General features: G+C 44.3%; 9 protein-coding genes and 2 long non-coding RNA genes across 60 annotated transcripts; 5 read left to right on the top strand and 6 right to left on the bottom strand.

Moving 5' to 3' along the window:
- Positions 1-57,012: 57,012 nt before the first annotated feature.
- On the bottom strand, positions 57,013-64,043 carry ZMAT2 (zinc finger matrin-type 2). The gene is made up of 6 exons (NM_001261767.1): positions 64,019-64,043; positions 63,585-63,678; positions 62,366-62,489; positions 60,514-60,587; positions 59,910-60,055; positions 57,013-58,059 (listed from the first exon to the last, which is right to left on the bottom strand). The coding sequence occupies exons 1-6, from the start codon at positions 64,034-64,036 to the stop codon at positions 57,916-57,918; spliced, it is 600 nt and encodes a 199-aa protein (NP_001248696.1). The 5' UTR covers positions 64,037-64,043; the 3' UTR covers positions 57,013-57,915.
- Positions 64,044-65,499: 1,456 nt separating this feature from the next.
- On the bottom strand, positions 65,500-73,667 carry HARS2 (histidyl-tRNA synthetase 2, mitochondrial). 17 transcript variants are annotated; one of them, XM_077937143.1, is made up of 14 exons: positions 73,364-73,667; positions 71,619-71,636; positions 71,462-71,536; positions 71,078-71,197; positions 70,852-70,947; positions 69,478-69,603; positions 69,266-69,373; positions 68,910-69,008; positions 68,186-68,279; positions 67,733-67,860; positions 67,397-67,639; positions 67,118-67,234; positions 66,735-66,881; positions 65,500-66,321 (listed from the first exon to the last, which is right to left on the bottom strand). In XM_077937143.1, the coding sequence occupies exons 1-14, from the start codon at positions 73,469-73,471 to the stop codon at positions 66,262-66,264; spliced, it is 1,539 nt and encodes a 512-aa protein (XP_077793269.1). In that variant the 5' UTR covers positions 73,472-73,667; the 3' UTR covers positions 65,500-66,261. The 17 variants fall into 17 exon arrangements, with proteins under 17 accessions (XP_077793269.1, XP_077793276.1, XP_028705593.2 ...); XM_077937150.1 differs by lacking the exon at positions 71,619-71,636 and adding an exon at positions 73,104-73,325 and having other exon boundaries at positions 73,604-73,667; XM_028849760.2 differs by lacking the exon at positions 71,619-71,636 and having other exon boundaries at positions 69,478-69,633.
- A 70-nt stretch (positions 73,668-73,737) lies between these two features.
- HARS1 (histidyl-tRNA synthetase 1) lies at positions 73,738-90,332 on the top strand. Of its 6 annotated transcripts, none has more exons than XM_077937154.1 (13): positions 73,738-73,904; positions 74,174-74,263; positions 80,816-80,935; positions 84,172-84,267; positions 85,229-85,294; positions 86,328-86,435; positions 86,585-86,683; positions 86,916-87,009; positions 87,219-87,346; positions 87,439-87,681; positions 89,113-89,229; positions 89,421-89,567; positions 89,912-90,332. In XM_077937154.1, the coding sequence occupies exons 1-13, from the start codon at positions 73,815-73,817 to the stop codon at positions 89,981-89,983; spliced, it is 1,470 nt and encodes a 489-aa protein (XP_077793280.1). In that variant the 5' UTR covers positions 73,738-73,814; the 3' UTR covers positions 89,984-90,332. The 6 variants fall into 6 exon arrangements, with proteins under 6 accessions (XP_077793280.1, XP_014996527.1, XP_077793282.1 ...); XM_015141041.3 differs by having other exon boundaries at positions 85,229-85,354; XM_077937156.1 differs by lacking the exon at positions 80,816-80,935.
- LOC144329538 (uncharacterized) lies at positions 74,651-82,654 on the bottom strand. 2 transcript variants are annotated; one of them, XR_013394891.1, is made up of 4 exons: positions 82,504-82,654; positions 80,205-81,323; positions 79,086-79,443; positions 74,651-74,696 (listed from the first exon to the last, which is right to left on the bottom strand). It is a non-coding gene; the product is annotated as an uncharacterized LOC144329538 (long non-coding RNA). The 2 variants fall into 2 exon arrangements; XR_013394892.1 differs by lacking the exon at positions 74,651-74,696 and having other exon boundaries at positions 79,079-79,443.
- A 273-nt stretch (positions 90,333-90,605) lies between the features above and the next one.
- DND1 (DND microRNA-mediated repression inhibitor 1) lies at positions 90,606-93,426 on the top strand. 2 transcript variants are annotated; one of them, XM_077937160.1, is made up of 5 exons: positions 90,606-90,724; positions 90,850-90,967; positions 91,331-91,792; positions 92,478-92,870; positions 92,955-93,426. In XM_077937160.1, exons 1-5 carry the CDS (start codon positions 90,701-90,703, stop codon positions 93,104-93,106), a joined length of 1,149 nt encoding a protein of 382 aa, XP_077793286.1. In that variant the 5' UTR covers positions 90,606-90,700; the 3' UTR covers positions 93,107-93,426. The 2 variants fall into 2 exon arrangements, with proteins under 2 accessions (XP_077793286.1, XP_014996528.1); XM_015141042.3 differs by lacking the exon at positions 92,955-93,426 and having other exon boundaries at positions 92,478-92,935.
- Positions 93,427-93,637: 211 nt separating this feature from the next.
- Positions 93,638-100,047, bottom strand: WDR55 (WD repeat domain 55). The gene is given in 7 exon segments (NM_001256898.2): positions 93,638-94,876; positions 94,961-95,130; positions 95,219-95,318; positions 95,416-95,595; positions 95,705-95,792; positions 95,873-95,973; positions 99,733-100,047. Coding segments are annotated over 7 exon segments (1,152 nt in total). The 5' UTR covers positions 99,924-100,047; the 3' UTR covers positions 93,638-94,554.
- Positions 100,048-100,112: 65 nt separating this feature from the next.
- LOC144329545 (uncharacterized) lies at positions 100,113-102,432 on the top strand. The gene is made up of 2 exons (XR_013394899.1): positions 100,113-100,514; positions 100,948-102,432. It is a non-coding gene; the product is annotated as an uncharacterized LOC144329545 (long non-coding RNA).
- On the bottom strand, positions 102,363-117,668 carry IK (IK cytokine). Of its 3 annotated transcripts, none has more exon segments than NM_001256897.2 (20): positions 102,363-102,541; positions 102,630-102,664; positions 102,836-102,944; positions 103,138-103,226; positions 104,372-104,429; positions 104,984-105,064; positions 105,344-105,422; positions 106,166-106,184; positions 106,335-106,560; positions 106,723-106,762; positions 107,829-107,937; positions 109,500-109,663; positions 110,749-110,795; positions 110,890-110,960; positions 111,425-111,539; positions 112,333-112,500; positions 113,325-113,384; positions 113,667-113,759; positions 116,965-117,031; positions 117,543-117,668. In NM_001256897.2, coding segments are annotated over 20 exon segments (1,674 nt in total). In that variant the 5' UTR covers positions 117,559-117,668; the 3' UTR covers positions 102,363-102,513.
- Positions 117,669-117,816: 148 nt separating this feature from the next.
- NDUFA2 (NADH:ubiquinone oxidoreductase subunit A2) lies at positions 117,817-120,042 on the top strand. 2 transcript variants are annotated; one of them, NM_001261499.1, is made up of 3 exons: positions 117,817-117,984; positions 118,105-118,211; positions 119,731-119,994. In NM_001261499.1, the coding sequence occupies exons 1-3, from the start codon at positions 117,884-117,886 to the stop codon at positions 119,820-119,822; spliced, it is 300 nt and encodes a 99-aa protein (NP_001248428.1). In that variant the 5' UTR covers positions 117,817-117,883; the 3' UTR covers positions 119,823-119,994. The 2 variants fall into 2 exon arrangements, with proteins under 2 accessions (NP_001248428.1, XP_077859971.1); XM_078003845.1 differs by having other exon boundaries at positions 117,871-117,984; positions 119,708-120,042.
- Positions 119,629-125,947, bottom strand: TMCO6 (transmembrane and coiled-coil domains 6). Of its 24 annotated transcripts, none has more exons than XM_077937161.1 (12): positions 125,778-125,947; positions 125,539-125,651; positions 123,604-123,719; positions 123,331-123,514; positions 122,965-123,069; positions 122,713-122,798; positions 122,342-122,476; positions 121,740-121,851; positions 121,449-121,635; positions 121,221-121,315; positions 120,677-120,844; positions 119,629-120,438 (listed from the first exon to the last, which is right to left on the bottom strand). In XM_077937161.1, the coding sequence occupies exons 1-12, from the start codon at positions 125,860-125,862 to the stop codon at positions 120,325-120,327; spliced, it is 1,500 nt and encodes a 499-aa protein (XP_077793287.1). In that variant the 5' UTR covers positions 125,863-125,947; the 3' UTR covers positions 119,629-120,324. The 24 variants fall into 24 exon arrangements, with proteins under 24 accessions (XP_077793287.1, XP_014996518.1, XP_014996519.1 ...); XM_015141032.3 differs by having other exon boundaries at positions 122,342-122,461; XM_015141033.3 differs by having other exon boundaries at positions 122,342-122,458.
- Positions 125,948-131,867: 5,920 nt separating this feature from the next.
- CD14 (CD14 molecule) lies at positions 131,868-133,298 on the top strand. The gene is given in 2 exon segments (NM_001130433.2): positions 131,868-131,961; positions 132,050-133,298. Coding segments are annotated over 2 exon segments (1,128 nt in total). The 5' UTR covers positions 131,868-131,958; the 3' UTR covers positions 133,175-133,298.
- Positions 133,299-140,362: the final 7,064 nt, after the last annotated feature.

Here is a 140,362-nt window from a genome sequence, read left to right as displayed (position 1 = left end):
AACCAAACACTGCATGTTCTCACTCGTAGGTGGGAATTGAACAATGAGAACACTTGGACATAGGGTGCGGAACATCACACACCCGGGCCTGTCGTGGGGTAGGGGGAGGGGGGAGAGAGAGCCTTAGGAGATATACCTAATGTAAATAACAAGTTCACGGGTGCAGCATACCAACATGGCACATGTATACATATGTAACAAACCTGCATGTTGTGCACATGTACCCTAGAACTTAAAGTATAATAAAAAAAAAGAAGCATAAAGATCAATAAATTTTATGTAAGCATTACAAATGAAGTGGAAAGATGGAAGATTCTGCCAATTAGGTATTACCATAAAATATACATATGATGTGTGTGTGTGTGTGCAGCATGTGTGTGTATACACCATAATAATCAAAGGTGGACTCCAAGTAGATTAAACACAATGTGGAGGTAAAGCAGTAATGTTGATAGAAGGAAATATAGGGTGATACCTTTTAAACATAGGATAGAAGGAAATATAGGGTGATACCTTAAAAACATAGGACTTTTAAAATGAAACTTCAAACATAAGGCAAAAACAAATACATAAATCTCATTATAATTGTATATTCAAGAGTATGTATTAAGCACTTCTTATGTGCTAGGCACTAAGGCTGTATATTAATAGTACATATAGATTATAAATAACACTCCTCACTAAAAGGAAACAGGGATTTTGGGAGAAATTACTCACCTTAAGATACTGGTGACAAAAGTGCAAGATGAAATGAATATCTTTTTTTTCTTCAGAAAGTAAGAAACTGCTCAAAAATTATGGGAATACCTGTAAAAACACCACAGGAAACATGAGAAGGGTCTCCCACTGGGAAAATATGATACCATTTGAATGCCACAATGAATACTGAGATTAATACATTATAACAAAATGTATAAAACAGAATCCATGATATTAATGACTAATAATGGATACTAATGAATACATTAATATGAAGAGATATAAATATGGCTTAAACAGGGGTAGGGAAAATGGGAACATTTTTTACAGAAGAATGCCAATTAATACATGTAGAATAAATGACCATTTGAAAGTTACTATTTTTTAATAATCATACGAATAATTGATTCAGACAAGAATCATCAACAAATACTAAAACATTGGGGTAAAACTTTGTTGGTGATTAGTTTCAGCGTATCTCCCCACAAATCAGTTATTAATTACAAGGAAATAATGGTACCTTTGCAGTTGAGAAATTTGGTGAACACAACACTAACCAAGTTACATCACCAATAATGAGACAAACTGACATGAATGAGACAAACTGATATTATGTACCTTCCAATGTGATATACTGAGAAGTCATAATATTAGTTTCTGCTGCAATTATAAGGAAATAATCAGACAAGCTAAAACTCAGGATCATTCTATAAAACCATTGGTTTTTGTACCCTTTAAAAATTGTTAATATCATCAAAAGTAAAGAAAACCTAAGAACCACTTCAGATTAAATATGACTAAACAGACATAGGAACTAAGTGCAATGTGTGATTCTAAGTCAGAGAAAAAAAATTCATAAAATATATTATTTGGAAAATTTGTGAAACTTTAATATGGGCACTATAATAGATAGTCAAATTATAGTAAGATTAAATATTCTAATTTAATAATCATGCTGCCATTTTGAGGAGTATATTCTTGTTCTTGAGAGTTACGTGCTGAAGTATTTCAATATGAGGATTTAATAGTTGTAAAATTATTTTAACATTGTAAAAACCATTTAACAATTAACACTTTGCCACACACACACAGTCTTTCTCTGTGTGTGTGAGTGTGTGTGTATCTATAGATAGGTATAAATAGATACAGATCTATTCCATATATCTCTAAATGAATATACATAGAGAGAAAGAATGTGGCAAATGGTAGCTTAGGTTCACCAACTATATAAACATTCATTGTCCTGTTTTTGTAAGTTTTCCATGGGTTTGACATTTTTCAACATTTGAAAAACTATTCATAATCTGATAATTTTATTTTCCCCACTGCTGCCACCCTGGTCAAAATTATCATAACCTTTCATTGAGGTTATTGAAATAGCCTCTTATTGTATCCTCCTGCTTTTACCCTTTCCTCCTACATCATATTTCTAATATGGCAGCCAGAGTAATCCTTTAGCCACATCACTCCTGTGCCAAAAAGAGTAACTCTAGCTTCCTATTTCCCTCAGGAAAGCAAAGACTTACAGTGACAAACAAAACCCAAATTATCTGTTTCTTTTATTACCACCTTGGCCTCATTTCCTCCTAATAATTATTATCTCTCTGATCCAACCACACAGACGTCTCTGCTACTCCTTGAACACACCAAGCATTCTTCTTCCTTAGGGCATTTGCTCTAGTTTTTCCCTCTGCCTTAAATGTTTCACCCCAAGAAAACAGCTTGGCTAACTCCCTCACATCCTTCAAGTTAGATATAATTTCTTCATGAAGTCTATCCTGCTTATTCTATATAGCTCTTTAATATTGTGACATATTTGTCCCATCTCTCACAGATTTCTGATTCTCTTAATCTGTTCTACTCTTTCATTATGCCAAAGCACATTTTATCTTCACCTTAATAAATAAAATTTTCTCATTATTTTCTTGCTTATTGTCTGCATCTCTTCATAATATAAGTTCTTCAAGAGTTAGGCTTTTTGTCCATTTTGTTCAGTGATATACACCTTTGCTATAAGAGTTCCTAGTATGCAAAATGTGTTCAATACATATATGTTGACTAGACAACTTATAATAAAATTTAAATACTAGTTTTGGCCTGAGATTTGCAAGGTGAGCCAAGAATAACTCAATGGTTTACTGCTTCAGCAACTAATATAAAAGAATTGTCATCAGTATAAATGAAGAAGATTGTAAGAGAAGCAAGTTTGTGGGAGAAAAATCAAGAGTGCAATCCACATATACTAAGTTATAGATGTGTATCAGTCATTCCAAGTGGAAATGTCTAATATGCAGTTGGACGTACAAGTCTGGAGTTCAGGAGTAATATATAGGCTGGAGTTAAAAATTTAAGAATTGTCAGCATACCAATACCATTTAAAATAATAAGACTAGGCTGGGCATGATGTCTCACGCCTGTAGTCCCAGCATTTTGGGAGGCCAAGGTGGGCGGCTCACTTGAGGTCAGAGGTTCAAGACTAGCCTGGCCAACATAGTGAAACCCCACCTCTACCAAAAATACAAAAATTATCTGGGCATGGTGGCGGGCACCTGTAGTCCCAGCTACTCGGGAGGCTGAGACAGGAGAATCGCTTGAACCCAGGAGGCAGAGGTTGCAGTGAGCCAAGATTGCACCATTGAACTCCAGTCTAGATGACAGAGTGAGACTCTGTGTCAAAAAAAAAGAAAAGAAAAGATAAAGAAATGGAAAGCCAAAAGGAAAGGTGCTCATACTCCTTAATAATCACAGAAATAAAAATTAAAATTAATGGAGATAACACTTTATACCTATCAGAATGTCAAAATACAAAAGCTAGTAATTTCAAATGTGGGAAAGAATGTTGACAGAAAGGACCCTCATGCTTCATTCTTGGGAGTGTAGTCTGATGCAGCCATTCTAAAGACCAACTGAAGACCATCTGGAGCTATTTTATCAAATTAAGTACAATACTCTAGGAACCATCAGTTTTATTCCAGAGTTATATCCAAAAATAAATTATCATTCAGGTACAAGGGATATAAATATAAAGATGTTAATTGGCAACATTCTGTCAAAGTGTGATTCTCAAAATGTTAAAATATAATTCTCATAAATGTATAATAATATAATAAGCTGGCCTAAGTGTTACTTCATTTATTAATAAGGGAATCAGCAAAATGATCAAGCTAGTTCTGACTGATGTTCACTAGGACAACAAAACTTTGGTGGTTAATTGCTCTGTTTGACTGATAAAAAAATAATCATGCAACTACCACTTTTGCAGAACTGAAAAAAGTCTGAGCCCTAATCAGTTGTGCAAAATAATTTATATTCCTGTTCAGAATCAAATGATTACTAGAGAAGATTCTAGGAAATACTCTAAAATTATTTTTAAAGGTCATGTAGTTATCTTTTTTGCTTTGTTTCCATGTTTTGGATATTTTTTCTTATTATCCTTCCATGTGATTATAAACAATTCCAAAATATTATTTTTCATCATTAAAAAGCCACCTTGTTGCAGGATTTTTTGTTGGTTTTCTTGTGGTGGTGGTTTGACTGGATTCATAGGTAAAGCAAAGATTACCCACTAACACACATAAGCCTTCTTATTGTATGGTAAATAAATCCAGAACCATACAGTTCTGAGCAACTACTATGTCCACAGAATCAACTGCTGTCTGGAGATTATGTAAGGAGTCTAAGATTGCATGTTCAGCAGCCGCTATCTGTCAGAGATGTTGTTATTACTCACACTTACTCATTTAATCCAATTCTAGAAAACCAAAACAAATATGTTAATCTCAGTTGGATTATTTTAAGGACCAGCAATTTTTTAGTAAATTCATCTTTCCTCTAGGTCTCTAAAATTTGCTAAAATTCATAGCCTTCTAACAAGTAACCTTTTTATTCCCTGTAAGGCTAGAATTTACAAGATTAAAATAACATAAACCAGATTAGATTCTTAGATGGGCTTCCTAGGCATTGGCTCCACATGTAAAATACAACTCATATTTCTTAACGATGATAATTTCATACTAAATGAAATTAAATCTATTCTCAAATATGACACTTCCAGTGTGGTTGCACAAATGATTTGTCCAATTCTATAGTGGTTTTGTTTAAAGAGACAGATTCTTATGAAACCTATTGACATAAAAACTAAGGGAAGTTCTGATTTCAGAGAGGATGGAGGATTCTACCCTGTTTCTTCCACTGCTGGACAGAATACATGAAGCAGCTATCTGAAGTGCCTGAAAAGTTAATAGTAGCAGGAAGATTTGAGAAGGAGTCCAAAAATTGAAGTTTCTTTAAACCAGTAAGAAACGTATCATTTTCTCCCCAAAATTGCCTAGTTTGAACTCAAAGGCATCCTGAATCCCAGAAGTCCACACCAGCTGCAGACAAAAAGAGTTCCAATAGAACCTTTTCCGCCAGGCACGGTGGCTCATGCCTGTAATCCCAGCACTTTGGGAGACCAAGGCGGGCGGATCACGAGGTCAGGAGATGGAGACCATCCTGGCTAACACAGTGAAACTCTGTCTCTACTAAAAATACAAAAAACATTAGCTGGGCGTGGTGGTGGGCGCCTGTAGTCCCAGCTACTCGGGAGGCTAAGGCAGGAGAATGGCGTGAACCCGGGAGGCGGAGCTTCCAGTGAGCCGATATCGCGCCACTGCGCTCCAGCCTGGGGGACAAATCAAGACTCCGTCTCAAAAAAAAAAAAAAAAAAAAAAAAAAGAACCTTTTCATTTCTGGTCTGGTAATCTGAAAGGAAAGTATTAGAACTCAGAGATAGTGGAGAAATCCTCTTTTTTCCTTCTTTTTCTTCTTTTTACCCTTCTTTCCTGACCTATTCTCCAGGTACCACGAAGATGCCTAAATCTCTGAGGATGTGAAACTCTTCTTTCTGAGCAGAGAATCTGTGTTCCCAAGAGCATGAAGCAGATCCCTGCTACTTTTTAAATTTTTTTCTGTCTTCTTTCTACTTGATCCTGAATTCAGACACAGTCATAAGAAGTTTGAGGCAGAGACGGAAAGCTGAAACCTCTGTTTTCAGACTGAATGACCAGAAGTAGAAGCCCCAAGGAGCCATGGAGACATAAACGGATCAGAGGAGTAACCTCATAAAGTTGTGTATAAACTCTTGAGATCATTGTCAAAGGTATGTGAATCTTACTGTAAACACCATACCACAGGCTTTAAGAGTTGAGCTACCAAGAAGAGTGACCGCAGCAAGAAGGAAGATTAGGAGTTCTCCAGCTTGACTCTTTCCACTCCCACAGAAATCCGACTAGCAACTAACTACAGACAAAAATACCATCCTAAACATCTCAGAACTCAGGAGTGAGGCTGATACAATCCCTTGGACTCAGGAACCAAGAAAAGCCACAATCAGACAGTAAGATTAATACTTCTTTTTGACTGGAACATCCCTCCCCCAAGCCTGCACAGCACCACACACAGGGAATTCCACTGGACCCATGGTTTCTACAGTGGGAAAAGTTAATTCAAGGCAGATATTCAGCTTCTCCGCCATTTGGAACCTCTCACAGGAGACTCACACCTGTCTTGTCCCACACGAAATAGTGGGAGTATTGGCAGGACTGGACCACCTGGAGTTAGTTAGAAACACAGAATATGGGTGGGCCTCACAGTGATTAGCGTTCAGATCTTGGTGGCTGCTCCGCATTCCACCCAACAGAGGCACTACACCAAAGAAACTAGCCAACAGCAATTCCAGCTAGGGCTACACCAGACAGGGTTATCCTGGCCCTAGAGCACCCACTAATACTGTATGGGTGGTGTGTAAATCATTCATACTCTTAGTCTGAAGGTTAAAAGACAATAATGAAAACTACAATAACTTGTAATATTATTGTAAAATACAATAACTTGTACCTTGTAATTGTAATATGCAAAATAAAATGACGTAAATTAGGGCATTGAAAATTCAAAATGTGAGTGGAAAGTGAGTTAAACAGAAGTCTTTTTGCTATCAAAATAAGATGTTGGCCAGGCGCAGTGGCTCACGCCTGTTATCCCAGCACTTTGGGAGGCCGAGGCAGGTGATTCACTTGAGGTCAGGAGTTTGAGACCGCCTGGCCAACATGGTGAAACCCCACCTCTACTAAAAATACACAAATTAGTCGGGCGTGGTGGTGGGCGCCTGTAATCCCAGCTACTCAGGAGGCTGAGGCACAAGAATTGCTTGAGCCCGGGAGGTGGAGGTTGCAGTGAGCCGAGGTCATGCCACTGTACTCCAGCCTGGGCGACAGAGTCAGACTCTGTCTCAAGAAAAAAAGAAAAAAAAAAAGTAAGTTGTTATCAGCTTAAAATAACAAGCTATAACTATAAGGTTTTTTTGTTTGTTTTGTTTTGTTTTTGTAAGCTTCATGGTAAGCACAAAGAAAAAACCTATAATAGATATACTAAAAATAAAAATCAAGGAATCAAAACATACTACTAGAGAGAATCACTTAACCACGAGGAAAGACAGTAAGAGAGGAAGAAAAGAAAAAAATCCACAGCACAACTAGAAAATAATCAACAAAATGGTGGTAGTAAGTCCTTACCTATCAATAAGTACTTTGAATGTAAATGGATTAAATTAAACCATCCAGTTAAAAGTGATAGAGTGGCTAAATTGATAAAATAAAATACCCAACCATATGCTATTTACAAGAAACTTACTTCACCTGTAAGGACAAACACAGGCTGAAAGAGATGGAAAAAGAACTTCCATGCAGCCAGGCACAGTGGCTCACACCTGTAATCCCAGCACTTTGTGGGGCCAAGGCAGGTGGATCACTTGAGGCCAGGAGTTTGAGCCCAGCCTGGTCAACACGGCAAAACCCCGTCTCTACCAAAAATACAAAAATTAGCTGAGCGTGGTGGGGCATGCCTGTAATCTCAGCTACGTGAGAGGCTGAGGCAGGAGAATTGATTGAACCCAGGAGATGGAGGTTGCAGTGAGCCGAGATCATGCCACTGCACTTCAGCCTGGGTGACAGAGCAAGACTCTGTCTCAGAAAAAAAAAGGAATTTCCATGCAAATGGAAACTGTAAGAGAGCAAGAATAGCTGTACTTATATCAGATAAAATAGACTTTAAGTTAAATACTCTAAAAAGAGACAATGAAAGTCATTATATAATAATAAAGGGTCAATTCAGCAAGAGGATATAACAATTGTAAATACAAAAGCATCCAATATTGGAACACCTAAATACATAAAGCAAATATTAATAGATCTAAAGGGAGAACAAGACTGCAATACAATGATATTAGGGGAATTTGCTATCCATTTTCAGCAATGGACAGGTCATCCAGACAGAAAATCAACAGAGAAACTTCAGATTTAAACTGCGCTGTAGACCAAATGGACCTAGCAGACACTTACAGAACATTCCATCCAACAGCTGCAGAATACACATTCTTCTCAACTGCACATAAAATGTTTAACAGAATAGATAATATGTTAGTCCACAAAACAAGCCTTGACAAATTTAAGATTGAAATCATATCAAGTGTCTCTTCTGACCATAATGATAGAAAACTAAAAATCAATAACAGAAGGAACTTCAGAAACTTTATACATTCATAGAAATTAAATATGCTCCTGAAAAACCAAAGAGTCAATGAAGAAATTGAAAGACAAATTTAAATATCCCTTTTGGACAAATATAAATGGAAACACAATGCACCAAAACTTATGGGATACAGCAAAAACAGTTCTTAGAGAAAAGTTTATAGCTATAAACACCTACATCCAAAAAGAAGAAAGGTTTCAAATAAAGAATCCAACATTATACCTCAAGGAACTGGAAATACAAGAACAAACTAAATCTAAAATTAGGAGAAGGAAGTAATAAAGGTCATAATTTAGGTGAGATGCGGTGGCTCACGCCTGTAATCCCAGCACTTTGGGAGGCTGAGGTGTATGGATGACTTGAGCACAGGAGTTCAAGACCAGCTTGGGCAATATGGTGAAACACCATCTCTTCCAAAAACGAAAAAAAAAAAAAAAAAAATAGCCAGGCGTGGTGGCAGGTGCCTGTGGTTTCAGCTACTCAGGAGGCTGAGGTGGGAGGATCTCTTGAGCTTGGGGGGTGGACGTTGCAGTGAGCCAACATCACACCACTGCATTCTAGCCTGGGTGACAGAGTGAGACCTCATCTCAAAAATATCAGAAAACAAATAAATGAAATAGAGGCTTGAAAAAAAAATACAAAAGAGCAACAAAATTAAGAGTTGGAGTTTTGAGAAAAAATAAAATCAACCAACAGTTAGCTAAACTACCTAAGGAAAATAGAGAGAAGACAAACAAAATCAGTAATGAAAAAGGAGACATTATAACTGATACCACAGAAATAAAAAGGACCGTAAGAAATTCTTATAAACACTTTTACACTAACAAATAGAATAACCTAGAAGAAACAGATAAAATTCCTGGACACATACAACCTACTAAGATTGAATTATGAAGATATAAAAAATTTGAAGAGACCAATAATGCGTAAGGATATTGAATCAGTAATAAAAAGTCTCCCATCAAAGAAAAGCCCAAGACCTGGTAGTTTCACTACTGAATTCTACCAACATTTAAAAAAGAATAATACCAATTATTCTCAAAATATTTTAAAATACTAAAGAGGAGAGAATACATTCAAACTCATTCTACGAGGCCAGCATTATTCTGATATCAAAACTGAAAAAAGGCCCCCACTTACTCCAGGGGAAGGAGTGAGGTGAACTGGAAGGAAGTAACCTGCCCTCACCACATGCCTCTGGAATCCTGGCAGGAGGAGGCCCCTCAACCACCATGGACACTTGAGTTGGTGGGGAGAGCTGCTTAGAGAAGTGGTAGGGGAAGCACTCCAGCTGGTGCGGAGTCCAGAGGGTTTGATGTGATAATGTCTGTAGTGAAGCACAATCAGGGATGCCCATCCCCCTACGCTTGATTTGCTCCCACAAGAGACTTTAGCCCTAGGGGAACTGTTGGACATGAACTCTGCAGGGCAGTCTTGCCCACCAAATGAGGCCAGTCTGATGTGAGCATCCCTTTGTCTGCTGACCTCTCGCAGGGCCAGCAACTGCTTGCCTTGCTGCAACTGCTTGCAGTGCAGCCTCGAGTGCCCTCAGGGGTCTGCATCATAGTTCCTGTGCCGGCAGACTGCACCAGCCCAGCTGCTACCTCCCCTCATTGCAGCTTCCTCCAGGCCCACAACCACCCCTACACTGCTGGTGCATATGTGCATGGGTGGATTTTACCTTCCCTGTCCTACCAGCATGTGTGTGCACATGAACCTTCTGCTGCCACTGCTGCCGGGGTAAGTGCAGTCTACTCCACCCCCTCCCCCATCATACTTCCATTGTAGTTGGAGTGCAGCCCAGCCCCCACCAGCACCCTGCCCCAGCACCAACATTGTCACCAGAGTGAAACTAGGCACAGAGAAGAGTGGACCCTCCACTGCCCTAAGTGGCCACCTCCACCTACATGAAAACACACAGAAGATGCACATAGTCCTGCACCTGCCAGCATCTTGCCCCCATGCTAACACCACCACCAGCAAACAACACACACAGTCAGTCGCCAGCAGGGACCCCAACCCCTGGGCCATGCTGTCTCTGCCACTGCTATGAATGCCTGAACACTCATGAGCACCTGGCTACAGCCAATAAGCATGTACCCTGCCATGCTGCTTCTGGCACATGCAAATGAGGATGGACCCCCCTGCCACCGCCCTATGAAATGCTTTGGCTGTCACCACCCATAGGAATGCTGAAACCAAAGATGTGGGAGCACCTCAGTCTACCCAGTGCAGTGGGTTCCTAACCTCAAGGAGCCAGAAAACAAAGTTGGGGCCCAATATTGGTCCCCTAGAGTTAGAGCACATAGTCCAGGAGTTGTGAGCTGAGCCTTGGCGCCCTGAAATCTTCCAGAAACAAAGCCAGTCAACTGAGCCCACCTTATACCACAATCAAACCCTTGAGGTCATCAAACGGGATAAAAGAAAAAAAAAAAGCCCATCCAAAGGACAGCAACTTCAAAGATTGAAGAAACATCAGCTCACAAAGATGAGAAAGAACCAGCACAAGATCTGATAACTCAAAAAGTGAGAATGCTTTTATTCCTCCAAACGACTGCACTAGCTCTCCAGCAAGAGTTCTGAAAGAGGCTGAGATGACTGAAATGATGGAAACAGAATCCAGAACATAGAGAGGCATGAAGATAATCAAGATGCAGAACTACATTGAAACACAATCCAAAGAAGCTAAGAATCACAATAAAACAATGCAGAAGCTGCCAGACAAAATAGCCAGTATAGAAAAGAACATAACCAACATGACAGAGTTAAAAAAACACACTATAAGAATTTCAAAAAAAGAATTTCATAGTGCAATTGCAAGTATTGATAGCAGAATAGGCCAAGCTGAGGAAAGAATCTCAGAGCTTAAAGACTAGCTTTCTGAAATAAGACAGTTAGACAACAATCAATAAAAAAAAAAACAAAAAGGAATGAATAAGAACTCTAAGAAATATGGGATTATGTAAAGAAACCAAACCTATGATGTATTGGTGTCCCTGAAAGAGATGGGGAGAACAGAACCAACTTGGAAAACATATTTCAGGATATCATCCATGAGAACTTTCCCAACCTAGCTAGAGAGGCCAACATTCAAATTCAGGAAATGAGAGAACCCCAATAAAATACTTCATAAGAAGATAATCCCCAAAACACATAATCATCATATTCCCCAAGGTTGAAGTGAAAGAAAAAAATGTTAAAAGCAGTTAGAGAAAAAGGTCAGGTCACCTACAAAGGGAAGCCCATAAGACTAACAGTGGACCTCTTAGCAGAAACCCTGCAAGCCAGAAGAGATTGGGAGCCAATATTCAACATTCTTAAAGAAAAGAAATTCCAACCAAGAATATCATATCCACCCAAACTAAGCTTCATAAGCGAAAGATAAATAAGATCCTTTATGTACAAGCAAATGCTGAGGGAATTCGTTACCACCAGACCTGCCTTACAAGAGCTCCTGAAGGAAGCACTAAATATGGAAAAGAAAGACCATTACCAACCACTACAAAAACACACTCATGTACACAGGCCAGTAATACTGTAAAGCAACCATGCAAACAAGCATCTATAATAACCAGCTAACATGATGACAGGATCAAATCCACATATATCAATACTAATCTTGAATATAAATGGACTAAATGCCCCAATTAAAAGAAACAGAGTGGCAAGCTGGATAAAAAAGCAATACCTAATGGTATGCTGTCTTCATCTGACCATCTCACACACAGTAACACCCGCAGGCTCAAAATAAAGAGATGGAGGAAAATCTACCAAGCAAATGGAAATCAGATAAAAGCAGGGGTTACAATCCTAATTTCATACAAAACAGACTTTAAACCAACAAAGATCAAAAAAGACGAAGAAGGACATTATATTTTGGTAAAAGATTCAATGAGAAAATCTACCCAAATATGTATGCACCCAACACAGGAGCACCCAGATTCATAAAGCAAGTTCTTAGGGACCTTCAAAGAGACTCAGACTCCCGCACGATAATAGTGAGAGACTTCAACACCCCACTGACAGCATTAGACTAAGCATCAAGTCAGAAAATTAACAAAGCTATTCAGGACCTGAACTCAGCACTGGATCAAATGGACCTGATAGACATCTACGGAACTCTTCACCCAAAAACAACAGAATATACATTCTTCTCATTGTCACATGGCACATACTCTAAAATTAACCATACAATTAGACATAAACCAATCCTCAGCAAATGCAAAAGAACTGACATTATACCAACTACTCTCTTATACCCACCATAGTGCAATAAAATTAGAAATGAAGACTAAGAAACTAGCTCAAAACCATACAATTTCATGAAAATTAAACAAACTGCTCATAAATGACTTTCGGTTAAATAATGAAATTAAGGCAGAAATCAAGAAGTTCTTTGAAACCAAAGAGAACAAAGTTACAACATACCAGAATCTCTGGGATACAGCTAGGCAGTGTTAAGAGGAAAATTTATAGCACTAAATGCCCACATTAAAAAGTTAGACAGGTCTTGGCTGGGCACAGTGGCTCACGCCTGTAATTCCAGCACTTTGGGAGGCTGAGGTGGGTGGATTACTTGAAGTCAGGTATTTGAGATCAGCCTGGCCAATATAACAAAACGCCATCCCTACTAAAACTACAAAAATTAGCCAGGCATGGTGGTGTGTGCCTGTAATCCCAGCTACTCGGGAAGCTGAGGCACAAGCATTGCATGAACCTGGGAGGTGGAGGTTGCAGTGAGTCAAGACTGTGCCATTGCACTCCAGCCTGGGTGACAGAATGAGACTCCAACTCAGAAAAAAAAGTTAGAGAGGTCTCAATTTAATAACCTAACAACACAACTAAACGAACTACAGTATCAGGAGCAAACAACCCCAAAACTAGCAGAAAACAAGAAGTAACCAAAATCAGAGTTGAACTGAAGGGTACTGAGACATGAAAAACTATTCAAAAGATCATTGAATAAACAACAAAAAAAGAACATTGAATTCAGAAGTTGGTTTTTTTGAAAAAAGTAATAAGATAGGCCACTAGCTTGACTAATAAAGAAGAAAAGAGAGAAGATCCAAATAAACACAATTAGAAATGACAACACGGATATTACCACTGACCCCCCAGAAATATAAATAACCATCAGAGAATATTATGAATGCCTCTGTGCACACAAACTAGAAAATCTAGAAGAAATGGATATATTCCTGGATATACACACCCTCCCAAGAATGAACCAGGAAGAAACTGAATCCCTGAACAGACTAATAATGAACTCTGAAATTGAATCAGCAATAAGTACCCTATCCAAAAAAAATCCCAAGACCAGATGAATTCACAGTTGAACTCTACCAGAAGTGCAAAAAAGAGCCGGTACTCTTCCTAATGAAACTATTCCAAAAATTGAGGAGGAGGAATTTTTCCCTAATGCATTCTATGAGGCCAGCATCATTCTGATACCAAAACCTGGCAGAGACCCAACAACAACAAGAAAGAAAACTTCAGCACAATATCAGTGATGAGCATCAATGCAGAACTCCTCAACAAAATACTGGCAAACTGAATCCAGTAGCGTATCAGAAAGTTTATCCACCATGATCAAATAGGCTCCTAGGATGCAAGGTTGGTTCAACATATGCAAATCAATAAATGTGATTCATCACATAAACAGAACTAAAGACAAAAACCATGTGATTATTTCAACAGATGCAGAAAAGGTGATAAATTTCAACCCAACTTTATGCTAAAAGTTCTCAATAAACTAGGTAGTGAAGAAACATATTTCAAATAATAAGAGCCATCTCTGACAAACCCACAACCAACATCATATGGAATGGGCAAAATCTGGAAGCATCCCCCTTGAAAACTGGCACAAGACAAGGTTGTCCTCTCTCCCCACTTCTTTTCAACGTAGTTTTGGAAGTCCTGGCCAGGGCAATCAGGCAAGAGAAAGAAATAAAGGGCATCCAAATAGGAAGAGAAGAAGTCAAAACTATCCCTGCTGCAGATGACATGATTCAGTATCTAGAAAACCCCGTAGTGTGGGCCTGAAAGCTCCTTCAGCTGATAACTTCAGCAAAGTTTCAGGATACAAAATCAATGTACAAAAATCACTAGCATTCCTATACACCAACAACAGCCAAGCAAAGAGCCAAATCAGAAATGCAGTCCCATTCACAATTGCCACTAAAAGCATAAAATACCTAGAAATGCAGCTAACCAGTGACGTGAAAGATCTCTACAAGGAGAACTATAAAACACTGCTCAAAGAAATCAGGGATGACACAAACAAATGGAAAAACATTCCATGGCCATGCTCATGGATAGGAAGAATCAATATCATTAAAATGGCCATACTGCCCAAAGCAATTTATAGACTGAATGCTATTTCTATCAACTACCAATTACATTGTTCACAGAAATAGAAAAAAACTATTTTAAAATTTATATGGGGCCAGGCGCAGTGGCTCACGCCTGTAATCCCAGCACTTTGGGAGGCCGAGACGGGCAGATCACGAGGTCAGGAGATCAAGACCATCCTGGCTAACATGGTGAAACCCTGTCTCTACTAAAAATACAAAAATTAGCCAGGCGTGGTGGCGGGCGCCTGTAGTCCCAGCTATTCGGGAGGCTGAGGCAGGAGAATGGCGTGAACCCGGGAGGCAGAGCTTGCAGTGAGTGGAGATTGTGCCACTGCACTCCAGCCTGGGCGACAGAGTGAGACTCTGTCTCCAAAAAAAAAAACTTTTATATGGAACCAAAAAGGAGGCTGAATAGCCAAGGCAATCCCAAGCAAAAAGAACAAAGCAGGAAGCATCACACTTCTTGACTTCAGACTATACTACAGGGCTATAGTAACCAAAACAGCATGGTACACATAGACCAATGGAAAATAACAGAGAGCACAGAAATAAGGCCACACACTTACAACCATCTGATCTTTGACAAAGCTGACAAAAACAAGCAATGGGAAAAGCTGACAAAAACAAGCAATTCAACAAATGATGCTGGGATAACTGGCTAGCCATATGCAGAAGATTGAAACTGGACCCCTTCCTTACACCATATATAAAAATCAACTCAAGATGGATTAAAGACTTAAATGTAAAACCCAAAGCTATAAACTAGAAGACAACCTAGGCAAAACTATTCTGGATGGAGGAACTGGCAAAGATTTCATGACAAAGATGCCAAAAACAGTCACAACAAAAGTAAAACTTGGCCAATGGGATCTAATTAAAGAAACTCTGCACAGCAAAAGAAACTATCAACAGAGTAAACAGACAACCTACAGGATGGCATAAAATTTTTGAAAACTATACATCTGATAAAGGTCTAATACCCAGCATCTATAAGGAACTTAAATTTATAAGAGAAAAAAAACACCACCATTAAAAAGTGGACAAAGGACATGAATGGACACTTTTTAAAGGAAGATATACATGTGGTCGGCAAGCATATGAAAAAAAGCTCAGCATCACTGATCATTAGAGAAATGCAAATTAAAGCCACAATGAGATACCATCTCACACAAGTCAGAATGGTTATTACTAAAAAGTCAAACAATAGGCCAGGCACAGTGGCTCATGCCTGTAATCCCAGCACTTTGGGAGGCCCCAAGGAGGGAGGATCACTTGAGCCCAGGAGTTTGAGACCAGCCTGGACAACATGGCAAGACCCCATCTCTACAAAAAATACAAAAATTAGCCAGTGTGGTGGTACCTGCCTGCAGTCCCAGCTACTCAGAAGGCTGAGGCAGGAGGATCACTTGAGCCTGGGAGGTCAAGGCTGCAGTGAGCTGTGATCATGCCACTGCACTCCAGCCTAGGAAACAGAGTGAGACCCTGTCTCAAAAAAAAAAAAAAAAAAGTCAAAAAATAACAGATGCTGGTGAGATTGCAGAGAAGATAGAACACTTACACACTGTTGGTAGAAGTGTAAATTAGTTCAACCATTGTGGAAAACAGTGTAGTAATTCCTCAAAGAGCTAAAAACAGGACTACCATTTGACCCAGCAATCCCATTACTGGGTGTATACCCAAAGGAATAAAAATTGTTCTATCATAAAGATACATTCATACTTACTGCAGAACTACTCACAATAGCAAAGACATGGAATCAACCCAAATGCTCATCAGTGGTAGACTGGATAAAGAAAATGTAGTACATATATATCACGGAATACTATGCAGTCATAAAAATAATGAAATCATATTTTTGCAGGAACGTGGATGGAGCTGGAGCCCGTTTTCCTTAGCAAACTTATGCAGGAATGGAGAATCAAATACTGCATGTTCTTACTTTTAAGTGGGAACTAAATAATGAGAACATATGGGCACACAGAGGGGAACAAAAGACACTGGGATTTACAGGAGGAGGGAGAGGATTGGGAAAATTAACTAATGAGTACTAGGCTTAATACCTGGGTAATGAAATAATCTGTACAATAAACCCCTGTGACACAAGTTTACCTATATAACAAACCTGCACTGTACCCCTGGACTTAAAATATAAGCTAAAAAAAATCATGTAAATTTATGGTATTGATAAATGCAGTACAGTACTGTAAAGGTAGAAAACAAAAACAAAAAAGGGCTTTAAACATATTATAACTTGCTTAATTTCATCCATAATAAGAATACAAATTAAAACCACATTGAGATATGATTTTTCATCAATCAGATGAAAAACATTCAAAAATATTGACAATAGGCTCTATTAATAAGGCTGTGGAAAAGCAGGCATTCTCATATATTGTTTGTAGGAGTGAAAAACATAGTAGAACCAAAATGGAGGGAATTTGGCAATCTTCAAAGAATGATGAATGCATTTGTCTTTTGAACTAGCAATTCCATCTTTAAAAATTTAAATACACACGTTCACAAATATTAAACATTATATACACCAAGTTATTTATTGTGACATCATTTATAATAAAATAACTAGAAAACAACCCAATGGTAATCAGCTGAGACTGAATGAAATACGATGAATCTACTGAACAGTGTCAATGGTGTACAATATAATTGTTAAAAGAAATGAGAAAGGTCTCTGTAAACAATATAAAGAAATGTCCGGAGTATATTAATATTCAGGAATAAAAACAAGGTAATAAACAGTATATGTAGTATGCTACTTTTGTGTAAGATGAAAAGAGAAAATAAACTTACGTGTGTCACAGAGAGAGAGAGAGAGTGATTTGCTTAGTTTTGCAAAAATAAACAGGAGGCATAAATGTCTTTCCAATGAAAGTGGTGACAATAGGGAGGTGTAATGGAATGAAGGAACAGGAATGGTAACAAGACTGCTCTGTGTTTAATTGTTTAAGTATAGGCTTGACTTTGAACCATATGGAATCAAGAATTTTTAAAAACAAATTTTAAAAATGCCCTAAAGTGAGGCAAGATGTGGTGGTTCACATCTGTAATACCAGCACTTTGGGAGGCCGAGGTGGGTGGATCACCTGAGCCCAGGAATTTGAGACCAGTTTGAGATCAGACTGGGCAACATAGTGAAACTGCATGTCTACCATAAATACAAAAAATTAGCTGGGCATGGTGGCACATGCCTGTGGTCCCCGCTGCTCAGGAGACTAAAGTTGAAGGATCATTTAAGCCTGGGAGGCAGAGGTCGCAGTGAGCCAAGATCGTGCCACTGCACTCCAGCCTGTGTAACAAAGTGGGACCCCATCTCAAAAAAAAAAAAAAAAAAAAAAAAAAAATTACCCTAAAGTGAATATGAAAAGAAATACATGAACCTAACAGTATAATGAACTGATAATATAACCAAGGAGTGGTGGAGAATTAGTTCAAGCAGCTTTTGAACAAGCAAAGTGACTCTACATCTTAAGAATGACATATTCTAAGGACAAAAAGAGCTTCAAAGAAATCTTGTAGCTTTACATACTAGGTTTATTGTTGGTATTGTTATTGATAGTAATTTTGACATTATTTTGTGTGTATTATAAGATAGGGCAAATAAGTAAATACATTGATATTTGGAGGACAAAGGATCTCTCTATGAAAGAAGGGAGATACAAATACAATCAGTGTCTGGAGGAGCCCACTTCTTGGTTCATAAACAGCCATCTTTTCACTCTGTCTTCACATGCCTGAAGGGGCAAGGGAGCTCACTGGAGTCTCTTTTATAAGGTCGCTAGTCTCATTTATATGAACTCCCCTCCATAATCACCTCCCAAAGACCCCCACCTTCAAATGCTATCATATTGGGGATTCAGTTTCAACATATAGATTTTGTGGGGAAACAAACATTCATTCTATAGCACTCCCCAATCAAAAGATGTAGACTGGCTGAATGGATAAAAAATAAATAAACAGGATCCAACTATCTGCTGTCTGCAGAAGACTCACATCAGATCTAAGGGAACACATAGGCTATAAGTAAAATGATGGAAAAATCTATTTCATGCAAATTGTAACAAAAAGAGAGCAGAGTTCACTACACTAATATTAGACAAAACAGAGTTTAACTCAAAAACTACTATGAGATGAAGAAAGACATTATATAATCTTAAGAGTCAATTTAAAAAGAGAGTCATCCAGGAAGATATAACAATTATAAACATATAGGTACCAAACATCAGAGCTCCTAAAGGTATAAGCCAAACATTGACAGAATTGAAGGAAGAAATGAAAATAAACACAATAATAGTAGGAGATGCCACTACCTTTATTTTCTTTATTTTTATTTTTTAATTGCCTTATCTTTGTCAATCATCAATACTCTTATTTTCAATAATGTATAGAAAAACCAGACAGAAGATCAATAAGGAGATAAAGGACCTGAGCAATACTATAGAGAAACTGGACATAACAAACTTATATAAAACACTCTACTCAAGAATGATAAAATACCATTATTCTCAAGTGCACATAGATTTTTCTCCAGGACAGACCATATGTTAGGCCACAAAACAAGTCTAAGCAAATTTTGAAACATTGAATTCATACAAAATATGGTTTCTGATCACAATGAAACTAGAAATCAATAGCAGAAGGAAAACAAGAAAAGCTAGAAATATGTGGAAATTAAACAATACATTCTTAAATAACCAATGGATCAAAGAAGAAATCAAAAGTGAAATTAGAAAATATCTGGAGAAAAATTAAAATGAGCTGGGCGCGGTGGCTCATACCTGTAACCCCAGCACTTTGGGAAGCCAAGGCGGGCAGATCACAAGGTCAGGAGATCGAGACCATCCTGGCTAACATGGCGAAACCCCGTCTCTACTAACAATATGAAAAATTAGCCAGGCATGGTGGCGGGCACCTGTAGTCCCAGCTATTCGGGAGGCTGAGGCAGGAGAATCGCTTGAACCCGGGAGGCAGAGGTTGCAGTGAGCTGAGATCACGCCATTGTACTCCAGCCTGGACTACACAGCGAGACTCTGTTTCAAAAAAAAGAAAAAAAAGAGAAAATGAAACCAGCTAAACATGGTGGTTCATGCTTGTAATCCCAGCACTTTCAGAGGCCAAGGTGGAGGATCACTTGAGGCCAGGAGTTCAAGACCAGCCTGGGCAACATCATCTCAACAGAAAAATTTAAAATTTAGCCCAGCATGATGGCATGTGCTTATAGTCCTAGCCATGTGGGAGGCTGAGGTGGGAGGATCAAGGAACAAAAAATAATAATAATAAACCCTAGGCTACCAGAAGAAAGACAATAATAAAGATTAGAGCAAAGATAAATAAAATAAAGAATGTAAGTTCGTTTTCTATACAGGTCAAAAAAAATGGACAGACCGGGCATGGTGGCTCACGCCTGTAATCCCAGCACTTTGGGAGGCCAAGGCAGGTGGATCATGAGGTCAAGAGATTGAGACCATCCTGGTCAACATGGTGAAACTCCATCTCTACTAAAAATACAAAAATTAGCCAGGCGTGGTGGCGCACATCTGTAGTCCCAGCTACTTGGGAGGCTGAGGCAGGAGAATGGCTTGAACCTGGGAGGTGGAGGTTGCAGTCTCAAAAGAAAAAAAAAAAAAGGATAAACCATGCAGACACGGTGGTTCATTCCAGCACTTTGGGAGGCTGAGGCAGGCAGATCGCCTGAGGTCAGGAGTTCATGACCAGCCTTGTCAACATAGTGAAACCCCGTCTCTACTAAAAATACAAAAATTAGCCAGGCATGGTGGTGGGCACCTGTAATCCCAGCTACTCGGGAAGCTGAGGCAGGAGAATCACTTGAACCTGGGAGGTAGGGGTTGCAGTGAGCTGAGATCATGCCACTGCACTCCAGCCTGAGCGACAGAGCAGGACTCCATCTCAAAAAAAAAGAAAAAGAAAAAGACAAACCTTAGCTAGACTAAGAAATAAAAAGAGACAACTTAAGTAAGATCAGATACAAATACAAATTCAGTCTCTGGGGGGAGCCCACTTCTTGGTTCATAAATAGCCATCTTTTCACTCTATCTTCACATGCCTGAGGGGCAAGGGAGCTCCAATATCACAGAAATTAAAATGATTATAAGAGAATTCTATGAACAGTTGTACACCAACAAATTGGATAACTAGAGGAAAAAAAATAAATTTCTAGAAACACACACATACAAAGACTGAATCATGAAGAAATGGAAAATCTGAACAGATCTATAGCTAGTAAGGAGATTGCGTCAATAAGAGAAAACTTCCCAATAAAGACAAGCCCAGGACCAGATGCCTTCACTAGATAATTCTGCCAAGCATTTAAAAAAGAATTAACAGCTGGGATTAACAGCTGGGATAGGCAGCTCATGCCTGTAATCCCAGCACTTTGGGAGGCTGAGGCAGGCAGATCACTTGAGGTCGGGAGTTTGAGACCAGCACCTGGTCAACATAGTGAAACTCTGTCTCTATTAAAAATACAAGAATTAGCCAGGTATGGTGGCACACGCCTATAATCCCAGTTACTCGGGAGGCTGAAGCAGGAGAACTGCTTGAACCCAGGAAGTGGATGTTGTAGTGAGCCAAGATTGAGCCACTGTCCTCCAGCCTAGGCAACAGAGCAAGGCTCTATCTCAAAAACAAAAACAAACAAACAAAACAGAGAGAGAGAGAAAGAGAGAGCAACAATACTGCTGAAATGCTTACAAAGAATTATAAAGGATGAAACACTTCCAAACTCATTTTATGAAGCCTGCATTACTCTGACACTAAAGCCAGACAAAGACATTACAAGAAAATAAAACATACAAACCAATAACCCTTATATAAATATTGATGTAAAATTCCTCAGCAAAATAGTACCAAACTGTATGCAATAGTATATTAAAAGGATTACACACCATGACCAAGTTTGGTTAATTCTGGGATGCAAGGATGTTTCAATGTATGAAAATAAATCAATGTAACATACCACATTAACAGAATGATGGAAAAAAAACACATGATCAGCTCAGTTAAGCATAAAAGGCATGTGACAAATTTTAACCTGCTTTCATAATAAAAATACTCAACAAACTTGGAATAGAAGGAAACTACCTCAATATAATAAAAGCCGTATATGAAGAATTTGTAGCAAATATCACACTCAGTGATGAAAGATGAAAATTTTTTCCTCTAATATCAGGAATAAGACAAGAATGCTCACTTTTGCCACATCTGTGTTAAATATTTATTTATTTATATAATATTTAACATATAGTATTTAACATAGATCTGGAAATTCTTCCCAGACTATTTAGGCAAAAGGAAGCAAGAAAGAAAAGAGAGAGAGAGAGAGAGAGAGAGAGAGAGAGAGAGAGAAAGAAAGAAAGAGAAAAAAAGAAAGAGAAAGAAAGAAAGAAAAGAAAGAAAGAAAGAAAGAAAGAAAGAAAGAAAGAAAGAAAGAAAGAAAGAAAGAAAGAAAGAAAGAAAGAAAAGAAAGAAAGAAAGAAAGAAAGGAGGGAGGAAGGGAGGGAGGGAGGGAGGGAGGGAGGGAGGAAGGGAGAGAGAGAAAAGGCATCCAAATTGGAAAGGAAAAAGTAAAATCATCTCTGTTCTTAGATGACATGAACTTATAAGTAGGAAACTAAAGACTCTATAAAAAAAAGAAATTCAGTAAAGTTGCAGGATATGAAATTAACACATAAAAATCAGCTGCATTTCTATACACTAACAATGAGAAATCCAAAAAGGAAATTTTTTAAATTCCATTTACAATATAATCAAAAAAGAATAAAATACTTAGGAATAAACTTAACCAAGCAGACAAGACTTGAACACTGAAAACTACAAAACATTGCTATAATAAGTTTTAAAAGATACAATATATGGAAAGACATCTTGCATTCATGAACTGGAAGAACTAATATGTATAGTTAAGATGTCAATACTACCCAAAGTGATCTACAGATTCAATGCAATCCCTATCAAAATCTAACTGCAACTTTTGCAGTAACAAAAAATACATTCTAAATTTCACATGAAATCTCAAGGGACTCATTATAGCCAAAACAATCTTGAAAAAGAAGAACAAAATTGGAGGTCTCACACTTCCTGATTTCAAAACATATTACAAAGCTATAGTAAGCAAAATTGTGTGGTACTGGGAAGACAGACATAAAGATCAATAGAATAAAATAGGGAGTCTGAGTGAGGTGACTCACACCTGCAATCTCAGCACTTTAGGAGGCTGAGGTGGGCAGATTGCTTGAGTCCAAGAGTTTGAGACCAGCCTGGGGAACATGGTGAAACCTCATCTCTACTAAAACTACAAAAATTATCTGGGCATGTTGGCATGTGCCTGTAGTCCCAACTCAGGAGGCTGAGACAGGAGAATCAATCACTTGAATGTGGGAGGCAGCGGTTGCAGTGAGCTAAGATTGTGCCACTGCACTCCAGCCTGGATGACAGAGTGAGACTCTGTCTAAAAAACAAAACAAAACAAAAAAAGAATAAAATAGAGAACCATAAGAATATGTTCAAATGATCTTTGACAAAGATGCCAAGACCACATGATAGGAAAAGGACAATCTCTTTAACAAATGGTGCTAGGAAAACTGGATAGACACATGCAAAAGAATGAAGTTGGATCCTTACACCACATACAAAAGTTAATTCAAAATGGATTAAAGACTTAAATATAAGACCTAAATCTCTAAGACTGCTAAAAGAAAACACAGTGGGAAGCCTTTATGACACTGAATTTGCCAATGATTTCTTGGATATGACACCAAAAGCACAGGCAACAAAATCAGAAACAGGCAATGCAACTACATCAAACTTAAAAACTCCTTGCATCAAAGGACACAATCAACAGAGTAAAAGGGCTACCTGTGGAATGGGAGAAAATAATTGTAAATCATATATCTGATAAGGGGTTAATATCCAGAAAATATAAAGAACTCCTACAATTGGACACTAAAATAAATAAATAAATAAATACCCCAACTATAATATGAACATTTCTCTAAATATGATATACAAATGGCTAACAAACATATAAAAAGATATTCAACATCAGGCTGCTCTGCCTATGGAGTAGCTATTGTTTATTCCTTTACTTTCTTAATAAACTTGCTTTCACTTTATGGATTCACTTTGAATTCTTTCTTCCGTGAAGTCCAAGAACCCTCTCTTGGGGGTCTGGATCAGGACCCCTTTCTGGTAACATCTTCCTGGCAAACAATGAAGGGATGATACTGAGAAGACGCCCAACCCAAAGGAAATGGACTGCAGCACCAATTGGCTGACTTTGAAGTCAAGAAAATTTTTCTTTTAAGCTGTTTACAGTTTTTAACAATTAAGTATACTTCTGTGAACAAAATTTGGAGCATATTTGTTTCTCTCTACCTGATTTCTCCAGAATTTGGAAACTATTTGTGGTGAGTATTCTTAACTTATGGCAAGATAGTTATTTGCATAAGAGCAATAAGAATCTGTTTTCTTTTGCAACAGGACACAATTAGAGAAACTGGCTATTTTACCAAAGCTTTTTTTTTTTTTTTTTTTTTTGAGATGGAGTGTCACTCTGTTGCCCAGGTTGGAGTGTGGCGGTGTGATCTCACCTCACTGCAACCCAACCTCCAACTTCTGGGTTCAAGCAATTCTCCTGCCTCAGCTTCCTGAGTAGCTGGGATTATAAGCGTCCACCACCATACCCAGCTAATTTTTGAATTTTTAGTAGAGATGGGGTTTCACCACATTGGTCAGGCTGGTCTCGAACTCCTGACCTCAAGTGATCTGCCCACCTTGGCCTCCCAAAGTGCTGGGATTAAAAGCATGAGCCACTGTGCCCAGCCTACCAAAGCTTTGACTGGAATGGTGTGCTTTCCTTTAAGGAATAAAACATGACTTGTTTTTTTTGTTTTTTTGTTTTTTTTTTTTTTTTTTGAGACAGAGTCTCGCTCTGTCTCCCAGGCTGGAGTGCAGTGGCGCAATCTCGGCTCACTGCAAGCTCCGCCTCCCGGGTTCACGCCATTCTCCTGCCTCAGCCTCCCGAGTAGCTGGGACTACAGGCACCCGCCCCTGCGCCCGGCTAATTTTTTCTATTTTTAGTAGAGACGGGGTTTCACCATGGTCTCGATCTCCTGACCTTGTGATCCGCCCACCTCGGCCTCCCAAAGTGCTGGGATTACAGGCGTGAGCCACCACGCCCGGCCAAAACATGACTTGTAAAACCAAAAAAAAAAAGCTCTGTGGGAAAGCCAGCCTCATACCTTGTCTTCACAGTTCCTGTACAGGGTTTCTGACCTGTGGGAAGTAAAGAATGTCACTTTCTGACAGGCCCAGGAGCCCCAAGTTATCTTGGGACCTCAAGAAGAAAGAAATTACAAACCAATGGCTGGGCTCAGATTTTAAAACGTCTTGGCCAGGCACGGTGGCTCATGCCTGTAATCTCAGCACTTTGGGAGGCTGAGATGGGTAATCACGAGGTCAGGAGTTCAAGACCAGACCAGCCTGACCAAGATGGTGAAACCCCATCTCTACTAAAAATGCAAAAATTAGCTGGGCATGTGGTGCACGCCTGTAGTCCCAGCTACTCAGGAGACTGAGACAGACGGATCGCTTGAACCCAGGAGGCAGAGGTTTCAGTGAGTCGAGATCACGCCATTGCACTCCAGCCAGGGTGACAGAGGGAAACTCAGTCTCAAAACAAACAAACAAAAATGTCTTAGCCAGGCACGGTGTGTCACGCCTGTAATCCCAGCACTTTGGGAGGCCGAGGCGGGCGGATCACGACGTCAGGAGCTTGAGACCAGCCTGACCAACATGGTGAAACCCCATTTCTACTAAAAATACAAAAATTAGCCAGGCGTGGCGGGCACCTGTAATCCCAGTTACTCAGGAGGCTGAGGCAGGAGAATTGCTTGAACCCGGGAGGCAGAGGTTGCAGTCAGCCGAGATTGCACCACTGCAGTCCAGCCCGAGTGACAAAGCGAGACTCCATCTAAAAAAAAATAAAAATACTTAGGCCAGGCATGGTGGCTCATACCTATAATGCCAGCACTTTGGGAGGCTGAGGCGGGCAGATCACGAGGTCAGGAGTTCAAGACCAGCCTGGCCAACATGGTGAAACTCTGTCTCTACTAAAGATACAAAAATTTAGCCAGGCATAGGGGCATGCACCTGTAATCCTAGCTACTCAGGAGGCTGAGGCAGGAGAGTTGCTTGATCCCAGGAAGCAGAGGTTGCAACGAGCCAAGATCGCACCATTCCATTCCAGCCTGGGCAACAGGGCGAGATTCCTTCTCAAAAAAAAAATATATATATATTATCTGAGATTCCTTACGGAACAGAGTTCCATCAAAAACAATTAAAAGAAGACTGTGGCAAATAATTATTCTTGCTGCACTTTATACAAATAATCAGGCCAAGTATATTAAAGCAAATTGGTCTTACCATGATTTGTCTTTAGTAAAAATGGGAGACTGGAGAGAGAAAAAATGTGTTTCAGGAACTATGGTACACCTTTTATCAGATTTTAGTCTCACCAGTTGTTTTTGAGTTTTTGTCTGCAATTTAGTCTGCTTATTCCTGTAAACCAACCAGTGGTGTCTGGCTGATACCCAGAAGAAACAAGAAGGATGGGTAATATAAAAATCTGGATCAATATTCTAATTCTGAGCACGTATTAAAATCAGCTAGTGACTCCATATTAGCTCGGTTCCAACAGTTGCCTAGCTCATGGAAAGCCTTCTTATTTAGTTTACTTGAGATAACTTTACTTATTCTGTTTTACTTTTGTGGAATATATTGGTGGTGTACTCTTTGTTTAGCAATGCAGAATAAGCTTACTCAATGCTTTCTCAAATTAAACACTTATTAATCTTCCAGATGTCACCTTTTGTCAGGACGCAGAGTTATGAATGGTGCTTGACATACTGATGCCTTCTAATAGAGCTACTCTCTACCCTGAATACAAGAGACCCAAATAATTAGGCAGGAATATCATTGCCCCTATTCAACCTGAAGAAGTTACAAAACATGGACCTTCATCCTGCTACAACCCTTAGGATTAAGAGTTTTCTTATAAAAGGGAGGGAGGGGCCAGGCGTAGTGGCTCACACCTATAACCCAACACTTTGGGAGTCCGAGGCCAGTGGATCACTTGAGGTCAGGAGTTTGAGACCAGCCTGACCAACATGGTGAAACCCCGTCTCTACTAAAAATACAAAATTAGCTGGATGTGGTGGCACACACCCGTAATCTCAGCTACTTGGGAGGCTGAGGCAGAAGAATCACTTGAACCTGGGAGGCAGAGGTTTCAGTGAGCCGAGATCACACCATTGCACCCCAGTCTGGGCAAAAAGAGCAAAACTTTGTCTCAAAATTAAATAAATAAATAAATAAATGGGAGGGAGGAAATCTGTCAGAGGCCTTTGAATCAGAGCAACTCCATCTTGAATGGAGGCTGGGTAAAATAGGGCTGAGACCTACTGGGCTGCTTTCCCAGTCACATTCTAAGTCACAGGATGACATAGGAGGTCAGCACAAGATACAGGTGACAAAGACCTTGTTAATAAAACAGCATGTGGTAAAGAAGCCAGCCAAATCCCACCAAAACCAAGATGGCAAGGAAAGTGACCTTTGGTCATCCTCACTGCTCATTATATGCTAATTATAACACATTAGCATGCTAAAAGACACTCCCACCAGTGCCATGACAGTTTACAAATGCCATGGCAACATCAGGAAGTTACCCTATATGGTCTAAAACTGGGAGAAACCCTCAGTTCTGGGAATTGCCCACCCCTTTTCCAGAAAACTCATGAATATTCCACACTTTGTTTAGCATATAATCAAGAAATAGCCATAAAAATAGGCAACCAGCAGCCCTCGGGGCTGCTCTGCCTATGAAATAGCCATTCTTTATTCCTTTACTTTCTTAGTAAATTTGCTTTCACTTAAAAAAAAATACCCAACATCATTTATCATTAGAGAAATGCAAATCAAAACCACATGAATATCATCTCACACCAGAAAGAGAGAAAATAAGTGTTGGAAGGGGTGTGGAGAAATTGGAACCTTTGTGCACTGTTAATGGGATCGTAAAATGGTGCAGCCTCTTTAAGAAACAGTAAGGCGGTTTCTCAGAAAATTAAAAATAGAATTACCAGTAGGGCACGGTGGCTCACGCCTGTAATCCCAGCACTTTGGGAGTCCGAGGTGGGTGGATCACGAGGTCAAGAGTTCAAGACCAGCTTGACTAACATGGTGAAATGCCAGCTCTACTAAAAATACAAAAATTAGCTGGGCATGGTGGTGCACACTTGTAATCCCAGCTACTAGGGAGGCTGAGGCAGGAGAATCTCTTGAACCTGGGAGGCAGAGGTTGCAGTGAGCAACGATCATGCCATCACACTCCAGCCTGGGTGACGGAGGGAGACTCCGTCTCAAAAAAACAAACAAACAAAAACAAAAATAGAATTACCATATGATCTAGTATTTCCACTTCTGGGTATACGCCCAAAAGAATTGAAAGTAGGCTCTCAGAGAAGTATTTGTATGTAACTTCTTCATAGCAGCATTATTAGCACCCATCTTCATAGCAGCATTATTCACAATAGCTGAAGGGGTGGCCTGCCCCTCCACACCTGTGGGAGTTTCTCGTTAGGTGGAATGAGAGATTTGAGAAAAGAAATGAGACAAAGTATAGAGAAAGAAAAAGTGGGCCCAGGGGACCGGCGCTCAGCATACAGAGGACCCACGCCAGCACCGGTCTCTGAGTTCCCTTAGTATTTATTGATAATTATCTTTACCATCTTAGAAAAAGGGAAGTGGCAGGATAATAGGATCATCTTAGGGAGAAGGTCAGCAGTAAGACATATGAATAAAGATCTCTGTGACATAAGTTTAAGGAAAAGTGCTGTGCCTTGATATGCATATGTAAACATCTCCATAAACCCTGTTAGTGCATAAAGAGCAGCACTGCGCTAGCAAGTCCCACCTTTCGCCCTAAGGCGGTTTTCTCCTTTCTCAGTAAACAGAACATACAATCGGGTTTCACACCAAGATGTTCCATTGCCCAGGGACAGGCAGGAGACGGATGCTTTTCTCTATCTCAACTGCCAAGAGGCCTTCTTTCCCTCTTGTACTAGTCCTCCTCAGCACAGACCCTTCACAGGTGTCAGGTTGGGGGACGATCAGGTCTTTCCCTTCCCACGAGGCCATATTTCAGACTATCACATGGGGAGAAACCTTGGACAATACCTAGCTTTCCTAGGCAGAAGTCCCTGCAACCTTTGGCAGTGTAGTGTCCCTGGGTACTTGAGATTAAGAGAATGGTGATGACTTTTAACCAGTATACTGCCTCCAGGCACTTGTTTAACAAAGCACATCCAGCACAGCCCAAAAATCCATTAAACCTTGAGTCTCCACAGCACATGTCTCTTGCAAGGACAAGGTTGGTGGTAGGGTCACAGATTAACAGCATCTCAAATACAGAACAAAATGGAGTCTCTTATGTCTACTTCTTTCTATATAGACACAGTAACAGGCTGATCTCTCTTTTTTTTCCCCACAATAGCCAAGAGTAAAAGCAATCCAAAGTCCATTGATGGATTCATGGATAGACAAAATGTAGTATATACATACAATGGAATATTACTCAGCCTTAAAAAGAAGGAAATTCTGACACATGCTACAACATGGATAAACCTTGAGAACCTTATGCTAAGTCAAATAAAACAACTACAAAATGACAAATACTGTGTGATTCCACTGATACGAGGCCCCTAGAGTAGTCAGATTCATAGAGACAGAAAATAGAATGGTGGTTGTCAGGAGCTGGGGGAGGAGAAAATGGGAAGTTGTTGTTTAATGGGCATAGAGTTTCAGTTTTGCAAGATGAAGACAGCCCTGAAGATTGACTGCTCAACAATGTGAATGTGACTAACATTACTGAACTGCACGCTTCAAAATTGTTAAGATGGTAAATTTTATATTATGGATTTTACCACAACTTTTAAAAATTATTTTAAAACTTGCTGTCAATAAAGGAAAAGAATATCAGGTGAGATTGGTCTAGATTAAAGAGACTAGGGAGATATTACAACTAAAAGCAATGCATGATCTACAATTGGTTCCTGACTTTAAAAAATATTTTTTATATATATATATTTATATATGTATATATATATATGAGTCCAATTGTCCAACCAAGTACCAAATGTCATTCTTCATTTCTTGCAGGCACTCACATTCTCCACAGAGGCCTACTGGATTGTCTCTCATCACATGGCTCCCTGGATGAAAGGAAAGGTCTCACACTGTGACAACCTTCCCCCAACCCACTATCAAAGATTCTGACAACTCTCCCTTTCCCTAGTACCAACTGGGGGTTGGGGGAAGGTAAGGGGTGATATTGTGATTGGTTATCAGAAAGCTGGCTTGGCCACTAACTCTTGGCAGTCAGGTGGAAGCTACTTTTAGAATTACTGCTGTTTTCAGCATAGCTCAAATTCCTGGGTAAAAGAAAAACTCTTAACCAGACGGGGCAGTTCATGCCTGCAATTCCAACATTATGGAAGGCCAAGGTGAGAGGATTGCTTGAGTTCAGGAGTTTGAGACTAACCTGGGCAACATAGTGATATCCCCTCTGTACAAAAACTTTTTAAAAATTAGCCAGGTATGGTGGCATGTGCCTGTAGTCCCAGCTACTCAGGAGGCTGAGGTGGGAGGATGGCTTGAGCCTGGGAAGTTGAGGCTGCAGTGAGCTGTGATTGTGCCATTGCACTCTGATCTGGGCAACAGAGTAAGATGCTGTCTCAGAAAAAGAGGGGAAATCCCTTGCGTATCACCCTTTTACTTATTACGGCAGTTATTATTCTCTTTTGTTTTGCTTTTTCAGGCTGGTCAACTATGTGTTCATTTGCTCTCTTCTGTATATGGGTGTAGGGGCATGGCTCTGCCATGTTGAACTGTCAACCTTATATGTATTCACATAGGCCACACAGGCAAGACCTAACCATAATTAATCAAAGTCTTGGCAGGACATTCTATGATCCTTGGGGAACTACCACAAGGCCATTTTCAACTCACCTCTTTATCTTCTTGTGAAAGGACACAAAGATAGATGTGTACCCGCCCCCCACCCGCTACACCCTTGTTCTGCTCTCTAATCTTTGCACATACCAGAGATTTCGTAAGTTCTGTGAGTACCTGGTTTTCTGCACGTACCAGAGATTTTGTTTTGCACATACCAGAGATTTTGTAAGTTCTGAGGCAAGGTCACAAGACGTGTTTAAGTAAGATAAACTCTTGCTGCCATAAACCTGCTCTCCCGCCTCAAAGTTTGAACCAAAATATCAGAAATGGCGGGAACCAATCATAGTTAGCCAAATCGCTTTGTTCAAACACTAGCCAATCATATATCTGATTTGTATAATAACTCTATGCCCACTTTTCTTAGACTATATAACACTGCTCGGAGCTCAGTGGGGGAGCTCTCCTGCCCGTCTCGTTTCACGAGGGAGAGTTCCAGGTTCGAACCTGTAATAAAGATCCTTGCTGCTTAGCTTTGACTCTGGACTCTGGTGGTCTTCTTCGGGGAATAAACGGTCTGGGCATAACACTTGGGAGGCTGTCATGAGGCAGTTCTTATCACTTCCCAGGTTCTGATAAGGTATGAGGCGTTCTGCCTCATCTTTCTTAGGGCAGAACTGCAAACCATAAACTTCTTAGTTGCAGATGGACTCAGCTCCTCAGCAACAGGGTGTCTCATTACTCAGGTTGCCATGCCCTTTAGTATTGGTGCTGTCCTGTGGGAGAGCTGGAAATTCTGCTCATTTCCTTTTGTGTCTATGTAAGTAACAAACTGTCTGAATCAAACAAGGATTGCTATTTCTTTACTAATCAAAGCTGCCACGATTTGCCTGAGAATGGGTTCTTATTTTTCCTTGAAGTTCTGTTTCAAAATAGTTTCTTTTTCAAACCTTGTCAACTTGTTTTGGCAACTAGGGATTTGGTTCATACCTGGGAGAGATGACAGTAGTGAGAAGCTGCTTAGAGGAACTGTGGGGATCTGGAAACCTGGTAAAGAGCAGATTTACTCATGGAGTAGGTCTCAAAAGACTCTCACCAAGGCTAGCCTCCAGAGTTTCTGTCCCAACCTTAAACCTCTTCAGCTCCTGACCCAGCCTAGTTTTCTCAGGAATCCATGCCTTTTTAGACCCCTCCTTGAAAAAGGGCTCTCCTGCATCTCCAAGGAAATGATAAGCTTGGTGGGGACATACAAAGAGGACTAAAGAGGGACCATCGACATCAAACCTGCCCCCAAAACACAGACAGGAAGAAGCATGCAAATATATCACTGAGATAATGCAGAAAGTAGATTGAATTTGGAGTTCCTTGACAGATAAGTGTGATGAGTTGGTATTCTCTGGGCAGTGTGGTCAGCCTAGGCGTGAATGGTTCAGGAATGATGGTGAGTTTGAAGTTTCCTTCTACCCACCACAACCAGGACACACAAACCTGGGAAGCCTCCATTTGAGGATGCACACCACTGAGAGAAACCCATGTCTTTCCTTCCCTAAAGAACTGTTCCCCAGTTGTGTCTAGGCTCACTCTCCCTCCTCCCACTCAGTGGCTACCTGCCACAAGTCTTGGCCCAGCCTCAGTGCTTCCCAGATGACCAAACTGGGGTCATTTTAGCTCAAATCAACTTTCACAGCCAGTACATGAGTCAGACCCATGAAATCCTCACAAACTGCCAAATGCCAGCCTTGGGTCTTTAATGCTACCAGAGCTTCATTGTTACCTGGTTCCTACGTAATAACCCACAACCATTACCCCTCTCTGGATCTAGGTCTAACCACTCTGGTATCTTATAGCTCTTTTGTATTAATACTTTCTCTGATTACCTGAAATGATATACCACATAGAAAACTGTACTAAGAATTATTAAAGAATGTGCAAAGAATTAACAAGAGGTCCAAAGAAAACTAAGCACATGAAGAAAAGTCAGTCATTAACTTCAGGAAAAGTAGAAAGAAGAAAAGGAGACAATCATGGTATACTACCATGTTCTGCTGGGAATTATGTTTGCAAACACATAACAATGTTAACATGAATAGTCATCTAACAAAGAATTGTTAGGGCCAGGCACAGTGGCTCACGCCTGTAATCCCAACACTTTGGGAGGCCAAGGTAGGAGGATGGCTTGAGCCCAGGAGCTCGAGATCATCCCATGCAACACAGTGAGACCTCATCTCGACTAAAAATAAAAAAGTAGCCGGGCTTGTGGTATGTGCCTGTGGTCCCAGATACTCGAGAGGTTGAGGCAGGAGGATCGCTTGAGCCCAGGAGGTTGAAGTTGCAGTGAGCCATGATCACACCACTGCATTCCAGCCTGGGTGACAGGGCAAGATCTTGTCGCAAAAAAAGAAAAAGAAAGAAAGAAAAGAAAAAGTAAATCATTTCAATCATATACAAACTATCCTAATTAATAAGAAGGAACACTTCCTAAATGATCTTCTAATGCTAAAATAACCTTGATAGTGAATCCTATTTTTAAAAAATATACCCAAAAAGGAAAAGCCCAGTCTAATGTCCATTAATGTAAATAAATGCAAAAAAAAACCCATACTAATTATTAGCAAATGAAATCCAGTAGTACATAAAAAAGAATAATACAGCATAAGTAGTATTTCCCCAAGATATGAGATTGACTTAACATTATAAAAGTAATTTCTATATATGCAACATTAATGAAGTAAAGGGAAAATCATGATTACCTATGTACATGCAGAAAACTTATTTAATAAAATTCAACATCCTTTCATGATTTTCAAATAATCTTAATTAATCTTAAGATTTTTAGTAGATCCTAGTTGTATGCCTAAGCATATAAGAGAACATTTTTAACTTGGTAAGGGTATCCAGGAAAAAAAAAAAGAAAGCTAAAGCAAACATCATACTTAATGGTGGTAAAATGATGAAAGCTTTCCCTGTGAAATCCAGAACAAGACAGGGATGTCTGCTATCATCACTTTTAATCATCACTGTCATCATTGTTCCAAAAGGCCTAACCAGTGTATACAACAAGAGAAAAATATAAAGGTCTGAGGTGTTTACATGGCATTCTCCATGGTTAGAAAAAGAAGGGGAAAAGGTATAAGGAGGTGATTCCATAGGATTTTGGGGAACAGGTGGTATTTGGTTACATAAGTTCTTTAGTGGTGATTTGTGAGATATTGGTGCACTCATCACCCGAGCAGTATACACTGAACTCAATTTGTAGTCTTTTATCCCTCACCCACTTCCCACCCTACACCCCTGAGTCCCCAAAGTCCACTGTATCATTCTTATGCCTTTGCATTCTCATAGCTTAGCTCCCACTTATGAGTGAGAACATACACCTTCTTATATAAAACTTTCTTTAGAGTTAAAACTTTCTTTACAGTTAATATGATTATAAAACTCTCTTTATTTAGAGTTAATATGATTATAAATGTTATAATGTCCAGAAAATTTACAGAAAAACTAGTAGGTAATAAGAATAGCAAATTTTCTGAACACAGAAGTAAATATTCATGAAAGATCATTTATAAGAAAAGCAAACCTGAAGCTTCATTATAAAAACAAATATTAATTACATCTCATGGGTCAGAAGTAAAATTTTTAAAAATAAAATATATTTAAAAATTTAAAAATATTAAATTGGCAGTGAGAGAGCAATTCACAAATTGTTTTATAATGACAAACATGATCATAAAGGCCCATAACTTTCTGACAATCAGGCTGAAAGTTGCTTGCTCTGGGCCAGGGGTGGTGGCTCATGCCTGTAATCCTAGCACTTTGGGAGGCCTAGGTGGGTGGATCATTTGAGGTCAGGAGTTCCAGACCAGCCTGGCCAACAGTGGTGAAACCCATTTCTACTAAAAATATAAAAATTAGCCAGGCATGGTGGCCCACACCTGTAATCCCACCTACTAGGGAGGCTGAGGCAGGAGAATCGCTTGAAACCTCCAGGCAGAGGTTTCAGTGAACCAAGATCGCATTACTGTACTCCAGCCTGGGAAACAGAGCAAGACTTTGTCTCAAAAAAGAAAAAAAAAAAAAGTCGATTATTCTGCAGAACTTGGAGGTGATCCCAATGGTATCTCTGAGAAGCCACCCTGTCAGTCTGAAAAGGATGAATACAATTAAGAAACATGTTCACCAGCCTGGACAACATGGTGAAACCTTGTCTCTACTGCTACAAAAATTAGCTGGGAGTGGTGGTGCGCACCTGTAATCCCAAGAAACTGAGGCATGAGAATCGCTTCAACCTGGGAGACAGAGGTTGCAACAAGCCGAGATTGCGCCACTGCATTCCAGCCTGGGTAACAGAGTAACACTCTGTCTTAAAAAAAAAAAAAAAAAAAAAAACCACAAAGAAAGAAATATATTCAGAGAAATCCTATGAAGAAATAGAAAGTAAAACATCTAGTATTTCATCATTAGTAGGTAATCATAGAGAAGAATAAAAAGAAGAATGAGGAAGGATATGAGAATTGTTACTAAAGGAAATCTATGTTGTATTTTACTTACTGTTCATTTTGGGGTTTTTTTATTTTTATTTTTTTGTAGAGACAAGGTCTCACTATGTTGCCCAAGATGGTCTCAAACTTCTGGCCTCAAGTGATCCTCCTACATCGGCCTCCCAAAGTACTGGGATTATAGGTATGAGCCACTACACCTGGCCTCCTGTTCATTTGGATTTTCACTTCTCTGTTTTATTCTTTGTGCCTTCATTTTACTTTAATATTCTCTAAAATTCTATTTTGAGTTAATACTATGTTTTTGAGTGCATCTCTTTGTATAACATGTTAGTGGTTGCTCTGTACATAAGTTATCAAAGTCTGTTCATCTTTTTCGGTCTAATTTCTCTCTGTTGTTTAGGTTGGATAATTTTTATTATTCTCTTCTAGTTCACTTATTTTTTCTGTCCCCTCCATTATGCTGCTGAACCCATCCACTGAGGTTTTTATTTCAGTTATTATATTTTTCAGTTCTAAAATTTCCATTTAGTTCTTCTTTTATCATCTATTTCTTTGCTTATGCTTTCCACTTTTCATGCATTCCAAAAATGCTTATAATTGCTTGTTGAAGCATTTTTACAGTAGCTAACTTAAAATCTCTGTTAGAGAATTCTAATATCTCTGTCATCACCATGTTGGCATCTGTTGATTGTCATTTTTTCATTCTGTTTGAGATCTTCTGGTATGATGAGTAGCTTTTCATTAAAACCTGGATATGTTCATATTATATTCTGCTACTCTGGATCCTATTTAAACCTTCTGTTCTAGTTGGATTTCTCTGATACCATTCAGGCAGAAGTGGGAACAGAGAAAGAAGGAATTACTGCCAGGTGCAGGCAGAAGTCCAGGTTCCCTGCAGAGCCTCCATTGCCACCTGAAGAAGGGAGCTCATTGTTACTGCTGCGTAAGCAGGGAAGTTCTGGCTCCCCTGACACCACAGTGAGGATGGCCACATTACCACTGGGTAGAGGTCTAAGTCCAGTCTTCTCATATAATCTCCCCTGCTGGGAAGGGAAGTATTAACAAAAGATCATGAGATTTGAGGAAGAAGAAAAAAGAGTTTTATTTCCTATAAAAGGTTACAGTCTGCAGGTTGGGAAATGAAACATCCAGCCAAAATGAAAAGCAGCTCCTTCAGAGACAAAGGGGAGAAGCTGGGATTTATGCCCAACAAGATGAGCTATATGTACATATTCAGTAGCTTACAGGAGAATCTATGAATATTTGAGAGAACCCTAATGCATGCAAAGAGAATAAACATATATGTTATATATGTTCCATGTTCATTTTGGGGTGGAGATTTAATATTAAAGTGAAGTGGAACTTGGCTCTTTATATATAACAAGGTGAAACAGAACACAAAGGCATCTTGTGCACAGCCTGTGTAGACTAGGTGCCATCAGTCTGTGGTCGGAGGTCAGTATCACGATGGAATGTTTAGTAAGGCTGGTCAGTAGTCATGGTGAAACCACGATAAAAGGGGAGGTCAGACACAACATCAAGAGGTCTCTTGAGGTTGAGGAAGAAATCTTCCAGTTTTTCAGGAATTTGTTTCTGTTTAATTGTAGGAAAGAAAGTTTTGAGGCATTTAACAGGGTAAGGGAGTGTTGAGGTGTGACTGACCTCTTGCCTTGCCAAAGCCATAGAATCCAGTTTTCAGAGTTTTCTGGGGTCTCTTTTGCAACAAGAAGTCCATTCCATTTCACCTGGGGGCTTAGGGACTTTATTTTTATTTCACACTTTCCAGCTTTAGGCTGAAATCTGCCATAGGCAGCATTGATGGCTAAATGTTTTGCCTTGTTCCATGTCGTTCCCAGGATGGTGTGGATACCTGCCCCAGGTCTATCTAGTCTCTCAGTGGGACTCATATGGCTAGGAGACTTACAACCAGTTGAATATTTTAGGCCAGGCAAAGAAGGAGGCAGACAGCTATTAAGACCCTTTGAACCTTTGAGACTAGAAAAACAATAATAACAGAAAAGTTGGGAAGGTCAGTTTATGTTTATGTTGTCTGTCATTTCTATGCATTGTGCTACCATAACTTTGGTTTTAGCTACAGACTTGAAGTAGCTGGTTATGGATCTTATGAGTACTTTGATTATCAAAAATAGGAACAAGATAGTGATATGATAATGACAAGGATTTGTAAGATGGATTGGAAGTAATTTCTAATTCTGCAATGAGTCAACTGAAAATGTCATTAAGGGGATCTGTGGTTTGTACCTCCTGTAACCAGGCAGCCTATTGGGTGATCTTACCTACACGGGTTGTTATATCTCCTGTAGTATTGATATAAGTGCAACAAGTGGTGTGGGCTATCATGCAAATTCCCCCTTGTTTAGCAATGAGAAAACCTAGTGCAATTTGATTGTCTAAAACCACTTGAGAGAGAGAATTTAAGTACTTTTGTTGTGTCACAATACTTATTGCAGTATTTTCAGCAATTTGTCCTATGATGGCGGTCATATTTTTTTTATCATATCTCTGTTAGCGTATACTCCATAGCTGAGAAAAATTATACCCCAAAGACTATGCTACCACATATCCTGATAGCCTCTTGGTAGCTCTCTTTTAGCTTATTGGAAAGCAAGATTTTCTTTATGATTGAGATGGATGGAAAAGACGGCTACATAATGACCTAGAAGGCAAAGCCCTTCAACTTGTCAGCTGTTTATGCATCTGTGTGCCTGTTCTTGAACTGGGGAATCTGACTCGATTCTATACAGGAAAGCTTATCCTCAAGGGGCACAAGTTATACCTCCAAGGGTATGCCCATTTGCATGTTCATTTATGAACAAGATATTTATTATGTGAGCGAACCACAAACTGGTTTTGTTGCAAGCCTTCTAGAAGCCTGCAGAGGCATTATACCTAACAAACAGGAGCTGCTGTCAGTGTTTGATATTTTTTTCTTTGGGCATTCAGTGGTTATGTACAGTAGCAAGGGTGAGAGTCCCAGAATCTAGGGAGAAAGCTACATAGACATAAAAATCTTAATCTTTTTAAAACTCAGTTTTCTGAGTTGGTGCAGTGGCTCACGCCTGCAATTCCAGCACTTTGGGAGGCCGAGATGGGAGAATTGCTTGAGCCCAAGAGTTTGAGACCAGCCTGGGCAATATACCGAGACCTCATCTCTACAAAAACCTTTAAAAAAAATTAGCCTAACATGGTGGCACACGCATGTAGTCCCAGGCGCTTAATTGTAGGAAAGAAAGTCTTGAGGCAGTTAATGAGGTAGGGGAGTTTTGAGGTGTGACCGACCTCTTACCTTGCCAAAGCCACAGAATCTAGCTTTTAAAGTTTTCTGGGGTCTCTTTTGCAGCAAGGAGTCCATTTCATCTTGCCTGGGGACCTATGGGCTTTATTTTTATTTCGCAAGGGGAAAAGGGGAACCTCATTACTGGTCAGCATGGATAAAAATCTTGTCCCCTATTTGGCCTTCTTTAACACCACCTTGGTGGGGTCTTGAGGCAACTTCTTTTTTTTTTTTTTTTTTTTTTGAGATGGAGTCTTGCTCTGTGGCCCAGGCTGGAGTGCAGTGGCCGGATCTCAGCTCACTGCAAGCTCCGCCTCCCAGGTTTACGCCATTCTCCTGCCTCAGCTTCCCCAGTAGCTGGGACTACAGGCGCCCACCACCTTGCCCGGCTAGTTTTTTGTATTTTTTAGTAGAGACGGGGTTTCACCGTGTTAGCCAGGATGGTCTCAATCTCCTGACCTTGTGATCCGCTCGTCTCGGCCTCCCAAAGTGCTGGGATTACAGGCTTGAGCCACCGCGCCCGGCCCGAGGCAACTTCTTATAGCTGCTCAATGGTGGAAGTCTAGGCTCCTACTCAGCCTTTGCTGAAGTGGGTGGGGCCATAGTTGTTGGAGAGTGTGTGTGTGTGTGTGTGTGTGTGTGTGTGTGTGTGTGTGTTTGTGTGTGTGTGTGTGTGTTTGGTGTTTGAATGGGGTAGAACAGTTACTGTCTAAGAATTTTATGTCCTGCTAAGCTGTCCCCTTCCTGATCCTGGTCCTATGAATAGAGAAAGCAGACTTTTGCTGGGGTTTTTAAAATCTGCATCCATTGGCATTTCCAGATTGCCCGCTTCTTCAGTTCCAAGTCTGGGATACAAAAGGAAAAAAAAAAAAAATCTTACGACTGTGTTGTACCTTGAGTCTTGAGATCCCTAGCTGGTCTGCCTTTGGTCTGCCTTTCATAGTATTATATTAGTTTTATATATAATGCTTTGGGGTTTTAGTTGTACTTTAGCAGGATGAATAGGGAATATTACATTTACTCCATCTTCCTGGAAGCAGAAGTGTGTGTAATATTTTGAATAAATACCATAAACTACTCCATGCATTAATAAAATATGCAATTTCTCATTCACCAGTGTAAATGGCTTGATTCACCATTATAGAACCGTACATAAGTACAACAAGGAAGTTTTATTTAGGGAAACTCAAGCAAAAATAAAAAGGCAATTTGTCAAATGTAAAAAGATATTTGCCTGCAAATGTAAGAAGTATAGGCCAAGCGCAGTGGCTCATGCCTGTAATCCCTGCATTTTGGGAGGCCGAGACAGATGGATCATCTGAGGTCAGGGCTTGAGACCAGCCTGGCTAACATGATGAAACCCCGTCTCTACTAAAAATACAAAAAATTAGCTAAGCATGGTGGCACGCACCTATAATCCCAGCTACAGTGGCATGCACCTGTAATCCCAGCTACTCAGGAGGCTGAGGCAGAAGAATCACTTGAACCCAGGAGGCAGAGGTTGCAGTGAGCCGAGATCCTGCCACTGCACTCCAGCCTGAGCAACAACAGCAAAACTCCGTCTCAAAAAAAAGAAGTACAATAAACACTTTCTATGTTCCAAACCTCTTGCCAAGCACTGTAGTAGCTCTCATAACCTATAGTATTTTGAGGAGCCCAAATTGCTTTCCAAAGTATTTCTACTTTCAAAAGTATTAAGTCTTTTGACTTAATTTCCATACAGCAATGCAAATAAGCAACTGCTACACACAACAAAATAGACGAATCTAGAAACATGATGAGGGTCTATGGCCATACCACCTTGAACGTGCCCGGTCTCGTCTGATCTCGGAAGCTAAGTAGGGTCGGGCCTGGTTAGTACCCGGATGGGAACACAAGGAGGAATGAGAAAATCAGTCACTTATTATTCCATTAATATAAAGTTGAAAAAACAAAACAATCATAATATTAGAAGTCACCTTAAGGCTTTTCTCTGAGGCAAGTGTGAGAGAAGTGACTACAGGAGGCTCTAGAAGGGCTTTATGGAACAGTCCTATTTATAGACGTGTGGTGATTTCATGGTTTTGTTTACTTTGTATTAATTCATAGAGCTGTAAATTTATGATTTGGGTACTTTTTTGAAAATACACTGTTTTATCTAAAGATGTATTTTTTAAAAAAGATGCACACTATTCAGCATTCAAGGTTAAATAAGAAAATACATTATGTGAATTTATTCTATACACTTAAAATGAATATTTTGTCTTTTTTCATGAAAACACAATGAGGTACCAAATTACAGCCATAAAATTGGCAAAAATTTTTAAAGTTGTACAATGCCAAATATCGGGGACATGATACACTGCTGGTAGATGTGTAAGTTGGTACAAATACTTTGGAAAACCACTGCACAAAACTAGTAAAACTGGAGACATGAATCCACTAAATACTTAGCAGTTTGACTCCTAGGTATGTCCCCTGGAGAAATACATGCTGAAGTGCCACAGTATATATATATAAGACGTGAATATCTGTTTTTTCTGGGTTTCAGTTAGTATGAACAATGAACCAAAACTAGAAACACTACAAATATCCATCAATATTAAAATGAATAAATAAATCATCCTATATTCATTAAATGGAATAGTAAGCCACAACAAAAACAAAATGGATAAATCTTACAAATGTATTATTGAACAAAAGAAGCAAAACAAAACAAACACTTCAATATAACTATATGAAACTAATCAAAATAGGAAAACTAAATTATAGCACCCAGGCGTTCATATATAAGTGATAAAGATATAAAGAAGAGTGAGAAAATTATTATTATAAAAATCAGGTAAATGGAGGGGGCATGCACAGTGGCTCACACCTGTAATTCCAGCACTTTGGGAAGCTGAGGTGGTTGGATCACTTGAGGTCAGGAGTTCAAGACGAGCCTGGCCAAAATAGTGAAACCCCGTCTCTACTAAAAACACAAAAATTAGCTGGGCGTGGTGGCACATGCCTGTAATCCCAGCTACTCGGGAGGCTGAGAGAGGAGAATCACTTGAACCCGGGAGGTGGAGTTGGCAGTGAGCTGAGATACCCCCACTGCACTCCTGCCTGGGTGAAAGAGCAAGACTGTGTCTCAAAAATAATAATAGTAATAGAAATATTAATAAATAAATAAAAATCAGGTAAATAGAGCTGGGCACAATGGTGCATGCCTACGGTCTCAGCACTTGAGAGGCTGAGGCAGAAGGATCACCTGAGCCCAGGAATTCAAGGCTGTTGCTGCTATGATTATACCTGTGAATGGCTACTGTACTGCAGCCTGGGCAATATAGCAAGACCCTCTTCTCTAAATAAAATAAAAATAAATAAAATAAAAAATCAGGTGAATGGTTAATTCCCAAAGAAAGTGACGGGGTTGTAAAAATCAAAAGAGAGAGAGGGTTTCTGGGATGTTGGCAATGTTTTCCTGACCTTAGTAGTGATTATATGGATTCATTTTATAAGTATTTATTTAAATCTATGTATATACCTCATAAATTTTCTGCATGTATGTTATATCTCAGTTTAAAAATGTTTAATTAGTGAAGAGTAGAAAATTGATATAATCATCACAAGCATACATGCATCCACAATACAATCTTGAACTACATCAAACAAATAGGAAAAAATACATAAATCAACAATTGTAGTTGGAAATGTTTTAGCATACATCTCTAAGATCACATAGACCTGAAAATTGCATGGATATGAATGAGCTAAAAAATTTTTTTTAATTTAAAAAATATAGCCGGGTGTGGTGGCTCACACCTGTAATCCCGGCACTTTGGGAGGCCGAAGCAGGAGAATCACGAGGTCAGAAGATTGACACTATCCTGGCTAACACAGTGAAACCTAGTCTCTACTAAAACTACAAAAAATTAGCAGAACGTGGTGACACTAGGCTGAAGTCCCAGCTACTTGGGAGGCTCAGGCAGGAGAATCGCTTGAACCCAGGAGGTGGAGGGTGCAGTAAGCCAAGATTATGCCACCGCACTCCAGCTTGGGCGACTGAGCCAGACTCCGTCTCAAAAAAAAAAAAAAAAAAGAACTTTGTACTAAGTGAAATAAACAAGTCACAAAAAGGCAGCTACTGTATGATTCCACTTCTATGAGATACCTAGAGTAGTCAAATTTATAGAGATGGAAAGCAGAATGGCGGTTGCCAGGGATTAGGGATAGACGGAGGTGAAGAGTTATTAGTTAATGGGTATAGAGTTTCAGTTTTGAAAGATGAAGAGTTCTGGAGATGGAGAGTGGTGATGACTGCATAACAGTGTGAATGTACCTACCACCACTGAACTGAACACTTTAAAAAGGTTCATATGCCAAATTTTATATTCTGTATATTTTACCACAATTAAAGTTTTTTATAGAAAACAAAAACAAATGTTCTGGCTTCCAGATTCCTATAGATTCATGCCAGTTACCTAATTTTGAACCTCTCCACACATCCTATAAACAAAACTAAGGAGAACAAATAAAACCATCTATGGCGGCCGGGCGCGGTGGCTCACGCCTGTAATCCCAGCACTTTGGGAGGCCGAGACGGGCGGATCACGAGGTCAGGAGATCGAGACCATCCTGGCTAACATGGTGAAACCCCGTCTCTACTAAAAAATACAAAAAACTAGCCGGGCGAGGTGGCGGGCGCCTATAGTCCCAGCTACTCGGGAGGCTGAGGCAGGAGAATGGCGTGAACCCGGGAGGCGGAGCTTGCAGTGAGCTGAGATCCGGCCACCGCACTCCAGCCTGGGTGACAGAGCGAGACTCCGTCTCAAAAATAAAAAATAAAAAAAAAATAAAAATAAAACCATCTATGGCTACAATATAATTTATAGGCAGAGAAAATTATAAGCTCCATTTTATACAAAAGCAAGTATATGCATCCAAAACCAGCAGATCCAGTTACAGAGCCATGCTCTAGAAGAGAAGCCAAGATGGCACAGAAAGTCTAAACCACCACCAGAAAAAGAGAGTCCCATCTTGAGTGGAGAAATACTGACAATATGTCTGAGGTCTGGTAGATGAAAAAACTGAGACGTATTTTTAAAGGGGGTGAAATTGTTTGAGACTGGAAATGGCAATGTTGCAAAGGCAAGAGGAAAGGGAGGAGGAAAGAGGCGACTTGAAGGGGAGGTACCCCTTCAGGGCTTCATGGTGAAGAAAAAGGAAGCAAGCAGTGCATAGGAGTCCCAGGCTGGGCACAGTCGCTGATTCCTGTAAACCCAACACTATGGGATGCCGAGATGGGCGGATCTCTTGAGCTCAGGAACTCAAGACCAGCCTGGGCAATATGGCGAGACCCCCATCTCTACAAAAATAAAATAAAATACAAAATTTAGCCAGGCGAGGTAGTGCGCACCTGTGGTCCCAGCTACTCAGGAGGAGGCTGAGGCAGGAGGATCGCTTGAGCCCAGGAGACAGAGGTTGCAGTGTGCCGAGATGGCACCACTGCACTCCAGCCTGGGAGACAGAGTCAGACCATGTCTCAAAAAGAAAAAGAAAAAGGAAATTAAGAGTTCCACAGAAATGAAAGAGAATCAGAAAATCACAAGACATCAGCCGGTGCGCCACTCTAAAAAAGGGCTATTTCGGGGGGAAAATGCATTTTGTTCTACCAACAAAAGAGGGCACTCTTGAACTAAGAAAGCTGGTAAGTCACCCAACCTCCTGCCTCATTTGCAGTTGCTGAAACTGGAAAATAAAATATTACAAAATGCACAGAAAATTGCAGACGTATTATATAGAAAAAGTTTAAGTGAAAATCTATATTTTCTAAAAAACAAAAAACATGAAACCGGAAAACTGAAACACAATATTCCAGCCAAAATTAAATAACCTTAAACAATCATTTGGTAACATGAAAAAAACGTGATGAATCAGAAAAATAACTCAGAACAGAAGTGGACAAAGAAAAAAATAACTAAGAAAACAGTTTGTAAAAAAAAAAAAAAAAAAAAGGAGAAATAGAAGAATAAAAAAAAAATTATAAGATGTCCAAAGAGGAAGAGCTTTTACTTAAAATATAATAACTAGTATTGAGGAAAGGTATCAACACAGCCAAAAAAATAAAAATAAAATGAAGAAAGCAAATCAGCTGAGTGCGGTGGCTCACGTCTGTAATCCCAGCACTTTGGGAGGCCAAGGCGGGTGGATCACAAGGTCAGGAGTTCAAGACCAGCCTGGCCATTATTATGAAACCTCATCTCTACTAAAAATACAAAAATTAGCCAGGCGTGGTGGCATGCTCCTGTAGTCCCAGCTACTTGGGAGGCTGAGGCAGGAGAATCGCCTGAACAAAGGAGGCTGAAATTGCAGTAAGCCGAGATGGCACCACTGCACTCCATCCTGGGCAACAGAACGAGACTCCATCAGAAAAAAAAAAGAAAAAAAAGAAAGAAAGAAAGCCATTCAAAGAATCAGACAGAAAGTGGTGTGGAGGCAAAGATCCAACATACATTGCAGTCCCTGAAGAAGAATAAAATAATGGAACCGATGTAATCTTCAAAACTATAATAAAGGAAAACTTGGGTCTACATATCGAAAGGAAACCTAGGAAAATTTATATGAACGATCAAGTCTGAGGTATATCTTAGCGCATCCGTTCGATTTGAAAGAAAAACTCCTCTGGGCCTCAAGCAAAAAGGACAAGAAAATACAAATATACAGGTAACTGTTAGAACAAACACGTGAACATTACTGAACACTGAAAAAACTTTAAAAGTTAAGAGTTAGGTTGATTTTGGATTTTAAGCACTTCCTTGCTTTCTAGCACCACGAGGTGCTCTGCTTCCATTTCTATATTTCCTGCCCACTACTAAAATCAGCCATTTCTCCAAGAAACCCTGGATCCTTTTATTATGGAAAGGGAGCTGAACTTCAGCAGTAAAAGGGCTGGAGAGTGCCCGCGGGTCTCGAACAACCCAGAGAGGTGATTTGCTGAACTGCGAAGTAACCGCTGAGCTAAAGCCAGCCCAGAGGCTGCTTCCGGATTATATTTTCTTGACTGGTGAGAAAGACCTACGTCACAAAGAGTGAGTCAAAACAACGGTGCTTTAGCATGACTCAGCGACCCAGACTGTCCAACCTGCCACCACCTCCAGACAATTGCAGAGTGTCCATCTGGGGACATACAAGAGTGACAAGTACTTAGCCTTCCTCTGACCCCTGGAGAGCTCTTCCGTGGTTGTGTTCCTGGCTTATTCTCTCCTTCTCAGCAGTCACCTGGTCCACAACTCTCGACAAGCCCCCACCTCCTTTGCCTCCAGTCTCTGAGCTCCCAAAACACCACGCAGGGTCACTTTGTGATCAAATCAACTTTTACAACTAGTGGTTGGGCCAGGGGAGTGGAGTCTTTACAAGGTGTAAATTGTATTTCAGACCTTATCTTAGAACTTCGCTGCTAAACTAGATAAACTTTACAACTCCTGTCCAGGTGAAACTTCCTGTTACGCTTTTTAATTTTTTTTTGTTAGAGACAGATTCTCCCTCCGTCACCCAGGCTGCAGTGCAATGGCCCCATGTAGGCTCAACCCATACGCCCCTCTTAACCTCATGAGTAGCTAGGACTACAGGCACAGGCCACTATACCCAACTTTTTTTTTTCTTTTTTCATTTTTTCTTTTTTGAGATGCAGTACCTACTCTGTCACCCAAGCTGGATTGCAGTGGCACCACCTCAGCTCACTGCAGCCTCCCTCCGGGGTTCAAGTGATTCTCGTGCCTCTCCCTCCCAAGCAGCTGAGACTACAGGCATGCGCTACCACACCCGGCCAATTTCTGTATTTTTTTAATAGAGACGAGGTTTCACCATGTTGGCCAGGCTGGTCTTGAACTCCTGACCTCAAGTGATCTGCTCCCCTCGGCCTTCCAAATGGCTGGGATAACAGGCTTCAGCTACTGTGCCCGGCCTTTTTTGTTGTTGTTGTCAGAGACAGAGTCTTGCTATGTTGCCAAGGTTGACCTGGAACTGGCCTCAAGAGATCCTTCTACTTCGGCCACCCAAAGTGCTAGGATTACCCGTGTGAGCCTCCATGCCTGGCCTAAAAATATTTCCATTTTTAATACCACAGGAACATCCATTCCTTTTATGTACGCTGTAAACAGCTAACCTTTCTTCCCCAAATTCCTACTTTTCTCCAATTAACCACTGTTTATATTTCAATGTGTATCCTTCTAGTCCTTTTCCTCAATCTGTATATTTAACTCTACACAGAACAAAATGTTTTTCTTGGCTTGCTGGGAATCCGGTTGTTGGATATCGTTTACTTAACAGCATGTCTTGGAGATCCTTCCGGTCACTGCATATAAACCTAATTCACTTGTATTGTAACACCTGTATTATATTCAAGTATAAATGTACTAGTTTTAAGTTTCATTATCATAAAGCTGCAGTAATACACATCTTGGTACATATATGTGCACATACACAAGTATATTGTTAGAATATATGCTGGATTAAAGAATCTGCACACATATTTGGAGAAAGTTATGGGGGAAATACTAGAAACCTTGAGGGTGCCTGAAGCCACAGGATCATCTTTAATAATAAGGATCATCTTTTGTTCCCCAGGTACTCTGAAGGGCAATTCCACCAGAATGTAAATTCCATGACATTTGGGACTTTGATGCATTGCCCCAGAAGATAATACCAGTACCTACAGCATGTTCACCTAAGCACTGGTCAAGCGGATTTTCCTCAACCAGAATGCAAACATTTCCATTGGTTTTAGAAAGACCTAAAAGAAGCTTCTCTTTGAGATTTCTGAGTTATCTGGGATTACTGTGGGCTCTTGAATTTCCATTCCATTTCCTTTCCCAAGACGCCAACTTGAGTACCTCCAAACACCCCATAACTTAGGTCCTTTTGAGACTCAAACCACTTATCAGTCCCAAGAGAGTTTAAAGATTCTGAAATTCAGAATTACCTTTCTGAAGTGACCAGAAGTAAGATCCCACTGTACCAAAAAGGGAAATACATCCTTTGAAGCTAAATTGAACTAGATGGTTTCCTGAAGAATGAGGCTGGGAGTGTCACTCTGTCACCCAGGCTGGAGTGCAGTGGCATGATCTTGGCTCACTGCACCTCTGCCTCCCGGGTTCAAGCGATTCTCCTGCCTCAGCCTCCCAAGTAGCTGGGAGTACAGGCATGTGCCACCACCCCGGCTAATTTTGTATTTTTAGTAGAGACAGGGTTTCTCCATGTTGGTCAGGCTGGTCTTGAACTCCCGACCTCAGGTGATCTGCCCGCTTCAGCCTCCCAAAGTGCTGCGATTACAGGTGTGAGCCACAGCACCCAGTCAGCAACATTTTCTTTAGTGGTGATTATATGGATTATATAGTAGTGAATATATGGATTCATTTTATAAGCATTTATTTAAATCTACATATATATCTTATAAACTTTCTGCATGTGTGTTATGCCTCACAGTTTTAAAATGTTTCATTAGAAAACAGTAGAAAATTGATATAATCATCATAAGCATACATGCATCCACATTACAATCACCAACTATATCAAATAACTAGGAAAAAATACATAAATCAACAAAATTTTTTTGTATTTTTAGTAGAGACGGGGTTTCACCGTGTTAGCCAGGATGATCTCGATCTCCTGACCTCGTGATCTGCTCTCCTCGGCCTCCCAAAGTGCTGGGATTACAGGCGTGAGCCACTGCGTCCGGCCTGTTTTTGGTTTTCAAGCACTTCCTTACTATCTAGCACTATAAGATGCACCATGTTTCTTGTAGTTGGAACTGTTTTAACATGTAGTTAAATCAACAATTGTAGTTGGAAATGTTTTAACATGCATCTCTAAGAACTGTAGATCACATAGACCTGAAAATAGTATGGATATGAATAAGCTAGAAAACAAATTTTAAAATATGTAGATCCAAAATAATCAGGCATCCTTTTTGAATATACATGTAACACTTACAACAATAGACCATGCCATAAAGGAATAGGCCATAAATAGGAATAGGCCATAAAGGAAGCGTCAATAAATTCCAAAGATCCAATCCCATTCAATGTCCTCTTACTACAGTGCATCCTGGAATTAACATTTGTAAAAATGATAGCTAAAATAAAATCCCACTTGTTTGGAAACTAAATCACGTATTACTAGATCAGACTCTGCTTAAAAAATACTTAGAAGTGAATGAAACACTACATGACAGAATTTGTGTACTACAATTAAGCAATATGTAGAGGCAAACTTACAGTTTTAAATACACTAATGATTAAGAAAGATTAAAATCAAATAAGCTGCCACAGGAGATACAACCTCACACCCTTCAGGATAGCTACTATCAATGACACACACACACACACACACACACACACACACACACACACACAGAGAGAGAATAAATGTTAGTGAAGATGTGGAGAAATTGAAGCCCTTCTGAACTATTGGTGGGAATGTAAAATGATATAGCTGCTATGGGAGACCGTATGGCAGTTACTTAAATAGCTAAAAATAGAACTACCATAAAATCCAGCAATTCCACTTCTGGTATATATCCAAAAGAATTGAAAGCAGATACTAGACCAGGCGCGGTGGACCATGCCTGTAATCCCAGCACTTTGGGAGGCTGAGGTGGGCAGATCATGAGGTCAGAAGTTCGATACCAGCCTGGCTGACATGGTGAAACCCCATGTCTACTAAAAATACAAAAATTAGCTGGGTTTGGTGGTACGTGCCTGTAATCCCAGTTACTCAGGAGGCTGAGGCAGGAGAATCGCCTGAACCCGGAAGGTGGAGGTTGCAGTGAGCCAAGATCACGCCAATGTACTCCAGCCTGGACAAGAGAGCAAGATGCCATCTCAAAAAGAAAGCAGAAATTCAAACAGATATTTGTACACTTATGTTCTTAGCAGCATTGTTCATAATAGCCAAAAGGTCAAAAGAACCCAAATGTCCATTGATGGACTATGGCTAAACAAAATATTCCATTTTCATAATATTCCATTGTAGTATTCACATACAATAGAATATTATTTATCCTTTCTAAAAAGGAATAAAATTGTGGTACATGATACAATATGGATGAACCTTAATAACATTGTGCTGGCCAGGCGTGGTGGCTCATGCCTGTAATTCCAACAATTTGGGAGGCCGAGGCGAGAGGATCACCTGAGGTCAGGAGTTTGAGACCAGCCTGATCAGCATGGTGAACCCCATCTCTACTAAACATACAAAAATTAGCCAGACATGGTGGTGGATGCCTGTAATCCCAGCTACTTGGGAGGCTGAGGCAGGAGAATTGCTTGAACCTGGGAGGCGGAGGTTGCAGTGAGCCGAGATCATGCCACTTCACTCCAGCCTGGGCAACAGAGTGAGACTCCCTCTCAGAAAAAAAAAAAAAAAAAAAAAAAACCTGTGCTAAGTGAAATAAACAAGTCACAAAAAGACAAATACTGCATGATTCCACTTCTATGAGATATGTAGTCAAATTTATAGACTGAGGGCAGAATGGCAGTTGCCAGGGATTAGGGATGGAGAGAGATGGAGAGTTATTAGTTAGTGGGTATAGAGTTTCAATTTTGAAATATGAAGAGTTCTGGAGATGGGCAGTGGTGACAGGTGCATAACAGTGCGAATGTACCTACCACCACTGAACTGAACACTTCCAAATGGTTCATATGGCCTGGGGACAGTGGCTCACACCTGTAATCCCAGCTCTTAAGGAGGCAGAGGTGGGAGGATAGCTTGAGCCCAGGAGTTCGAGATCTGCCTGGGCAATATAGACCCCATTCTCCACAAAAAGGAAAAAAAAAAGACCAAAAAAAAAAAAGGTGTAAAATGGTTAATATGCCAAATTTTATGTACTATGTATTTTACCACAATTAAAATTTTTTATGGAAAACAAAAACAAATGTTCTGGCTTCCAGATTCCTATAGAATAAAGCCAGTTACCTAAAGTTGAATCTCTTCACACATCCTATAAACAAACAAAACTAAGGAGAACAAATAAAACCATCTATGGCTACAACATAATTTACAGGCAGAGAAAATTATAAACCCCATTTTATATAAAAGCAGATATATACATCCAAAACCAGCAGATCCAGTTACAGAGCCATGCTCTAGAAGAGAAGCCAAGATGGCACAGAAAGTCTAAATCACCACCAGAAAAAAAGGGTCCCGTCTTGAGTGGAGAAATACTGACAATATGTCTGAGATCTGGTAGATGAAAGAACTGAGATATATTTTAAAAGGTGGTGAAATTGTTGGAGACTGGAAATGGCAATGTTGCAAAGGCAGGAGGAAAGAGGCGACTTGAAGGGGAGGTACCCCTTCAGGGCTTCATGGTGAAGAGAAAGGAAGCAAGCAGTGAATAAGAGTACCAGGCTGGCCGCGGTGGCTCACTCCTGTAAACCCAACATTATGGGAGGCCGAGGTGAGCGGATCTTGAGCTCAGGAATTTGAGACCAGCCTGGGCAACATGGCGAGACCCCATCTCTAGTAAAATAAAATAAAATAATAAAATAAAATACAAAGCTGGGTGAGGTAGTGCACACCTGTGGTCCCAGCTACTCTGGAGGAGGCTGAGGCAGGAGGTATTGCTTGAGCTCAGGAGGCAGAGATTGCAAAGAAAAAAAAAATTAAGAGTCTCACAGATATAAAAGAAAATCACAAAATCACAAGATATCAGCCTGTGCTCCACTTTCCAAAAAAGGGCTATTTGGGGAAGAAATGCATTTTGTTCTACCAACAAAAGAGGGCACTACAGTCAGGTGCAGTGGCTCATGTCTGTAATCCCAGTACTTTGGGAGGCCGAGGTGGGTAGATCACCTGAGGTCAAGAGTTCGAAACCAGCCTGGCCAACATGGTGAAACCCCGCCTCTACTAAAAATACAAAATTAGCCAGGCATGGTAGTGCATGCCTGTAATCCCAGCTACTTGGGAGGCTTAGGCAGGAGAATCGCTTGAACCGGAGATGCGGAGGTTGCATTGAACCGAGATCACACCATTGCACTCCAGCCTGGGCAACAAGAGCGAAACTGTCTCAAAAACAAACAAACAAACAAAAACAGGGCACTCAAACTAAGAAAGCTGGTAAGGCACCCAAACTACTACTTCATTTGTAATTGCTGAAACTGGAAAATAAAACATTTCAAAATGCACAGAAAATTGCAGACACAGTATATAGCAAAATGTTAAGTGAAAATCAATATTTTTTAAAACACTAACCATGAAACTGGAAAACTGAAACACAGTACTCCAATCTAAATTAGATAACCTTAAGCAATCATTTGGTAACATGAAAAAAATGCCATGAATCAGAAAAATAACTCAACAGAAATGGACAAAGAACGAAATAACTAAGAAAACAGTTTGTAAAAAAAGCAGGAGATATGGAAGAAAAAAAAATCTCTGAAAAGAACACTGAATCATAAGATGTCCAAAGAGGAAAAGCTTTTACTTAAAATATAATAACTGGTATTGAGGAAAGGTATTAAAACAGCCAATAAAATAAAAATAAAATCAAGAAAGCAATTCAAAGATCAGAGAGAAAGTGATATAGAGGCAAAGATCCAACATACATTGCAGTCCCTGAAGAAGAATAAAATAATGGAACCGATGTAATCTTCAAAACTATAATAAAAGAAAACTTGGGTCTACATATCGAAAGGAAACCTATGAAAATTTATATGGAATGATCAAGTTTGAGGTATATCTTAGAACATCCATTAGATTTGGAAGAAAAATTCCTGTGGGCCTCAGTAAAAAAAGGCAAGAAGATACAAACATACGGGTAACTGTTAGAACAAACACATGAGGCCGGGCGCGGTGGCTCAAGCCTGTAATCCCAGCACTTTGGAAGGCCGAGACGGGCGGATCACAAGGTCAGGAGATCGAGACCATCCTGGCTAACATGGTGAAACCCCGTCTCTACTAAAAATACAAAAAACTAGCCGGGCGAGGTGGCGGGCGCCTGTAGTCCCAGCTACTCGGGAGGCTGAGGCAGGAGAATGGTGTAAACCCGGGAGGCGGAGCTTGCAGTGAGCTGAGATCCGGCCACTGCACTCCAGCCTGGGCGACAGAGCGAGACTCCGTCTCAAAAAAAAAAAAAAAAAAAAAAAAAAAGAACAAACACATGAACATACTGAACACGGAAAAAACTTTAAAAGTTGAGTTGGTTGGTTTTGGTTTTTAAGCACTTCCTTACTTTCTAGCACTACGAGATCTAGCACTGCTCCACGTCCGTTTCTATATTTCCTGCCCAGTACTAAATCAGCCATTTCTCCAAGGAGCCCTGGTTTCTTTTTCCATGGAAAGGGACCTGAACTTCAGCAGTGAAAAGGACTGCAGAGCGCCCACGGATCTCGAACCACCCAGAGAGGTAAAAGGACTGCAGAGCGCCCGCGGATCTCGAACCACCCAGAGAGGTAAAAAAGGACTGGAGAGCGCCCGCGGGTCTCGAACAACCCAGAGAGGTTGGTGTAATCCTAGGAGGTGTCGCCGAAGTAACCGCTGAGCTAAAGCCAGCCCAGAGGTTGTTTCCGGATTATATTTTCTTGACTGGTGAGAAAGACCTACGTCACAAAGCTTGAGTCAAAACAAGGGTGCTTTAGCATGACTCAGCGTCCAGGACTGTCCAACACGCCCCCCACCTCCAGACAATTCAGGAGTTGTCCGTCTGGGGACACACAGCAGTGACAAGGACGCAGCCTTTCCTTAAGCCCTGGAGAGCTCTTCCGCAGTTGTGTCTTCCCTCGGCTTATTGTCTCCTTCTCAGCAGTCACCTGCTCCACAACTCTCAAAATGCCCCCATGTCCTTCGCTTCCAGCCTTTGCGCTCCCAAAACAACCACGCAGTATCACTTTGTGATCAAATCAACTTTTACAACTAGTGCTTGGGCCAGGGCAGTGGAGTCTTCACAAGGTGTAAATTGTATTTCAGACCTTATCTTAGAACTTTGCTGCTAAACTAGTTAAACCTTACAACCCCTGCCCAGGTGAAACTTCCTGTTACGCTTTTTTTTTAAAGACACATAATCATCCTCTGTCACCCAGGCTGCAGTGCACTGGCTCCATCTAGGCTCAACCCCTACGCCCCTCTTAGCCTCGCGAGTAGCTAGGACTACAGGCACAGTTCACTATGCCCAACTAATTTTTTTTTTTTTTTTTTTTTTTTGAGGCGGAGTCTCGATCTGTTGCCCAGGCTGGAGTGCAGTGGCACGATCTCGGCTCACTGCAACCTCCGCCTCCCGGGTTCCAGCGATTTCCGGCTAATTTTTGTGTTTTTAATAGAGACGGTTTCACCATGTTGGCCAGGCTGGTCTCAAGCTCCTGACCTCAAGTGACTCGCCCGCCTCGTCCTCCCAAAGTGCTAGGATTACAGGCGTGAGCCACGGCGTCCTGCTTTTTTTTTTTTTTTTTTTCCTTCTTCTTTTGAGACAGAGTCTTGCTCTGTCGCCAGGCTGGAGAGCAGCGGCACGATCTCCGATTACTGCAACCTCCGCCTCCCGGGTTCAAGCAATTCTCCTGCCTCAGCCTCCCGAGTAGCTGGGACTATAGGCGCGCACCACCACGCCCAGCTAATTTTTGTATGTTTAGTAGAAACGGGGTTTCACCATGTTGGCCAGGATACTCTCGGTCTCTTGACCTCATGATCCACCCGCCTCGGTCTCCCAAAGTGCTGGGATAACAGACGTGAGCCACCGCACCTGGCCAATTTTTTTTTTTCCTTTTTCTGTTTTGAGATGGAGTCTCCACTCTGTTGCTCAGGCTGTATTGCAGTGGCACTACCTCGGCTCGCTGCAGCCTCCGCCTCCTGGGTTCAGGCGATTGTGGTGTCTCAGCCTCCCAAGTAGCAGGGACTACAGGCATGCACACCACACCCTGCTAATTTTTGTATTTTTTAGTAGAGATGAGATTTCACCAAGTTGGCCAGAATGGTCTTGAACTCCTGACCTCAAGTGATCCGCTCCCCTCGGCCTCCCAAGGGGCTGGGATTACAGGTGTGAGCCACCGTGCCCGCCTTTTCTATTTTCTGTAGAGCCAGGATCTTGCTATGCTGCCCAAGTTGACCTGGAACTGGCCTCAAGAGATCCTTCTACCTCGGCCACCCAAAGAGCTAGGATTACCCGTGTGAGCCTCCATGCCTGGCCTAAAAAATTTCCATTTTTAATACCACAGGAACATCTATTCCTTTTATGTACGCTGTAAACAGCTAACCTTTCTTCCCCAAATTTCTACTTTTCTCCAATTAACCACTGTCTATATTTCAATGTGTATCCTTCCAGTCCTTTTCCTCAATCTGTATATTTAACTGTACACAAAACATAGTTTTTCTTGGCTTGCTGGGAATCCAGTTGTTGGATATTGTTTACGTAACAGCATGTCTTGGAGATCCTTCCGGTCACTGCATATAAACCTAATTCCCTTGCATTGTAAACAGCTGCATTATATTCAAGCATAAATGTACTACTTTTAAGTTTCATTATCATAAAGCTGCAGTAATACACATCTTGGTACATATATGTGCACATACACAAGTATGTTGTTAGAATATACGCTGGATTAAAGAATCTGCACACATATTTGGAGAAAGTTATGGGGGAAATACCAGAAGCCTTGAGGGTGCCTGAAGCCACAGGATCATCTTTAATAATAAGGATCATCTTTTGTTCCCCAGGTACTCTGAAGGGCAATTCCACCAGAATGTAAATTCCATGACATCTGGGACTTTGATGCATTGCCCCAGAAGATAATACCAGTACCTACAGCATGTTCACCTAAGCACTGGTCAAGCGGATTTTCCTCAACCAGAATGCAAACATTTCCATTGGTTTTAGAAAGACCTGAAAGAGGCCGGGCACGGTAGCTCATACCTGTAATCCCAGCACTTTGGGAGGCCGAGGCGGGCAGATCACGAGGTCAGGAAATCAAGACCATCCTGGCTAACATGGTGAAAACCCGTCTCTACTAAAAATACAAAAAAATTAGCCGAGGATACTGGCGGGCACCTGTAATCCCAGCTATTCAGGATGCTGAGTCAGGAGAATCACTTGAACCCAGGAGGTGGAGGTTACAGCGAGCTGAGATCATGCCACTGCACTCTAGCCTGAGTGACAGTGACACTCAAAAAAAAAAAAAAAAAAAAACTGAACCATGGAAGGAACTCACTGAAACCTCCAGCCTGCCTTGAAAGGGGTAACAAAAGACCTCGTCAACAACAAGACTGTCACCCAAGGGACCTGAAGTGCACATAATCCTGCCAAGAAAAGCACCCACCAATCTGCCCCCATTGCCCAATACTTACTGTATCTAAAACTTTGAGCCAGGCCTTGAGCCCACAGGTGAAGATACATTCATGGTGTTCCCAGTGGTAAGATTCAGCATCACATGTTTACAGTAAGGGAATTTTGTACAAAAGTCCAAAGGGAGGTGTATGATGCTTTGTGGTTCAGATACTACAGAAAGGTGAAGAGCTTGATGGGGCAGAGAATGAATACCAGCTATATGGTGGCAGCCTTGTTAACCCAACGGATCCATTTTTTCAGGGTATAGAACCAGCAAGAGTTACAGGTTTCATCTGCTTGAAGTTAATGTGTTAAAGTTAATAATTCTCCGTGTATGTATGACTATTTTTTTTCCTCTGCATCCCCTGGACTTGGTACAGTACTTGATCCAGTGGATATCAAAGTTTTGTGAGTTTCTGTACTGAGTTTACCAGTCTGTGCCATCTAATTCTCAAATTAGACCAAGGTAGGGAAAACAGCTAGCTGCTTCTCAGTGGATTTCAATGTGGGTAGGGAGGGATTTTGCCTTTCTCAGGGGCATAGACATTTTTAGTTGTCACAATTGTGGAAGAGGGTGCTACTGGCATCTAGCAGGTAAAGGCCAGGGATGAAGTTAATCCTAAATCAAAATCAAAATCATAAACACCCTACACTGCACAGCATTGGTTTCTACAACAAATGATAATCTGGCCCAAAATATCAACAGTGCCAAGATTAAGTAATCCTGTGTCTAGCAGACAGTAAGAAACACACTAAGGGCAGGGTGCAATGGCTCACGCCTATAATCCCAGCACTTTGGGAGGCTGAGGCAGGTGGATCACCTGAGCAAGGAGTTCTAGACCAGCCTAGCCAACATGGTGAAACCCCATCTCAACTAAAAATACAAAATTAGCCGCTTGAAGCCAAGAGGCGGAGGTTGCAGTGAGCCAAGACCGCGCCACTGCACTCCAGACTGGGCGATAGAGCAAGACTCTCTCAAAAAAAAAAAAAAAAAAAGAAAAAGAAAAAGAAAAACACTAAGTTCAATCCTGAGCTCTACTGTTCCAAAAACAAAAGATCAAAGGAGTCTGAAATGATAGGAATAGTTTTGGTTCAGGCTCCTCTGGACACAGATCCCTTACCAGAGGAAAACATAACTCATGCTAAAAAAAAAAAAAAAAAAATCCTAGGCAAAAATAAGATTTAAAATGGAAGAATAAAACACTCTATGGAAATCCTCAGCATGAGAAGGAAAAACAAATATTCACAGGCAAAATTATGGAATGTTCCCACCAAATGTAAAACAGGCCCAGTCAATGCCATTTATTATACATGTTGAACAGCTTCTAAGACCCAAGGGCTCCCATAATAAGGTTTTGGGGATTTTTTGTTTTGTTTTGTTTTTCATTTTCTTCTTTGCATCAAACAGGTTCTTCCAAAAGCCTGCTCACAAGGAAGACAAAAACAGAAATCCTCAGGAAAATGAAACAAGAGAACCTGAAACAATCTACACCTGAATGTTAAAAAACTCATCAGACACAAACCACACCAAACACTCATCCCATTTAATTTCCTGTTACATGCTCTGAGGAAGCCAAGAACATCAGGCCCCAGGGCAGCAATGCTCTAGGATTCCAGCTCAGGCCCCCTCTATGTGACAGATTCATGCACACACATCCACACACCATAGAACCAGGCAGAAATACACATGCATGCACAGGTAGCTAGAGAACCATAGGGCGGGATGGGAAAAAGGGCTGGTCAAGGATATGCAATCAACTGGAAACTGGGACCTAGAGAATGCTTCTGTTGCAGGCTGAACATGAGATAAAATTAAAACAAAGGCATAACACAGGATAAAGTTGGGATGCTCAGACAAGAGGCTGGATAGATGGAGAGATAAAGATGCAGGGGGAGTTTTGGGAAAGCAGCCTCAGAAGGGGAGGTTTTTCTTTATTGGAAACTCAGGTGGGCAGGGGTCCTATGACTCCAGCGATATACTGAGGCTGAAGCAATATGCCACAGCATTACCTCTGCAATCTGTGCCCTCTCCCAAAGTAGAGGGAAACCATGAGCCCCACCCTCTATCCCTCCCCATTGACACTCTTAAGAACTTTCCCATCACCCAAAAAGAAATGACCCCCGACTACACACACACACACACAAAGTTAGGTCCAGCATAGGCCCAAGTTAGGCCAAGCATAGAAAGCCTCAGTAACTCTTCTTGGTGGAACCAAAGCCAGAGAAGCCCATCACAGCTGCCATCTCATCGTCCTCCTCAAATGTCAAGTCCTCCTCAGCCCTCCTTTTCTTCTCCTTCTGTTTCTCTTTCTTGTATGCTTTGGCCTTTTCTTCCTGGAGGGAAAAATCACTCAGAATCAGTTTAGACTCCTCAGCCAAATGTTACTGAAAAAGACATGAGTTTCAAGACTCCTTTCTATCTTTAGGAGAAAGTACTTAAGACAAGTAAAATCTCAAGGACAGAGTAAAAGCCAGAGTAAAAATTATAAAGGATAACAAAAAGAAGTTTTAGCCTCTAGAGAGAAGTTCTCAAGCCTGCACTCTAGTTCATTTTTTTTTTTTTTTTTTGAGAGAGTCTTGTTCTGTCGCCTAGGCTGGAGTGCAGTGGCACAATCTCGGCTCATCGCAACCTCCACCTCCTGGGTTCAAGCAATCCTCCCACCTCAGCCTCCCAAGTAGCTGGGACTATAGGCGTGTGCCACTGCACCCAGCTAATTTTTGTATTTGTAGAGACAGGGTCCCACCATGTTGCTGGGGCTGGTCTTGAACTCCTGGTCTCAAGTGATCCATCCACCTTGGCCTCCCAAAGTGTTGGGATTACACGCGTGAGCCACTGCGTCTGGCCCCATGTCATTTCTAGTTCCTGACAGGGTTATGACAGCAAAACCATATAATAGCAACTGACATTCTGGGGCATGCAGTACATGCCAGAAATTGCTCTGAGTACTTCATGCATATTATACTAAGATCTCTAATATGGGGATACTGAGGCACAAAGAGGTTATATAACTTGCCCAAGATTCACAGCCAGTAAGTGGAAGAAACAGAATTCTGACCCAGTCAGCCTGATTTCATGGGCCTCCTTAGGACTAGGTACATTTAGTTAATTCCTCTTGTAGTTAAAAAAAAAAAGTATGGAGGAAGCTATGCATGTTGTGGGGGACAATGGGTATATGGGAAATCTTTATACCTCCCTCTCGATTTTGTTGCAAACCCAAACTGCTCTAAAAAAAGTTAAGTCTTTTTTTTTTTTTTTTTTTTTTTTTTTGAGACGGAGTCTCGCTCTGTAGCCCAGGCTAGAGTGCAGTGGCCAGATCTCAGCTCACTGCAAGCTCCACCTCCCGGGTTCACGCCATTCTCCGGCCTCAGCCTCCCAAGTAGCTGGGACCACAGGCGTCCGCCACCTCGCCCGGCTAGTTTTTTTTTTTTGTATTTCTTAGTAGAGACGGGGTTTCACCGTGTTAGCCAGGATGGTCTCGATCTCCTGACCTCGTGATCCACCCGTCTCGGCCTCCCAAAGTGCTGGGATTACAGGCTTGAGCCACCGCACCCGGCCAAAAAAAAAGTTAAGTCTTTTTAAAAAATTAAATCAAAGAATACAGATGAGAGTCCTCAACTTACGATGCTCTGACAAGATTTTTCAGTTTTACAATGGTGCAAAACTGACATGCATTTGAAACTGTACTTCAAGTATCCATATAACCATTGTTTTTCACATTCAGTACAGTATTCAATAAATTAATGAGATGAATACTTTATTATAGAATAGGTTTTGTGTTAGATAATCTGGGTCAATTGTAGGCTAATGTGTTCTGAGCACATTAAGGTAGGCTAGACTAAACTATGGTAGGTTAGGTGTATTACACATTTTTGACTTAAGATATTTTTAACTTGATGATGGGTTTATCGGTAGGTAACCCTGTCAGAAGTTGAGAAATATCTGTATCGCCAAAATAAATAAATAATAAGGCCCACAGAGTCCAGGACAAAAAAGTCGTTTCAGAGCCATTTCCTTCAGATCATGAGAATCCTAAACAAAGGCAACAAATGTTTCCGCTAATATACAGAACTCAGGAGATACAACTCTGGGGCTGGGAGTAGGAGTGGGATGAGGACAGGGTCTCCCATGATTCATAACATAAAACTCAAATCTGGGGCAGAGGGGAAGACTAGGAGAGGCTTACCTCTTCTCTGAGCTCCTTCATCCTTTCCTCAAAATCATAATCCTTCTGTTTCTCTTCCATCTTCTTCTTGTTGACCTCAAAACGTTTCTTCACCTGATCCAGGGTGGAACGTTCCACACGCATAGACATGCCCAGGTTTCTCTGATCTGGATGGGGTCAACAGTGAAGAAGGCAAGCTCATTAAAACATCCTCAGCCCCTCAAAAAGTATTTTCCTGACTTCTCTGACATCTTCTCATATGACATCTCATAAAACACACAGCACAAATAATTACTGTTAAAAGAAACTCCCTTGGTCAGCTGGGCCCAGGAGCAGCACATGGTTTGGGTGCTGTTAAAAGTCTCATGGCCTCCAGAATAAGGCCTCTTACCCATTGCCTCCAGAAATATTACATAATGAAGTAAAAGATGGCCTGTGCTGAAACAACTGGAGAGTTCTAATAGGGGCATCAAAAAAGAGCCCAATAGAAACTACCTTTCTTACTCCAGCCTTCTTTTGATCAGTAAAAAGAAGAGGAAGAAAAAAAAAAAAACCTACCCTTCCATTCCACCCCACCTCCAAAACCCAATTCCAGCCCTAGTCACAAGCTACCTCCAAGCCTTACGTTTCTTTCCATTAATGTGATCCAGAAAGTTGATGGAGTCCTTCACCACACAGTCACAGACATTGCAGTAATATCTAACAGGAAGAAACAGCACTTGAGTCAAATATGGTTTTAAGGATCTTATCATTTTCAACCAAGAAACACAAATTTTTAGGTAAACTTCTTTTTAGAAGTGTTAAGCCTTCATTTCTATAAAGCCTTGGCTCTCGAGAGAGTATAGCAGTCATCCTCAAAGACAGCCTCAGGATGAGCCCCACCCTCTTGGTATTCCTACTCTGTGTAGTCTCTTCCCAATTTGTACTAGAGTTGGTCTGTGTGGCCAACAGAATATGTCAAAAGTAATATCTTCCAAAATTAGGTTATTTTAAAAACCATGCCTTCTGTCTTTGTTTGGGTTACTTGCTCCGGGGAAGCCAGTTGCTCTATTGTGAGCAGTCTTATAGAAAGGTCTATGGGGCAAAGAACTTAGGCTTCCAAACAACAGGCATGTGAGAGAGCTTGGAAGCAGATCCTCCAGCCCCACTTAAGATTCAAATGAATGCAGACCTACCTTGCCAACTCCTTGATTGCAGCTTCATGAAGAGACCCTGAGCCAGAACCACCTAGGTAAGCCACTCCCACATTCCTTACCCAAAGAAACTGTGAGTGGTGTAGTTTATGCTGCTAAGCTGTGGGTTAATTTGTTAATTTACGTAACAATAGATAACTAATACAGACAGGAATGGACAACAGTGGGTTTACTAAGCAGCTCAGAGAAGTGTCACTCATTGCTATCTGTGTTGCTCTCCTGCTAGAAAACCTAACTGGAGAGAGAAGCAGTGGGGGGCAAAAGGGTGACAAGCTGTTGTGGGACCCTTCTTCCTACAGGTTACAGTCTTGGAAGAAGGTGTACAATCAGGCATCCATAACAACTACAGCCTTTGCAGCTAGTCTGGAACCTCACACCCTGCTTCTTCACCATTAACAACTCCTAGGCTCTACCTAATTTCTCCCCTAGAAATCTCCTCAGTAGCACCTTCCTTCATTTCTTCCTCTGACAGATCAAATAATCCCTTTTAAAATATTAATAGTAAATCAGAATTGATAACAAGTATAATGGCAATAAAAAAATTTTTTTTTTTTTTTTTTTGAGAGAGTTTCGCTCTGTGGCTCAGGCTGGAGTGCAGTGGCGCGATCTCTGCTCACTGTAAGCTCCGCCTCCGGGTTCACACCATTCTCCTGCCTCAGCCTCCAGAGTAGCTGGGACTACAGGCGCCCGCCACCAAGCCCAACTAATTTTTTGTATTTTTAGTAGAGACGGGGTTTCACTTGTTAGCCAGGATGGTCTCAATCTCCTGACCTCGTGATCCGCCCGCCTCGACCTCTCAAAGTGCTGGGATTACAGGCGTGGTGAGCCACCGCACCCAGCCAGCAAAAAAAAAAAAATTTAAAATATGTATTAAGTAGTAGTTGTAGTGCTACTACTAGTAGTTGCAGTGCTAGTATGCTTTTTGTCTGTTTTGTTTTTTTAATTGAGACAGGGTCTCACTGTGTTGCCCAGGCTGGTCTTGAATTCCTGGGCTTAAGCAATCCTCCTGCTTTGGACTCCCAAAGTGCTGGGATTACAAGCATAAGCCACCGTGCCCAGCCAATGCTAATAATATGAAGAAGCCCACTGAGTGACCACTCCTAGAGACACTATCATGTCAACTTGAGACCTTGGGAGACACAGAAAAACAAATATAAAGATGGAATTACAGGCAAGAAGAACATAATCCTGGGGCCAAGGACCTTCCTCAATAGTTCCTAAAACCAAAATCGGTGGCTTAATAGATGCATTCTTGGCTGCAGAGAAAAATGATAAGCAACTTACCCTCCCATCTCAGATTGAGGGGTTGTCTTGGTAATGACAATTGTCTTCCCAAGCTTGGATTCCAAGTCCACCTTGTAGTCCCTATGCCGTAAAAGCTCTCGCTTGACAGGCTGCACTGGTTTTCCTGAAACATAATGGGGAAGGAAGTTCCTTCAATATTATAGCTCCTCAACCAGAAAGGAAAAAAAATGCATGAAACCCAAAATTCAGGTCTACTCTCATTTCAAAATGATTCCTGAAAGAAAGGACGCAACAGACACTTAAAGTAGCAGCTGGGGAGAATCTCAACACAGGAAAAAATCATAAGCAATCCCCAATTCTCTACAGCTTTTCTCCACTTCAAAGCCAGCCAATCCAAAAGCAGTATGTTTTATATTCATTGATTAACTGAATTGTGGGGGAGAATTTCTAAAGTGTTACTAGAAGCAACTTTTTCAAAACAGAAGCAAGGATATTCAAGAATGCTTTCAGGCAGATACCCTAGGCATAACAGAAAGGAACCTTCTGAGAGCTGGGCAAATTTATAAAAGGTGACCAACATTTAGGAAATGCCTGTTACATGTCAAGCACTATTTATTTTACATGTTACATAAAAACTGAAAGAGTTAGTGAATGCAAGGTGGCCTGGAGGTAAAGGGAAAGAAGAATGTACACGTTTGAAACAGATGACAAAACAAGACATTTCTTTATGCAATCTCTTAACCAGGAGAGAAGCACCAAGTCCCTGACGTCCAAGGCACAGAGAAACAGCACTGCTAAGCACTAGCTGAAACAATCACAGATCCTGGAAAGTACCCCGGCTTTTCTCAGACTATATGGGAGGGTCTTGATTGGGCCAGAATGTTCTCTCCCTTAAGAAATTTCAAGGGAAAGAGGGGAGTCACTGACAGCGGTAATGCACAGTAGCAAAATACTCCACACTTCTCTGTCACTACAAAGGATTCCGTTATCTTCTCTGTACTTCAGGAAAGCATTAAACGAGCCAAGCAAAGGGTGGGCAAGGAAGCGGAGTAAAACAGAGCTGAAGAGCATCTCAAAACTACTTACTTCAGCCCACCTCCTCGCTCTCATTTTGTAAATGTAGAAACCTAGGCCGAGGGAAGCAACACTCTGCCAGAGCTTAACCGCGTGGGAAGGCAGCGCACTTCAACTCCCACCCGCTCTCCATCATTGCATCGCCTCTGTGATACCCTTAGCCCTTGATGTAGTTAGCACCCACCATCTTTCTTTTCTCTCTCTTCCGTGAGCCTCTTCTCGGCGAGTTTCTCATATTCATCTTTGTCCCACTTTCGGCGAAAGTCCAAGTTTTTTGTCTGTGGAGGGGAAAAAGCGTCAAGATCCGTCGCCGTGTCCGGACCCCTAAAGAAGCAGGGAACCGCGCCCTCGCGGTCCAGGCAGCTACAGGACCTTTTGAAAGCGAAGCCTCTTTGGACTGCATGAGAAGGCTGGGGTAGCCTCAGGACCCCCAACCCGAGAAACCTCCATGATTCCACTGACCCTTTTCCAAGGCCTATACGGGGGAGTTCTTGAACCTGGACCCTGCGATCTCGAGGAGATATCGGAAAGCCGGTCGGGTGCAGGAGTCTGTCTCTATTCAGGTCTGAAAAACCATTCCCCACCCCGCAAAACCTCCTCTTCAGACACAACACCTACCCCGCTGCCCGACGCCATCTTCACAGCGAAGTGAATGGCGAGCTGAAAAATGCCGTAAAAGGCGGCTTGGAGCCGTAAGGCAAGATGGCCCTCCAATAAGCTTGGAGTCTTGTGTTCCAAACGAGGTAAGGACTGGAGGGCTTCTAAAACAGGCTTGTTGGCCCCGCCTCTGCTCCAAGGAGACAGCGCAGGCGCAAGAGGAGTATGAAGCAACACGGAAGTAAGGGCGCCTGCAAGCGTTTTTTGCCTTGGGTTTCAAAACAAGCATTGAAGGGTCAAGATTTAGTTCAACTATTTTACAAACAAGGAAACTGAGGTTCGAAAAACTGTGGTCTCTGATCTAGTCTAACAACTTTGCGTCCACTGCCAAGAATTCGTAAACCTTTTTTAAGGCCGAAGCGCCATTAGGGGGTCTAGATGCCTCTCATTCACCTGCATGCACTAGCGATATGACCCTAAACTACACTGAAGCGTTTGCAACAGAGGTACCCTTCCCGACGCACATATAAAAAGCATGTTTTGCACTTGTGCTCTTTTCCTTGAAGCAATGCTATCACACTTTACTTCACTCATTTTTCCATCACCTGGGGAACTTTATAGTAGAACATAATTTAATCAGCATTAATTGGATTTGGAAAGGCCAGTCATCAACAACACTCTAGAGTGAAGCACTGTGGCATACCGGCTCACTATATGTTGATTTTTAGCAATAAAACTACCTCTTGGCCAGGCGCGGTGGCTCATGCTTGTAATCCCAGCACTTTGGGAGGCTGAGGTGTGGATTATGAGGTCAGGAGTTCAAGACCAGCCTGGCCAATATGGTGAAACCCTGTCTCTGCTAAAAATACAAAAATTAGCTGGCTACTTGGGAGGCTGAGGAAGGAGAATCTCTTGAACTTGGGTGGCACAGGTTGCAGTGAGCCGAGATCACGCCACTGCACTCTAGCCTGGGTGACAGAGCAAGACTCCATCTAAAAAAAAAAAAAAAAAAAAGGCCGGGCGTGGTGGCTCAAGCCTGTAATCCCAGCACTTTGGGAGGCCGAGACGGGCGGATCACAAGGTCAGGAGATCGAGACCATCCTGGCTAACACGGCGAAACCCCGTCTCTACTAAAAACACAAAAAAATTAGCCGGGCGAGGTGGCGGCGCCTGTGGTCCCAGCTACTCGGGAGGCTGAGGCAGGAGAATGGCGTGAACCCGGGAGGCGGAGCTTGCAGTGAGCTGAGATCGGGCCACTGCACTCCAGCCTGGGCGACAGAGCGAGACTCCGTCTCAAAAAAAAAACAAAAAACAAAAAACAAAAAACTACCTCTTGAGCAGACGGGGAAAGAGGGAGAAACTGGCTGCTCATCACTGAATACAGAAGCATCATCCCAGGGAGGTTACTCCTACCTCACACAATTCTCCAGTATACACTCAAGCATTTTCTACAGTCTATGCAAACCCAGCCCTTGATAACAATAACAAATTACCCAAACTACTACACTTAATATTTTATTTAACATGTTATCCAACCACTTCTAGAACAGCCTCCATGGCATGGCATGGAATAGTTAGAGCAGTGATTCTGGCACAGGAAATGGTCTCCAAAATCTCAAAATATCAGATCTCCACCTTGTCAAGTCATCTATTAAGTTCAATGTTCAAGATTATTAAGCATACAGCCCCACTCTTCTATTGTTAGCAATGCATGGGCTAGAGAGATGTCAAATCAACATGGGTACTGCCATGCCCTTAGGATAGCATCTGTCCTCAAACAAAGCTGAAAGCAGCCATTGCCCCTCTTTGCTGTCTTCCAAAAACTCCCCAGACAGGCCAATGGCTGGTTGTGGACAAATTCACCAGAATCTGGTTCCGTAGCTACAGTAGAAGGCTAAGTATCTGGCTTCTGATCTCAATGGTTCAGAATCCTCAGCCTGAGGTGACTCTCCCAGAGCCTTGCTCACAGCAACAATCTCAGTACCTCTTGACAACATTCGATGGCACTTCAAATTTGCCTCTGCAGCTACAGCATGTCTCTTTCACATACCAGCCATCTGCACCCATGCAGAATAGCTGGTCACACTACCCAAGGAGTCCTCAGGGTCTTCTACAGTTCTGTACCCAGGAAGGATGGAGGAGGCAGAAGGTACTTGTCACCCATCCTGGCCAGTTGCTGTGAAGTCCATCACTCAATTCCAGAGGAACTCAGTTCTAGAGGAAACCTTTTCTACAAAGAGCAGCAGATGGGAATCAGGCAAGGATCAAGACTCAGACAGTCGCTTCTGAATTTCAGCCACAAGATTTTCCCGTTTAATGGCCACCTGAAACATAAGAGAATCCTCATGTGATAAACTAGAAAGTGATACTAGCTCCTTAGCCACTGTTTTTCCAGATTTGTTTTACTCTGCATTTGCTCCATTACTTACACAACCAGAAGGGAGTAGTGTGGGTTGACCTGAAGAATGTATACCCTCAAGACGAAAGGGATTCAAACACCTGATTTATGTCTATTATGTTGATTAGTTTCAAAATACCCATTCGGATTTCATTTGTCTTTCTTCTGGCCACACAGCCAATACTCACAGGCTGCAGTGGTCATCTGGAGTGGGTGCTTGTTCATCTCTACCACTATTAACCATGGAGATAATTTCTCAGCCAGAAGATGCATATTTCTTACAAAATCTGGGAAAGGCAGAAACAATTCGTCCCTTCTATTTCTGCTGCTGCCACTCACCTCCTCTCTGCTGGCCACCGAACGGATCTTGATGATCCCTTCTTTCAGTTCTTGCTCACCAATAATGACCACCAGTGGAATGCCTGTGCTCTCACAATAGTGCAGCTGGGTTAATAGTTTGGGGTTGTTCTTGTATAGCATCTCTGCCTGAAAAGGATCAAGACAGAGTAAAGGACTTAGAAGCGAACACAGCAACAAACCTCAGGAACATGGATATCCAAGGAAGTCAGAGATAAATGGCTAGTCCTCCCACCCTAAAAAGCCACTCTAGTAGCTAGTAGACTAAAAAGGTCTTGAGTTCCACCCTAGACATAAGGAAGACATAGCCCTGGGTCCTAAATTCCACACATACCCAGATGGCTCAGATATCAGCTCCACCATACCTTGATTCCAGCATCCCAAAGCTCTGTAATAAGTTTCAACCGTTCTTGGAGAAAGTTCTTCTGTGGTGTGGCCACAAACACTTGAGTCTCTGTAGTCCGCACCTTCTCACCTTTGGTCTAATAAGAGTGAAGAAAGTGAAACTAATAAAAACCTCCTTTCCACCAGCAATTCCAAAAATCAAGACAAAAAGAATCATCAGAAAACCACTCCAACTACACCTCCAGAAACAGGAGGGATTTTAGGCCTCCAGCCCCATCTCACACCTACTTAGGACCTACCTTCATCCTCTGCTCCACAATGTAGAAGATGCGTTCAACCCCAATGCTGAGTCCCACACATGGCACCTTGTGGCCCTTGGGGTCAAACATGCCCACCAGCCCGTCATAGCGCCCACCAGCAGCCACACTGCCTACATTCAGGGGCTCCTCCCCAGCCTGAGTTGGGGTCTGCAGCAGCACTGCTTCATAGATCACTCCTGTATAGTAGTCTAGGCCCCGAGCCAGGCTGAGGTCAAATGAGATCTGTGGGGACAAGGCTACAGTCAGTCCCAAACTAGACTCAGGACCCTGAGAGCCCTAGAGCTCAGCAGGAGGTCCATCTGCAATTCAGCTTACCTTCTCAGCAATTCCAAATAAATTCAGGTATTCAAATAGCAGCTTCAGGTCTTCCAGGCCCTCCAGGGCCTGCTTGTTCTGGGATAGTCTGGGATCCTGAAACATTTGCTCTACCAGGGATACCCCACCTGGAGAGAAATAAAGTATCTGCTGTTCATTCAGATGTGTTTCATTTAAAATTATCCCCGATGTGCTCTAGCTAGTCTTCCTCATTTTCTTAAAAAAAAAAAAAAAAAGATGATCCCAGTCTCACATGACAAGATCCTCCTCCTTTAGCTCTAGCTTTGCCATCTGAAGACATAAAGTCCTTACAATAAGTAAAAGAGAAATTAAATTCAGGACAGGCCCTGGAGCTTAGCATATCTACAGAAAAGGGTTGTTTCAGAGGTAGAATTTGAGCACATGTCACCTTCAGCCTGGTTCTATCACAGCTCTGAAAACCCTGGTTCTTACCATGACATTGGACATAATCCCCAATTCGATCAGCCACCTCAGGAGCCAGGCCTTTCTTCGCCACCATCTCATGTCTCACATCTTTCCAAGCCATCTGCATAAACACCCAAACATTAGCCCAGCCCCAAGATCTTTCTTTCTCAAACTGGAAAAGAACAACTCACTTCCATTCAGTATATACATCACAAGTAGCTAACTGTATTCTCCGCAAAGTCAGAGACAGCTTAAGAAATCCAGTCACGGCCGGGCGTGGTGGCTCAAGCCTGTAATCCCAGCACTTTGGGAGGCCAAGATAGGAGAATCAGGAGGTCAGGAGATTGAGACCATCCTGGCTAACACGGTGAAACCCCGTCTCTACTAAAAAAATACAAAAAAACTAGCCGGCCGAGGTGGCGGGCGCCTGTAGTCCCAGCTACTCGGGAGGCTGAGGCAGGAGAATGGCGTAAACCCAGGAGGCGGAACTTGCAGTGAGCCAAGATCCGGCCACTGCACTCCAGCCTGGGCGACAGAGCGAGACGCCGTCTCAAAAAAAAAAAAAAAAAAAGAAATCCAGTCACAATCCCACTGTATAGCATGACTCAGATCTTCCTTCATATGCCTCCTTACCTTCCTCCCCAAAATAGCCCACTTCCAGCCACAATATCCTTATTTTTCACTAGTGGTATGGATTTGAGGGCAGGGCAGAAACTAGATAGGGTCTACAGAAGCATGTCTTCTTTGTTACCTTGTCTAGTTTATCTATGGAGGAGCAGATGGCACGGAACTTGCTTTCAGGAACACCACAGGCAGCAAACATCCCATCCACAATCCGCCGGTCATTTACCTGAGAACTCAATGTCAGTGACCCAAGTGCTTGTCATTGCCCTTCCACGCAAAACAATGACAGTACCTACTTTCCTGACATATAAAAAGGATGGAAATTTCACAGGAAGAGTACAGACATACAGGAAATACAACAGCTTTACTAGGAAAGTCCTAGAGTTGCAGGCTTAAGGGTTGGAGTCACCCAAGTTTGGGACTTGCATAAACAGTATTAGGCCAAATCCAGACTTCTCCCACAGTTCTCAGCCCTGGCCTCACCTTAATGAGAAAGTCTCCCAACTGCAATCCACTTAGGATTTCACACATGATCTTCAAACACTCTGCATCAGGGATCATAGGGTCAAACTGACCAGCAATGTCAAAATCCTACAGCAAAGAAAAAGATGGGAAAAAACTTCCATTATCCAGCCAATTTCAAGGTTGTGGCCCCTAGAACTATCAAACTGTGCTGCTTCCATCAGGTCACTTACACACTGGCAGAACTCCCTGTAGCGGCCTTGGACTATGCTTGGGCTCTCTCGCCGCCACACCTTTCCAACATGATAACGTTTCATCTTCTTCACCTTACTCATGGCCAAATAACGAGCAAAGGGAACCTCACATAAATCGGTTAAGGAAGAGGGATACTGCATCCAAAGCTTAGGCCCAGTATACAGACATTAGGGAGGACTGGGCCTTTATCAACTGGATCTCATCCACTAGGGTGAGAACAAGGACCTTCCCTTTTTTCCAGTATCCCCAAGGTCTAGCAGTGCTTGGAATTCAATATATATTGAAATCCCAAATGAAGGAATCTCACCTAGCATAACTGTAAGTTCAGCAGAAAGCAAGGGAAGTAGAGACAGAAGTGATCTAAGAACTAACTTCAGGTCTGGGCCATTTCTGCCCATTCAGATCAATTCCGAACCATCTAAAATAGTCAAGCTTCAGAACTTGGATTTGCCTAACAACTTCTAAGCTACTGTTTCTGAAAGTGCAGGGAAAGGACTACATGCATCTTAATTACCCACGATGCTTGTTTAAAATGCAGATTGTAGGCCAGATGCGGTGGCTCACACCTGTAACCCCAGCACTTTAGGAGGCCAAGGTGGGAGGATCACTTGAAACGAGGAGTTTACAATCAGCCTGGGCAACAAAGACACCCATCTCCACAAAATCTTTTTTTTTTTTTGAGACAGAGTTTTGCTTTTGTTACTCAGGCTGGAGTGCAATGGCACAATCTCAGTTCACTGCAACCTCTGCCTCCTGGGTTCAAGTGATTCTCCTGCCTCAGCCTCCCTAGTAGCTGGGATTACAGGCGCCCACCACCATGCCTGGCTAACTTTTTAGGTCAAAAGAGATCTGTGGGGACAAGGCTATAGTCAGTCCCAAACTAGACTCAGAACCTGAGAGCCCCGGAGCTCAGCAAGACCTCAGTAGAGATGGGGTTTCACTATGTTGGCCAGGCTGGTCTTGAACTCCTGACCTCTGGTGATCCACCTGCCTTGGCCTCCCCAACTGCTGGGATTACAGGTGTTCGCCACCATGCCTGGCCAAAAAAACAATTTTAAAATACAAATTATTGAGCCCCATTCCAGCTACAGAATTAGCTAAGAATCTCTGAGACTGGAGCCAAATGTCTGTGCGTCTGCAAGCTCCCCCAAAGGATTATGATACACATTAGAGTTAAATGATAGGGCTCCGGGCTAGGCTCCTGTAGCAGAACTGCCTTCTGGGAGAAACTAGAAGTATAGGCTGCTGCCAATGGACCTCTAAGATCCCAAAGTCACTCTCTCTACTTTCGTCAGAGAAAGCCCTCTGGATTTGGAAAGAGACAGGTGAGTCTCCAGTATTCAAAAGGATACAGTAAGGTCATAGCGGAGGGACAACAGCTCTCCACCTTGATCCTTCAGATCATACATGAGCCCAGAGTCCTCTCCATACTTCTCAGTCAGTGTTTCCTATAGGGGTCAAACAGAATGAGCCACAGTTCAAAGGATGACTTCAAAACACAAATGAGAAGCCCTTTGAGACACTTAAGGCCAGTGAAGAAGTGAATGAGGTTGCATGTACTCTTTCTTCTCCCCTTACCTTCAGCTCAAATGCTGGGGTATCCATCCCCTTTGCTCCATGACGTTTAAAGCAGCTGATAACCAAATCAAGAATTTTCTCCCTCACAACCATATGCTGAGGACTAAGATCCCTGGTACCCTGGAAACCGAAAGCAGCCCCAGTGAAAACAAAAACAAAAAATAAGTCCATTTCAGACAAGGAGTTAAAGGACACTTATTATGTAATCTCAGGTCTGGAGCTGAAATCTACTGAGTTCAAATGACTGTGAGCCCCACCTAGTATCTCAAGAATAGTACATATTTTTAAAATGTAAAGGACATTAAAAGGGGTCAGAGAGACATGCAAGGCAGAGGTCAGTCCTCCAAGGCACTCTAATGGGATAGGGTAGGCAAAAGGTATTACCTTTGGGATCTTGATAATAAAATTTGGTTTCTCTTGATGTGCTTTCAGTTGGGATGTTAACACTGCCTCTGCAACCTGGCAGAAGAATGAATGTGAGAAGTGGCTCCTCTGGACACTGGCCAGACCTGTGGCATTTCTGACCCCATTGACCATCAACCTGCAAAGACTCTTCACCCTGAGCAACAGGAAGCCAAAGCACCATTTCATCTATCCCAATCTCAGTCCCACCCCAAAGAACCCATGTTGTATCTACAATTACACGTGTAATATATATGAGGTCCGGTCTTCACCACACAAGATTCCTCATTGTATATGGATTTTTTTTTTTTTTTTTTTTTTTTGAGACAGAGTCTCAGTCTGTTGCCCAGGCTGGAATGCAGTGGCACGATCTCGGTTCACTGCAACCTCCACATCCCGGTTCAAGCAATTCTCCTGCCTTAGCCTCCCGAGTAGCTGGGACTACAGGCGTGCCACCGCCACACCCAGCTAACTCCTGTACTTTTAGTAGAGATGGGGTTTCACCATGTTGGCCAGGCTGATCTTGAACTCCTGACCTCGTGATCCACCCACCTCGGCCTCCCAAAGTGCTGGGATTACAGACATGAGACACTGCGCTCAGCCGGATTTTTAATATTCTCAAATACTTTAAGAATCTGAGAATAATGAAGGCACTGAACAACCCACTACTACCACCACCAACCATTCAGGGGTAGGGATTGTGATGATCTTCTCCAGGTCACGGTTCCTACTGAAACAGCAAAAATAATTTTTTTTTTTCCAGATGGAGTCTTGCTCTGTCGCTCAGGCTGGAGTGCAGTGGCACGATCTCAACTCCTGCAACCTCTGCCTCCCGCGTTCAAGCGATTCTGTCTCAGCCTCCCGAGTACCTCGGATTACAGGCGTATGCCACCATGCCCGGATAATTTTTGTATTTTTAGTAGAGATGGGGTTTCGCCCCTGGCCAGGCTAATCTTGAACTCCTGACCTCGTGATCCACCCACCTCGGCCTCCCGAAGTGATGGGATTACACGCATGAGCCACTGCACCCGGCCAAAAAAATAAGAATTTTTAATAAGATAACACTAGTTATCAGGTTTAGAAATAGGAAAACTAACTTGAAGACAGGGGAACCAGCTCAAGGACACAGAACAAGCCTGTGGAATGAAAAGATACGGATTTCTTGAATGAACTAAAAAACTCAGACTGGTAAGATACTGTGATTGAATATTAATAAAAGACCTGAGCCGTATTGTTCACAATAGCGCAAAGCATCTGCTAAGAGGGCATCAGAATCTTTCCGAAGTAAGGCAAAACTTAATCAGTGGCATTACCAGCAAGCTGTATGCCCTTCCAAAAATAGAGGATGTGGTGGTTCCATACTATGGCGATTATCTGTCCCAAGGGAAGTCCAAGTTCAAGTCCACAATCCCTTATCTGCAATTCCAAAATCCCAAACTCTCTGACATCTGAAAATGTTTTTCTGAGATTCATTTTGAGGTAAATTCTAAGGCGAACTCAGTCTACTTCTGATCTTTAGTCATCTCATTTATTAGGAATATTCATACATTTTGCTTAAAAATATTACTGTTTGAGTCCAAGAATTTCAGGAAAAATGTGGATATGAATTAAAATACTCCCTTACTACATATCCATGTATAACTCATTCATTTAATCTTGCAGCCTCCGTTTCCTCAACTGCAGAATGGAAATAAAAACTCCAACCTCTCAAGATTGCTCCAAGGATTAAATGACCAGGCATCCAAATCGCTTAGTTCAGTGTCAGTACATAGTGTGCACTCGATAAAAACCGATTGTAACACTACTGGAATACACGCTGCGAGTCTAGCTTTCAGATCTGGAGGCCCTGCTGGGACAGACCAGAGTTAATTACGTCTCGCTCACCTGGCTTTGGCAACGGACCGCCCCGGTGCAAGAAGCGCAGGGCGGTCGCAGGAGCTGGCTGAGCAGCGCAGCCCAGGCCCTCCTGGGAAGAAGTCCGAGCAGGGGCATCGCGCGGCAGGACGCCAGCTTTCAGGGACAGGAACAAAAGGCCTGGGAAGGAGGCGGGTCGGACTCCAGGAAGGGTGGAGGGCACGCGAAGGCTGAACCCGGGGACCACGCAAAACTCGGGCGTTTGCGCACCTCACCAGTCACGGACGCTGAGGTGGGATCCTCCCAAGCTCCCTTAGTAGCCAGCTTCGGCACTTCCGGCAGGAGCCGGAAATAATTTTTGTGCTCGGCGGAGGCTCTCTAGGCGTGCGACCCGGCGACTCGATAGCCGGAAGTCATCCTTGCGGAGGCTGGGGCCGCCGTCGCTGGTCTAGGCAGCAGTGGGTTCAAGTGGACAGCCGGGATGGCAGAGCGTGCGGCGCTAGAGGAGCTGGTGAAACTTCAGGGAGAGCGCGTGCGAGGCCTCAAGCAGCAGAAGGCCAGCGCCGAGCTGGTAAGACTTAGGCAGCAGGGGAGGGCCAAGGCAAAGCCTGGGAGGACGTAAAGCCAGGGTGTTCGGGACATAGGATAGGGATGTGAGGGAAACGACCAGGCTTGTAGGGAGGAGAGTGGACTGCGTGGGGAGGTATCCGGGGTGGGTCCCGAGAGAAACAAAGCTAGGCCTGAGCAGAGAGATCCTGATGAGGGAGGAATATTGAATGAATGGCGGGGGAGGCAGGAGACTGACAGATGGTTAGCTCAGCGCCTTCTTTCCCTCCACAGATCGAGGAGGAGGTGGGAAAACTCCTGAAACTGAAGGCACAGCTGGGTCCTGATGAAAGCAAACAGAAGTTTGTGCTCAAAACCCCCAAGGTAATATCATTCCTGTAGGGAGCCACTGAGAAAGTCTCTAACTCTACTCACGGGGCGCTTATGTCTGCCTCCTTAAACCAGGTCATTGAGGAGGATCTGAAATACTGCAGAGGAGAGGACAGTCGCTCTGGGCGCTGGGCTGGACTGGACTCTACCTGAGTCATTCTGGGATGGCAAAGTGATGGCAGAAGCTAGGCCAGCTGGGTGATCGGGGAGTCAGCCTGCTGCTGCTACTCCTTCGTTCATTCAGTAAATGTGTATTTAGCACTGTGTCTCTAGCACTATACAAAGCACTGAATATATACCATGGTGGACAATATAGCCTCCCCTCATGGAGCTTACATTCTACTGAAGGAGAGAGACTTAGAACAAATAATCCCACACAGATTTTTTTTTTTTTTTTTTTTAAACGGAGTATCCTGTATTGCACAGGCTGGAGTGCAGTGGCACATCTTGGCTCACTGCAGCCGCTGTCTCCTGGGTTCAAGTGATTCTCCTGCTTCAGCCTCCTGAGTAGCTGGGACTACAGGTGCCCACCACCACGCCCAGCTAATTTTTGTATTTTTAGTAGAGACAGGATTTCCCCATATTGACCAGGATGGTCTTGAACTCCTGACCTCAAGTGATCCGCCCGTCTCAGTCTCCCAAAGTGCTGGGATTACAGACGTGTGCCACCGCACCTGGCCACCACACATGGTTATGTAATTACATATTGTGAAAAATGATATAAAGACTTTAAGGTTGCTCTGAGAAAAATAAGGGAGAACTGGGGAGTCTGAGAAAGGCTAACTGAGGAAGTGATATACTAACCGATCTAGTGAATGAGTAGGAGATAGCCAGAGGACAAGTGTGACAAAGATAAGTCCAGGTAGAGTATGGAAACCCTAAAGTGGGAAAGAACTTTGGTAGTTTTGAGGAACTAGAGGATGATCTACATGGCTAGAACTAAGTAAAGGAGAGTAGAGTGGAATGAGGTTGGAGATTCTGAGCTCATCCTCCAGTTCAGTTCCACTTTCTCTAAGTTCTATAAACAGAACTGTTTACCCTTTCATCTAGGTTCTCTTGGCACTTCATACATATTTCTGTTATTGCACCAACTTTAAGTAGTTATTTTTGTGGTTTATATACCCTGAGACAGACTAGGTGCCTAAATAGATATAGTCAGCCCTCCATATCCCAAGGTCCCACATTCACAGATTCAACCACCTGTGGAGATCAAAACCATTCAGGGGAAAAGAAACAATTAAGAAAAAAAATCTGGCTGAATGTGGTGGCTTACACCTGTAATCCCAGCACTTTTTTTTTTTTTTTTTGAGACGGAGTCTCACGCTGTTGCCCAGGCTGGAGTGCAGTGGCGTGATCTCGGCTCACTGCAAGCTCCGCCTCCCGGGTTCCCGCCATTCTCCTGCCTCAGCCTCCTACTGAGCTCCGAACAATGTTATATAGTCTAAGGAAAGTAGGCATAGAATCATTATACAAATTAGAGGTATGATTGGCTGGAGTTTGAACAAAGCGATTTGGCAAACTATGATTGGTTCCCGCCATTTCTGATATTTCAGTACAACCCTTGAGGCGGAAGAGCAGTTTTACACAAAGGCAGTTAATTATATTGCATCAGGTTGCACGACCAGTTTATGGCTATCTTGCTTAAACACACCTTGTGACCTGGCTATCTTACTTAAACATTCCTTGTGACCTGGCCTCAGAAAGAGAAACATGTACTTACAGAACTTACGAAACCTCTGGTACGTGCAAAGATTAGAGAGCAGAACAAGGGTGTAGCGGGTGGGGGGCGGGTACACATCTATCTTTGCGCCCGCCACCGCGCCCGGCTAATTTTTTGTATTTTTAGTAGAGACGGGGTTTCACTGTGGTCTCGATCTCCTGACCTTGTGATCCGCCCGCCTCGGCCTCCCAAAGTGCTGGGATTACAGGCTTGAGCCACCACGCCCGGCCAATCCCAGCACTTTGAGAGGCCACAAGGGGAGGATCATTTGAGCCCAGGAGTTTGAGACCAGCCTGAGCAACATAGTGAGTCCCTATCTCTACAAAAAAAAAAAAAAAAAAAAAAAAAAAAACCTTTTAAAATCTAACAATAAAAATTTCAAATAAAAAAATATAGTATAACAACTATTTACACAGCCTTTACATTGTCTAAGGTATTATAAATACTCTAGAGACTATTTAAAGTGTATAGGAGGATGTGCATATATTTTTATATCAAGGGCTTGAGCATCCATGGATTTTTGGTATCCACACGGGGCCTAGAACAAATCTCCTGCGGATACTGAGGGATGACTCTATTTAATAAATGTATTTGAAATTGAATTCCAAAGGAGAGGGGAGATGTCTGTTTTCCTTGTGTTAAGGTTAATTCTTTGGGCTCCTAAATTCATTGAGCTGTTTCTTTCTACATATAACTCATATTCGGAGGTTAAAGAGACAGTGTAAAATCCCAAAGTGGTGATGATCAGTGATTATTCAAACTATTAGATGAAAAGCTTACTGTGGAATTTATGATGGATCAGTCTGTCCTCACCAGTGATGAGTTTTAACATCACTAAAGTAGGACAACTAGACATGTTCCTGCTGATGTGATGCAACAAGAAGTACACAGCACCACCTGTGAAGTACTCTTGCCAAGTAAATTGAATTTGAATCTAATCAGATCTTTGGACTAACTATCAGTTTACAGGAAATACTAGAGATGGAGGAACATGTTAAATGACACATTAAGCATATTGTTTACCAAATCTAGAATGTGAAAAAATTTTTTAGGACAAATGAACCAATTTTCCTAGTTAATAAATGACCTTTTTAAAATAAAAAAAAAAGTGGGGGAGGGAAGGAAACTATTGTAGATTAAATAGACATATCAGCTGATTACAACGCATAGACTTCATTTTGAAGTTGATTCAAATAAATCAACCATAAAAAGATATTATCGAGGCAACAGGGAAAAACTGACCATGGCTTAGCATTAGATAATATTAAGGAGTTGCTGTTAGTTTTGTTAGTTATAATAAAGATAGAGTCTTTGGGGTTTTTTAAATGTCCTTATGTGTTAGAGATTCATATTGAAGTATTTATGGATGAAATGATATGACGTCTGGGATTTATTTCAAAATATTTAAGAAAAACATGTAAGGGCTTAAATAAGAATAGCAGATATTAATGGTTGTTGGAGCTGGGTAATGGATAAATGGTGACCTGTAATACTATTCTCTATATTGTGTCTTTGAAATTTTCCATATTATAGCATTAAAATAAGATTATGCTAGAGAGTTAGTACCCATTTTAGTATTAACAATAGAAAACTCAGTATTGTGAGACAAGACTCTTTCAAGGGATCTTCATGGTCAAAACTATTTCTATAGTAATTCATTTGTTTTGTTTGAGACGGAGTCTTGCTGTGTTGCCCAGGCTGGAGTGCAGTGGCGTGATCCTAGCTCACTGCAACCTCCGCCTCCTGGGTTCAAGCGATTGTCCTGCCTCAGCCTTCCGAGTAGCTGGGACTACAGGCATGTGCCACTGCACCCAGCTAACTTTTGTATTTTTAGTAGAGACGGGGTTTCACCGTGTTGGCCGTGCTGGTCTTGAACTCCTGGCCTCAAGTGATCCACCCACCTTGGCCTCCTAAAGTGCTGGGATTACAGGCATGAACCACTGTGCCTAGCCCTTCTATAATAATTCTAAGATGTTATCTGCCTTTTCTATTGTGTTAACATTTGCACCAAAGGCACAAAAGCACTGATGAGTAGAACTGCTGGTGCCTCAGCATAAATTAAGACAGTGACACTAAACTGTACTAATAGCCAGTATGTTCTTCACTGCCATGCACTCACAGCAAGTAAATAAATAAATAAAGTTTAGTTTTACTTAACAATGTCATTGATAAAATGGTAAAACTTTGTTCGTTTGTTTGTTTTGGGGTTTTTTGTAGACAGAATCTCACTCTGTTGCCCAGGCTGGAGTTCAGTGTCACGATCTTGGCTCACTGCAGCCTCCACTTCCCGGGTTCAAGCAATTCTTGTGCCTCAGCCTCCTGAGTATCTGGGATTACAGGCGGGTACCACCACACCCAGCTAATTTCTTGTATTTTACAAAAAACACAAGAAATCTACAACATGTTTCACCATGTTGCCCAGGCTGGTTTTGAACTCTTGAACTCAGGCAATCTGTCCACCTTGGCCTCCCAAAGTGCTAGGCGTGAGCCACCATGCCTGGCCAAAAAACTTACTAATTTTATTGAATCTTGACCCTTGAGGACCCTATTTTTAAATATTTGCTATGACAAAATGGGAAGCACATATAAAGCACTTCTGCACCCCAAGGTAGGGAAAATGCTTATGCCATTGTTCAAGTTGCAAGCTGATCTAGCTACTTTTTTCATAGAACATCTTGTTTTATTTGAATTAACAACTGAAAGATAAATTATGGTTTTTCAAATTTAAATATTTGGCAGACATTTTTACAACAATGAACGAAGTGAGCCTTGTCACCTCAAGGAAGACATCTGACAGTGCCTGTAGGCAGTGATAAAATTCAAATATTCAGGTGAAAGTTAGAATTTTAGAAAACTTGGGCTGGTGGTGACTCATGCCTATAATCCCAATGCTCTGGGAGGCCAAGGCGGGCGGATCACCTGAGGTTGGGAGTTTGAGACCAGCCTGACCAACACAGAGAAACGCCATCTCTACTAAAAATTAGCCGGGCGTGGTGGCGCGTGCCTGTAATGCCAGCTACTAGGGAGGCTGAGGTACAAGAATCGCTTGAACCCGAGAAGTGGAGGTTGCCGTGAGCCGAGATCGTGCCATTGCACTCCAGCCTAGGCAACAAGAAACTCCATCTCAAAAAAAAAGAATTTTAGAAAACTTGTATCTTCCATCATAAGCTTGACAGCTTCCCAATAATTAAAGAGTTTTCTGCTGGGTGTGGTGGCTTACGCCTGTTATCCCAGCACTTTGGGAGACCAAGGTGGGCAGATCACTGAGGTCAGGAGTTTCAGACCAGCCTAGCCAACATGGTGAAACCCTGTCTCTACTAAAAATACAGAAATTAGCCAGGTATGGTAGCGCATGTCTGTAATCCCAGCTCCCTGGGAGGCTGAGGCGGAAGAATCGTTTGAACCTGGGAGGTGGAGGTTGCAGTGAGCCGAGAACATGCCACTGTACTCCAGTCTGGGTGACAGAGCGAGACTCTGTGTCAAAAACAAACAAAAAACCAGGCTGGGCAAGGTGGCTTACGCCTATAATCCCAGCACTTTGGGAAGCTGAGGCAAGCGGATCATGAGGTCACGAGATCGAGACCATCCTGGCTAACATGGTGAAACTCCATCTGTACTAAATATACAAAAAATTAACCAGGCATGGTGGCACACACCTGTATGTAGTCCCAGCTACTCAGGAGGCTGAGGCTGAGGCAGGAGAATCATTTGAACCCGGGAGGCAGAGGTTGCAGTGAGCCAAGATCGCGCCACTGCACTCTAGCCTGGGTGACAGAGCGAGACTCCATCTCAAAAAAAAAAAAAAAAAAAAAAAAGACTTTCTTGATGAGATCTGAGGTGATGTAAATAAATAAGGCTTCCTGATATTGTATAATGAAATGTATCAACATTTGAAAGACCTGTTATAAAGTTTCACAGGGTTCGCCAGGATGGTCTTGATCTCCTGACCTTGTGATCTGCCCACCTCGGCCTCCCAAAGTGCTGGGATTACAGGCGTGAGCCACCATGCCCGACTGGTTGGTTTTTTTTTTGTTTTTTGTTTTTTTGTTTTGAGATGGAGTCTTGCTCTGTCGCTCAGTCTGGAGTGCAGTGGCGCAATCTCAGCTCACTGTAACCTCCGCCTCCCAGGTTCAAGTAATTCTCCCTGCCTTCAGCCTCCCGAGTAGCTGGGATTACAGGCACCCGCCACCACTATTTGTTTGTTTTTTTTGAGACAGAGTCTCACTCTGTTGCCCAGGCTGGAGTGCAATGGCACGATCTCGGCTCACTGCAACCACCTCCACCTCCCAGGTTCAAGGATTCTCGTGCATCAGCCTCCCAAGTAGCTGGGACTACAAGGGGCGAGGCGTCACACCCGGCTAATTTCTGTATTGTTTAGTAGAGATGGGGTTTCACCATGTTGGCCAGGCTGGTCTCGAACCCCTGACCTCAGGCAATCCATCTGCCTCGGCCTCCCAAAGTGCTGGAATTACAGGCATGAGCCACTGTGCCCAGCCTCAGGTTGGTGTTTGTTATTAGGCCAGGAAATGTTCTGTTATCCCAGAAAGAGTTTTTAGGAAAATGACTTAAAGAAAAGAGTTCTAAGAATTTTAGAAAATAGACCCCAAGCTTAAAAGGGAATGGAGTTTGTAAGGCAGATAGCAAATGGTGTGGGAATTAATAGGGAATTATTTGTACTTGTTTTAAAACTCAGTGGCCTGTAGGAAAATCTGTTTAGAGCAGGATTTGCTTTTTCATTATTGAAGTCATCCTTTTATATTTTCAAAATGTATTGTTCTTGGTTTTCAAACCTCATTTCTGGTTCTCTGGCTGATTTCAACTCCAAGGGCACAAGAGACTATAGTCCCCGGCAGATGGCTGTTCGTGAGAAGGTGTTTGACGTAATCATCCGTTGCTTCAAGCGCCATGGTGCAGAAGTCATTGATACACCTGTATTTGAACTAAAGGTGAGGAAAGGGCAAGAAGAAACTACAATTGTAGATGAGTGGGCATTTGAATAACAAAGAAGATGACAACAAGAGAGTGAGGGTCCAAAGGGCCCACTCCTGTTGTGGACACAGACCAGTCTTCTCCAATAACAAGCGGGACAAGAATGGCTTGGAGGGAGAGGCCCTGTCTTTTATTATGTTGGTTGTGGCCAGCAGCTTCCAAAAGAGAGCCATTCTTTGGAGTGGTCTGGGTCCTGTCTACATTGTATTGCAGGGCGTTTGTACTTGGGATGTTTTCTAGATTCGTCCAAACCATACATACATAAATATGCAACCACTCTCCTATTGATGGACTCTGAGGTTACTAGTTCTTTGCTATTAAAAACCAGATTGCAACTGGGCACACCTGTAGTTCCAGCTTTTCAGGAGGCTGAAGCAGAAAGATCACTGGATCCCAGGAGTTCAAGGCTGTAGTGTGCTATAGTGGTGCCTGTGAATAGCCACCATACTCCAGTCTGGGCAATGTAGCAAGACCCTGTCTCTAAAACCAACCAACCAACCAAGATTGCATTACTACCTGCTTCAAACCCAGTGATTCCCACTGCACTTATAGTACAACCCAAACTCTTTACTCAGGTTTACAGAGCCCTAGGTGATCTGGCCACTGCCTCTCCTACCTCATCTCATGCTAATGCTATTTTTCTTCTTGCGCACTATGCTACTCTGGTCTTCTTCCAACTCTTGGAACATAGTCAGTGTGTTTGTACCTCTGGACCTTTGTTCTTGCTCTTCCCTTTTCCTGAACTCCCTTTCCTTAGCTCTTTGCATGATTTATTTCAGATTATACTAGAGACTGCAGATTTTAATTCCTTTTTTCAAAAAACATAAATACAAATAGAGACAGAGGTCTTGCTATGTTGCCCGGGCTGCTTGCAAACCCCTGGCCTCAAGTGGTCCTCCTTCCTCAGCCTCCCAAAGTGCTGACATTACAGGCATGAGCCACCATGTCCAGCCAGCCAGATTTTAATTTCAGAGCTCAGCTAAAATGCCACTCCTCAAGTAGTCTTCTCCAACCACCTATTTAAAGTAGCTGTTCTCCCTCTATCACAATGAGCTGGTTTATTGCCTTTAGTCTATAAACCTGTCTGAAATTATCTGTTGTTTCCTTCATCAATGTAGTACCTGTCTCTTTTTATTGATATATAATTGTACATATTTATGAGACTGTTTTTACCTATTGTATTAGTTTGCTAGGGCTACCACAACAAAGTACCATAGACTGGGTAGCCTAAACAACAGAAATGTATTTTCTCACAGTTCCAGAGGTTGGACGTTGACATAACATGCTGGCAGGCCTAGTTCTTTCAGAGGCCCATAAAGGAAGGATCTGTTCCAGGCCTCTCTTCATGGCTTGTAGATGGCCATCGTCTCCCTTTGTCTTTTTCTTTTTTTTTTTTTAAATTGAGACAGAGTCTCGCTCTGTTGCCTGGGCTGGAGTGCAGTGGCACGACCTTATCTCACTGCAGCCTGCACCTCCCAGGTTCAAGCGATTCTCCTGCCTCAGTCTCCTAAGTAGCTGGGATTACACGTGTGCGCCACCACGCCTGGCTAATTTTTCTATTTTTAGTAGAGACGGGGTTTCACCATGTTGGCCAGGCTGGTCTTGAACTCCTGGCCTCAAGTGATTCACCCACCCTAGCCTCCCAAAGTGTTGGAATTACAGGCATAAGCCACCGCGCCCAGCCTCCCTTTGTCTTTACATCGTCTTTCCTCTGTCCTGTCTAAATTTTATCTTCTTACAACAACATATTAGATTAGAGCCCAACTTGGAGACCTCGTGTTAGCTTAATCATCTCTTTAAAGATCCTATCACCAAATGTAGTCATGTTCAGAGGTTACTGGGATTTAGGACTTAAACAAATGAATTGGGGAGGGTCGGGCAGGGGGATACAGTTCAGCCCATAACACTAGTGTGTGACTGTTTCTGATACTACGTACTGGGAAGTTTCAGGCTTTTTAATCTTTGCCAACCTGGTGAGCAAAATATGCTATTACCAATTATAGACATCACAGGGCAAGGACTGCTGTAATGCCCTTAAGACGTTCCTCAGTTTTTACTTTTGACATTATTCGAATCTCAGGCATCATAAAAACATTTATGTTTGTTGGTCTGATAACCCATTCCTAGTAGTTTATCATCAAGAAAAACACTTTTTTTAAAAAAAGAGCTATATACCTAAATATTATATATTGAAATGTTATGGGGCTTTTTTTTTTTTTTTTTTTTTGAGATAGAGTTTCATTCTTGTCACCCAGGCTGCAGTGCAATGGTGCAATCTCTGCTCACTGCATCCTCTGCCTCCCAGGTTCAAGTGATTCTCCTGCCTAAGCCTCCAAATAGCTGGGATTACAGATGCCCATCACCTCCCCCAGCTCATTGTTGTGTTTTTAGTAGAGACAGGGTTTCACCATGTTGGCCAAGCTGGTCACGAACTCCTGACCTCAGGTGATCCATCCGCCTCCGCCTCCCAAAGTGCTGGGATTACAGGTGTGAGCCACCATGCCTGGCCTAAAACATTTTTTTCTAAAATTAGAATAACCTAAACATCTAACAGTATAACATTAGGGAGGAAGTAAGTACAGAGCTTCTTCTCACTGGAATTTATGCATCTTTTAAAAATACTTCAGGCCGGGCGCTGTGGTTCACGCCTGTAATCCCAGCACTTTGGGATGCTGAGGCGGGCAGATCACGAGGTCAAGAGATCGAGACCATCCTGGCCAACATAGTGAAACCTTGTCTCTACTAAAAATACAAAACTTAGCTGGGCATGGTGGCACCTGCCCGTAGTCTCAGCCACTCGGGAGGCTGAGGCAGGAGAATCGCTTGAACCCGGGATGCAGAGGTTGCAGTGAGCCGAGATCACGCCACTGCACTCCAGCCTGGCGACAGAGTGAGACACCATCTCAAAAAAAAAAAAAAAAAAAAATCATGCTGAGAAGTTGAGTCTGAAGAAAAAAAGATTTTTAAGAGAAAAATATGTAACAAAAATTCTACAGCTCTGTTACAAAATCAAAATACAAAAAACACAAAATTGATGTTTCCTTTCAATGATAACTACATCAGACACCTAAGAATTGGGATAAAGAGCAGAGGGAAATGTAGACAAGTTGGAATCAGTCATGTTTGTTTTTAAAATTTCCTTTTAAATTGTTATATTTATTACTATGACCACATTTATTTATGTTTTCTCTAGGAAACACTGATGGGAAAGTATGGGGAAGATTCCAAGCTTATCTATGACCTGAAGGACCAGGGCGGGGAGCTCCTGTCCCTTCGCTATGACCTCACTGTATCTTTCTAAACTTGGGCACTTGAGACTTTGGATGGATTGGCACTCACTTGGCTCAGGTTTAAGAATGGTAGGGTAGGTAGGATCAAATATGAGGCCTCTGGCGATTAGGGGAATTATTTCTCTAAACCAGGAGTGGGACTTTGGCTAAACAGAGCATACACACCCTTAGAAATCTTCTGAATCCTGAGTGAGACCTCAGCTTGATGTCAGGGCCCAGTTCCAACTCTACAGTCATCCCCTGGCTCCAGAATACCTCTCGCGTGCCCTGTCCAGTGGACAAAATTCGCCTTAATGGACCAGCAACACATTTCCCTTGTCTCCAAGCTACACAGAGAATCATCTGCTTAGAAATCCCATATGGGGGCCTTTTTCTGGTCTGTGGCCAACCTGCCCAGCCCCTTGCCATGCTCAGAAAAGTCCAGTCGGCCGGGCGCGGTGGCTCAAGCCTGTAATCCCAGCACTTTGGGAGGCCGAGACGGGCGGATCACGAGGTCAGGAGATCGAGACCATCCTGGCTAACACGGTGAAACCCCGTCTCTACTAAAAATACAAAAAAAAACTAGCCGGGCGAGGTGGCGGGCGCCTGTAGTCCCAGCTACTCGGGAGGCTGAGGCAGGAGAATGGCGTGAACCCGGGAGGCGGAGCTTGCAGTGAGCTGAGATCGGGCCACTGCACTCCAGCCTGGGCGACAGAGCAAGACTCCGTCTCAAAAAAAAAAAAAATAAATAAAAGTCCAGTCAACACTACAAAAGAGAAAGGTGCCTTAATCTTTTTTGAGCCTTCAGCTGCCTCATGTGGTAGCACAGCTGGTGCTTTCTGATGTTTGTAAGTGCTATTAATCTTATGGGTGGCAGTTTTACCCACATAGGGAGGGGTTAGACCCCAACTTCTGTTGGTGATGATAATCAACTTGCAGACAGTGATAGGAGGGGCTTTCTCCTTAACTCTTTGTCATCAGGTTCCTTTTGCTCGGTATTTGGCAATGAATAAACTGACCAACATTAAACGCTACCACATAGCAAAGGTATATCGGCGGGATAACCCAGCCATGACCCGCGGCCGATACCGGGAATTCTACCAGTGTGTGAGTGTCGGGAAACCGTGGGGCAGGATGGGTTACTTGGGGCTTTCTCAAGCCAGCAGAATCTATTGAGTACTCAACAGTGTCCTGAGCAAATTGGATGACCCAGATAATGCTCTTAGGTTTCTATGGTGTTTTTTTTGTTTGTTTTTTGTTTTTTTGAGGAGTCTCGCTCTGTTGCCCAAGCTGGAGTGCAGTGGTGCAGTCTCGGCTCACTGTAACCTCTGCCTCCTGGGTTCAAATGATTCTCCTGCCTCAGCCTCCTGAGTAGCTGGGATTACAGGCACCTGCCACCACGCCCAGTTAATTTTTTGTATTTTGAGTAGAGACAGGGTTTCACCATGTTGGCCAGGCTGGTCTCAAACTCCTGATCTCGTGATCCGCCTGCCTCGGCCTCCCAAAGTGCAGGTGGTGTTAGCCACCGCGCCCAGCCTCTTCTATGGTGTTTTCATGCAGATTTAACAATGTCCCTGTGGTGGAGGAGGAGAATAAAGTCTCTCCATTTTACATATGAGTCAACTTGATACCCGCAGATGAAGAGATCATAGGGGTAAGAAAGGCAAAGTCAGGACTAGAACTCTTGGTCCAGTGCTCTTTATTTTAAACCACAGTGATAGGATCACAGCAGAGAATAAGGAAATTAGCTTTGATACATCAAATCATCCAGACTGATGCCAGGGCTTCTGGATGAATAGGGAAAATGGCTAAGCACTAAAGCCATATAATCACCCCACCCAGTAGGAGGAGTTAAGATGATGAAGTAGAAAATGAAGGAATAGCCCAGTAGATAGAAAGGAAACCAAAACTGGTGAGAAGCCCAAGGATGCTGGGGTTTACCTCTGGGCTGATGATAAGAAAATGAAAGAGAAAGTCTATGCTTGAGTGCAACCAGGCCTTCCTAGAGGACAGAGCTCCCAGAGTCCCCCCTTCAGAAAGGTGAATCCCTGAAGACCTCTGGCTAACCCTCTCCCTGCAGGATTTTGACATTGCTGGGAACTTTGATCCCATGATCCCTGATGCAGAGTGCCTGAAGATCATGTGCGAGATCCTGAGTTCACTTCAGATAGGCGACTTCCTGGTCAAGGTCAGTGCTGACAAGGCTGGGAGGGCAAAGTTGGGCCTGGCCTCTCACAAGATCCTTGTGCAGAGGGACCAGTAGCCCAAGTGACCATGACTATCGCAGGTCATGTAAGAAAAGAGATTCCCTCCGCACTATGCATTGATTCCTTGCAGGTAAATGATCGACGTATTCTAGATGGGATGTTTGCCATCTGTGGTGTTTCTGACAGCAAGTTCCGTACCATCTGCTCCTCAGTAGACAAGCTGGACAAGGTAACAACCCAAGTACTTGACTTCTTTTCCCAGATCCCACCCTGCCTTGGGAAATGGAAAACAAGATTGAGAGAGAGAGGTGCATGCCTTTATACCCACCAGAGGAAGGTTAGCCCTAGGATGTAGGCTCATGGGCAGCTACTGCTCCAAGACTGTTCCCTGAGGACAGTACATACCTGCTCTGTGGTGCAGAAGCTGCCCAGAGGTCCCTGACTGGTGTCTGTCTGCCTAGGTGTCCTGGGAAGAGGTGAAGAATGAGATGGTGGGAGAGAAGGGCCTTGCACCCGAGGTGGCTGACCGCATTGGGGACTATGTCCAGCAGCATGGTGAGGAACAGAACCAAGCCTCCTCAGCAGCCATCCAACTGCCCTCAGTCCTAAAGTTGAAACTGTTCTGTGTATGTACATAGGAGAGTGAGTGTGTGTATGTATATGTACACACACATGTATGGGCAACTAGAGTCCAGGCAAGAAGATCAACCCCCCTTACCTTTTTTGTTTGCTTGTCAGCCTCATTCACAAGTCTGTCTCCCCAGGTGGGGTATCCCTAGTGGAACAGCTGCTCCAGGATCCTAAACTATCCCAAAACAAGCAGGCCTTGGAGGGCCTGGGAGACCTGAAACTGCTCTTTGAGTATCTGACCCTATTTGGCATTGATGACAAAGTGAGTCAAGTTGGGGATGGGATCCCTTCTGAGCTCTGGGGCTTCAGATCCCTCATCTTAATCTGGCACTGACCATGTTCTTATCTCCACAGATCTCCTTTGACCTTAGCCTTGCTCGAGGGCTGGATTACTACACTGGGGTGATCTATGAGGCAGTGCTGCTACAGACCCCAGCCCAGGCAGGGGAAGAGCCCCTGGGTGTGGGCAGTGTGGCTGCTGGAGGGCGCTATGATGGGCTAGTGGGCATGTTCGACCCCAAAGGGCGCAAGGTGCCATGTGTGGGGCTCAGCATTGGGGTGGAGCGGATTTTCTCCATCGTGGAACAGAGACTAGAGGTAGGTCCTACGGGGTGGGTAGAAGACAGTCTGAGCAGGTGGTGGCACCTAAGCTATCTGATCTCCAAGGGAGTGAGTGGTGCTGCTTTGGGTAGGGAACATCTCACAGAAATGGAGAAAAGATTACTGCTCTTTTTCACAGATTTCTACCCCATTATAGGTCAGTTTTATGGATCTTTAATCCATCTTTCTCCACTAAATCCTCTGCTCTGGGTCTCTGCTTCCTTCAGGGCTGTCACAAACATGGGCTGCTGTATCCAAGACTTAGATCTTCCTCATGATACAGAATACTTAACATTTTAGTGCCTTGTGCCAAGCACTGTGCTTGGTGCTTTTCATGCATTATCAAAATATAATTCTTACCACAGCCTTGTGAGAGTAGCTAATTTTATTAATTGCATTTTCCAGATGAGAAAACTGAAGCATTATAGATCAAATAATTTGCTTAAGGCCATGAAACTTGTAAGTGGTAGAGTCAGAATTTGAATCCACGCGGTCTGACTCCAAAGTCTTGCCACTAACCACATTGCAATATTGTCTCTAAATGGGAAGCATGTGTCTGACGCCCTGGGATCCCTCACATGGCTACCGTGACTCTCTAACACCTAGAGTAACACCAAGGAAGCCTCTCGTGGCCTCAAGCCCTCCTTTGTTGCTGCTGGTCTTAAGTGGCTGGTTGCATTTCATCCTCTGGGAAATGCTCTGGCAACCTCCCCACGGTCTATGCCTTTTCTCTAGGGTGGAAACCACCCGTTTCCCAGTTGAGATCATTCTTCCAGTAGGCATCTTACATTGTAAGAACTATGAAAATAGTTTTCCTGAAAAAGACAAGGGAAGCAGCAGCAGCATTCTCCTTTCCCCATACCCATATACACGCCTGTGCCCTGTAACTGAAGTGCGAGAGGCACAGTGTCATAAATGGGTAGATAGTAAGTGGGGACTAAAACTGCCAAGGGTGATCTAGTTGGGGTAGGCTCATAGTAGTACTTTTGTGTGAATGCTTTGATGGACCCTTAAGGTACTACATGGACCAGTCTGGGCAACATGGTGAGATCCTATCTCTACAGATTAAAAAAAAAAAAAAAAAAAAAGCTGCAGTGATCATGCCACTGCACTTCAGCCTGGGTGACAGAGACCCTGTCTCAAAAAAAAAAAAAAGTACTACATGGAGATAAGCTTGAAGTTACTGTAAAAAAGCTACCTTTACTCTTACCCTAAGTTAGTTATTCTGACACATCCTATGTACAAGTTAGTTCAGTCCTCATATCTACTAAAAGCTACCTTATGCCTAAGGTGCTAGATGAGAAGACAGGGCCCCTGCCCTGGTAGAGCTGAGTTGGGCCTGGTCTCAAGATCCTGACTAGAGCCTGCTTTGTTTGCTCCTTGAAGGTGTTAGCCCAGCTCTCTGACTCTTATCTGCCCCTTCCCCAGGCTTTGGAGGAGAAAGTACGGACCACGGAGACACAGGTACTTGTGGCATCTGCACAGAAGAAGCTGCTAGAAGAAAGACTAAAGCTTGTCTCAGAACTGTGGGATGCTGGGATCAAGGTATGGGAGGCAAGCCCCAGGGTGGCAGCAAACTTGGGTGTGCTGGGCACAAACTGAATAAAAGCTCACCCATAATGGATCCTGCCATTACTTCTCAAAAGTGGAGCTAAGAACAAGGTGCCAGCTTGCACACCCTCTGTCCCTGAGGACAGCAGAAGCCAGCCTTCCTCTTCTGCTCTTGTCCCCTGCAGGCTGAGCTGCTGTACAAGAAGAACCCAAAGCTTTTGAACCAGTTGCAGTACTGTGAGGAGGCAGGCATCCCACTGGTGGCTATCATTGGCGAGCAGGAACTCAAGGATGGGGTCATCAAGCTCCGTTCAGTGACTAGCAGAGAAGAGGTAAGGGAAGCGGGCAGGAAGGCTAAGGGACAGAGAATGTATGCCATTTTGGCAGGCCCATGCCCATTCAAGACCTGAGAAAAAGCCTGGCATTGATATTAATACAACCATAAAAGACTTGAGAGCTTAACCTGTTACTGTAGTCTTAGTAGGGTGAGATTTCCGTCCCTGCATATACCCTATGTTTTGTTGGCTCCCCCAAGAGGCACACTCTAGCCTGAGGTGTTTAATTAGGTTCCTGCTCCCAGCTGAGACTGATGCCTAGAGGGCTAGAGGAAACTAGGCACTCGGGCAGCAGTGGAATGGAAGATGCTTATACCACCTTCTTCTCCCATCCTGGCCAGGTGAATGTCCGAAGAGAAGACCTTGTGGAGGAAATAAAAAGGAGAACAGGCCAGCCCCTCCGCATCTGCTGAACTGAGCAATCTATCAGAGGAAAGGAAGTGGGACTGGTACTATTTGAGGTTAAGACAAACTGCATATGTACTTCAACTGCTTTGCACTTTTCCGTTTCAGCAGGAAGACCTGAAGACTGGTCAGAACAGAGACTTTAATTTTTATTATGGTTATTTTATTGATTATTACTGGCAAAAATGGCCAGATACTACACCTTTTTCATACAAGGCCCTGGGGGCTTAGTCCAGTCTGTGCTCCTGGGCTACAAGGACCCAGCCTGAGATGGTCTCATCTACAGGGCCTCGCACCAGTTGGAGCAGATGCCTCCCTATCAATTGCCAAAGGTCCAATAAAATGCCTCAACCTCAACCAGAGCCTGCGTGTCACTGATGCCTAGCCCCACCTTCCCCGGCAGACCAATGTAGGGATGGAAAAGGGAGAAAGACAGTAACCTTGTGACCCAGAGGTTCTTGTCTCCAGCGTCCACCCTGCGGCTTGGGAGCTCCTCCTCCTCGGGAGGCAGTCCCCGTAGGTACTCACCCACTAATTTGCAGCTTTCACCTGAGGGTCTGAGCGAAGCCCGGGCGGCGCACGTGCAGTGGATACCTCCACCCCCTTGGGAGGCGGGGTCGCGCTCAGAGCCAATGAGAGCTTGCGGGGTGGAGGGGTAGGGAAGCTTCCAGAGGCTGGTGGGGAGGAAGTTATAAAGAGGGTAGGAGGGGGCCAGCGGGAGGGCCATGCAGTCCAAGCGGGATTGTGAGGTAAGCGGCTGGCGACTTGGGGGCCGGCGCCGGAGCGGGGGTCGGCTTTAGTGACCCCAGTACCCACAGAAGAGGTGGGGGGCGGACTTGGCGATCCGCCATTCCAACCTTCCTTTCCCTCTCAGCTGTGGTGTGAGAGGGTGAATCCAGAGAACAAGGCGGCGCTGGAGGCGTGGGTCAGGGAGACAGGCATCCGCCTGGTGCAGGTGAACGGGCAGAGGAAGTATGGCGGGCCACCCCCAGGTACGGTAGTCCCAGCCCCTCTGCCTGTCCGGCTACACCAACCCCCTTTGGGGGAGGGGCTGCCCCAGCCTTCACTGTCAGGAACTGCAAACTACCCGGATTTATATCCCCCAGCAAAGGAGGAACTGTGGCTCCACGCCCACCCGCCCCGTCGAGGGAGGGGGCCAATCTCAAGGTGTACCTACTCTGCGCCAGCCCCTTCGTTAGCGCAGTCACCTAATTATGCCAACCACCCAGGGTACGGGTGTAAGCCCATTTCACAAACCTTGGTTCACATCGCTTCCCACCCTCGCGCGCTGGGTCCGTGGGCTCAGAATTCGAAAGCGTCGCCTGACGGTGGCCTTGCATACCCCCTTCCCACAGGCTGGGTGGGCAGCCCGCCGCCAGCTGGGTCAGAGGTATTCATCGGGCGGCTGCCTCAGGACGTGTACGAGCACCAGCTTATCCCGCTGTTCCAGCGCGTGGGCCGCCTCTACGAGTTCCGCCTGATGATGACCTTCAGCGGCCTGAACCGCGGCTTCGCCTATGCCCGCTATAGCTCGCGGCGCGGCGCGCAGGCCGCCATCGCCACGCTGCACAACCATCCGCTGCGGCCGTCCTGCCCGCTGCTCGTGTGCCGCAGCACCGAGAAGTGTGAGCTGAGCGTTGACGGCCTGCCGCTGAATCTGACCCGCAGCGCGCTGCTGCTCGCGCTGCAGCCGCTGGGTCCCGGCCTGCAGGAGGCGCGGCTGCTGCCCAGCCCCGGACCGGCGCCTGGGCAGATCGCTCTGCTCAAATTCAGCTCTCACCGGGCCGCTGCCATGGCCAAAAAGGCCCTGGTGGAAGGTAGGCTGTGGCCGGGGGCTGGTTGGGGCCAAACGCGTTCTGCCAGGCACTTTACACTGAGCATAGCTGTTAAAGTTACAAGATCTTAGAGTCAAACATGCCAGAATTTGCAACCCTTTACTATTTGATCTCAGAGTTTTAAAACTTCCAATGGTGCTACCACCACCACTTACCTAAATTGGTAACACTTCCCGAGCATTATCTCCTGACTTAATCCTCAACATTCCCCTACACCCACACCGCATAATAGGCACAGGACCCTCGAGCTGTGAGGAAACTGTTAGAGAAATTGATTTGCTCAAGGGAACCCAACTGAGCCTTTTACTATAGTATTTGTTTCCTCAGACGGTTGTGAGAATTAAGTAACATAATGGGTGTATGGTATTTAGCATACTGACTGACTTACAGCAACTTTTGGCAGTAAAGATTAGCCATTATGATGGTTATGAGGCAGACAAAGCCTGCATTAACCAGTACTTCTCCAAGGAAACTTGTAAGGTAGCAGTTGTGTTATACTCCCTTTGCAAATAGTGGAGCCTGAAGGCTTGTCTTTTCTTACCCATGGTCACACTACCAGGAAATGCGAAGGCTACACATTACAGGACTGTGAGCTCCAAAGGGCTCACAACCTGGAGGCTTGGGCCCAGGGTTTGGACCTGCCCTTATCTTTACCTTTTTCCTGCAGGGCAGTCACACCTCTGTGGAGAGCAGGTGGCTGTGGAGTGGCTCAAGCCAGACCTGAAGCAGCGACTCCGCCAGCAGCTTGTGGGTCCCTCCTTGCGGCCCCCACAACCAGAGGGCAGCCAGTTGGCCTTGGCAAGGGACAAGTTAGGGTCCCAAGGGGCTCGGGCTACCCTGCAGTTGCTGTGCCAACGAATGAAGCTGGGCAGCCCTGTGTTCCTCACTAAGTGTTTGGGCATAGGACCTGCTGGCTGGCACCGCTTCTGGTATCAGGTGGTGATTCCTGGGCATCCGGTGCCTTTCAGTGGCCTCATCTGGGTTGTGCTGACCCTAGATGGCCAGGATGGGCATGAGGTGGCCAAGGATGCTGTGTCTGTTCGGCTGCTGCAGGCACTCAGTGAGTCTGGGGCCAGCCTCCTGTGGTCTGCTGGGGCTGAGGCAGGTACCATGGTTAAACAGTGACTCCATTCTCTCTCCACAGGCAGCCTGAATGGGCAGGCAGAGCCTGTGTCAGGCCCCAGCCCAGCAGGCCTGGGTGGCCACTATCTGACTCCCAAAGGTGGGGAGAGGCATGGGCCCAGGCCATCAGCCTCCCTGCTGGGACAGGGACCTACGGCACCTGGGGCAGCTTAGGTTTGGCTTAAGTTGTGGTGAGGGGCCTTGCTCTCCCCCTCCCAGCCCAGGGTCCAAGCTACCCTGTGGTCTTCCATGGCCATTCCTTGTCCCACACCCACCCGATCATACCTTCCCCCCTCTGCCACAGCTTAGCATGAATCTTCTTTATTGTCCTGATTTGTCTTTGTTGGTTTTTATTTGCGGGGAGGGGCAGCTGAGCCACAGGGGTCAGAAATTCTGCCCTTTGGCTCCACCACATGGCATTCTGGTTTTGGTTTCTGTGTAGTTTTGGGTCTTTCTATGCTGGTTGTATTTATATTAAACCCCTGGTTAGTATATACTTGTGTCTGTGCTATCTTGCCCTAGCTTAGAGTTTGTCTTATACTGATAGAGTGAATAGCTGCTACGGGGCAAGTACTTCCTCATATCAGCGCTTTGAATGCATCTTCTTGTGCTACACTGTAGGGTATTATAAATATATATCCAGTCCAGGCATGTTGGCTTTTGCCTGTAGTCCCAGCACTTTGGGAGGCTGAGACGGGTGGATCACCTGAGGTCAGGAGTTCGAGACCAGCCTGGCCAGCATGGAGAAACCCTGTCTCTACTAAAAATACAAAAATTAGCCTGGCGTGGTGACGGACACCTGTAATCCCAGCTACTTGGGAGGCTGAGGCAGGAGAATCACTTGAAACCCAGGAGGCGGAGGTTGCAGTGAGCCGAGATCATGCCATTGCACTCGAGCCTGGGCAACAGGAGCGAAACCCTGTCTCAAAAAAAAAAAAAAAATTCATATCCAGCCAGGCACGGTGGCTCATGCCTGTAATCCCAGCATTTTGGGAGGCCAAGGCAGGAGGATCACTTGATTCTAGGAGTTCAAGACCAGCTTGGTCAACATAGTGAAACTCCTAGTCTCTACCAAAAAAAAAAAAAAATCACAAAAATTAGTCGAGCATGGTGGCACATGCCAAGTCTCAGCTACCAGGCAGGCTGAGGTGGATCACTTGAGCCGGGGAGGTCAAGGATGCAGTGAGCCATGATCAACCCACTGCACTCCAGCCTGGGTGACAGAGTGAGATCCTATCTCAAAAAAATGTTTTTTGGCAGGTGTGGTGGCTCGTGCCTGTAATCCCAGCACTTTGGGAAGCAGAGGCAGGTGGATCATTTGAGTCCAGGAGTTGTAGACCAGCCTGGACAACACAGACCCCTGTTTCTACCAAAAAAATTTAAAAATTAGCCTGGTGTGGTAGTGCACACCTGCAGTCCCACCTATTCCAGAGGCTGAGGTGGAAGGACACCCTGAGCCTGGGCACATTGAGGCTGCAGTGAGCCATGATCAAGCCAGTGCACTCCAGCCTGGATGACAGCAAAACCCTGTCTTTTAAAAAAAAATATCTTCTCTGGGGATGCAGCTCAATAAGCAAGACTCTTGCCTGGTGAGGACCTGTCTTGAGATTCAATTCATTCCCTCAGTCACTGTCATCCCCAGTCTCCTCCTCTTCTTCCTGAGCCATGGAGTCTTCTCCCTCTTCCCTCAGTCCTGCGAAGAAGTCATCAGTGCTCCAAGTCTTGCTGCTCAGAGCCCGCAGTGGTCCTCCCTTTTTTTTGCGCCGACGGTAGTCATCCACCACCACAGCTCGCAGCTGGGCCATGTCCCAAAACTTGAGGCGCTGGTCATGGCCGCTACTGGCCAGGAAGCGGCCACAGTGGGAAAGGGCCAGCTCCTCCACAGGCTCCCCAGGGTGCTGGCCCACACTGCCCACCACTCGGTTCGGTAGGATGTTCACAGCCCTGGGCAGGGAAACAACAGTGTTGAGTACTGGCTAACTGGGTCTGCCCTTCCTGTGACCTAAGGGCTGTCCAGGCTTCCCTCACCTGATGACTCCATCGGTGGAGCCAGTACACAGCAGACTCTCAGTGACTGGAACCATGCAGTCGATAGATTCAGCTCTCACGGCAAAGCGGTCACTTGTGGCCCCAAAGCCATTCCAGTTGAAGAGGTAGATGGTACCTTCACTGGAGCCACAGGCCACCTTCTTCCCACACTGCAGGTAAATAGGGAAAATGATGTGGAAGCTGCCTTAGACTAAGCCCCCAGCATACACCCCTCCATCCCACCATACCCAGCTATACTTTCATAAGGGTGACAGAGGTCAGATCCCCAGACTGAGGCTCTGAGAGCAGCTCAAATCGACGCCTCTTAACATTGAAGATTCCAAGGCAGCCATCCCCACTGTAGAGAGTAGAGCAATAGGCTTAGACACAAGGTCCATGTGAGGAAGACATTTCACAGGGAGAGGAGGGGAGGCAAGGCAGATTTGAGGTTGTACCTGGCTGTCAGCAGCAGCTTCTTGGCTGGATCCAGAGCCATGTCTGCGATGTACTCTTCATGTTGCCTCATATCCATTAAGGGGCCTTCCTTCCGCTGGTCCCAGAGACGGATACCACCCGTGTCATCCCCAGTGGCCAGAACATTCTCATCCACCAGCAGAAGACTGTTGATGGGGGCACTAGAGACACAGATGTAGAACTTCTTGGAGCATCTCTGTCCCAATGGGGACCTCCTGGTCCTTACCCTTCACCTCCATGCACATACACAGAATTGGCTGTTCTCCTTACCCATGAGCCTTGGAAACACGTCTTTCTAGTTGGCCCTGCTCCACATCTAGAACATGGATGGCTTTGTCCTTGGAGACAGTAACAAGCTCTGGGGAAAAGGTGCCCAGGTCATGGTGCTGCTCACTGCTCCCTTCCACCACATTGCTGGTTGTCTTCCCCAGTACTCACTCTGCCCATCTTCAGAGAAGGCCACAGCTCGGCAGGCCTTGAGATGGTGACCCGATGACCATAGCTCCTTGGTTTCTCCCTCTTGGCAAGAGTAGGAAAAGCTGGGGAGAGGGGAAGGAGAGTAAATGACTCCAGACCCATCCTGGGTTGCACTGAGTGCAGAGACCAACTAGACAGAGCAGCCTTCCCACCTACCTAGGAGTTCCTGCTTCTACACCTCCAAGCCCAAAGTTTACCATCTCATTTCTCCATTTTCAGTGAGTTTGAAATGTTAGGTCTTGCTTTTTTCAATATATATTAATTCAAGGTATATTTGCTCAACATTTCTTTGTGATCCCACCCAACCCCTCTTTATCATCTTTGAAAGCCCCAGCCTGGACAACGATTGGGTCTGGACCACTGTGAAGGAAATATTTCTTACATCAATGACAAAAAACCAGCCCCAGAAGTTAGAAATGTAAAAATCAGTACGGTAGAGCAGGCTCTTGCACTTCAGGTCTGCAGGAGCTACAGAAAGCCACAATTACAGTACATTGAGAGTACGTGCTAAAAAAGAGGCAGGATCAAAATGGAGGTGGGGAAGAGGCACCAGCCTGTAAACAACTTTGAGGTGAGTACTGTTTACAGAATACTCCCAGTGCCTGCCTCAGAGCAGATCCTCAAAAAGGGCAGAATGAATACATGCTTAATTGCCAGTGAGTTCCAGGTGGGCAGAACTGAGCCTGCTCATTTTCTCCGTCCCAGTGCCGAACATGAAAAAGTAGCTTAATAAACATTCACAGATTGAATGAATACTTGGGAAGGGAGAAGAGAGTCCTGGAAAGCTAAGGTGGTGACATGTGGGTTGGATCATACAAGAGTAGAGTTTACCTGGCCGAGAGCAAGGGCCAGATACTGGAGGCAGCAGAGATAAGGAATGAGGAGGGTTCCTTGTAGCAGGAGAGTAGCATGACTGAATCTGGAAAGATGGGCTGGGGTGGGCATGAGACCACGTGAGCCAAGTAGAAGTTTGAATTTAATCCTCTGAAAAGGAACCTTTTCACAATAGTCATGGCTGAGGGTGGGGAAGGGAAGAACCAAGAATTTTCCTCCAGAACCTTTTTTAAGACAAGGGAAGCAACAAAGTTGTGTGGAATGTGAAGAAAGGTGGATGTCTAGGGCAACTCCCAAGTGCCTGGCACCATAAATATGGATAGTAGTAGAAGGGAACTGTAAAATTGCACTGTACTGCAAATTTGTCCCCTCTGCAAGAGTAGGTATAATTCCCCTTCAAAGATGAAAATACAGAAGTTAACACGCTCAAGGCCATTACAGCTAACGGGGGGGTTGAGGTTTAAGTTCATTAAGTAAATCTGATAAGCACAGCATCTTCAAGTTTTCCACTGCCTCTAACTTGTATCTTTTGTTCAAAGTCAAACACGTGCCGGGCGCGGTGGCTCAAGCCTGTAATCCCAGCACTTTGGGAGGCCGAGGTGGGTGGATCACGAGGTCAGGAGATCGAGACCATCCTGGCTAACACGTGAAACCCCGTCTCTACTAAAAAAATACAAAAATTGCCGGGAGCGGTGGCGGGCGCCTGTAGTCCCAGCTACTCGGGAGGCTGAGGCAGGAGAATGGCGTGAACCCGGGAGGTGGAGCTTGCAGTGAGCTGAGATCCGGCCACTGCACTCCAGCCTGGGGGACAGAGCAAGACTCCGTCTCAAAAAAAAAAAAAAAAAAAAAAAACAAAAAAAAAAAAAAACAAAGTCAAACACGTATTGAGCACCTACCCTAAACTAGAGGCTGGAGATAAAATAGAGAACAAAACCGACGACAGATTACACTCCAGAACAGTGTTTTTTCACATTCTAGTCATATAACAGACTGGAAAGCTACAATCAGCATTTTGTGTACATGCACACAATAATAGAATAAAATCAGAAATTGTATCAGCATATATAATGTAAAAGGTATTTCTCTGAGAGGCAAGGTCAAAGACATTTGAAAAACATTAGTGAAGGAGACAGCATTCAAATAATTACACAAACGGATATATGGTTACCAACCATTCATTACTAAGGGAAAGGTACCATGTCACCTGGTGTCATGGCAGCATCTAATAGGTAACCAATTTTAGTCTGGGGATAGAGGAAGAGGGAAGAGATCCTGGGAACTCAGAGATAGTAGGTAAAAGTGAGGAGAAAGGAGTTTTCCGGACAGAATAGCATGTGCAAAGGGGCTGAGGTTTCGAGATTTTTTTATTTTTATTTTTCTGAGACGGAGTTCTGCTCTTGTTGCCCGCTGGAGTGCAATGGCACCATCTCGGCTCACTGCCTCGCAGGTTCAAGCGATTCTCCTGCCTCAGCCTCCCGAGAAACTGGGATTACATGCGCCCGCCACCACACCCAGCTAATTTTTCTATTTTTAGTAGAGACGGGATTTCACCATGTTGGCCAGGCTGTTCTCCCACTCCTGACCTCAGGTGATACCCCACCTGGTCTCCCAAAGTGCTGGGATTACAGGTGTGAGCCACCACGCCTGCCCCAAGATATATTTTTAAAAGGTATGGATGAATGAGCACAGATGGTCAGGGCGTTGAAAGCGGGATTGAGGAATTTGTACTAAATCCTAAAAGCAGACCATTGAAGGGTTTTAATCAAGGGAGTGTCTGCTCAGATTTATGTTGTTTTCTTTTTTGTTTTTTTGTTTTTAAATGGAGTCTCTGTCGCCAGCCTGGACTGCAGTGGCGCGATCTCAGCTCACTGCAACCTCTGCCTCCTGCGTTCAAGTGATTCTCCTGCCTCAGCCTCCCAAGTAGCTGGGACTACAGGCGTGTGCCACCATGCCCAGCTAATTTTTGTATTTTTAGTAGAGACGGGGTTTCACCATGTTGGCCAGGCTGGCCTCGATCTCTTGACCTCATGGTCAGCCCGCCTCAGCCTCCCAAAGTGCTGGGATTACAGGCGTGAGCCACCGCACCTGGCCTATGTTGTTTTCTTTTTGAGTCTCACTCTGTCGTCCAAGCTGGAGTGCAGTGGCGCGATCTTGGCTCACTGCAACCTTCACTGCCCGAGTTCTCCTGCCTCAGCCTCCCGCGTAGCTGGGATTACAGGCCCCCGCCACCACACCCGGCTAATTTTTGTATTTTTAGTAGAGACGGGGTTTCACCATGTTGGACAGGCTGGTCTCGAGCTCCAGCCTCTCAGGTGACCCGCCCACTTCGGCCTCCTAAAGTGCTGGGATTACAGGCGTGAGCCAAGATTTGTGGTTTGAAAAATCAATTAAAGGAGTCTGCTGAGCCTATTTCGGGCACAATATAATAATCCGGTAGGAGGCCGGGCGCAGTGGTTTACGCCTGTAATCCCAGCACTCTGGGTGGTCGAGGCAGGTGGATCACGAGGTCAGAAGTTCAAGACCAGTCTGGCCAAGATGGTTAAACCCCGTCTCTACTACAAATACAAAAAAAATTAGCCGGGCATGGTGGCGGGCGCCTGTAATCCCAGCTACTCAGGAGGCTGAGGCAGAGATTTGCTTCAATCTGGGTTGCAGTGAGCCCAGATCGCGCCACTGCACTTCAGCCTGGGCGACAGAGCGAGACTCCGTCTCGAAAATAAATAGGTAAGTAAATAAATAATAATTCGCTGGGAAATAACAAGGCCTTAAAGGGCTTTTTGTCCTACTACGGTCTCTGGGCTCTGTCACGACATTCCAGTTCTTTCAACAGATTGGTGTGATATAAGAGCTGAATGTTACTGAATGAATCGGACCCAATCAATCACGCAAAATTTGTCTCCCTGCAACTTTCTCTCCTCTCTCCTGTTCCCAGCTCCATCCCCGGGGAGCTTCCAGACCCAGCGCCCCCGGCCCTGCCTCGCACTCACACGAACACGTCCCCGTCCACGTCCCCTGCAGCCAGTAGGTCACGGGCCGGATGGAACGCCAGCCCACTGGCCGGAGCTTCCAGCACGATGTCTTCCGGAGTGTCCCGGATCCGGGTAGGGGCTTCTATGGAGTCTGGGTCGTCCTCGTCGCTCCCATCCTCAGCGGGCCTCTCCTCACAAGTGCGGTCCATGCTGACTACTGCGAGCCACGCCGCCGCAGGGCAGTCAGCCTCGGAACCACCCTCGGAACCAGTCCCAGGCACCGGAGGAGCAGCCTGGGACTCTGCTTCCGCCTCAGGAGGCGGGGCCGGAAGTGTCGCCGGGACGTTCTCCCTCTTACAGGAGAGGTCGGTTGGCCGGTGCTGGTGTGGGTGGAGCGCAGCGAAGGAACCGCGCTTGAGAGATCTGTTACTTCCTTGTCCGGCTGTGGCCCAGTTTGGCCTAGGTAAACTGTGCGACCGTCAATTCCCTCCCTAGTCACGACACGTAAAGTTGGGAACTGCGTGTAAGTTTTTACTCTCCTACTTCAGACAGGCTTAATGCCCTTGGGATAGGAGAGAGGGACGCTAGTCCTTCGTGGCTTGGTGAAACTCAAGATCAAGTCAAGCGACAGCCAGGGCTGTCAGGAAGCCGCAAAATCCCACGCTGCGCGATGACATACAGGAGTCTCCGACAGCAGGCAGCTCAAGCAGCTGCTATCCACGCCCCTAACATCTTTGTGGCCAGTTTGCTGTGCCAGTTCCTACAATTTGTCTACAGAAACTCAATGAGCTGGACAAGCAGTGCTCAGTTCCCAAGAATTTTTTGTTTTGTTTTGCTTTGTTTTAAGACAGGGTCTTGCTCTGTCGCGCAGGCTGGAGTGCAGTGGCACGATCACCTCTGGGCTCAAGCGATCCTCTGGAGTAGCTGAAACTACAGGCATGTGGTACCACGCTTTTTTTTTTTTTTTTTTTTTTTTTTTTTGAGACAGAGTCTCGCCCTGGCTGGAGTGCAAATGACTCGATCTCGGCTCAGTGCAACCTCCTTCTCCCAGGTTCAAGCGATTTTCCTGCCTCAGCCTACCGAGTAGATGGGACTACAGGTGCATGCCACCACGCCCAGCTAATTTTTTGTATCTTTAGTAGAGATAGGGTTTCACCATGTTGGCCAGGGTGGTCTCAAACTCCTAACCTTGTGATTCGCCCGCCTCGGCCTCCCAAAGTGCTGGGACTACAGGTGTGAGCCACCGCGCCTGGCCAATTTTTGTATGTTTTATAGAAACTTAACTCTCACTGTGTTGCCCAGCCTGGCCTTGAAGTCTTGACCTGTCTTCCCGCCTCAGCCTCCCAAAGTGCTAGGATTATAGGCGTGAGCCACTGCGCCCAGCCTCTTCTTTTTTTAAATCAAGGTTTTGCTGTCACCCAGGCTGGGAATGCAGTGGTGTGATCATAGCTCACCACAGCCTTGAACTCTTCGGTTCGATCCTCCTGCATAGCTATAGGCTCACGAACTCCTGGCCTCAAGCGACTCTCCTGCTTTGGCCTCCCAAAGCACTGAGACTGTGGACATGAGTCATCGAGCCTGGCCTCAGAAACTGAATTTTAAACCAACAGTCAACCCCCAGGTCTTGCTTTTAGTGACTCTCCAGATGTCGTCTTCTGTGCCATGTCTCTGTGACCATTTTTAATAATTGGGACTGCTGCCTACATCCATGGAACCATGGTGTCATTTGTCTGAAATTAGCCATTCTAGGTGCTAGTGCAGCAAGGCCCAATTTCAGCCTCTTATGTGCAATGCACAATGCTGGCTTCCTCAAAAATACCTGTCCTACCAAGGTGAATACAGTCAAAGACAAGGCAATGGCTAAGGTGACTTTCTAGCTTTCTTGGATGTGGTGAGGCCACAAATCTTGGGCTCAGGGTAGACAGTGGCAGCCTGGCATCCAGCCAGGAAGCAGTAGTGACACCTAATGATGCGCACCAGACCAAAGTGCTGGTAAGGAGCAGAAAGGAAGAACAGGGAAAGGAATGGTGTGATTCAAAGGCCAACAGACTATTCTGGGGCTTGGCAAATGTTTCAGGGTGATGAAGGGCACCAAACCCTTCTGGCCTAGGATAGGAATTCCTGTACCTGCAGGGCCACACTATATCAGCTCTAAACCCGAAGCACTTCCCTAAGGTTACACCTTTAGCCAAGGAGGCAGTGATTTGTACTCAACATTAATAAAGCTCATAGGAAGACATAAACTCATAAAAGGTTTTGGTTCTCACCCGTAAGTGATTTTCATTAGATGCCTTCATCCAGAGCCCAGTCCTTCACAGCCTGGGGATCAGATTAGCAGCCCATTAGGCTGACTGCAGGATCCAGGAAATCTTTGTCCAGGGACTAGGCCTGAAGATGGGCCTGAATGAGTCTTACATTTGAAACCAATCATCCTTACATTCCTCTATCCACCTCTTGCCCATCAGTGAGGATCATTATTCCCTTCTCTACTGGGCACACTGGCTAGAAAGCATCCTTCATGTCTAGCAATCTAGAACCACAGCTCAGGAAAGGACTGATGGCTTTCTGCATGTGATTCTATGTAACCAGTGGAATTAGTGTTCTTGGTGCTTCAAGGGCACTGGAGGGGGCATGCTCAACAGAGAAGCTAGCAAGTTAACCAATTTTAATGGAACCAAGTAATTACACAATAAAATTTTATATTCATCCACCAAAAAACATCTTGCAACCTTTGGAAATTGTATAAAGAAAACAGTGGGAAGCATATCCTTGTGGAGGGTCTCCGGTTGTAACTGGTGATTAGTATTTTGGTCTTTTGACTTCAACCCTGCAATGGAAGGAGAAATGGGTCAGCATAAGATCAATACACTAAGCAATTCCCACCAGTCCCCCAGAGGAAGAATAATGCCACTCACCCATCAGCTTCCATCTTCTTCCTCTTCTCAATGATCTGCAAAAGGAACAGGATAGTCTATCACCAAGCTGCCCATCTAAGCTCACCTGAGGCCCAAGGCTGACCTCTCATTTCCATGGCTCTCCAGCCCCTTGCCTGTTCCTGAATCTGTAGGCTAATGTCTTCTCCCAGCTGAAACCCTCCCACCCAAGGGACCATCCTACTTACTGCACTAATCTTCTTCCACTGGCGATCAAGCTCTGCTTTGTCATTGGTTTCCTTGAAGCGCCTGGTTTTCCGCCCTTCAGACATTTTGATACCATACTGGAATGCAGCCCTGAAAAAAAGCACAGTTGGCAAAGAATGCTTCAGAGACTGCATAGCAGTGGTGAGGTTTTCCCAGGGTCCTGTGGGCAAAGAACTTAATTGGGAATATCTCAGCCAGACCATACCCTCTAACCTTATGTGCACTATTCCACCAAATCCCCACAACCCTCCTCACACCTTGCCCATATTCAGTACCGACTCACTTGGGCAAAGCCTCTTTGTTGTTCATATACTCGCTGTATTCTTCCTGGGTATCAAAGTCCCAACGGCCTAAGGGCCCCTTCTTGTTACCCTGTTGCAGGACAGAATGGGGGGACGGGGAAGGAAGAGATGTCAGGGAAAATGGAATTTCAGCCCTTGATTGAAGCCAGACTCTCCCATAATCCCAGGTTCCACAATTCATAAATCATACCCTGATATGTAATAATAAATGCCTATTACATACTATGTGACAGGCATTATTCTGTACACTAAATGCATTATCTCATTTAATTCTCATTAAAAAATCTATGAAGAGGGAACTACACTTCTCTCCATTTCCTGATGAGGAAATTGAGGCATAAACAGTAAAAGAACTTGGCAAGTTCACAAAACTAATAAATGGTAGAGGCAGGATTAAACAAGGCTCCAAGATTAAACTATGCTATTTCAATACAAAGAACTCAGGGGACGAATAGAGATTTCTTCACTATTAGTGGCATTAGTGGTTTTTTCTTTTTAATTTTGCTTAAGACTTAGAGGAAAACTTCAATCCCGGCTAGAATAAAATTTAGTTATTTTCCAAAGACTGCAATTTTTTTCTGCCCTTTCTACTTATGCATTGATGCTTGCTTACTGCCTACCATGGGAATCAAAGCGTGGCACTTTGCTATAGGAAATAAAAAATAGATTTTTGACCCTATGTCATTTGATCTTGTGCAAAGACTCTGAAATAGTTAAGCTGCTCATGACCCTCAATGCTGCTGTTTCTACTGCTGCAACTGGAGGAGGGTGGAGCCCAGTAAATGAGACAGATTTTTTAGGAGTGGGGAAGGAGATATATGTAAAAAAATATAATAATAATAACTACCCAGGCCGGGCGCGGTGGCTCAAGCCTGTAATCCCAGCACTTTGGGAGGCCGAGATGGGCAGATCACGAGGTCAGGAGATCGAGACCATCCTGGCTAACACGGTGAAACCCCGTCTCTACTAAGAAATACAAAAAATAGCCGGGCGAGGTGGCAGCGCCTGTAGTCCCAGCTACTCGGGAGGCTGAGGCCGGAGAATGGCGTGAACCCAGGAGGCGGAGCTTGCAGTGAGCTGAGATCCGGCCACTGCAATCCAGCCTGGGCTACAGAGCGAGACTCCGTCTCAAAAAAAAAAAAAAAAAAAAAAAAAAATAATAATAATAATAACAACAACTACCCAAAGGCGCCCACCATCCTTCTAACTACATACCTGGTCCATTTTGCTATAATCCACCTCCTCATCACTGTCCACAGCCATGTCATCCATCCTAAGGAGAAGCAGGAGTTAAACAGTTAAACACCCTGACCCTATGCTTCATCTGGAAACCTACCCGACTAAGAGGCTATCTGCATAGGAATGACCACCCCCTTGACCTCCCACTCAAAGCCTAATAAAATAGTTCATCCAAGTAAGAAGTAGCCTTGGGCCAGGTGCAGTGGCTCACTCCTGTAATCCCCACACTTTCAGAGGCTGAGGCAGGCAGATTACTTGAGGTCAGGAGTTCAAGACCAGCCTGGCCAACATGGTGAAACTGCATCTCTACTAAAAATACAAAAACTAGCCAGGTGTGGTGATGCATGCCTATAATCCCAGCTACTTGGGAGGATGCAGCAGGAGAACTGCTTGAACCCGGGAGGTGGTGGTTGCAGTGAGCCGAGATTACGCCATTGCATTCCAGCCTGGGCAACAGAGTGAGACTCTGTCTCAAAAAAAAAGAAAAAAAAAAAAAGTAGCCCTGGAACTTAGCAAATCAAATTTCCATTTCACCCCCAACTTGTTCCCCAATCATCCAGCCTCCTTCCTTAACCAGGTTTCACATACGTGGCTGGGTAGCACTCTGCATAACTGTTGGACATGCCAAAGAAATCTCCCAGCTGCTTTTTGTCTTCTGGTTTCTTCAGCATATGCTATGTTAAAGAAAACACTAGACAGGATTCCACCTATTGCTGCAAAGCTTCAGCGAGGAGGGACCAAGGGCTAGAAGCCCCAACATGAAAATTCTGAGAGGGCTGTGAGCTGTTACGGGTGCTCTAGGAAGGAACAAGGGATGGTTTCATTCTGTCAAAATTCAGCATAAAAGGGAAGGAGTGGGGCGGGGTAGGAGGGAGCCGGCAGGCAGAGGGGGTTGGAGTAAACAGATCAGTTCTCTAGAACCCAGGAACACATTAAAATAAAGGATATGATTCTGTGCCTTCCCAGCCAGTAGACCCAGCAAACTTTTCATTGATGGACTTGATCAACTCCTTGGCAGACCCAGGTCCTAGGAGAAAAAGAGAACTCTGCCCAGACCTTGAACTGAGGCTCTCACAACCTCCTCCCCACAACACACTTAAGAAACATTTTTTTTTTTTTTGAGACAGAGTCTCGCTCTGTCGCCCAGGCTGGAGTGCAGTGGTACGATCTTCACTGACTGCAAGCTTCGCCTCCTGGGTTTACGCCATTCTCCTGCCTCATCCTTCCGTGTAGCTGGGACTACAGGCGCCCGCCACCACGCCTGGCTAATTTTTGTATTTTTAGTAGAGACGGGGTTTCACCGTGTTAGCCAAGATGGTCTTGATCTCCTGACCTCGTGATCCGCCCGTCTCGGCCCCCCCGTGCTGGGATTACAGGCGTGAGCCACCGCGCCCGGCCTAAGAAACATTTTTTAAGGCATAGAACCCGTTTGTCTGACAAAGTCTTAAACAAACTCCAATAAATAATGAGTTACTCTGGTTGAGATTAGGGTAGGGTATCCAGAACATTCCATACTTGACCTCTACCTCACCTCCTCAGAACCCCAGGGCCACAGGAATTATATCTAAGACCAAATATGCCCTGCCATGGCCCAGGAAGGTGGAGGGAACTCCACCTATTCCATAAAGCAAGACACGGTTCTTAGGAGAACCCAGAACCAGTAAGTCCCCAAATCCTACCATTGCCAGCTCTGAGCCCTAGGTCAGACTCTCAGCCCAGGGGAAAGCAGGACTGCTAGAGCAACTGTGAGATGCTGTGGATACAACTCACCTTTGTCAACATCCATGGGCTGGAAAGAACACAAAATGTAAGGTTAGTGTTACCATGAGAGATTCGTACTCATCCCTCCCTCAAGTTTGAATCAATTCCTTACCCAACCTTGCTCACATTTCCAGAGAGGGGCAACTCCATCATCTGGTACTAAGGGCCCACATCTCACCTCATCATCTACTTTTGGCTTCTCAAAGTAGCTGTGTCTCTTCTTTTCCTCTTCTCTCTCCCGGTCCCGCTCTCGCTCTCGTTCTCGATCTCGTTCTCTCTCTCGCTCTCGGTCACGGTCTCTGTCTCTCTCCCGATCACGCTCCCGTTCCCGATATCTCTCCCGCTCCTTGTCCCGAGGTGTCTTGGTTGTGGAGGGTACGTAATCCCCAATGTCTTCAAAAATACTGGGAAAATGGAGATCACTAGCTGGCCAAATTCACACACACAGCTTCGCTTCCCCTGACCATTTCTCCAGATTCTCATGTCAATGCCTCCCTAAAATGCCAGATGCAAGAAATGCAGAGACCCCCTCCCTCTGATCAGATGCCAGGGGCTAGGATACATACTTCATGTCAGCCTCAGGAGGTTTCTTCTCTTCTAGCTTCCCTGAAATTTAAAGAGGGGAGTCAGGAACATACTCCTCAGTTAATTTCCACTGAACTTCACCATCCTCTCCAGCTCTTAATGCCCTTTTAAACATCTTCTGTTTAAAATGTGGGTCAAGGCTGAGTGCGCTGGCTCACGCCTGTAATCCCAGCACTTCGGGAGGCTGAGGCGAATCTTCAACTTGGGGTCAGGAGTTCAAGACCAGCCTGGCTAATATGGTGAAACCCCATCTCTAATAAAAGTACAAAAAAATTAGCCAGGTGTGATGGCAGGCACCTGTAATCCCAGCTACTCAAGAGGCTGAGGCAAGAGAATTGCTTAAACCCAGGAGGCAGAGGTTGCAGCAAGTCAAGATGGCATCACTGCACTCCAGCCTAGGCAACAGAACGAGACTCATCTCAAAATAAATAAATAAATATAATAAAAATAAGGCCAGGAGCAGTGGCTCATGCCTGTAATCCCAGGACTCTGGGAGGCCGATGTGGGCAGATCACGAGGTCAGGAGTTCGAGGCCAGCCAGGCCAATATGGTGAAACCCCATCTCTACTAAAAATAAAAAAAGTAGCCAGGCATGGCGACGCGTGCTTATAGTCCCAGCTACTTGGGAGGCTGAGGCAGAAGAGTCACTTGAACCCAGGAGGCAGAGGTTGCAGTGAGCCAAGATTACACCACTGTACTCCAGCCTGGGTGACAGAGCGAGACTCTGTCTCAAAAATAAATAAATAAAATAAAATAAAATGTGGGTCAAGTGTTAGAGCCTTTTTAGAATTTGTCTAGGTTTTCTGGTTTTCACCAAAATATATCTTTAAAAAAATAAATAAATAAATGGGACATAAGCTACCCACTCTCCATCCCTCATGCTTCAGACCTGACCATTGCTTCTTAGGTAGATTAAGGAGACAGAATCTGGCTGTAACTGTCTCCTTGCCAATGCTCCAGTACTCCCATTTTTCTCTGCTTCCCAGGAGCCTCTCAATATTCTGGAGATAGAAAGCTCCAGGAGATCTTGGTTTTACCACCAAATGCCCTCTGTAGGTAAGATTTCTCTCTCTAACCCTCCAGGTACCTTTATCCTTCTTCTTAAGCTTCTTGTTACGGGTTCCCTGCCTCAGGTATGAAAGGATCTGGGTAAGCTTGCTAATGACAATGTCATTTGTGGTCAGTGTGGTCTGGGCCTGAAAATAGCAAGAAACAAGAATGTTAAACCACTGAGCAGGAATCTCTTCATTTATTCATTCATTCACTTAACAAACTAAAGACTGAATTACAATACAGTAGGTGAAGGGACGGAAAGGAAGTGCTGTGAAAGGATATTTCAGAGAGATAAAACAGCCCTGCACAAAAGTCCTGCATCAAAAGTGAATCAAGAACATTCAAGAAAGGAGTCTAGAACATTCTAGAAAGGCCAGATGTTGCAGAGGCTCACAGGTACGGTAAAGATTTTGCTCTTTATCCTAAGAATGAGATACCACTAAAAGCTGCTAAACTGTAGTGAGACAAAAATTTACATTTTATTTATTTATTTGGAGACAGTCTTACTCTGTCACCCAGGCTAGAATGCAGTGGCACAATCTTGGCTCACTGCAACCTCTACCTTCTGGGTTCAAGCAATTCTCATGCCTCAGCCTTCCGAGTAACCGGGATGACAGGCACATGCCCCCAGGCCTGGCTAATTTGTAGTAGAGATGGGGTTTTAGAATGTTGGCCCGGCTGGTCTTGAACTCCTAACCTCAAGTGATCCTCACGCCTCAGCCTCCCAAAGTGCTGGGATTACAGGCGTGAGCCACTGCACCCAGCCAAACTGTATATTTTAGAAGGGTAGGGGAGGTAGGGGTAGTTAATAGGTAACAAAAAAGAATGAATGAATAAGGCCTACTATATGATAGCACAACAGGGTGACTATAGGCAGGAATAATTACACATTGTAAAACAACTGAAAGAGTATAAATGGACTGTTTGTAACATAAAAGATAAAATGTTTAAGGGGATGGATACCCCATTTTCCATGATGTGATTATTATGCATTATATGCCTGTATCAAAACATCTCGTGTACCTCATAAATAAATATACCTACAATATACCCACAAAAATGTTTTAAAAAAATTCTTTTTAAAGGATGAATTATATGGCATGTGAAGAACACCTCAATAAAAAGATAAAATAACAAATCAGAGTGGAAGTGCGGAAACCAATTAAAGTGGAAGTGAACTGCGGAAACCAATTAGAAGCCTTCCTAATAGTTCCAGAGGCCTGGTGCAGTGGCTCATGCCTATAATCCCAGCACTTTGGGAGGCCAAGACGGATGGATCACTTAAGGTGAGGAACCGCCTACTCAACATGGTAAAACCCAGTCTCTACTAAAAATAAAATTAGCCAGGTGTGGTGATGAATGCCTGTAGTCTCAGCTACTTGGAAGGCTGCGGCAGGAGAATTGCTTGAACCTGGGAAGCAGAGGTTGCAGTGAGCCGAGATAGCACCACTGCACTCCATCCTGGGTGACAGAGTGAGAACTGGTCTCAAAAAAAAAAAATAGTAATAGTTCTAGCAAATGATTATAGCTTAGACTGGAATGTTATTGGTGAAGAAGTAGAAAAGTGAATGGATTCAGCTGAGATTTAAGAGGTAAAAGTGAACAGGACTTGGTGACACGGTGGATGAGGGACATGGGGCAGAGGCCAGGCTGATTCCCAGGCTTGAGGCTCACACGATAGGCTCTTAGGATTCCATTCACTCACCTCCATGGTGGGGCAATCAGCCTTGCTGCGGATAAGAGTGGTGGGGATATCTGTGTCAGCATATTCATCATCCAGGTCTACCACATAGGCCATGCGGCCTGGCAGGAACAACTCATTCCGCTCATATGCTTTGCTCTTAAAAAGCATTCGGTAAACATTGCGGCCTACAATAAGAAGAGCAGCAAGTAGCCAAGATCTACAAGAACAGCTGTCACTTATGTGCTTACTCTGTGCTAGCCACCATGCCAAGTGCTATGCAAGCTTTGTTTCACTTAATCTTTACAACAGCCCTGTGAAGCGGACATCATTATCCTTTTTACCAATAAGAATACTATGGCTGAGATTTAAGTAATTTACCTAAAGTCATGTATCTACTAAGTAATGGAGCAAAGAATGGAACCAGGCAGTGTAACTCCAAAGCCTGGGCTCTTGTCCACTCTTCTACATTGCCTCTTCAAGGGCACTATGCACCTATATTGTATTAAGTCTTGAGGAAGAAGGATGAAGTTTAAGGTAATATTGATGATGATGGAAAAAACAGCTATACTACCTGCTCAATATGATAGGCATGTTATAGATTTCATTTTTCTTCATCCCTACAATAGTCATGTGGTAAATAATAACCCGAGTTGATGAACAAACAGAAAGCAAAGTCAGTTGCCTAACATCATACACTTAATGCGGTTTCATCATCAAGGTTTAAACTCAGGTCTCTCCGATTCCAAATTTTGAACTTTTAATCACTAACCATGTTACTTCTTTTAATGCATAAGCCCCAAACTGAAAAATCTTTCAATGTACCTGAGGAGACATAAATGACATATGAAATAATTAAGTCTATGTCTGAGTCCTATTAGAGTATTTTATGGGAGTTAGTTGTTTTGGGGCCAAGAAAGACTCTTACAGCTCTTTGGAAGGTCAAGGCAGGAGGATCACTTGAGCCCAGGAGTTTGAGACCGGCCTGGGCAATATACAGAGAGCCCCATCTCTGCAAAAAATAAAAATTAGCTAGGTATGGTGGCACATGCCTGTGGTGCCAGCTACACAAGAGGCTGAGTCCAGGAGGTCAAGGCTGCAGAGAGCCATGATCACACCACTGCACTCCAGCCTGGGCAATTAAGTGAAACCCTGTCTCAAAAAGAAAGAGAAAAGGAGATTGGGGGAAAGGAGAAGCATATCCTTCCCAGAGCATTAAATTCCCTACATTTCACCTACAATGCAGAGTCACTAGTATAGAAACTGTACTCACCCAGACGTGTTTTAAATTCAATTTTATTTTCAGGATCCTCATCTTTCCTGAAAAGACAAAAAAGTTTTATTTTTGCCAAATGTGCTCCAACTTTAAGTCCCACCTTTCTAAACTCTCAACCCTTCTGTAATATTTACTTACTTGGTTTCTTTCTGGGGCTTTTCCATCAGTTCCTCTTCCTCTTTCTCTTTGCTGGCAATCTCAGCTCGTACCTAACAGGAAAGCAAGCAGCGTTAGGACATTCAATCACTTTATATATTTATTGAACATCCACTACACCACACTGTACCAGGAACTAAGAATATATTAAACATGACAGATATTGTTCTTACCCTAATGGAGCTTACAGCGGATGAGACAGACAAATTAAACAATTTCAACAAAGTGCAATAATTGCTGTGGTAAGTGAAACAGAAGGGCTATGCAAAGGTACAGGAAGTGGGAGGTGAAGGGAGGCACTTAACCACACCTGGGTGATCAGGGAAGGCTTCTCCAAGGAAATAAAATTTGGCCTGATACTTGAAGGATAAGTAGCAATCAGCTTTTCAGAGGGCCCACCTTTAGCCCTTCTTCTACTCAGTCTGAACTCTCAGGAATCTCCCTCCTCATCTTGCCAGACCCATACAAGAGCATTCAGCACGATAGTATGACTCCCCACCTGACCACCAGAACTCACCTTTTGAAGCAGAGCAAAATCCAAGCCTTTTACTAAATGGGTGTGTTCCATGTCACCACCCAAGAATTTGGACTCCTGGATCAACTGTCTTCTCTTCTCTGCAGCTGATTTGTCCCTGTATAATGAAAGAGGCCACATAAGAACAGTATTGGCCAGGTGTGGTGGCTCACGCCTGTAATCCCAGCACTTTGGGAGGTCAAGGCGGGCAGATCACAAGGTCAGGAGTTTGAGACCAGCCTGGCCGAAATGGTGAAACCCTGTCTCTACTAAAAATACAAAACTTAGCCGGGCATGGTGGTGGGCGTCTGTAGTCCAGCCGGTTACTTGGGTGGCTGAGGCAAGAGAATCGCCTGAACGTGGGAGGTGGAAGCTGCAGTGAGTTGAGATCGCGCCACTGCACTCCAGCCTGGGCAACAAGAGCAAGACTCCATCTCCCAAAAATAAAAATAAAAAAGTGAGGGGGGGCAGGTGCAGAGGCTCACACCTGGAATCCCAGCACTTTGGGAGGCCGAAGCGGGGGGATCACAAGGTCAGGAGATCGAGACCAGCCTGGCTAATACGGTGAAACCTTGTCTCTACTAAAAATACAAAAAATTAGCCAGGCGTGGTGGCAGGCGCCTGTAGTCCCACCTACTCGGAAGACTGAGGCAGGAGAATGGCATGAACCTGGGAGGCGGAGCTTGCAGTGAGCCGAGATCGCATCACTGCACTCCAGCCTGGGTGACAAAGCAAGACTCCACCTCAAAAAAAAAAAAAAAAAAAAAAAAGAACAGTCATTTGTGGGTGGCAAGTGCTTCCGAAATCGCTTATTGTAGGCTACAGGGCAGGAAAGTAAGAGGAAGAGTTCACATTGTATTTGCATACTCTGGCATGCTGAGGGAACCATGCCCTGGTCCCTCAGTACTCACGCCTCAGCAGTGGGGCCAACAGCCCTGTAGTTAGCTGTGGTGCTGATAAGCTCGGTTTCTTCATAATCTTTGTTCACTCCATCTCTACGTTCCTTGGCACGATCCCGGTACTTCTCTGCTAGCTCTCTCTCTCTCTCAATTTCTTGTTGGCGTAGCTTGGCATAATAACTGTGACCAGAGAAAGGCAAATGTGTAAGGTTCATCAGCTGCTACCTCAAGGTCAACAGAACTGTTCCTGCTTGCTTCCCTACATCTCCATCCTACTCTCTATGGAGAAAAGCTCATGTCTGTCCTGATAGAACTGCTGGCCACCTCTTCATAGTTACTCAAAAATCAGAACTATGCCTTCTTCCAGTTTATATACTTTTCCAGTGGCAACTTGGGACACCCCATCTGCCACTTCAGAACTTTTTAATACCACCCAACTCTACTAATTCTCTACAGATATAAGACTTTTCCACACAAAAATCAGAAAATCTTCTGAATTTTTACCACCTTCTAATTTCAGCTGAAAAGAACGCATTATTTGCTGGTCCACCCTCAGAATAAAGGAAAAGCCAAGTACCAAGTCCAGAAACTTTTGTATCACGTAAATAACGATGATGATATAATAATGATGATGGCAGTCAAGATTTATTGGGTGGTTACCATATGCCAGGCATTGGAGCTAAATGCCTACATGTACTTTCACAGCTGATCCTCATGACATCCTGATAAAAGTTATTATTGCTACTATATCTCCATTCTATCCATGGATTAGAGAGGCTAAGCAAATGCCTAGGTTATCCACCAAGAAACTAGTGAAGATGAGATTAAAATATAGATAGGCCTATTCCAAAGCCCTCTATTGCCCTCTAAGTATCACTATGCTTCATTAAGAAAATAGAGAGCCTCAAGACAAAATCTTAGTTTCTGGCCTCACAATTAGCCCCTACTTCTTTCCCCTAAACACTGTCTATCCTAAAATCTAAAACCTTTCACCCTTCCTTCACCTTTTCTTTTTCCTCCTTCGTGCAGCTGGGTCTTCATCCTCATTGTACTCCCTTGGCATCCTAGAACAGACGAGAAATTCACTGATAGCAAAATATTGCCACAGCCCCAGAAACCCCAAGAAGTCTCCTTGAGGATTTTTAGAAAGACTTAGAATACTGACCAAAGTAACAGTTTCAATCAAGCAGAAATCCTTATCAGTATTTGTAGGTGGGCAGTTCTCAAACTTTAGAGAGCAGCATAAATACCTGAGGGACTATTAAAAGTCATTCTACTTCAGTAGAAAGAAATAGGAAGGAGCAAGAAAAAAGCTGGGAGACAGGCTGGATCACGGAAAGACTTACTCATGGTGACGTGACTTAGAAGGTGGTGCAGAGGTAGGTGCAGCCCTGGGGGTCATGAGAAGTTTCCTGAAGTCTTCATTGGTGAGTTTTGATCTAGAAGGAAAGGCAAAGATTTTAAATATTAGGACTCAGTAAGAAATGAAAAAGGAACACGTAAAAATCATGATTAAATTAACAGAAATCAGGGAAATACAAATCAAAACAAAGATATGACACTTTTTTTTTTTTGAGATGGAGTCTCGCTCTGTCACCCATATTGGCCAGGCTGGTCTTGAACTCCTGACCTTATGATCCGCCCACCTTGGCCTCCCAAAGTGCTGGGATTATAGGGATGAGCCACAGCACCCAGCTTTTTTTTTTTTTTTTTTTTTAAGACAGAGTCTCCCTCTGCTGCCCTGGCTGGAGTGCAGTGGCATGATCTCAGCCCACTACAACCTCTGCCTCCTGGTTCAAGTGATTCTCCTGCCTCAGCCTCACAAGTAGCTGGGATTACAGGTGCCTGCCAACACACCCAGCTAATTTTTGTATTTTTATTAGAGGTGGGGTTTCACCATGTTGGCCAGGCTGGTCTCAAACTCCTGACCTCAGGTGATCTGCCCACCTCGGCCTCCCAAAGTGCTGGGATTATAGGTGTGAGCCATCGCGCCTGACCAGATATGCCACTTTTAATGCATCAGAGTGTTAACTACTAAAAAGTTTGATAAATCAAGTGTGAGTGAGAATTTGGGAGGGGGATACTCTCATATAATGCTGATGAGAATGTAAACCAGTATAACCAATTTGGAGGGCAATTTCGCAGTATTTGTTAAAATTTAAGAATATATCTCCTACAAGTCAGCAACTCCATTTATTTATATTTAGCCAGGCCAATTACTGACATATGTATATAAGAAGGCCTGTAAAGGAAATTCAACTATAGCCTTGAAAATAATCAGTCTGGCCGGGTGCAGTGGCTCACGCCTATAATCCCCGCACTTTGGGAGGCTGAGGTGAGAGGATCACCTGAGGTCAGGAGTTCGAGACCAGCATGGCCAATACGGTGAAATCCCGTCTCTACTAAAAATACAAAAAAATTAGCTGGGCATGGTGGTGGGCGTCTGTAATCCTAGCTACTCGGGAGACTGAGGCAGGAGAATCGCTTGAACCTGGGAGGCGGAGGTTGCAGTGAGCCAAGATCAAGGTATTACACTCCAGCCTGGGCAAAAACAGCAAGACTCTGTCTCAAAAAAATAAAAAAAAGAAAAGAATCAGTCTGAAACAGACTAAGTGTTTATTAGCTGGAGACTAACTAAACCATGATGGTGTTTCCCAAAGAGGGAAAGACAGCACTAACGGTACAAGAGATTATTTTAATTGGTACACTGACAAAGACTGACTCCTCTCTTGATCAAATTAAAGTCAGACTCCTTTGAAGCTCTCTTCTGACTAGGGCTCTTCCTTGGCCTGCTGACCTCGGTTTTAAAAAGGAATTCTAAGTCAGTTCACAGAAAGTTTTCCCACTTTTGATATCCAACTCAGCTCCTCTTCTCCCACCCTTGATATCTAAGCAAGTTCCTCTTCCCCTCAAGGAAGACTTTATTGAAGACTATTGTAACAGGAGTCAAGATCATTGTAATAGAGACTGAACTTAATTCCAAATACAACAGGGACAAGTGAGAATTTACAGAAAATTACTAAAAGCAACTTGGTTAGGTATGGGGGTGGAGCAGGGGTTTATTTCCTTGCTAAAACTGTGCTCAGCAGGCCAAGGATGAATCCCGCTGAAAAATAGGACTCTTTGGGGAACCTGACTAAAGTTCAGCCAAGACGGAATGCTTGTCACTGCTATGAAAGATAATCTCAGAAACACTGAGCAGGGTTTAAAAAGAAGCAAGTTGCAAAAATGATATATACAGCCTAGTATCATTTAACTCAAATATTTTAAGTCACAAAGCAATGTTGTGTTTTCCTCAGATATGCATGTATGCATATAAATGCATTTAAAAAAAGAGTAGGAGGGTCAGGCGCGGTGGCTCACGCCTGTAATCCCAGCACTTTGGGCGGCTGAGGCAGGCAGATCATTTGAGGTCAGGAGTTCGAGACCAGCCTGGCCAACATGGCGAAACCCTGTCTCTACTAATAAGACAAAAATTAGGCAAGCATGGTGGTGCACACCTGTAATCCCAGCTTCTGGGGAAACTGAGGCAGAACTGCTTGAGCCCGGGAGGCAAAGGTTGCAGTGAGCAGAAATAGTGCCATTGAACTCCAGTCTGGGCAACAGGAGGAAAAGATACACAAAAAAAGGTAACTGTGGTTACTTCTAAGAAAAGGACTGAGGCTGGGCATGGTGGCTCATGCCTGCAATCCCAGCACTTTGGGAGACCGAGGCGGGTGGATCACTTCAGGCCAGGAGTTCAAGACCAGCCTGACGAACATAGTGAAACCCTGTCTCTACTAAAAATACAAAAAAAAAAAAAAAGAAGAATCAGTGTGTGGTGGCATATGCCTGTAGTCCCAGCTACTTGGGAGGCTGAGGCAGGAGAATCACTTGAACTCAGAAGGCGGAGGTTGCAGTGAGCCGAGACTGCATCACTCCACTCCAGCCTGGGCAATAGAGTGAGACTCCGTCTCAAAAAAAAAAAAAAAAAGGACTGGAATGGGGGATGTTATCAAAGATGATTTTACCAAACATGAATTGGGGATGTTATCAAAGATGGGCCGGGCACGGTGGCTCATGCCTGTAATCCCACCACTTTGGGAGGCAGAGGCAGATGGATCACCTGAGGTCGGGATTTCAAGACCAGCCTGATCAACATGGAGAAACCCCATCTCTACTAAAAATACAAAATTAGCCGGGCGTGGTGGAACATGCCTGTAATCCCAGCTACTCGGGAGGCTAAGGCAGGAGAATTGCTTGAACCCGGGAGGCGGAGGTTGTGGTGAGCTGAGATCGCGCCATTGCATTCCAGCCTGAGCAACAAGAGCGAAACTCAGTCTCAAAAAAAAACAAAAAAAGATTTTACCCTTATTTCCTATGTTTTAATTTTCTATCGGAAGAAGTAATTCCTATATAATGTGTAATTACACAACACGTATTTTAAAAAAAAACAAAAAATTTAACACCTTTCCTGCAGGAATTTCCCTTCTAATACCCTTATGCACTTGGCCTGATCCAATTAAGGCTCACAGAGATAAAGGGCCAGCGGGTATAATTTTTGACCATCCTTGATGACAAGACATTCAGAATTCTTTGACCATCACCACCACCTCTCTATTCATCGCCCAACTCATTTCCATTGTCCTAGCACAAAATACTCACTGGTGGAAGGAGTGAGGATCATCCACATCGTGGCCATCGGGCGCCAAAGGGTTGGAGAACGGCTCACCTGACAAAAAGAATTGACGTTAATTTAATCAGGCTCTTATGTGTCAGTTCCTATGCAAAAATTTGAGATATAGTAGTGAACAATACAGAACAAAAGGAAGAACAGCGGCAGTGTAAACACAATGTAATAAGTGCTGAAATGGGAAACTACAAGAAGCTGTGGGAGAACAAAGCAAAGGACCCTAATCCTGTGCTGGAAGATCAGAGAAGACTTCCGGAAAATCACGTCTAAAATACTACATAAAAGATGAATACGCGCAACCCAGATTAAGTATGGGGACAATACTGGGGGAAAGCGATCCACAGACAAAAGCTGCCCATCATCACTTGGAGTAGGAATGAGGACTGGGGCCGGAGTTTGGAGCTGTCGGCTTCATCTACGACCCTACGGCTTCGCCGGGCTCAAACGTCACACATACACACACACACCCGGCTTAAGCTCAGAAGCTACAATAATGCGCCAAATGCCCCAAGTGCCATGGGGAAGAAATAAAGGATGGCCTGAGCCTTACTATCTCGCTCTGGCATTTTGTTATCGTTGTTTCGCTGTCACCAACAATCAAGTCTCCAACTGCAACACCACAGCGACAAGCCCTTTCCCACAGTGCACCTCAGAATCAACCCATACTGCTTTGCGTTCGTAGCCTTTCCGCTTCCTGTTTTTCCCTCTGACCAACCCCGAGCGCAAAGAAATTGACCTCGCAGCGGTCCTACAATACTTTTATATCATTGGCCAAGCTTTACCCCGCCCCTGCGTCATCTGGCCTAAGGCCTAGGCTGAAGGGTCCGCGATTGGTCAGACCGAAGAACTTAGCCCGAAGACCTGGAACTGGGGACTTCGGTATTAGCCAAGATGGCGGCGGCCGCAGCGAGTCGAGGAATAGGGGCAAAGCTGGGCCTGCGTGAGATTCGCATCCACTTATGTCAGCGCTCGCCCGGCAGCCAGGGCGTCAGGTGAGGCGCGGCGTGGTGAGGCGGGCGGGCTTCGGGACGCCGGGGTCACGACCTCGACCTCCCTGAAGTTGAGGGAAGCCGGCGCCCACAGCACGCGCGGCGCTCTCTCCGGCCCCGCAGGGACTTCATTGAGAAACGCTATGTGGAGCTAAAGAAGGCGAATCCCGACCTACCCATCCTAATCCGCGAATGCTCCGATGTGCAGCCCAAGCTCTGGGCCCGCTACGGTAAGTGCGGGACGCCAGGAGCCTGGGGCTCCGGTAGGGGAACAAGGGTTTGAGAAGGGACTGCCCAAGGTCATGCAGAAACCCGTGGAGAAACTGGAACTCGGACTTTAGCCTTGCTGTTGATCTTGTTTCCATGAATAAATTTATATTCGCAGGGTTATATGATGCGTTGTAATTCGGGCAACGTAAGTATGGAGGCTGACCGAATTCTGCGTAGGGATCAGGAACTGACGTTTTTGTAGTTAAGAATGGGCTTCAGATAGGAGAGAAGCTAGTCAGTATAGTTTCTCCAAATAACGTGTAGCCAGTGTCAGTCCAGGTAGTATGTGAGAATCTCAGTAATTTGGAGCACGCAGAGCTGGGTCCTGTGCCGAGTGCTTCCCTGCCTAACTCATTTAACCTTCATTAGTTAGGAGGAAGCGTGTTCTTCTTTTCTCATTGTAGAGATTAGAAAATGGAATCAAAACTTTGTGGAACATATCTAAAGTGTTGCAGCTAGGGTATAACAGGCTTGAGCCTTTACATTTGTTCCCCTTTCCTAGAATGCACTTACCCCTCTAAGACTGGCATGGCAGTGTATTGCAAAATGAAATTTTCCTATTATGTTGCCTAACACATTGTAGGTATACAATAAATATTTATACATACTGAATAACAGGATTTTAATCACAGCTTTTAACTATATGGTGCCCTGGGAATGTCAGGAGGAGGTGGAGGAGAGTGACCACCTTAAGCAGATTGGTTCTCACAGTAGACATCTGTGAGACACAGTAGACATTAGACATGCACTAATCATTGGAGGAGGAAAAAAGCTTCTCCTTCCAAAAGCCAGTAGACTACAGGAGGAGAGAGACACGAGTAACTTTGGTGTATTGTGCTGGGTATTATGTTAGATAGCCTATGGGAGCCTAGAGAATGGGTACCCAGCCGGGCGCGGTGGCTCATGCCTGTAATCCCAGCACTCTGGGAGGCTGAAGCAGGTGAATCACCTGAGGTCAGGAGTTCGAGACCAGCCTGGCCAATATGGTAAAACCCCGTCTCTATTAAAAATACAAAAATTAGCCGGGCGTGGTGGCGGGTGCCTGTAATCCCAGCTACTCAGGAGGCTGAGGCAGGAGAATTGCTTGAACCCAGGAGGTGGAGGTTGCAGTGAGTGGAGATCGCGCCCCTACACTCCTGCCTGAGTGACAGAGCGAGACTCCATCTCAAAAAAAAAAAAAAAAAAATGGGCACCTAGCCAAGGTATTGCATCAATACATTGCTCACAGTAGTTAGTAATAAATGCCTACAGTATCCCTGAAAGCTTCCCTGAAACAACCCATTGTGGCCATCCAGAATCAGCCAAAATTCTATTTGGACTTGGGCTTCCTAGATGTGTTTGAGACCTATTGTATTAATTCTAGGCATACCAAATATATTTTGATCATATCTCTTTAATACTCTTCCCATCTTAACAAAACTGTAAGATAAAGACAAGATCTTTTATTTTACTTCAGTGGCCTCCACTCTTTCTCCTCAGCATTTGGCCAAGAGAAGAATGTCCCTTTGAACAACTTCAGTGCTGATCAGGTAACCAGAGCCCTGGAGAACGTGCTAAGTGGTAAAGCCTGAAGCCTCCACTGAGGATTAAGAGCAACAGCCCCAGAGCCTGGGCTCTGCTGGACTTAGTATAATGTGAAAAAAATGTGTTCCCCTATTCCTCATAAAGCTTGTGCTGTAAAATACTTTCTCAGGGTGTTCTTGTCCTCATCTACCCTCTACCCCTTACTGTGTAACCACTGAGGCAAAGTAGCTTAATATAAAAATAAAACTTTATTCTGTCTCATCAAAAGCTACCAGCTGCTGAAGCAAAAATGAAGGGTGGGGGGCAGGGATTCTAGGGCCCCAGAATAAGTAGACCAAACTGAGTCCCTTTTGGTCCTCCTGCCTAGATAGTGCTGAGTGAAAGAGGAGGAGCTGGGACCCAAAGGTCTTGGCTTAGGTATGGGAGCAGAGAACATGAGACATCATTATGGTCCTAAATCTCCAAAGGCTCTGCTGTCTCCAAAGGCTCTACTGGACAAAGAAGCTTGATGTTAAGAGAGAGGGGAATGAGTGACATTGAGAAACGAGATCACCCTTGAAGAGCTGTCTGCCGGAGAGCATACACACGATCCTGGAGCTGGGCCTCTTCCTGATGCCTTTCCAGGGCCTGCAGCCCTGACTGCTGCAGGAAGACTTGAACAGCCTAGGGGCAGGGAAGAAAATTCAGCATACCTCATCTGTGTCCTAAGACTCAATTCCCACAGCCTCATGGGTCAGCCCACTTTAGAGGGTGCATTCCCCCACAAAAGGATGAAGGTTCTGACATGGAACCTATATAGGTTAGCCAGGCCCAGAGAACTATAGTTAGGACTGGACTGGAAGGGAGCTACTGTGTGGCTTCAAAACAGGGGTGACTGAGGATGTGGGCCAGAAACCTATACCTCTGGCTGATACAGGAACAGCAGATGCAGCAGCTCCAAACTCTGGCCTACTACTTCAGTGTCAGAAAAGGCTAGTGTGTGCAGTAAGGTGGGAAGCAGGGGCCCTGGCCACAGCCGCTGGCAGTAAGCAGGACCCTTCTCTGCAACATTGCACAAAACTGTGAGCACCTGCAGATAGATACATATATAGTCTACAAAGAATGAAACAAAGATCATAACAATAGCTAAAATATATGACATGGTGGCCACATGCCTAGGCACCATGCCAAGCTCTTCTACATGCATGTTCTCATACTCCTACAACTACCCTATGATGCAAGATTATCCCCAATTATAAGTGAGGAGGCTGAAGCTTAAGGTGGTTAGGTGATTTGTCCAAGGATAAATAATCCAGTTTAAGGGACACATACCTAGACTGGTTGGGCCCTGAGGCCACACACCACCACCTGCTGGCTCTCAACTAAGGGTACATCTGAGGGCTCAGAACTGCTGTCCCATACAATCCGACTACCAGATCTTGGATTCAAGTGACCCCAATACATACCATTACGCTCACCACATTAGATACTGGCAACAGCTGCAAGAGGGGCTCAATCAGATCCAGGGAGAGCAAGGAGGTACAGAAACTAGGACTGTTTGCTGGAAGAGAAGTACCAGGGTGAAAAACTGCTTTCCCCCACCACCCCTGCCAATACTACCCACCTCAGCCTAGGCCATGGGGAAATATCCCCATTATCCAAATGTCCAGGCCTGGGCAGACTATGGTGCGTACCAGTGAGGTTGTTGAGGAGCCAGAGGCCCTCAGGGAGTAGACTGGGCTGTTTCTGGAAAAAGAACTGCAGAAGGATAAATAAGGCTGCCACAACACGCTCATCTCTGAGCTGCATTTGCCCTCCCACAGTCTCCACTGCTGCCTCAGTTAGCAGGTTGCTTAGACATCGAAGCACGGGGCATGCCAGCTGCAAAGACATATTGGGGGGTCAGGTGTAAGAAGGAAGAGGTTACCTGCATTCTGGAGTATCAGGAAACATCTCCCAGAATTTCACCTGACCTCTTCACCTACCAGCTCCAGTCCTGCATCCTCAGTTCTCTGGACAGCCCCAGCCAAGTCCAACAGCAGCAACCCCAGAGTAGACAGAGCCCCATGGCCAATGAGCAGAGGATTGCTGACCTGGCTGGGAAACAGGAAGCAAGCAGTCACTATGTATATAGTCAATTCCACCTTTAAGAAGTGAAGCGGTTCGGCGTTGTGGCTCATGCCTGTAATCCCAGCACTTTGGGAGGCCGAGACCAGCCTGGCCAACATGGCGAAACCCTGTCTCTATTAGAAATACAAAAATTAGCCAGGCATGGTGGCACGCATCTATAGTCCCAGCTACTCAGGAGGCTGAGGCAGGAGAATCGCTTGAACCCGGGAGGCAGAGGTTGCGGTGAGCTGAGATTGCACCACTGCACTCCATCCAGCCTGGGTGACAGAGCAAGACTCTGTCTCAAAAAAAAAAAAAAACAGCTAAGGTCTGTGGGTCTCCTGGGCTCCAAAAAGAGAGGAGAGTGGAGGGAGGAAAACTCACTGTAGCAATTCCAGACCCAAGTTCAAAGAGTTGAATGTCATGAAAGGGAGCCCCAGGGAAGATCTGTGGTACTTTCCCAATTGCCCCATGTTACCTGCAGATGATGTAATGAAGGCACCAGGCAAACTCCACAGCGACCCCAGGGTTCAGCTTTGGGCCAGGTTGCAACATTTGTAGCATGTGCTGAGGGAGAGTGGAGGCCAAGATGGAGCTGCTGGCAGAAGCAGGGCTGTGAGTAGGCCACGAAGATGCCAGTGGCTCTTACCAAACCCTGATAGCAGGTAGGAAAGTGTCCAGACCCAAAGCCCTGCCCAGATGGGAAAGTGTCCAAACCCAAAGCCCTTCCTAGCCAGACATATGAAGTTAAAATATGCAACAGCTTTGGAAATCATTCAGGCATCCGGGAGCTATACTACTACTGAGTGGGTCACCTCTGGCTGCACATCAAAAGACAATTTTACTCACGGAATGATCTTCTCTGGAGCTTCCTTAGCCTGTAGAAGCTGGGACAAGGCATATCCAAGAGCTTCCAGCACAGCCACATGGGGGGACTGAAAGTAGACAGGGTAAGGATCTGACTGGAAGCTGGGTCATAAGGTCTTCAGAGACTTTCAGCCCCTTGGCACAGAGCAGAAGCTGCAGCTACCTAACCAAAGTAGATGGAGCATGTGGGAAGGAGCAAAGGAAGGGTTGCCCAGGGAGGAAGAAAGGAGTCACCTGAATGCAGGCAGCCAAGGCTGGAACAATGCCCTGTGGCAGGAGCTGCCTTCTCACAGCCTCACTCTCCACGATCAGGTTACCCAGTGTATACAGACACAGCTCCTGAGAACAGGCAACAAAAGCACTGGGCTTGGCCTGTTTCATGCCAGGCTGGGTGTGGGGAGATGGGGAGGGGAGGTGATGGGGACACTGGAGCAGCTATCCTTGACGCTCACAAGAGGGTGGGGAGATGATGGGTGTAGGCATGGCTGTAGGCATAAGGGCAAATATGTTTTCTTCCTCCTACTTGCCAGCTCAAACTGGTCCCAAAAGCACAATTTTAAAATCTAAACCAAGAACAAGATAGGAAGGGACAGGGCTTACTATGAAGTCTGAGCTGTGACCGGAGAGGTAGGTGAGGAGGTAGGAAGTAGCTGGCAGGCAGGCCTCAGCAATGGTGGACTGCTCAGAGTGAGAAAGCTCATGCAGGCACCGAGCCGCCTCAAGCTGCAGCAGAGCCTGGTTGCTGGTCAGGAGCCCGACCAGGGTCCGCATGCTGCCCTCCAGCCTACGTGAATGAGTACCAGAGCCCTGCTTAGCTTGTGGCCCATCCCTCAAAGCCCCAGCTCCCCCCTCCCCCACACCACCCACACTGACTGGATGAAGGTTTGCTGTGTTTCAGGGTGCTGCAAGCCTCGACGAAGGCTAACCAGAGCCCCCTCTCTCTCCTTTTCTTCTGTACCCCGCTGGGCTTGCCGCAGGAACTGCTGCACCTGGAGTTCAGGGCAGGGAAAGGAGAACACATAGTTCCCAGAAAGCAAGTTCTAAGTTTCTCTCTGCCCACTTCACCTGTGAGCCTTCCAATATCATACCACCTCCAGAACTTGTCATTCACACTAATGCAACTAATAAGCATCTACCTTGCAGTGGAGTGGACAGAGAATCAGAACTGAGTTCTAATACCATACCTGCCACTCACTCCACATGGGACCTGAACCTAAGTTTCCTCACCTGAAAATGAGAATAACAATATCTACCCTGCCTTCATACAAGGTTCTTTCAAGGATATTTAAAACTCTCAGCCTGGCAAAACCTACTCCTCCAGCCATTCTCCCCATGCAACCTACACTCTAACAACAACTAGCACAACATTAGCCTTTTTTTTTTTTTTTTTTTTTTTAACACTTCCGAGCTTTTGCACATGCTATTCCTTCTGCCTGGATACCCTCTCCAGCTTCCCACTCTTTTCAGATTTCTGCTCCTCATTCTCTCTGGGAAGTTAGCTCTTTTTGAGAGACTTAGGAGTTTCTTTTGTTCCTCATGTTTCCTTCCCTTATGACATGTCTTCTTCACTGGGCTGTGAGCACCTCAAAGAAAGGGACTTCATCTTTATGTACCTCAGTGACCAGCACAGTGTCCTGGCATAAAGTAAGCACACAATGGAATAGTACAACCTAGAAATAAGTTGACAAAATATATGTCAACATAGTATGTACGATAAACTATGTATGTAAACATAATACAAATATAGGGGATACTCAATGCTTGCTGAATAAATCCTTTCATTCACTCATTCAATAAATACTAAGCACTTAACTATATGCCAGATAATGTGCGGGCAACCGGGTTTTCAATGATAACAAATAACACAGGATCTAGGTTTTCCTGCAATTAAAGTCTAGTTGGAGAAAGAACAATAAACAAGCCATTAGATAATGATTAATATTTTACAAGAAACAAGTAGGTGGCCGGGCACAGTGGCTCACGCCTGTAATCCCAGCACTTTGGGAGTCCGAGGCGGGTGGATCACGAGATCAGGTGTTCGAGACCAGCCTGACAAACATGGTGAAACCCCGCCTCTACTAAAAATACAAAAATTAGCCGGGCATGGTGGCGCGAGCCTGTAATCCCAGCTACTCAGGAGGCTGAGGCAGGAGAATCGCTTGAACCCGGGAGGCGGATGTTGCAGTGAGCCGAGATCATGCCACTGCACTCCAGCCTGGCGACACAGCGAGACTCTGTCTCAAAAAAACAAAACAAAACAAAAAGAAGGTTCTCAAGACAGAATACCAAAAGAAACCCACATCAGACGTAGCGAATGCCAAGGGCTTGAGACACAAGGGTCCGATATATCGTTGCAGGAACTGAAAAGGGGACAGTGGCTAGGATGAGAAAACTGATAAAATTAGAGTTAGGAAGAGGCTAGACCATGCTATGATTTGCAGGACACAGGAAAGATTTTGGTCTCCATGTGTTTTTAAAGGACGTATTGACGGCGACAAGCATAGATGCAGGGTGACCTTTTAGGAGACTGCAGTAGTATCCAGAGAGGTAGTGGTGGCAGCTTCGATGGTGAAGCATGTAAAGACTCCAAAGCTCTTCAGGAGGTACACAACTAGGACTTGATGATGGAATGATATGGGGTTGAGGGTCAAAGAGTTGTGCAGGATGATTCCCCTGTTTCTGGCTTGACCCACTGAATGCATGGAAGTGTAGAGTGGATTGCGTTCAGGTTTGGGGCAGACCTCGAGTACTCCCGGGAGTCTGGCGCCAGTGGCGTGGACTCCAGCGCACCCTGCCTTGCCCCCTCACCTCGGCCTCCCCGAGGATCGCAGCCACACATCCCTCTCCAGCTTCCTCTGGGGCGTCTTCTCTCAGCAGCCTCTTGCTGACCAGCTGCTGCTCCCTCCGCGCCTTCCGCAGTGCTGGGGGCAGAGGAGCGGGCTGAGCGTGGGAAGGACGACCGGAACCCAGATCCCGCGGCTCCAAGCCTGAAGTCTCAACCTATCTCCGATCGCTATATGCCCCCGCGCTCCCTCGGCCGCCCACACCTGCCTCCTGCTCCCGCCGGCGGCGCCGTAGCTCCTCCACCCCGCAGACTGTGGGCCTAAGGTGGCCCTGCCGTCGGCTCCACATGGTAGAGCAGGAGGAGGAACGCCGCAGGAAACAGCGGCCACAACGCTCCCAGGGGCGTAGACGATGGCACCGACTGCGCAGACTCAGCACAGGGAAGGCCCAGGCGGGGAAGTCGCCAGGAGCGGAGTGGGTGCTGGGTGAGGGCGGGGCTCGGCGAGCGGACGCTGCGCGGGGACGGTGGGCGGGGTGAGGGCTAGAGACGCTGCACCACCAGACCAGAGCCAGAGGCGGCGCTCCGCCTCTGATTGATTTGTCTTATCAATTTTAGGAAAAGAAGTCACTCATCCCTTACCTCAAGTGCCCCAAGCCAGCGGTGTCACAATCTACTCAGCAAACACAACTTCCCCACCCACAATGCGCTCTAGATGAACGTTCAAAACAACCCTGAACTTCGGGAAGCGCCACCATGCCATTTCACCATTAATGCGGATCCCACTGATAAGAGCTGCCAGAAACGCTTGAAGCGTCATTGAATTGTCAACGAAGAGTCAAACTCTGTAAAATATTTGAAGAGACTTATTCTGAGCCAAATATGAGTGACCATGGCCCGTGACACAGCCCTCGGGAGGTCCTGAGAACATGTGCCCAAGGTGGTCCAGTACAGCTTGGTTTTACATATTTTAGGGAGATATGAGACTTCAATCCAAATCATTCAAGAAATACACTGGTTGGGCCGCGCGTTGTGGCTCACGCCTGTAATCCTAGCACTTTGGGAGGCCGAGGCGGATGGATCAATTTAGGTCAGGAGTTTGAGACCGGCCTGGCCAACATGGTGAAAGCCCATCTCTACTAAAAATACAAAAATTAGCCGTAGTGGTGGGTACCTGTAATCCCAGCTACTCCGGAGCCTGAGACAGGAGAATGGTTTGAATCCGTGAGGCGGAGGTTGCAGTGGGCCGAGATCGCGCCATTGCACGCCAGCCTGGGCTACAAGAGCGAAACTCCGTCTCAAAAAAAAGAAAAAGAAAGAAAGAAATGTGGGATATGATGAGGTTTCTCTTCAAATAATTAGATCAGTCTTTTATTCTTTAATTCATAGTACCCCCCACACACACCTTTTTTCCCCCTTTTCTCCTTTTTTTTTCCTTTTTGCCTTCATTAGATGCCCAGGCACGCCACAGTACTAGGCGTTATCTGTACCAGCTCACATTCCTTTCTTTATTTGGAAAGAGGACTAACTTTGTAGTTCATTACAGGCACCCCTTCCCCTTCCTCTCCACTTTCTTTTAAGTGTCCACCTTATCTAAAAAATTCAAGTGTTTAGCCAACCGGGATTAGTTTAGATTGTATGACCCGCAGGACTTGCGTCAGGAATAAAGGCTCTCGTGCCCCTTTGTTCAGGTGTGCTCTCATGGCGACTGGCCAAACAGACACCCCTCTGCACAGAAGTAAAATTGCTTTGCTAAGAATCCTTTGTTCGAGTGTTCAATTTCCCTTAGGATTTTGGGTGTTGTTCCTAACAGAAAGAAGGAAAGAAAGAAGGAAAGGAGGAAAGAAGGAAGGGAAGGGAGGGGATGGGAGGGAGAGAAAGAAAGAAAGACATTGGTTTGTGGGACAACACAAAGGCGGGACAACTCAAAGTGAGGCGGTGGGGGGGCTTCCAGCTTATAGGTAGGTTTTAAATTTTTCTGGTTGACAATTGGTTGAGTTTCTCTAAAGACCTGAGATCAATAGAAAGGAATGTCTGGGTTAAGATGAAGGATTGTGGAGACCCAAGTTCCTATTTGCAGAGGAAACCTTCAAATCCTAGGCTTCAGAGAGAATGGGTTGTAAAATGTTTCTTATCAAATTTAAAGTCTGTGTTGATGTTAACGCTGGAGAGGTATAATGAGGCATGTTCAACTCCCACTTCCCGTCATGCCTTGAAACAGTCACTCTGTTAAATTTTAAAAGAGCCCTGGCTGAAGAGGAAGTCCATTCAGATGGTGGGGGTTGGGGGGGGGCTTAGAATTTTATTTTTGTTTTACAGAATGTTCACCACAATGACCATTATTCTCATTTTATATATGATGAAAATGAGAAAAATATCATTACTTCACTTCTCTGCATAAAACTGAGTTCCCATAATTTTTAGGATAAAATCTTTCACCAAATGTTGAGCGCCACTAGTCTACTAGGCACTAAGGAAACACTAGTGAATAAAAAACCATGTTCCTCACACTCAAAATTGGAATTGTGGCCAACTTAGCTCTACATGGTCTAACCCCTGCATACCTCTCCAATCTGGACTCACCTCTTCTGGGACCTTCTCTTTGTTAACAAGCCCTGCTCTTTTTCTCCTCCCCACTCCCACTCTTGGGGGAGGCTCTTGCACAAGTTGTTTTCTCTGCCTGCACCCTTACCTCTTCTCCCTAAGGAGAAGCATCCTTCCCTTAACAACATTCTCAACATCTCAAGTCCAGTGTCACATACTCAGAACCATTGTACCAATGACCCAGCTTCTTCATAACCCTTTTCACAGCTATCATTAAGTTATAGTGTAATTATTTGATGTTGTCTCCTCCCAGACCCCCTTGGCAGCTCCAGATTAGGGTCCTGGTGGCACCTAAGAATTTTTACAGGAAACCTCTAATTTTTAAAAAGCTATATAACTTAGGCAAAGGTTCAATTAAGCACAAATCTAGGAAAAAAGTTATTCTTAAAACCAACTTCTTTCCCTTGACCTTAATTCTACCCCTTGGAATTAATCAATGAAGTCTGCAATCTCTTCCACAAAACAGCACGTTAAAATATCTACAGACCATCATTCTATCCTTAATATCTTCTCTCCCAGTATCCATCCATCCATCCCCTGGACAGCTATTTATTGAGCACCTGCTGTGCACCATGCTCTGGCCAGGGACAGGGCCTGGATCTTGACCCCTTCCTCATGCAACTGTCTGGCTTCTTTTTTTAATTTTTCAATTTTTAAAAAAATTTAATTAAAAAATTTTTATTTTCTTATTTCTCCAAGAAAAACTTTTTATTTATTTATTTATTTATTTATTATTTTGAGCCAGGGTCTTGCTCTGTTGCCCAGGCTGCAGTGCAGTGGTGCAATCATGGCTTATCACAGCCTGGAGCTCAGCCTTAAATGATCCTTTCAGCTTGGCCTCCCAAAGTGCTAGAATTACAGGCATGAGCCACTGCACTTAACCCAGGCTGGCTTCTAAAACCCACACTTGGCCGGGCAAGGTGGCTCATGCCTATAATCCCAGCACTTTGGGAGACGGAGGCGGGTGGATCACCTGAGGTCAGAAGTTCGAGACCAACCTGACCAACATGGTGAAACCCCATCTCTACTAAAAATGCAAAATTAACCAGGTGTGGTGGCACATGCTTGTAATCCCAGCTACTCGGGAGACTGAGGCAGGAGAATCGCTTGAACCCAGGAGGTGGAGGTTGCGGTGAGCTAAGATTGCGTCATTGCACTCCAGCCTGGGCAACAAGAGTGAAACTCCATCTCAAAAAAAAAAAAAAAAAAAAAAAGAAAACAACAACAACAACTACAACTAAACCCACACTTACTCCAGGTGGGGAAGATGAAACAAGTTCCCAGCCAAAAGCTATATTCTGCCCAGTGTCTGCTCAGACAGCTACAGCTGCCCAAACTGCCTTTCTGTATCTACCTGTCTGGCAACACTGTTAACCCTGTAAGAACCAGCCCCAGGTCCTGTCTTGTACAGGACTGGCTGTTCCTTTCTCCAGACCATGTTCCTCCCCACCTCCGCCCTCCTCCCCCAACAACACAAGCCTTCTGTAAGAGCCCTCTCCACTATGGACTGAAGTTCTGGGTTCATGTTTGCTCTACCCACCTCCTGGAGCACTTCAGGGATTGTCTTGGTTATGTCTGCATCCCAGGGCTTTCTACCAACCCTAGTACTCGGTAGACAAATGGTAGATATTTGTAGAATCAAGCTGTGAGTTGGAGATCTTTGCAGAACCATCACTGCTCCTCTTAACTTGCACCTCCCCACCCCTAAGATGATGAGGTGTCAGACTTCAGGGGCCTGAGTTCTCTGAATGCAGACTCTGAGAAAGAAGACTAGTCATCAGGACTACACTGAAAAGATGTGGTTCTGTGCCAAAGACTTTACTCACAAACAGGTAATACTATCATCTCCGTTTCACAAAAGGGAGGCCCAAGTCTCACAACCTCAGTGGTAAAGCTGGGATTCCAAGACTGGCTGACTTCAAGTCAGATATACTCACATCTTGGTCTTCAGGGATATCACAGAGGCCTGGCATGGCACCAGGGCATGGCCCAGTGCATTGGGGTATGCCCAACAGGACCCACAGGGGGCAGTGATGAGCCTTCTTGTTTGGACTGGGGACAAATCTGCAGCTACTTCTCAATTAAAGAGGAAGTGGGAATTTAAAAAAGACTTTCGGTCAGGCACGGTGGCTCACACCTGTAATCCCAGCACTTTGAGAGGCTGAGGCGGGTGGATCACTTGAGGTCGGGAGTTCGAGACCAGCCTGACCAACATGGAGAAACCCCATCTCTATTAAAAATACAAAATTAGCCAGGGGTAGTGGCGCATCCCTGTAATTCCAGCTGCTCAGGAAGCTGAGGCAGGAGAATTGCTGGAACCCGGGAGGCGGAGATTGCAGTGAGCCGAGATTGTGCCATTGCACTCCAGCCTGGGCAACAAGAGCGAAACTCCGTCTCAAAAATTAAAAATAAATTAAAAATAAATAAATAATAAGAATACAAATACAAATAAAATAAAAATAAAAAAGACATTCAGGCCAAATGTAGTGGCTCTCATCTGTAATCCCAGCACTTTGAGAGGCCAAGGTGGGCAAATCACCTGAGGTCAGGAGTGCCTGGCCAACAGAGTGAAACCCTGTCTCTCCTAAAACTACAATAATTAGTTGGGCGTGGTGGTGGGCTCCTGTAATCCCAGCTACTTGGGAATCTGAGGCAAGAGAATCGCTTGAACCTGGGAGGCAGAGGTTGCAGAGAACCAAGATCACACCACTGCACTCCAGCCTGGGCAACACAGCAAAACTCGGTCTAAAAAAAAAAAAAAAAAAGACTTTCATATAGTTCTTTCCCCAGAGGTCTAGGGATGTGGACCTGTGAGGGCTGTTGTAACTACATAGCTCCTTATCCTCTGGGACATTTGCTGCTTTTTCGTTTTGTTTTGTTTTCTGTTTTTGTTTGTTTTTTGCAAAACTGGTGAGTTACTAATTAATCCTCATTCAACATAGTCCCATCCCTTCCTTCCTAGGGCACAGAGATTGTACTGAGAGGAGGGCAGGAGAGAGCAAGGTGCAAGTGGGAAAACTGGTTCAAAATACCTTGCTTCACAATTCAGGACAGAAAATGGATACTGTAAGTGACCGAGCGACTTGGCCAATGTGTCTCTGTTAAACATCTCCACTTTTAAGAAAGTTATTACTTAATCAAAGGAGCAAGGAAAAAAAAGGAAGGGGGAATTTGTCTTCAGAGCAACTTCCTTTTCTTGAACCTAATTCCATCCCTTGGTGCCAACAGATGAGGTTCACAATCTCTTCCACAAAACATCCAGTTAAATATCTGAGGATAATCAGGGACTTGGATTTGGGTGGCGGGAGATCAACATAAACCAAGACAAGGAAGAAGTCAAAGAAACGAATCAAGTAGAGTCTCTGGGATATAACGTGGTGGTTTGGGGGTTTGCATAGTGCAGAGTATGGTACTGGCCTAAGGCACTGAGGATCATCTTTTTCCCATACCCACCAGAGACGCCTTAGGCGCCTAAGTCATCAGGGCATTCACCGCCTGGGGCGCTTGAGTCATCAGGACACTGCCAGGAGACACAGAACCCTAGATGCCCTGCAGAATCCTTCCTGTTAGGGCTCCCCTCCCTGAAACATCCTTCACTGCTATATTTCCAAGAAAGGAAGGGGGCTGGCTGGGAGGAAGAGAGGTGGGGAGGTGATCAGGGTTCACAGAGGAGGGAACTGAATGACATCCCAGGATTACGTAAACTCTTAGAGACAGTTCACAAGTATTCACAAGTTCACAAGTGTGAAGCCTGGAAGCTGGCGGGTGCCGCTGTTTAGGAAAGAAGCTAGAGCCCTTCCAGAGCCTGTCCGGAGCTCAGAGGCTGGGAAGACTTATCGACCATGGTGAGTGTAGGGTCTTGGGGTCGAACGTGTGCCACTCGGGAGCCACAGGGGTCGGATGGGGCCTCCTAGACCTGTGCTCTCTCCCCAGGAGCGCGCATCCTGCTTGTTGCTGCTGCTGCTGCCGCTGGTGCACGTCTCTGCGACCACGCCAGAACCTTGTGAGCTGGACGATGAAGATTTCCGCTGCGTCTGCAACTTCTCCGAACCTCATCCCGACTGGTCCGAAGCCTTCCAGTGTGTTTCTGCAGTCGAGGTGGAGATCCGTGTCGGCGGTCTCAGCCTAGAGCCGTTTCTAACGCGCGTCGATCCCGACGCCGACCCGCGGCAGTATGCTGACACGATCAAGGCTCTCCGCGTGCGGCGGCTCACAGTAGGAGCCGCACAGGTTCCTGCTCAGCTACTGGTAGGCGCCTTGCGTGTACTAGCGTACTCCCGCCTCCAGGAACTGACGCTCGAGGACCTAGAGATAACCGGCACCATGCCTCCCCTGCCTCTGGAAGCCACAGGGCTTGCACTCTCCAGCTTGCGCCTACACAACGTGTCGTGGGCGACAGGGCGTTCCTGGCTCGCCGAGCTGCAGCAGTGGCTCAAGCCCGGCCTCAAGGTACTGAGCATTGCCCAAGCACACTCGCCTGCCTTTTCCTGCGAACAGGTTCGCGCTTTCCCGGCCCTCACCAGCCTAGACCTGTCTGACAATCCTGGACTGGGCGAACGCGGACTGATCGCGGCTCTCTGTCCCCACAAGTTCCCGGCCCTCCAGAATCTAGCGCTGCGCAACACAGGAATGGAGACGCCCACAGGCGTGTGCGCTGCACTGGCGGCGGCAGGTGTGCAGCCCCACAGCCTAGACCTCAGCCACAACTCGCTACGCGCCACCGCAAACCCTAGCGCTCCGAGATGTATGTGGTCCAGCGCCCTAAACTCCCTCAATCTGTCGTTCGCTGGGCTGGAACAGGTGCCTAAAGGACTGCCGGCCAAGCTCAGAGTGCTCGATCTCAGCTGCAACAGACTGAACAGGAGGCCGCGGCCTGACGAGCTGCCCCAGGTGGATAACCTGGCACTGGACGGAAATCCCTTCCTGGTCCCTGGAACTGCCCTCCCCCAAGAGGGCTCAATGAACTCCGGCGTGGTCCCAGCCTGTGCACGTTCGACCCTGTCGGTGGGGGTGTCGGGAACCCTGGTGCTGCTCCAAGGGGCCCGGGGCTTTGCCTAAGATCCAGGAGAGAATAATGAATGGGCTCAAACTGCCTTGGCTTCAGGGGCGTCCCGTCAGGACGTTGAGGACTTTTCGACCAGCTCAACCCTTTGCCCCATCTTTATTAAAATCTTAAACAATGGGTCCTTGTCATTCATTTAACAGACCTTTATTGGATGTCTGCTATGTGCTGGGCACAGTGCTGGATGGGGAATTCATCACACTTAGGCTTTCTTCATCCTAACTCCCTAAGAAACCCTACCTGTCCTCCCCAAGAAAAGAACTGCGGGGATAGAAGGAGCCAGGAAAGGACTCCTGGCTAGGGCTACATGGGAGAAACAATGAGTGTGCAGTCAGGGCTTTCTGAGCAGATTATCGGCATCTGGATTAAAAGATATTTGAATGATATTTGGAAGATACAAAATATTTCCTCTCCTATGCACTTCCCAAGAACCAACTGCTCCCTTTCAAAGGTAATAAAACCCACAACCATTTGCTTATTTCCTTGTTCTCTCTCTCTGTCTCTCTCTCTCTCTCTCACACACACACACACACACACACCCTCCCTCTCCCTCTCTGTTTGTCTCCCTTACCACTCAAGGAATAGGGACAGCCTCCTATCCTGCACAAGCTCTGAGTTTCATAATATTAGGGTTCCTCTCTTGTAAACCTCTCTACACCCAGAGGCTTTCACTGTGTCACTCCCCGACATAATGGGGAATTTGGGCCTGGGGAACTGACGCAAGATGCAGTCGGTCTCTGAATTAGAGATCCTGTGTTCTGTTAGTACATATGTAGATAACCTTTTCAGGCTGACTCTGATTGGCAAGTAGGATAGCATCTCAGACTCTTCAAAACTTCAGAATAAACAGGATGTGTCCTCTAGTCCACATTAGCTCAGAGACCTAGGGTATCAGCCATCAAGAGGTGCTGTTTCTTCTGAGTCCCTTCTTCATTTCAATAAGGAGGCAGCCACATCCTTTTAGAAAGCTAGATGCCTGCCTCTCAGGGAACATGGGAGAGAGGTGGGAGGAGGTATATAGGCCCAGCACTTGCCTCTGGCCAATGTCCAGAGCTACACAGATCTGAATGGGGAATGGAAATTAACATTGATAAAAGAGTTACAGACATTACCAGAACCAGACTCAAACTGTGTCAGAAAACAGTTCAATTAGCTGGACACTCACTGGAATGTCCCCAAGGGGCCTTCAACCAGCCAGTTGGGAGATTTCAAGTATCAGATAATTAATCATCTCAAGGCAGTTTCTTTCCCCCCCTTGAATAGCTCTGATTACACTTCATCAAATGGTTACAGAACCCCATTTCACCTCAGGCCTTGTGCTAAAGCCTGGAATACAAAGATGAATCAGAAACATCCATGCCCTTAGGGAATTCCAATCCAGTGGCTGGGGGAGGGAGGTGAAAACACTAAAAGACAGTTTTTTATGTGTGAGAAATAACTGTGAGAATATATATAAATTTCTGTTGGTTAAGCCACCAGTCTATGATATTTTGTTATGGTAGCCTGAGCTGACTAAGGCAGTAGTGGAGATGTAAAATATCCCATTGCAAAAAAAAAAAAAAAAAAAATTAAGAGTAATAACCATCCTGGCTAACACGGTAAAACCCCATCTCTACTAAAAAAAAAATACAAAAAATGAGCCGGGTGTGGTGGCGGACGCCTGTAGTCCCAGCTAATCGGGAGGCTGAGGCAGGAGAATGGCGTGAACCCGGGGGCGGAGCTTGCAGTGAGCCCAGATCGCGCGACTGCACTCCAGCCTGCCACAGAGCGAGACTCTGCCTCAAAAAAAAAGAAAAAAAAAGAAAAAAAGAGTAATATTATCTGGGCCAGGTGCGGTGGCTCACGCCTGTAATCCCAGCACTTTGGGAGGCTGAGGTGGGCGGATCATGAGGTCAAGAGATTGAGACCATCCTGGCCAACATGGTGAAACCTTGTCTCTACTAAAAATACAAAAATTAGCTGGGTGTGGTGGCATGTGCCTGTAATTCCAGCTACTCAGGACGCTGAGGCAGGAGAACCGCTCACTCAAACCTGGGAGGCAGAGGTTGCAGTAAGCCAAAATGGTGCCACTGCACTCCAGCCTGGGCTACAGAGCGAGACTCTGTCTCAGAAAAAAAAAAAAGGGAGCAGATATTGTTGAGGATTGATATGTTATACAGGTTGACTATCCTTTTTTTTTTTTTTCTTAAGACAGAGTTTCACTCTTGTTGCCCAGGCTGGAGTGCAATGGCACAATTTCAGCTCATTGCAACCTCCGCCTCCCAGGTTTAAGCGATTCTCCTGCCTCAGCCTCCTGAGTAGCTGGGATTACAGGTGCCTGCCACAAGGCCCAGCTAATTTTGTGTATTTTTACTAGAGACAGGGTTTCGCCATGTTGGCCAGGCTGGTCTCAAACTCCTGACCTCGTGATCCACCTGCCTCAGCCTCCCAAAGTGCTGGTATTGCACACGTGAGCCACTGTGCCCGGCCTTATGTTTTCTTCTAAGAGTTTTATAATTTTTGCTCTTGTAGCAACTTGATCAATTTTTAATTTTTATATAAGGTATAAAGTAAAGATCCAACTTCATTCTTTTGCATGTGAATATCCATTTTCCCCAGTGCCATTGTATGAAAAGACCTCCTTTTATCTATTGAATAGCCTTGGCACCTTTGTCACAATCATTTGACCATATATGTGAGGGCTTATTTCTGAACTTTCTATTCTATTCCTTGGTCTATGTGTCTGTCTTTATGCTAGTACCACACTGTTTTGATTACTGCAACTTAGTAATAAGTTTTGAAATCAGGATGCATGAGATCTCCAACTTCGTTCTTTTTTTCCCCAAGATTATTTTGGTCATTCAGGATCCCTTGAGGGTCCATATTTTGAAGTGAATTTTTCCATTTCTGAAAAAAAAAAAGCCATTGCATTTTGCTAAGAAATGCATTATATCTGTAGATCACTTTAGAAAGTGTTGCTATCATAAAAATATTAAGACTACCAATGAGGCCAGGCACGGTGGCTCAAGCCTGTAATCCCAGCACTTTGGGAGGCCGAGACGGGCGAATCACGAGGTCAGGAGATCGAGACCAGCCTGGCTAACACGGTGAAACCCCATCTCTACTAAAAATACAAAAAACTAGCCGGGCGAGGTGGCGGGCACCTGTAGTCCCAGCTACTCGGGAGGCTGAGGCAGGAGAATGGCGTAGACCCGGGAGGCGGAGTTTGCAGTGAGCTGTGATCCGGCCACTGCACTCCAGCCTGGGCGACAGAGCAAGATTCCATCTCAAAAAAAAAAAAAAAAAAAAAAAAAGACTACCAATGAACATGGATTAATTTTCTATTTATTTGTATCTTTAATTTCTCTGAGAATTTTGTAGTTTTCATTGTACAAGTCTTTTGCCTCCTTGGTGAAGTTTATTCCCAAGTATTTTATTATTCTTTTTCATGCTATTGTAAGTGAAACTGTTTTCTTAATATCCTTTTCAGATTGTTCATGGTTAGTATATAGAAACAGTGATTTTTCTGTGTTGATTTTGTATCCTGCTACTTTACTAAATTTGTTTATTAGTTATAACAGGCTTTTTGGAATGTTTAGGGGTTTCTACATATAAGATCATGTCATTTACGACTGGAGATAATGTTACTTCTTCTTTTTCAATTTGGATGCCTTTTATTTCTTTTTCCTGCCCAATTGCTCTGGCTAGGACTTACAGTGCTATGCTAAATAGAAGTATTGAAAGTACTTCCCAGTGGGCGAGGTGGCTCACGCCTGTAATCCCAGCACTTTGGGAGGCTGAGGTGGGCAGGAGTTCAAGACCATCCTGGCTAACATGGTGAAACCCTGTCTCTACAAAAATACAAAACATTAGCCGGGAGTGGTGGCAGGTACCTGTAATCCCAGCTACTCGGGAGGCTGAGGCAGGAGAATGGTGTGAACCTAGGAGACTGAGCTGCAGTGAGCCAAGATCGTGCAACTGCACTCCAACCTGGGCGACAGAGTGAGACTCTGTTGAAAGAAAGAAAGAAAGAGAGAGAGAGAAAGGAAAGAGGGAAGAAAGGAAGGAAGGAAGGAAGGAAGGAAGGAAGGCAGGCAGGCTGACGGAAAGAAGGAAGGAAGGAAGACTGATGGAAAAAAGGAAGGAAGGAAGGAAGAAGGAAGGAAGGAAGGAACTTCCCTTGCTCATGATCTTAGAGGGAAAGCTTTCAGTTTCTCACCAGTGAGTATGCTGTTACGTTTGTTGTTGTTGTTGTTTTTTAAGATGGAGTTTCGCTCTTGTTGCCCACCCAGGCTGGAGTACAATGGTTTGATCTCGGCTCACTGCAACTTCTGCCTCCTGGGTTCAAGCAATTCTCCTGCCTCAGCCTCCCAAGTAGCTGGGATTACAGGCACCTACCACCACGCCCAGCTAATTTTGTATTTTTAGTAGAGATGGAGTTTCTCCATGTTGGTCAGGCTGGTCTCGAACTCCTGACCTCAGGTGATCTGCCCGTCTCAACCTCCCAAAGTGCTAGGATTACAGGCATGAGCTACTGTGCCTGACCGCATTTGTTGTTTTTTAAGATGAGAGATGGCCGGACGTGGTGGCTCACGCCTGTAATCTTAGCACTTTGGGAGGCCAAGGTGGGCGGATCACAAGGTCAGGAGATCGAGACCATCCTGGCTAACATGGTGAAACCCTGTCACTACTAAAAATACAAAAAATTAGCTGGGCGTGGTGGTGGGCGCCTGTAGTCCCAGATACTCAGGAGGCTGAGGCCGGAGAATGGCATGAACCCAGGAGGTGGAGGTTGCAGTGAGCCGAGACCATGCCACTGCACTCCAGCCTGGTCAACAAAGCAAGATTCCATCTCAAAAAAAAAAAAAAAAAAGAGAGATGAGCCTGGTGCAGTGGCTCATGCCTGTAATCCCTGTGCTTTGGGAGGCTGAGATGGGAGGATTGCTTAAGGCCAGGAATTTGACGTTACAATGAGCAATGAACTATGACTGCACCACTGTGCTCCAGCTGGGCACATTTGTATTTAAAAATAATAATAATAAGAGAAATAGCATGATTGTGTGAAGATAGAAACAGTAGAGGGAAAATTTGATGAGACAGGAGAAAAGGGAGTCCTGCTGGAGCAATGTTCTTGAGTAGATAAAAGGCACTGGTACCTAGTTCACCAGTGGAGGGATTGGCTTTAGCGTAAAAACCGAAACAGTCAATTTGTAGTCTCACTCTGCTGGAAGACAAAGTTTCTGGGCAAAGATGCTGATGGGTAGGTGTGGCTCACTGTTTAGAATTCAACTCAGATGTCACCCCATCTGAAAGGAACTCCTCCTGCCATCATTTTTTTCTTTTCTTTTCTTTTCTTTTTTTTTTAGATGGAGTCTCACTCTGTCACCAGGCTGGAGTACAGTGGCATGATCTCGGCTCACTGCAATCTCTGTCTCTCAGGTTCAAGCGATTTTCCTGCTTCAGCCTCCCAAGTAGCTGGGACTACAGGTGCGTGCCACCACACCCAGCTAATTTTTGTATTTTTAGTAGAGACAGGGTTTCACCCTGTTGGCCAGGATGGTCTCGATCTCTTGACTTTGTGAATGGCCTGCCTCCGCCTTCCAAAGTGCTGGGATTACAGGTGTGAACCACTGTGCCTGGCCCCGTCCTGCCATCATTTCTATCCTAACATCATGCATGATTTTCTTCACAGCATTTATCTCTATCAGAAATTGTCTTCTTTATTTGTGTCTTTATTGGGTTGAAAGTTCCATGAGACCAGAGATTGTGTTGCTCTTGTTCAGTTTTGTATCTCCAGCCTCTAAAGCAGTGCCTGGCACATGGCAAGTGTTCCATAAATCTTCACCGATTTGACTGATTGAAGAGTGGGCTGAGGAGTGGACCAAAAGGAAAGTGAGGAAACAGTGAATAGTATTTTACTTCACTAAAGTCAAGTAAAAATATTTGCTCAACTGAGTTTGAAGACCATAAACTATGTGTCATGGTCCCAGTCTCAAGGATTGTGATTTTTTGTTTCCAACTTTGTCCAGCAGTCTGGGAACAGAATTCATTCAACCAAGATCAGAGGTCGGGGTGCAGGGCATTCTCAGAGAGGCCCAAAGGTTGGGCAAGTTGTGTTAATAAAGCAAGGCTGAATAATGTGCCCTAAACAGGGAAGGAAGTGAGGCAAACAGGGGGAAATGGACTGAGAGATGCAAGGGCTCTACTCCTACATGGCACTTTGTGGTTGGATATTTGGTGTGAGGTGACAGACTTTATGCTGAAACAGTGGAATGTTTTGGTTGCAGGACTTCCTTTTCTGATCCCAAATCAGTTTCCCTATAAACTTCCTCTTTTGCTCCTGCTTTGTCATCTGGAACCAAACAGACATTAGTGTGTTTTTTCGTTGTTGTTGTTCTACACTAAGTCAAGAGTTTTGCTCTCAAGAAAAAACTTGCTCTCTCCCATCCAGTCTTCTTTTCTCCAACACAAACCTCACTTCTTCTAATGCTCAGAGCCCCTCGTTTACCAGATCGTGGGAGGCTCATTATAAAACATTTAAAATCACATGTAGTGGAAGAAATTGAACACTGACTTGAATCTTTTAGGCTATCTAAAAATTGCTTATTCTTTTTTACATATGATATTGTGTATGATAGGTCTGATCTTTGGTTAAGTTTAATAAAGAGTGGTTGAAAAGACATCACAAGGAGAGAAAACTACAGACCAATATGTCTTATTAGTATGGATACAAGAATCATCAACAAAACACTAATAAACCAAATCCAGCAACATATAAAAATAATTATGCACCATGACCAATCAGGATTTATGCCAGGAGTGCAAGGATGGTTTTGACAGAGCAGGAGCACTGTCATCTTGGACAAACACTGCCACTTTAAGTTCCAACTCCTTTTCTAACCTCATGCACTTCAAGGAAATCATTTCTATTCTAACAACAACCAGCCACAAAGTGCAGACAGTAAAACACAGACAAGACAGCTCAGGCACAGAGGGAGGGGGAAAATCTCTTGGGTAACCACCAAACTTCACACTCATACAATAGGTCCCAGTAAAACAGTGGACCCTAATAAGCACACTCCTTTCCCTTTAGGTGCACTAAGATAGGGAAACTAAAAGCAGACTGGGGGTGGTGGGAGCGAAGGGAAGCATGCCTGTAACTGCAGGAAGATGCATGGGAACAGACACAAAAGTCTCCCTCCCAG

This window comes from Macaca mulatta, chromosome 6, assembly GCF_049350105.2.
Source record: "Macaca mulatta isolate MMU2019108-1 chromosome 6, T2T-MMU8v2.0, whole genome shotgun sequence".
Classification (NCBI taxonomy): domain Eukaryota; kingdom Metazoa; phylum Chordata; class Mammalia; order Primates; family Cercopithecidae; genus Macaca; species Macaca mulatta.
The sequence above is the reverse complement of the archived record's forward strand: the minus strand, read 5'-3'. Positions and strand labels throughout refer to the sequence as shown.

Excerpts from the sequence above, each read along its gene's own strand:
- NDUFA2 (NM_001261499.1), top strand. The coding sequence starts at position 117,884 with ATGGCGGCGGCCGCAGCGAGTCGAGGAATAGGGGCAAAGCTGGGCCTG. Across the intron at positions 117,985-118,104 it reads CCCGGCAGCCAGGGCGTCAG|GGACTTCATTGAGAAACGCT; the intron begins GTGAGGCGCGGC and ends CCGGCCCCGCAG. Across the intron at positions 118,212-119,730 it reads CAAGCTCTGGGCCCGCTACG|CATTTGGCCAAGAGAAGAAT; the intron begins GTAAGTGCGGGA and ends CTTTCTCCTCAG.
- HARS1 (XM_015141041.3), top strand. The coding sequence starts at position 73,815 with ATGGCAGAGCGTGCGGCGCTAGAGGAGCTGGTGAAACTTCAGGGAGAG. Across the intron at positions 85,355-86,327 it reads ACCGGGAATTCTACCAGTGT|GATTTTGACATTGCTGGGAA; the intron begins GTGAGTGTCGGG and ends CTCTCCCTGCAG. Across the intron at positions 89,568-89,911 it reads CAGTGACTAGCAGAGAAGAG|GTGAATGTCCGAAGAGAAGA; the intron begins GTAAGGGAAGCG and ends CATCCTGGCCAG.
- DND1 (XM_077937160.1), top strand. The coding sequence starts at position 90,701 with ATGCAGTCCAAGCGGGATTGTGAG. Across the intron at positions 90,725-90,849 it reads AGTCCAAGCGGGATTGTGAG|CTGTGGTGTGAGAGGGTGAA; the intron begins GTAAGCGGCTGG and ends TTTCCCTCTCAG. Across the intron at positions 90,968-91,330 it reads GTATGGCGGGCCACCCCCAG|GCTGGGTGGGCAGCCCGCCG; the intron begins GTACGGTAGTCC and ends CCCTTCCCACAG.
- ZMAT2 (NM_001261767.1), bottom strand. Across the intron at positions 62,490-63,584 it reads AGAGAGAGAAAAGAAAGATG|GAAAACCAGTGCAGCCTGTC; the intron begins GTGGGTGCTAAC and ends ATTATGTTTCAG. Across the intron at positions 60,056-60,513 it reads TCACATTAATGGAAAGAAAC|ATCAGAGAAACCTGGGCATG; the intron begins GTAAGGCTTGGA and ends GACCCCATCCAG.
- TMCO6 (XM_077937161.1), bottom strand. The coding sequence starts at position 125,862 with ATGTGGAGCCGACGGCAGGGCCACCTTAGGCCCACAGTCTGCGGGGTG. Across the intron at positions 125,652-125,777 it reads CCGGCGGGAGCAGGAGGCAG|CACTGCGGAAGGCGCGGAGG; the intron begins GTGTGGGCGGCC and ends CTCTGCCCCCAG. Across the intron at positions 121,636-121,739 it reads AGGATGCAGGACTGGAGCTG|CTGGCATGCCCCGTGCTTCG; the intron begins GTAGGTGAAGAG and ends ATGTCTTTGCAG.
- HARS2 (XM_028849756.2), bottom strand. The coding sequence starts at position 73,471 with ATGCCCCTGCTCGGACTTCTTCCCAGGAGGGCCTGGGCTGCGCTGCTC. Across the intron at positions 67,640-67,732 it reads TATTTGGAATTGCTGAGAAG|ATCTCATTTGACCTCAGCCT; the intron begins GTAAGCTGAATT and ends TTGTCCCCACAG. Across the intron at positions 66,882-67,117 it reads TTTGGGATGCTGGAATCAAG|GCAGAGATGCTATACAAGAA; the intron begins GTATGGTGGAGC and ends GATCCTTTTCAG.